The sequence below is a fragment of the Patagioenas fasciata genome, chromosome 1 (assembly GCF_037038585.1).
Source record: "Patagioenas fasciata isolate bPatFas1 chromosome 1, bPatFas1.hap1, whole genome shotgun sequence".
Classification (NCBI taxonomy): Eukaryota; Metazoa; Chordata; class Aves; order Columbiformes; family Columbidae; genus Patagioenas; species Patagioenas fasciata.
Window position 1 is genome coordinate 134,876,434 of NC_092520.1, and position 107,936 is coordinate 134,984,369.

General features: G+C 40.4%; 1 protein-coding gene across 2 annotated transcripts; it reads left to right on the forward strand.

The window, feature by feature from the left end:
* Nucleotides 1–600: 600 nt before the first annotated feature.
* DERA (deoxyribose-phosphate aldolase) lies at nucleotides 601–56,684 on the forward strand. Of its 2 annotated transcripts, XM_065847470.2 has the most exons (9): nucleotides 601–781; nucleotides 10,973–11,070; nucleotides 14,503–14,650; nucleotides 16,285–16,380; nucleotides 17,591–17,725; nucleotides 25,606–25,734; nucleotides 48,537–48,649; nucleotides 52,357–52,506; nucleotides 54,227–56,684. In XM_065847470.2, exons 1-9 carry the CDS (start codon nucleotides 616–618, stop codon nucleotides 54,281–54,283), a joined length of 1,092 nt encoding a protein of 363 aa, XP_065703542.2. In that variant the 5' UTR covers nucleotides 601–615; the 3' UTR covers nucleotides 54,284–56,684. The 2 variants fall into 2 exon arrangements, with proteins under 2 accessions (XP_065703542.2, XP_065703559.2); XM_065847487.2 differs by lacking the exon at nucleotides 25,606–25,734.
* Nucleotides 56,685–107,936: the final 51,252 nt, after the last annotated feature.

Consider the following 107,936-nt stretch of genomic DNA (forward strand, 5'->3'; position numbering starts at 1 on the left):
GATCACCTAGTCCAATCCCCCTGCCGGAGCAGGAACACCTAGATGAGGTTACACAGGAAGGCGTCCAGGTGGGTTTTGAATTCCTCTAGAGGAGGAGACTCCACAACCTCCTTGGGCAGCCTGTTCCAGTGCTCTGGCATCCTCACCGTGAAGAATTTTCTTCTCAAATTTAAGTGGAACCTCCTGTGTTCCAGTTTGTACCCATTGCCCCTTGTCCTATCATTGGTTGTCACTGAAGAACAGCCTGGCTCCATCCTCGTGACACTCACTCTTTACATATTTATAAATGTTAATGAGGTCACCCCTCAGACTCCTCCAAGCTAAAGAGACCCAGAACTCAGCCTTTTCTCATAAGGGAGATGCTCCAAGTCCCTAAGTTTATCGAGCCCATTGCATACACAAGACACTTGTTTCTACTTTAGGATCCGACTCGAAGAAACTGGAAGTTGCCTGCACTCATTACCACCAAGACAGCAAAGTGAGGTGTTATTTGCCACTGAAAGAACGAAATATACCCACTAGTTCCCGCCACAAAACGTCAGCGGTGTCTTAGCCATTGGAGACTGAGAAGCAGGGCCCGGCCTTGGCTGCCCCGTTACCGTCAGCGCCGGTGCGATGGGCTCGGTGCTGGCGTCATGGCGGCGGGGGCCGGAGCTCCCCGCCCACGCGAGGCGGGACCGGCAAGGCCGAAGCCTGCCCGCCCCGCCCGGGTCGGCCGCGGGGGGCGGAGAGCTGCCGGCAGCGCCGATCATGGCGGGACGAAACCCGGGCACCAAGTTGGGTAAGGGGCGGCGGCCTGCGGGGAGGGCCGGGGCCGTGGAGGCGGGCCTGGACCCGGCTGTTGCGGCGAGCGCTGTTCGCTGCTGAGCCGTGGCGTGAGAGTTCCTGAGGTGGCAGAGCGGACAGTGCTGCTCGGGGACGGCCGGCCGCCCCGGGAGCGGGCGGAAGACCGCAGGTGAGAGGCGGGGCCCGGTGGCTCCCAGCGGTGGGGCCGGACTCACAGAATCACAGAATGTTAGGGATTGGAAGAGACCTCGAAAGATCATCTAGTCCAATCGCCCTGCCAGAGCAGGAACACCCAGATAAGGTTACACAGGAAGGCGTCCAGGCAGGTTTTGAATGTCTCCAGGGAAGGAGACTCCACAACCTCCCTGGGCAGCCTGTTCCAGTGCTCTGTCACCCTCACTGAGAAGAAGTTTCTTCTCAAATTTAAGTAGAACCTCCTGTGTTCCAGTTTGTACCCATTGCCCCTTGTCCTATCATTGGTTGTCACCAAGAACAGCCTGGCTCCATCCTCATGACACTCACCCTTTACATATTTATAAACATTGATGAGGTCACCCATCAATCTGCTCTTCTTCAAGCTAAAGAGACCCAGTTCCCTCAGCCTTTCCACATATGGGAGATGCTCCACTCCCTTAATCATCTTTGTTGCCCTGTGCCAGACTCTCTCCAGCAGTTCCCTGTCCTTGAATTGAGGGGCCCAGAACTGGACACAATATTCCAGATGCAGACCCCGCCCACCGGGCCGCTCCTCTTCCCTGCCCCCGGCTGACCCACCTCAGGGTGTACGGGCCCAGCTGCTGCAAACTCTTGTGTTTCTGTAAAGTCAAAATGGAAATAGACTTGTGATTCCCATAGATCCTTTAGCATACACTCATGACACATTACTGAGGTTCTCTCTTCATTCAGGAGGCCTGTAGGAGGCTTTTTTTCCCTTTGGTGCTCCAGGGACTTGGCAGCAGTAGTCCTGTCACAAAGCTGGGCCCGGTCCCCTCTCGTGCACCTTTCTCCCTGGATAAACCTTCCCCCGCTCTCTTTTCCCCAGGGTGTTCAAAACATTTTTAAACCAGTTGAAACCTGATTTGTAAACTCAGGACTTTACTTGCTGTTCTCCTTGTTGCTTACTCTCTGAAGGCTGACAAGGACTTTCCAGGTGGTGTCTAGGCCTGAAAGGTGGCTGTGCCCCAGGTAAGGCAGAGAGCAGCCAAGGGTTTCTCTGCCGTTTCCCAGATGGAGCTCCTCTTCTACTGATTGCAGGGGGTAGGGATGGAGAAATGGCTACAGCTCTCTGAATTAACCTAGAAAACCCCAGCTGCAGTAGTGGAATGAGTTAAGGTGATTTGCCTTCCTATGCCTCTAAGTTATGATAATTTGGTCAATGTGAGCTGGTGGGCAATTAAGGGGTGGAGATGTAGGGGTGATGTCATGGAAGACAGGAAGTAGAGGAACAGCTGGTGTGGAACAGGTTGATCTGCAAGTTAGCATGAGCAGAGTTCAGGAGGCTACACTGTAGTGTCATGTGCCCCTGTCTCTAGCACAAGCACAGGCATTTTTGCAGAGTTAACATGTGGTTTAAACAACTGAAAGTTGACTCTGTTTTCATTCTCAAAAATGGCTGACATGTTGTAACTCCTGAAAGTGAGCTGTTGAGTTGCTGCTCTCTGATTTTCTCACCCTGTGGGCTACTTGTGGGGACAGGTGAGTTTCAACTGTAGCCATCTGAACTGCATCTTTTTGCTGAAACAAACATGGTAATAACATAGCAGCAAAACTTCAATGTCTGTTAGAAAAAAGTGAGCACAGAAGTTTGCAAATGCAGCCCCGTTACTTTAAACTAAGCATGTGTTATGCTTTTTCTTACTGTAAATTTAATCTTATAATTAATTGTCAGTATGTGTGGGCAGTCCAGAAATTTGCATGTGCAGTCAGTTCAGTTCCTATCAAACAGTCATCCTCTGACAGACAAGCTTATATGTAAGGAAGGCCATGTTGCTGAATGGGGAAATTATTGGCAGAGAGAGGCAACCACATTTGTCTGGTTCTTGCTGTACAAATGTAGTCAAGGGGAAAGTATTCAATGTGCAGCTGACCAGCACAACATAATTATTTTTTTTTGCACCCACTAAAACCATCTTTGAGTATATTCCAAATATTTTCTATAACACTTTCTCCTCCCATAAGTAGCCCTCCTCTACCCAGGATGCAGAGTCAACTAATGCTCAAGATTATTAATGGAAAGCACAGAGGGATGAATGTCTTCTGCGCTGCACCATGTGGCCTCTTCCAGTTGCAACTGATTTACCTGGAAAGGCCACTGCCCTCAGCTTATTTGTAGGTACTTGTTGCCATCCCTTCCGAGTGATCTTTGTTTAAATCAATTGCAGTCAAAATGAGCTGAATTAGATGCACAAGGGTAGGCGTAGTGGGGGAATGTTTGTATTAAGCAACAGCATATCCACTGTGTCTGATTTTAACAGCTGCGTTATGCTGGCTACTTTAAATGGAGACCTCAATCTTGCTGCCATTTGTTCTCCCACCAAATACACATCTGAAATATATTAAGTGCTGTATTTAAGTAAGTTGCTGTATCTTAGCTGGTGGCAGTACTCAAAAGGACATGTTAAATTATTTTCTTTATCTTTCATGGTTGCTAGTGATATATGCTGCTTCTGTGACTGAGACACTTTGGCTTTTGAAGGTTTTGCCAGCTTGTGTGAGCAGCTTTAATGGTAATTCTAACGATTTGCCCTGTATCTCAGAGCATTCTGTAGGATTACAGTTTTCTAACAGGGACACCTAGTGGTAAAATATCTTAAACTTAGAATCTATTATTGGACTCCTTTTCTCTGTGTCTTCTGTTGCTGTGATTGCTGCCCAATGTCAGTATTTAAGCAGTAAATTTCTGATGCTGCCATTAAAGGGCATTTATTTGTTTATCAATAACAAGCCAAACTCTTCTCAAATCATGGCATATAATGTTTTCCTTTGTGATTTTTTTTTTTTTTTGGTAAAATAAATACATTTTTACAAAAGCCCTTCCTTCCGTAAGAGCAAGGTCTTTACGTGGAATAAAGAACAGGTACAGATAAAAACCCCAGTGATTTACATCAACCAGTCAGAGGGTCACTAGTCTAATACATTGACACATTTGCCATCAGAGAATCATGTAAAGAAGGTGCATAAGGAATTTTACAAGTTCGTCATTCCACAGAAACTGTTTGTGGAGTCATTCTAGGGTACTCAGGTTCACCATGATGCCTGCAGGGGCTGAAAGGAGTCTGCCTCTCCTGCTCTGCTCCCAGAGACTCTGGAGAACAACGGACCAGGTGCTTCATGTTTTGCGGCATCAAATGCCACTTCACAACAAAATAGTGAAGCATAGCAATGAGCATCCATTTTGTAGTGTAAGCTAGTAGCATACTCCGTTGGTTTAACTGTGGGGATCCAGACATCTGCCACGTGGGTTTTCTGTGCCCTGCAGGTGAAATTTTGATGCAACAACTTCAGAAGTCATAGAGAAAGAAAGACATTCAGTAACCTTGGGTAGACCCAGAAAATGGCAAGTGAGATGTTTAAAACCCAGGGCTCTGGCTTGGAACCCATATTGTTTAATGCTTTTTTCCAGTGACCTGCAGGAGGTGGAAAACTACTTGCTCATAAACTTTTCAGATCACACTAAATTAGCCAGATCAGAGGGGCACAAACTGGCTGGGAAAATAGGTCAACAGGAGCCCAGTGAGGTTCAGCAGGGCCAAAGGCAGCCCCACGCTGGGCCCTGCCTGCCTGGGGAGCAGCTCTGCCGGAAGGCCCCAGGGCCTGGTGGGCAGCGAGCCAGGCACCAGCAGCAGTGCCCTGGCAGCAGAGACGGCTGATGGCCTCCTGGGCTGTACTGACGGGCACACAGCCAGCAGCTCCTCTGAACGCAGGGATCGTCCCCTCTGCTCAGCACTTGTTAGGCTGTATCTGTAAGACTGTGTCCAGTTTTGTTGCCCCCCAGTAGAAGAAAGAGATTGATAAAGTGTCACAAGTTCAGTTGATGGACTCCAAGATGGTCAGGGGCTGGAGCACCTGCCTGGTGAGGAGACACTGAGGCATCTGGGCTGGTTCAGCCTGTGGAAGAAATGGCTTTGGGGGTCCTAACAGCAGCCTCCTCATCCCTGCTCATCAAGGGCAGTGTATCCAGGAAGCAGAGCCAGGTTCTTCATTGCATGGTGAGATGAAACAAGACAACAGGCTTGTCTTGAGTGAAGTTCAGACTGAATATAAGAAAAACATCTTGATGCAGGACAGTCAGGTGATCGGGCAGGTTGCTCAGAGATGCTGTGTAGTCTCCATCCTTGGGGACTCTAAAAACCCAACTGAGTAAAGCCCTCAGCAGCTTGGTCTGAGCTTGTAGCTGACCCTAGTTTGCACAAGAGGTTGGAAAAATGACCTTTGGAGATCTTCCAAACCAAATTATTCTATGATTATATGTTTTTTTACCTTTGTTTGTGTATTTCTGTATGTATATATATACATACACACACATACATGTATTCTGAGTAATTAATAATTAGTTGCATTTGTTTTGCAGAGTGTGTTCTTGGATTCTTAAAAAAAATCTGTGTTGCTCAGCCCTTCTAGTTGGAGGGCCAGAAATATGTTCATTATGTTTCAATTGGTATTTTTAATTATAGTTGGTATTTCTGAGCCATTAATATGTGAGAGGTAGCCTCTTGGTAAGTGGCATTTAGATAATGAAGTGCTGCATCCCTTTTCAAGACAGCATAATTCTGTTCTAATGTATTAATAGCTGGGTTTAGCCTGTACTGTGGCTCTGTTTCTTCACTGTTTCTTTCTAACACCTGTTGAATCTGCTGGATAATTTTAGTCAAATTTGAAGGACAGATAGATGTCTCAGAAATGTCAGTTACTGACCAAATTAATGACCAGATTAGTTCCTCTATCAAGGGTGAGGCAGGCACAGCTCAGCAATTACATGACTTTTCATTACATCATTTTCTTTTTTTTTTTTTTTTGGGAGGGGGGCTTTATGCATGTAACTACAACTTGTTTTATTCCATGCTCGTAAGTACGATAACATCAGAGCTGGGTTTTTGGGGTGAGGAGAGGTCTCTAGAACCAGGAAAGAAGAGATGGAGCAGCAGAGGACTTGGACCTGCAGGAAACCAAGCTCTTGTTCTGCAGCTCACTTTCTGAGGGCAGGGCTTGTCAGGGGTTTTCAAAGTGCTTTGGAGGATATTGTGATCCATTTCATGCAGTCCATGGTCAATGTTGTGTGATTTCACTGATGTCACAGGATAGTAGAGCTGATTTCTAGTTCAGGGCTCATGCCTTAGTGTCCTGCTTTGAGTATCTGAATGCTGATGACTTGGGGACTGAACTTCTCTCATACAAGGAGGACCCATCTGAAATTAAAATAAGTCCATAGCAAGAGTCACTATGGGATAATAACTACAGTGTCTTGTCTCAAAGAAACTGATTAACCCCCAAACCTCTAGAGATCTTACATGGTATGATTGCTGTAACAACTGATCCTGAAGCCTTTACTCTCTCTTCAGTGGTTTTGCTTGTCCATGCATGGCCAGCTGGGGTCAGCCTGTGGCCAGCTGAATGCCTCTGTTCTCCACTAAGGGTTCAGGGCACAGTTTCACTCGCTTCTCCAGAAATAACACCTTTCATCACTTCCATTTCCCATTTTATCATGTGTTCATAGTAAGAGCAGGAGCACACATGCTGTTCCTGGCACAGATGAGGAAATAACCAGTTGAAGGGACAGCTTCTTTTGGGGACGGTGCTGCCTTAAAATACTTGTGAAACTACAGCCTCAGGCATTCTTGAGCTTTCTGTTTCACCATCTGAAGGGATGCCATCTACACAGTTTTTTTGAAAGCTTCTGATAAGCTTAGTCTGTTTTATGAGGAATGTATTAGGTATCTTAGGCATTTATGTAATTATACTAATGAAGTGGTTTTATTTATTGTATTCTGAGGAAATGGCTGGTATTTTTGGATTCATGTTCTTCAAAGAGAGGAGATGAATTTCCTATTAGATTTTGAATATGATTTTTTCAAATGTCTTCAGAGGAAAAAGTAAACTTGAAGAGTGATTACAGAATATTGGCTAATTAGCTATAGTGTAACTGCTTTAATTACTTTTATCCCTGAAGCCACATGACTGTGCAGATGACTAGCAGATGACTTATTTAAAAAAAAAAAAAAAGACATGTTCACACTGCAAGGTTAATGAGCCTAATTAAATATAGTTTTCCTTAGCCAGATACTAAATCATAAAGCTTGGGGGAGATGGAGGAGGGGGAGAATCCAAAGGCAGTCAGTTCTATTTCAAATAATGGTTTTATTCTGATTTTTAATGCAAGGAAAAAAAGCCAAACTGGAATTGTGAGTGATTTTTCTGAATAGGGACACATTTAGCAGTTTGGTGAGACCTCACATGGCAAACTTTGAAAGTCTATTTAGAGACAATTACGCCCAGACATATATGTTTTCACTTGCCCACTGCTTTAATTAATGGAGAAGTGGGCTTGAATAGAAGGTCATTGTTAGACAGAAGTCTCCATCTGCTGCTACGTATCACCAGAAACTTTGTCCTTCCTTGCTGTGTGTTTTTTTTATTACACCATTTTATTTCCTGTAGTAAGCTGCATAATGTATCACATGAAGTTGGACAGACAGGATGAAGTTTTTATTTATTTTTAATTATTCATATATATGTTTAATTTTTTCTGCCTTTGCTGGGCACAGTGGTTCAATATCCCACATTCAAAAATGTACCTAAAGATCCAAATTCTATGAGCTTTCAAGGAAACTCACGTCTCAGGCACAAAATTAGATATTGCACCTTATTGAGTTGCCATGTGTCAGTTGCCTTCATGACTAGTTGTCGAGGGTTTAGATTGCGGGGTGACAATCAAACCCTGGCAGATGTATTCTTAATCTCCTCTCCCTCCCATTTCCCCCTTTTGCCCCTCCCTCTCCCCCCTTCCCACTAAGGACAGGCGATCGGGAGGGAAAGAAGGACAGAGAGAAGAGAGTTGGAAAAAATGAAAGATGTTTTACTAATGCTACTAATAAGAATAGAGAAAAATAATACAAAATATACAAAACCAATCTTGAAAGTCTCAGCAACTGCAGAGCCAGCACCCAAAGTCCTGGATTAGACTCTGCAGCCAACCGGAGCTGGATTCAGTCTCTCACTAGGCCTCAGTTCGCAGGGATGGCTAGCAAGGTCCTCTCCTAATGTCGGCCATAAACAGAAGGGAAAAGAAGGGAAAGGGATGAGATCCTCGTGATCTCCCACTTTTATATTAAGTATTCACGTGAATGGAATGTTATACACAGTTGGTCAGTTTCTTGGTCACCTGTTTCTCGTTGCCTCTCTCGCGAGATGTCCATCCGTGCTTATCAATAGGTTTGCATTCCATTGCTAGGTTTACCAAAACATGTATCTGGTTCTCCAGGAAAATGCAGCTAATATGAAGGCTTTAGCTGACAGGCAAATTCACTAAAAGAGAAACTTGTTTTTAACAAAACCAGGACACTAGTCTTGAGCTATTAACAACAGAAGATAAAACATGTTATACAGTGAAAAGGACTTATGCCAATGGACTTCATTGTATTTGCAGATAACTGAGAACATTGAGTCAGATATTGCTGATCAGCTGGTATATGGTAACCCTCCCAGGTAACTTTGGGCAAAGCTTCTGGATCCTCATTAGAGAGCAAGAAGCTGAGTACCTCATCTAAACTGCTTGTTTTGCTTTTATCATGGTTTCCAAAGGGGCCAAAATGTCACCATGCACCCAGTAGGGTTCCAAAGTTATCCTGGTAAATTGGATTATGATTAAATTATTCCACCACAGAGTTTGTGTTTTATGTATGTATGTGTGTGTGTGTGTATCTATCTATCTATCTATCTATCTATCTATCTATCTATCTATCTATCTATCATCTGTGTTTTCCTCCCCCATAGACTTTGTCAAGTGTTGCCTATAATGGCCCCATGGGAAGCAATGTATGGTCTCTGCTGATCACATGGGAGCCTCAACCTTAAAGCAACTGCGAAGGATTCAGTAGCTTATGTTATATTTCAGCTCTCTGTGTTTATATGGTTTGCATTTATTGATACTCAAGAAGAAAGAAAGCTCTAGCAATGGGTTTTGTAGCAGTAGCTCTTTTCACCTGCTTTCTACATGTCAGTTGAGCTTCTTGCTTTTGGGGCAGAATGAATAAGCCTGTGGCTTTGAAAGGGGAGGGAAGTAACAGGGGTTGTTTGTTCAAATGGTTTGCAACTTTGCAAGCGCCTACTTTACTTTTTCAGCATACAGTGAGACTGATGCTAAAGTTTTAAATAAATCCTTAAATTCCTTAGGATTCCTTTGAAATTCCTTCTTTAGCTTAACTTTTTTTGCTTTTGGCCAACGTTTTGACCTTACAGATACTGTTCACCTGATTACTTTTATGTGGTAATAGGAAAGCGGTAGCAAGGTGCCTTAACTGTGCTCAGAACAACATTTTGTTTAGCTGTGTTTCATGCCTTTGTCCTGCATTTCCACTGAGTCATCTTTACCTAAATAAGTTTCTCCAGAGCTTTTTGTAAGTCTAATTAGGAAAACAAGCTTGTATTTACACATACTTTAGCTAGTATATTAGTTCTGCACTTCTTTTTTAGCTATTAAAACTATAAAGTAGGAAGAAAAGAATTTGAGGATAAGATTTCTGTACAAAATTAGTGATTTGGGCTATCATCTTTTTTTTAAGTTTTAAACCTTTTAAAATCAATGTGCTTGAGGGAAATGCAAGTTTAATATAGTAGTGAAAACAACTCATAGAGATGAGATGCTTTTAATAAATTAAGTCACCCAGATTTATCATCTTTTAGTATCTGAGCTAGTGTCCATATGCTGACCTAAACTGATGGTGGTATTTGATGATTGATGGTGGTGATTTGCTGATGTTTGGTGATTAATGATTGTTGATGTTGTTTTCAGAGTATTTTAATGGATTGCTTATATAATTAGTATTAAGAAGAATTATTTATGTTTTGGGATATGAGGGATTTTAAGCATCTTCTGATTTCTTTTTCCTGTGTACTTCTGTGAGCAGTTTGTGTTTATTAACATTCAAAATTACAGTTTTGATTTACCCTACTAAGCAGAAATTTAAAGATTCAAGGACCCGAACCCCCAGTTTGCCTTTATCAGTCAGTTACCCTTCCTTAAGCAGTGTCCAATTTTTGTGCTTCATTTTTAAACAGTTACATTATTTTAGCAAATGTTGAGTATCTGCTTCTCTTTTGGTCTGGTTATTATATATGGATACTGAAAGTCTTTGAAATTGTGAGCCAAGCTGTCTGCAGTGGGCATCTGAAGGAATTCACATGTTGAAGATGTTGCCCTGAGTCCTCCAGTGTGCTTGGCAAGGTGAGCACTTCTCAGGCAGACATACATCTCAGCAGCTTCCAGGCAGATATGTTACCTAGGAATTCATTGCTTTTGGAAACTTGCAAGTAGTCGGGCCATAATAGCAAATTCAGTAAAATTAGCTCTAGACAATAACAACTCAAATGGTTTGCTCTTCAAGGGTCTGTCCAGAGGTTTTGGTTACTGTGTGGGGTGCATGCAATGGCAGAAGGCTGTTTTGTGGGGGTTTTTAATATGCTACATGTATAATAAACTTCACAGTCCGGGACTGGCAACACAGTGTCTCTCATCAGTAGTAAATTAATTCAGCTGTAATGGCAAACAAAACATGCTGTGTGAAACATCCAGTTCAGAGATGATACCCTAACAGAAGTTAATGCTATTATGATATTTTGGACTGGTGATAAATACGCAAGCCCTTAATAGAACATAAAAAAAGAACATGCACTTCAGAGGTCCCAGGGCAAACTGCAATGATGAAGTCATAGAATGGTTTGGGTTGGAAGGGACTTTAAAGATCATCTGGTTCTAACCCCTCTGCCATGGGAAGGGACACCTTCCACTACACCAGTTTGCTCAAAGCCCGGTCCAACCTGGCCTTGAACACTTCCAGGGATGGGGCATCCACACCTTCTCTGGGCAGCCTGTTCCAGTGTCTCACCACCCTTTCTTCTGAAGTCCCACACCATCTATTAAAAGAATACAGAAATAGATGAGACTTTTTTTCATCTTATTTTCCCACCTCAGAACTTGGCTGGATCTCAAAAGTGCATGTGAATCGACCTGCGGTTGTGAGGCATGCAGAACAAATTAAAAAGTGGAGAACTGTGAAAGGTAATTGGCAAGTAAGTGCTCTTTTTATGCATTCTGTTCCTGTATTCTTAAAGCAGTCATTCTCTCTCTCCAGGCTGCAATATTGAATTTTTTTCAAGATGCATGTAAACTTAAAAGATGTTCTTGTCCATGTCTTATTTTAATAATTTGTATTTGATGATGATGGGATGGAATAAGGTGACGCCTTTGTCCAAACAAGTTAAAAACCTTATAACTCATGAGTGGCAAAACTGCAAATGAATTTAAGTCATCTTTATTCATGAGTGGATTAAATTGTATGTTACTATCCCACCACATTTATTCTGTTTCCCAGACAGACTTGTCTGCACGCTGCCTTCTTATTTTTTAATTTTAAAGCTGTAAGATATGAACATGGTTGGTCCCTGTCAAGTTTGACCTACCTGGATGATTTTTCTGTACTTAAACATCCCCAACATGTGTGATTTCTTTGCTTAACTAGATCTTACCTAAAACTAAAAAATTCTGACTGGCCATGGGACTGGGGGGCAGAAAGGAAAAAGAAAAGGGGAAAAAAAAGAAAGAACCCATTGATGTTAAGTGGACCGATTTCTTAAGTCCAGAGATAAGGTAAATGATCAGTTATTGTCCATCTTGGTATAAAATAGGTTCAAGTAAGCTACTGGTAAAGCCAGTGGCACAAATGAACTTTTCTTCAAGGCTGTCTTTTATTCATTTAACACAGACATTTAGACTGTCTTTACCTTCAGCCTCTGTGGTTACTGCCCCCCTGGCAGAATTGACAGATACTGGCCCAGTGTATGTTTTGGTTTCTCCAATGAGTAGATGAGAATCGTAATGCGAAGCCATCAGGTCAGTGATATAAGCTGATCCATTCTGCAGAGCAGGGCAGGTGAGGCTCGGCCACATGCTGGGGAAGCGCTGAGAGGGGGCAGCAGGCAGAGCTGGCTGCAGGATGCTGATGGTGTTTTTGCTGACGTTCAGCCAAGGCCAAGGTCTGAAAAAATGCTGTGGAGCAGAACCAGAGGGCCAAGTGAGCTCTCAGCCATGGGGCTCTAACTGGTGTCCAATGGACAATCTGATTCTTCATTCACCAAACAACTGTACTGCTAGAAAACGTGTGTGATTCCTCCCCTCCGTACGCTAAATAAGTCATTTACTTGCAGCAATAACTGAAAACCTGGAAGTGGGAGGAAGGAGACAATAGAGGATAAATCTTAGCAGTGCAACATAGTAGAACAAAGCAAGAATAATTTAATTATACTTAATTCTTAAAAAGACTGGTCAAAGTACTTGGCATCCCGAGCTTAGTGTGTCAGGCAGCCATTCTAGGGTGACTGAAGCTGTGTTCATGATGAACACCGATCTTTCAGATGAGAGTTTGGGGATAATTTGATGTAGATGTGTAAGAGCCCACTGGAAAGTAGTAGAACACAACTTCCTGCCTGCTACATGAACCTGAAGTTTGTGCTTTGAACGTTATGATTGAATTAAAAATGGAGATAAACTGAGGAAAGTAAGACACCAGCTCAGCATTTATCAAGAGCTTCTTACGCATGGAAAGCCACTTGATACCAAGTTAGGCAGTCCAGTGGCCCGTGGTTGGTAAATAGCATCAGTGAGAAAATCCAGAAATTCCAGAACCTTGGCCATCTTCAGATACTGCAGGTGCAGTAATGTAAAAAGTGAGTTTTCTGATTTGTCTGAAATTGCTATATGAAGAATTAAGACAGAGAGCCACAGGCTTTCATTACGAAGAATCATCAGGAAGAAAGGGATTTAGTGTCACTCCCTCAACGTCACTGTAGGACAAAGTTTAATTATTACTAACACTTCTCTCTCCTGTGTAGTAACACTGGTACTGAGCTACTCAAGTAAGGTTTTACTTTGAAGAATGCCAGAAGCATCCCTCCTGTATTTGAACACTGTCATTGCAGGATAGTCATGTGCTGTTTATTTCACAGAGATTATTTTGAACCTTTACATGTTTGGATGTAAGTAACAACACAGACTCAAACTTTGAAACCCATTTCTCAAAACACGCATTTGAAAAATACTTTAAAAAAATCAAGTTCATATCAGTTCTGGGAACTTCCTGACTACATCTGTCTTGATGACTTTATGATCCATGTCACAAGAGATGAGGCAAAAATTCTCTCAAATTAAGGATAAAAAAATAAAAGTAAAACTTCACACCATTTAAAGGGAAAAACCCTTTTGAGGTATTATAGGGTGAAAGTGTAAATCAGTTAGAAACAAGCAATCAAGCTTAGAATAACAGAGGCCAGTAACGGTTCATTACTGTTCGGTCACCCCGAGGCAGGTTTTGATGTAACATTTACTGCAAGTTCAGAAAGGAGATTCCCATCAGCAAAACATGAAAGGTTTGTAGGCTGGCCAGCCACTTAAGATTTGCAGAGTAATACCTCCATGCAGAAACAACAAGTTTTGCTGCCTGTACCGACAAATCGTGTCACAGAGCAGAGCAGTCAGAGAGGCACTTTATGGACTCAAATGGACTTCGCCATTGCAAACTCTCACTTTCTTGAATAAGTGCCCACTAAGAGATGTCGGCTTTTAGTAAAGCCATTACTGTGAATGAAAATTTGCTGGAAGACCTTCAACAAAAATTTCAAAATAACGACTTAAGCTCGATTTTTGTTCAGCAAGAAAGCTCAGAAAAACTTTAGTTCAGCTTCTGTTCCATTCTCTGATTGGTAAGTCTCTTAAAATTCTTTAGCATTTTCATCTAAAGAATGCTTTAGCCTTGTCACTCAGCTCTTGCTATTGTTTTTTGCATGAAATAATTACAGTTGGTTTTTTAGTCTTGATTCACACAAAAGAAAGTGGAAACATCTGGAGTCTAGACCCTAAGTTTTAAGAACTCTGTGTTCTTACCCCCCACTGATGCCATGTTTCACTCTCACGGCAAATGTGCAAGTGTGCAAATTGCTGGTGTGTAGACTCATCTGATTACTGGCAGTTGCAAGCCTGCGCACCTCTCAGTGCATGTGTTGTAACTTCTTGTGCATACAAGCCTTAAAGATACAGACATGCTGTATAGAATGGAGCATATTATAACAGTGAGGTTCCTCACATAAGTGATGGTGATGTTTTTATCTTTGTTTTACAGAATTAAATTTGAAATTTTGCTTTTTGTCTGGATAAAAATGTTTGATTGTTAGCATTCACACCAAAAAATGGAATTTGATCCTTTGATTCTTAAAGAGTAGACTTTTGATTCCAAATCCTTTCTGTACCATTAGATACTGCTCAAGACATGAATAAATACCTTCCAGCCCTGCCTGTCATAGCCATTCTTTGCATATCCTCCATGTTACATCACATACATTTCCTCATTCTTAGAGTGAGAGCCAGGTTTCTGCTTCCTGCATCTTCTAATTCAGTTCGGCTTTGGAAATATAAATTGAAACCCTGTCTTCCTTGCTTCACTCCCTTTGTAGGCTGCTTGGCTGCTGAAAGCTGTCACCTGCATAGACCTTACCACTCTTTCAGGTGATGATACTCCTTCAAATGTTCACAGACTGTGTTTTAAAGCAAAGCATCCCATCAGAGAGGATCTGCTGAAAGCCTTGGATATGCATGATAAAGGTATGATAGTTTTTGTTGTGTGGATTTTGTAGAGAAAATGTCTGCATTTCCTCATTATTTTTTTCAATTTTCAGAAATGCATAAAAAGGGAAGCAGTTATGGTAGGCAGCGTTGCAGAATTAATACTCTTGTCAGAACATACTAGGTCCTATATGGTCTTATTCAAAGTAACTGTCTGAACTTCTAACTGCAAAGTATCTGTTTCTTTGAATTAATATAAGAATACAAGGAGAAAAAAATCCATTCTTATTTTGGCAACCAAAGTAAAGGATGTACTCAGGGCGACACCGTAATTTATGATACCTAATGAGGAAATTTGACGGGGAAGTCACAAGTGTGTAACCTCAGTGTATGTCTTTTAATAACAGTGCACTAAGGTGGAACTAATTGAGTATTCTGTTAATCTGCTGATGTCCTTAGTAAACTGGAAAAGGGGGAGTGTTCCTGTGACTCCTTCGGATTTCATGCTTAGGTACTGTTTCTGTATGTAACTACTGAGCCTGCCACTTCACCTGTCAGAAAAGATGCATTCCACAGTCCTAAGTGTGTTATTTTTCCTTCTGAGAAAACATTACCTCCTTGTTTCAGTAGTTGAGGTAGGAGACATCTTTGCAGCCCAGTCTACTTCAAGGAGCCGGTCCTGTAGTGAGTGTATGTGGCCGTGTGCATATCACATATACACACAGAGTTTCCAGCTAGGTCAACAGAGGTGAAGGGGCAGAAGACAGCCCTTAAGAACTAGCGGTAAAACATTCATTGATATTATTCAAGCAGGCTCCATCTGAGGTACAATGTTACACCCAAGACTGAACACGGTAAAACTTCAGAGAAAATTGAGACAGTCAATATAACTATCAATAAAACCTCTTTATAACTGAGTAGCATTTCCGATTTTTTCCAGATGTACTCCCTAATGTGTTACTGAATACCATTTGACTTCTATCCTGTCATGTTGGCCTTATGATGATCTAAGAAAAAGAAAACCCCAGCGACATTTGGGGCACACTTTTACTGTTGAAATATTTCGGTTTTACATGGACATTGGACACTGATTGAAGTCTCATGATTTAGAACAAAAGGGGAATCAGGCCTCTGGTTTTAATCCATATACATAAAATACTGAAAATGAGTCTTTTTTTAAAACTTGGACTTATGGACTCTTTGACAGTTGAAGTATTAAATATGAGGTCAATTATCTGAGACTAGAAGAGAATAGCATTTTAACTAGAAATGCAGTAGGACTGCTCAGTTGTTGTTGGGCTCAGTCTGGCTCAACAAGTAAGGCCAGAACTTGGCAGTGCAGTTTCTCTCACAGTAATTTGCTGACTAAGCATATCATAACTGTACATGTTGGCATTAAGCAGTGAAACCTGTTGATAAGAGTCTTGGCATTTTAACTCCTCCTAATGCAAACTTGCTCCCAAGGTCAGGTGAAAGAACATGATGGAGGTAACATCATGCAGAATTGCCTGAACAGTTTGAGCAATATAACAGACATCCCTAGTCTAGGTGCTTAAGATCCTTGTGAGAATGCAGAAGCAGGAGGTGAGAATGATGCACATGTGTTCATAATATGGATTGTACTTGAGAAGGTGGAAATCTATATATGAAAAAGTGAACTGTGGCTTTTGCAGGTATTACTGTTGCAGCAGTTTGTGTTTATCCCGCAAGAGTCATTGATGCTGTTAATGCCTTAATGGCTGCTGGTTGTGACATACCAGTAGCTTCAGGTAAGCTTTATTCAAAAATATCCAATTAAATATTTTGCTACTATAAAATATGTAGAAGAATCCAGAAGTCTGGACTTGCTTTTGTTTCAGAGAGTAAGGTAAAAATGTAGCAGGGGAAAAGAAGGGAATGGAGGGAAGGATTTGCTTCTGGTATAATCTTTTGTTTTCTTCCAACTTCAAGCTAATCAGGAATGCCAAGTGTGTTTTAGTATATAGTAATAATAATAATAATAATGCAATATGAACTTTAGGAGTCCTAATACAAGGGTTTTTTTTCAACTATCAGTTGTTGGCTCTTAAGTATAATCTTACAAGCTCAATGCAATGAAGCTGTGTGCAGAGGCAGAGGTTATTGCCTGCTGAGCATTCTGCAGGTTCAGAACTTGTACTTACAAATCTAATAGTGCCAGCTCTTCTCCAGTCGCTACACACAAGAGACAAGTCCTGAATCTACAATAAGCAAGTAGAATCAAAGAATTATGCAGGTTGGAAGAGACCTCTGGATGTCACCTGATCCAACTTCCTACTCAAAGCCTGGTCTAACTTTGAAGGTAGATCAGGTGTTTAATGCTAAGATCTGTGTTCTCTGGTGGTTTTTTTTGTCGATTTTTCATTGTTGTGCTGGGGAAAAATACATACTAAATGCATTTATATGTCAGAGAGAAAGAGGATCTCTGACAAAGACATTATTTTCTCCCATTTCCAGAGATGCCTTTGGGGTTTGTACTTAAACATGATAAACATAATCTTAAGTAGATCTCATTGAAAGCAATTTTTGCTATATTGTGATTTAGCTGTTAAACATATTACTAGGATTCAACTTGAAATACTACTTAAAAGAATTGGGAGGAATTAAAAATGTATATATTGCTTCTTGTATGAGTTCACTCCTTGTTTACTTAGTTCTGCTGGAGGCAATTGATACTGTGCTTTCTTGTGTGGGCTGCTTTGGAAAAAAAGTGAAGCATGCAAAAGAGACCTTTTCACAAGATGCACTTAGTATCTTGCTGGACATTGATTCTTGAGGGAAGAGCTAATGCTTCTTGTGGATGGAGGGTAGGGTAAAGTGCCTTTGGATTTTTTTAATCATATTAGGGATTAGAAAAGGATAACATTCAAACTCCTTGGTGTATTAGAGTATTTGATGTATATGTAATTTTATGGTCAATTTATAATTTGTTCCCTCTGCCTGGATCTTCCTTCCTCCTAGTGGCTGCTGGGTTTCCATCTGGACAAACTCCTCTAGAAACCAAACTGGCTGAAATAAGGCTGGCTGTGCAATATGGTGCCAGAGAGATTGACATTGTCATTAGCAGGAGTCTTGTGCTGGCTGGCCAGTGGGAAGGTGAGTGCCCACCCTTTGTCAAGGAACCTAAATCTCTGTATATGCATCTGCAAGCCCTGTCTCTTCTCCAAATCTCCACATCAGTCTTTGAAGAATTTTGTCCCTCTCCTAAGAGTATCTGATAATCTGGGACACTGAACTAAGTAAAAACTACTTAACTAATTTACGATGAATGGTTGCATTTTTTAAAAATAATGCTGTTACAAGTCCTGTCAGGCTAGGCATGCAGAATGAATTTGTGTTTCGAAAATTCAGGGCTATTCCTTTGATGCCTTTAGAGGATTTTGTGTACAGGATTAAAAAAATAGAAGTGCAATGGAAGTGGATGTCTGATTCTTTGAACAGTTTTGTTAAAATCCCCAAGGAGTTGCTGATGTAGATAATACCTTGTTAAATATATATGTTTCAATTCGTGAAAAAAAAATGTATTATAGTTGTTTTCTTTTTGCTGAAAGTTGTGGGTACAAATTGACTGTTGGTATTATTATTGATGTTCTTGTGTCTGTAGACTACTACTAATTAGTAAGAACAATAATGCTGAAGATGGTTTTTGCTCTAATTGCCTCCTTAATGATTTGCATTAATTGCTGACAATTCTCCTATAACTAATCTCCATGTGAAGGTAAACACATAATTGTCTTGGAATGAATTTTCCATTTAGTTGTATAATGCAGCTCGGTAATAGCCTGTTTGCTTGGAAGACTTCATAAAGGACCTCTGGTACCCAAGTTTGGTTAAGGAAATACAATTGGTGTGGTAACAGATCGTATTTTCTGATTTTGGCCTTCCTTGAATTAGCAGTTAGACTTGAACCTAAAACCCCACATATTTCTGCATCTGTGTCTTCAGGACTGATATTCTGGGTTCCACTTGCTGTAACATCTTGACCTTTTTTTGTTGTATTTACCATTTCCATCCTCTTGCTCTTAAATATATGCAGCTTTACAAGTGTTTGATTTCTTGGGGATTGGCATTGTTGCAGACATTTATTTCTTTCAGGGAGGCTATTTTAAGTTTGGGTATGGCCTCAGAAATCGCTGGAATATGGAGACTGATTGTTTTAGCGGTCTTAAATAAGACAGAATGATGGATCAAGATCTGTACCAGCTGGCAGCAAGGCTGTACACACACCTTCATATGTTGTATCTTTGTTAGGATCTACACCATGATCTACAAAGCAGGTGCCCCCTTGAGGAGCTGCATTCTACTGGGAACACATATTGGGCATGGATACAAGGTGAACTGAGTCAGTGATCTGTCAGTAAGGCTAAAAAATGGCCACTAAAGTGGACTTAAGCAGCAACTTGCAATTGTGTGTGAAAAAGTCTGTCTTGTAGCAATTTCTGACATAACTGTGGTTACCGTAGAATCATAGAATCATTTTGGTTGTAAGAGACCCTCAAGATCTTTAAATCCAACTGTAGCGTAAATCTGGCACTAAACAGTGTCCCTAAGAACTTTGTCTATATGGCTTTTAAATACCTCCAGGGATGGTAACTCAACCACTTCCCTGAGCAGCCTGTTCCAGTGCTTTACAACCCTTTCCATGAAGAATTTTTTCCTAATATCCAATCTAAACCTTCCCTGGTGCAACTTGACACCATTTCCTGTTGTCCTATCAGTTACTGCTTTGGGAGAAGAGACCAACACCCTCCATGCTACAACCTCCTTTTAGGTAATTGAGGAAAGCAATAAGGTCTCCCCTCAGCCTCCTTTTCTCCATGCTTCAGACTTCATGGTATTAATACAAATCGCTGTTAACTTCAAGTTGCATAGAGCAGAGATCAGAAAGTTAGTGCATGCAGACAATTGCAAATGTGTGCTTGATGTTATATTGCCCCGGATTACATGAAGAAGAATTCAGAGCAGAAATACAGAGCTAGATTCAGAAAGTTTGTATTGGTGATTCAGATGAACTGGACAATACGTTGATAGGTTTTTCTTTATGGGAAATTAATTGTTTTTCATGATCACAAGTTACAGGGGATAAGTACACAGATGTAGTGATGAGGGATGTGGTATAAAGCTGTCAGTTTACTAAATAAGTAAATTAGAGATGACCTTTGATTTGGTCTCCATATTCGTTTATCTAGAGCTGAACTCATGACAAGTTTGAAAGCCATCCTTTACTTTGGCACTGGTTAGTTTACAATTTTTTACTGAGGGCAGGATTGATTTTTTTTTCCAAATGTTTTCTGAAAGTTTGTTCATGAATATTTACATGGCCTTGAAAAAAACAGCCTCAGGAACAGAATTGACTTGCCATCCAGATAATGATACTACAGGGTGAAAGATTATAATATTTAACTTGCCCATCCAAAAAAATTACTTCAGCAGGTGATTTAAATATTTTGGTGAAAATCTAGTGTTCTGAGTTGTTCTTTAGCTTTCAATAGGTGTATGTTACCTGTGTGAACATGTAGGTTTCCAACTCTAATGATTAAATGTGATACACAGCAATGTATAAAGTACATTTAAGGAAGCGATGAAGAAGTCTTTTTTATGTTGGATCCCTATATTACATTAAATTGAAAAGTCTAGTGCAGTAACTGTGCCTGTGTTCAAGGTGCTTCATCAACTTGAGCTGCCTTACTGTTATGACAGAACCTCTGCTTATGCTTATAACACTAATAATTTTTTATTGTTATTTTCTCATGCTGCCTGTCTTCACAACTTCAGGAGTTATAGACAAAAATATGTATGTGGTGGAGTGCTTTATCTTACCATTCGTATGTTTTTATCTTCTAACCTGTTCAATAATTGGGGTCACCATGATAGAATAGTGTTGCTTTGTGATTTGTTTCAAAGGCTTGTTTAGTTACTACATATTTTAGTGTATGTCCAATTATGTCAAGTTATTTTAAAGCAGTTCTTAAATATTGTTGGAGCTCTTTATGATACTCAGAATACATATTCTAGGTATTTAGAAAGTAATTGTAAAGATCTTTTTAATAGTGCTGAACATGAAAGCAACTTCATTGGACAGCTAATTTACATTGGGAAATAACATTAAATGAGATTTAAGTTTATGAACTTATATATCTTTTATAACCTATTAACTTTGAAAGCAATACTACTTTACAATAGCTTACTCAACCATTGTCTTCTATTGCTTGTCAAAGTATGGATTACGCTTAAAAATCAGTGTTTAAATACTGTCTTTGGGCACAGAATGTTGAGCCTGTATGTAAAGAGTGATGAAGCTCACTAACAAATTGTTGAAAGAAAATTGATTTATTTTTCTTCTTTTTTTTTTCTGTTGAAAATGATCGAGTTGCTGTACCTTCTGAAGCTGTGCTGCATACTTTATAAACAGCACAGAGAAAACACACTCCCTGCACCAGAGACTTGGAATAGACTCCCCATGTTGTTCAGAAATATTATAGCTGGACTTACCATTTTCTAGATGTGCAACCTGACTTGGGACCTCAAAGTCTAGTTGCACAATTTCGTTCTTACATTGTCAGCAGCAGCTCAAACTCCTGAAGTCAAGCTCTGTTTTCAGTTTCATGTGAATCACGGCAGCCTGGAGTGGCACATATGTGGCTGAGAGTAGAACTGAAAGAGTCGTGTTGTGCCGATAGCTGGGTGCTTGTCATTTTGTTAACAAACCTGCCAGTAATGTGCAAGACAGAAGGAATTCCAGATAATTTTCTAGTTTCTCATAATGATTACCTTGATCTCTTGGTCTAACAGAAATGGAAACATCTTCCCTCCTTGTCTCAGTTTCTACCCTTTAACATCAGTCAATGTGACTGACTAGATAAAAACACTTTTTAGTTTTAATTCAGCTTATTTGTGTTTTTTTATCACCACATTTTTAGAGAAGAGCTCTTTTGTAAAAAATTAAGCTGTGTTTTTTCTCCCCCTTAATATTTTCATTTCCTGTGTAGGACAAATGGATTATCCCCCTTATTATGTGATTTTTAGGACAAATGCCTTATACCAAAGCAAAAGGATGTCTAGACAATCTAGGGCAGATTATAGCCAGCAGTAATTGTCAGGGATGTTTGCTTGAGAGATGTGTAGGGAGAGGAACCATTTTTTTTGGTGTATTTAATAGCTGTTAAAAATCAATGATGTAGTGTTTGTACTGAATAGTTAGAATTTTAGGAAAACCAAAAAAAAAAAAAGCCACCTTCCAACACTTATATTTTATTACATTGGAATTAAAACAAAAGATAAAGCATTAATTTATTTCCTTTAAAATCTTAATTTTTCTGACTTCTATAAATGCATCCACTAAAGGCGCAAGTCTAAAGTTCATAAAAGCGGTAAGGTATCTTAATTAAGTGGGTGCAAAGTAGATGAGTTCTTATGTCACATGCATTTTAACAGCTAAGTCAGTGGAGCTACTACAGATTACATCAGTGAGCGTCTGGCTCCAAATATATTCTATGAGAGTTGCCTTGCTTTGGGTTTTGTTTTGTTTGTTTGTTTACTTGTTTTTCCTGGCTTAAGACTTAGGCTTATTTTAGAATTGGTAGTTTTGGTTCGTTGGTGCTTTGTTCAAGATGCTACACAGTATTGGCCATTTTCTTTGAGAGCTCTTGATTATCTTTTTCCTGTTTTTAGCAGTCAGAAGGAGAATCTCTTGCAGCCTTTCAATGGAGGTCTTAGTTCACAGTTGAAAATATGCCAGTGGGGTTTTCTGTAATACAGAGGTGTTTCCCCGAAGCTGTCTGCTACAACTGCTAACCAGAGAAGCTCTATCTGCTGTGTCAGTTACTGGTTCCTGCACAGGTTGCAGCTGTTCCCAGAACTGTAGCATCCAGCTCTGCTCCTGCTACTGGTTGGCTTGATGGAACTGAGTAGCTAAGGGATGGACTTTTTGGCAGGCCAGACTGTCCCAGAGAAGCCCAGGACCTCTTGAAACACTGCGTCCATTTTCAAATATGATTAACCCCACCCATACTTTAGATATTTGCCAGGAAGTTTCAGGATAATCAAGTTATTTGTGACTTGATTTAAATCTACCTGAGTACTGGAACCTCTTTATTTTTGAAAAAGAGTAGGAGTTTTTGAACTTGTTCTGTATCAAAGCAGTCCCTGCTTGCACTGGGGCTGGGGTGCTCCAGTTAATTTTCTCTGTCCCAGAGGTAGTTCCATTTCTATTTGTGCTTTTACTGTAGGGTTGAGAATGTGCTATGAATGCCAACCATTGTCTGCAATAATTGGTCTCTGAATAAAGAGCAGTATTTATTACCTACACACCTGCCCCATTAAAGTATGCCCACTTTTCCACCACCTCAGTTACCCTGATAGACATGGATGATTGAAGATCCTCAGTTGTTCCTGTCTGTGGGCTGATGCGTGGCTGTCAGATAGTGAGACTGTTCAAATGATCTTGGCACTAATTGCACATAAAAGTACCTTCCAACAATAGGGAGGATGCTGTAGCTGTGTTACTAACTCCAGTGAAAAACAGCTATGAGGATATAGTTTCTTTTCATGGAATCCAACCTAAATGTACATTTTGTTGATTTTATTTTGACATTTTTGGTGATGTATCTTAAAGGTAGAGAAAACTCGAGTCTTTTCTTCTTGTTTCGGAAACTAGAAGAAAATGAAAGCCACTTTCTCTGACTTTCCAAAAGCTTCAGGAAAGAGTCACTCCACAAAAAGGGACTGCATTTGGATCTAACAGGAGCAGTGTTATCAAATGCACAAGAATATAGCACAAGTTCTTTGTATTTCCTTTTTGAGTCTCGATTTGATGTAGGTTTCTGGAGTATCATCAATTGATCAATAAAACATGTTAGACTGCATGCTAGTACTGATTAATTCACACCTTTGGTACACAGTAAGAAACAAGGTGAAGCCTGGTGTCTATAAAGGGACTTGCTAAGTGCATTAGCCAGTTGTCTACTATCGCGTGTAGCGTGTCTCAGAGGAGCAGCCCAGCGGTCCCAGCCCCGGCTGCCTGGTGTGCCGATGGCATCAAGAGGATGCAGCAGCGTTGCGGGTGGAAGGGAGGTCCTGCTCTACGGCAGCTGATAAACCCTGCTGTACATTTCCAGGTTGTGCTTTAAGACTGAGAGGAAAAGAAAGCTAGTGTTGCTGAAAAAATCTAGTCTCTGTAGCCATATCCTGGACTTCTTTAGCAAAAAAGATTTGTTAAAAACTGTCTTTTAGCCTTCCATAAACAAACTTCTAAGTTATGTGTTTGAAGATTGAACAGAATTTGTGAAAAGGTCTCTCTTGCAAAAGATCCTCTTTGCTTATTTTGTGTCTGTCTTTTTTTTTTTTTTTTAATTCAAACCCCAGAAATAGACTGTACACTGTAAGAGCTGCTTTTATCCCCACCATTAGCACTGGATGAGTCTTAATCATCCCCAAGTGACCAGCTTCTAACAGATACATTTTGATAATGTCTAGCTCTTTTAATCTCACTATGTTTAAAAATTTTTGGGAGCACTGCTGAATTTTACCAAAAACAAGGATGAGAGGGTTTCCCTGTGCTCCCTGTGTTGTGTTGCCTGACCAGGTCTGCAAGTTCTAGCCTTTTTTAAAAAAATGTCATCAGTTATGTCCAAATTTGTTCCAGTCCTTACTGAGTCTGTGAAAATATAAAACTGTTAGAAAGTTAAGCGTGGCCTCTGGACACAACAGTGCAGGAGTTTGAGGGAGAGGTCTGCTCTGGGTGACATCTGTGAGCAGCCAAATACTGGCCTGTCCTCGCTGTCTCTGCTTCTCCCTGTCTGCAGCCAGTGGCCAACAGGTTGAGTGGCAGCGCATGGAGAAGTGGTGGGCAGGTGGAATGTGTGCCAGTTTGTCTCAGGGACATGCTGACTGCTTGGAGATGAGAGCTAAGGAGAGCTGAAAGTCCTTCCTGAACTCCAGCCGGCTTCCTCAGTGAGCGTGGGCATCAGGAGCAGGGGTCCAGCTGTGCCCTCGGATGTCTACCATTAAAAGAGTGTTCCAGATTATCAAGCAGCAGGAGGAGAAAAGCAATCCCAAAGGCTGGCACATCTGGGAGCAGAGTTCAGGTTTGGGAGCTGTAGCTCCACAGATTGCTGGGCAAATGTCTTGCTGGCCCTCTTGCCATGGTGCTCCCTCCACCCTTCCTGGGGCCATTTGAGGTCACGGCAGGGCATGTCCTAAGTCCTTGGAAACCTCGTAGGCAGTGCAACCACTTGAGCTGCTTTGTAAATGCAGATCCATGTGGATTCAATGGTCCCTGAGGTCCTATGTCAGGCCTCGGTCTCTCCTCACTAGGGATCTTAGCAGACCTGCATGTTTTCAGGAAATTTTTATTTGCAAGGAGCTTTAAGTGGGATTCAGATGCCTGAACACAAGCTTCACGCTCCATATCAGACTTCCCAAGATAGATAGTCCCGTGGTACCAGGGTGTTTGGCAGGAGACCGAAGGGAGATGTGGAGCCTCCAGGACTGGCAGCTGGAAGCCAAGGGAGATAGGTCATGGTATCTCAGGTTGCACAAAGGTCTGTAATTTGACAACTTGTTCACACCTTTAGTGTCTTTTAGGCTGAACCCTTTGGCAAATGGGGCTGAAGGGGATGGGAGAGAGTGGTGATTCAATGTGGACAGGACCACATTTATTGCTGGAAAATCTGTTTTAAAATCAATCTTGACTACTGTAGCATTTTTTACTCCTGATGTATTCATGAGTGTTTGGCAAACTCTGCACATTCTTAGTTTTGAGAGAATTGACATTAATAGCTATTAAGTTAAGTCTGAAACTGTGTGGCATTGTTAATTACCTCCAGTCATGTAATTTATTGAACTTACAAAACTTAAGTTCTTGAGTGCTATAACTAATTATAAGACTGGAAATTAATCCAGAAGTGGAAATTACAGCCATACTTGAAAATGTCTCTCAGGCAACTTTGATCATTTTCACATGCTTTTATCGCCAGATCTCTATGAGGAGATTCGTCAGTGCCGTGAGGCTTGTGGAGAAGCTCATATGAAAACAATCTTGGCAACAGGTGAACTTGGGTCCCTTCCTAATGTCTACAAAGCCAGTATGATAGCTATGATGGCAGGTAAATATATGTGGTTTTGTTTTTAAGCTAAGAATATTTTTGCTGTATTTGTTGTCAAACATCTGAGCCTTGGTATATTTAATAAGGACAATTACATCTGGGGCAGATAGACATGTTATCCAGATGTGGTATAGGAAGATGGCTCATAAGCATATTTTAACTGCATGGGGAATTTTCCTAGAAGATTCATGCTGTCAGCTCTTGTTACTGGTTTGTGATCACTTCTAACCACCTCAGTGAGAGCGCGATTCAGGAAATCAACTGTACTGGAGACGCAGCGAGAGGAAGAACGCTCAACACTCCAGCAGGTGCTGGGATGGGCTCTGTTATAACTGTTTTTAATTAGCATGCTCAAAAGCACTGGTACTCACTACTGGCACTTCAAAAGATGTTCAGTTTTCCCTGTCTTTGAAAACTCAGTTACATCTGACCTGATGTCTAGAAGCCTGGCTGTCTTTTATTCTGAACCTTTCCGGTAAGAAACACTCTCCTGTGAGCAAGCTATGCATAGACTGTAGGTGTTACTTTTTTGCACAGCCGCAGCCATTGCAAACTGAATGTAGCGAAGCACCCATTTGAGCCCAGGTTTATAGCAGTAGACTCTGCAGCTTTGGGTATGCGTTGGTACAATTTTCCCTTGGTTAACCAGGATTTTAGGGTTGTGTTTTAATGCCATCTTTAAGATGCAAAACCTGGAACTAGCTGCTAAAGCTGAGTTCTACCTTGCTTGAAAGGAGAGGGCTTTTCAAGCCTATTGACAGAGAGAAGTGTAAAATATAGTAAGAACCGCTTGGGTTAGTATGTCTTCTGAACTGCCCCTAATTTTTGTGATTTGTGTGTAGTGTTTTTGTGTGTGTGTTTTGTTGGTTCTTTGGTTGTTTGGGTTTCTTGTTGGTTTTTGTTTGTTGGGTTTTTGTGGTTTTTTGTTTTGTTGTACGGTTTTTTAAAATTATTTTAATTTTTTTATTTACTCTACTGTAAGCTCTTTGGATTTGGTATTTCTTCTTATTTCAGAGCAAGAAATAGTAATCCAAGTGTTTTTTTCAGTATTTAAATAAATATTAGACTTGCTGCTGACCTATTGTTTACTTATACAACACTGCTTACCTACTTCAAATGGCATGGGAAGCATTTCAGGCTTTTTATATACTCAGCTACAAGGTCAATTAGTACCATTAGATACAGAGAATCAGTATTATGCCAGTAAATACTGCTTTTTATTAGAAGAGGTGAAAGAAATACACATTTCCTGTCATTTAAACTGATGTACTAATCATCATGATCACTTTTTGTAACATGGAGTAATGAAAAAGTCAGGTTGTAAAGCATTTTAACATTTTCAGATTTTTTGCTGGTGTAGTTTTTTTGAAATACAGCAGATGGCTCTATTGTTAATGATTTTCCTTGCATAGTTATTCATTTTATAAGATACTTATGCCTCTGAATATATGCAGTAATTTCCTTATTTCAGTCTTTTGCTTTTTCATTGTGGGTAGGTGTGAAAATAAGAATTTATTGGTGCCGTACATACGTGTATTGGGGCCAGATTTTCAGGGCCTGACTTGTTAGCACTGCTGAGAACCTCAAATTCTATTTGAATTTTGTTTGATTTGTATATTTGTAGCATTTGTGGGAGAAAGTAATTTGGCACAGTAGTTTTAAATTCTAGCTTTAGTGTCCATCTTTTTTTCACCTGGTGCCATGATTTAAAAGAAAGAAAGAAAAAAAGCAGATAATCTTGTGGATCTGGCAGGCCTTGGCAACTTTAATCTGAAAATAAAAAAGCAACAACTCTGATAGACTTGACCTTAGTAATTAGTTTTATATGGGGAATTTAGTTACACAATATAGTGGATTCAACTGCAGAACTGACTTCAGAAGTTTTTGCTGCCTCTGGCCAGTTGCTTTCTGCCCCTTCAGCTGTGCTGTTAGAAGTGCTCATCATGCTGCATTGTAAGCTGAGTTTTCAAAGTAATACAGTTGAAAATTATTCCAGAAATGGGTTTACTAGTTTGCTCTTTTTTTGTGTGTGTGATTGGTTGGCAATGTTGTTTTGGTTTTTTTTTTAAATGGTCACAGCCTCAACAATCTGGTTTACAGCCTTGCCTTGCACACGATTGTATCAGTGCAACTGAGTGCATGCTCTGCAGTCCTTAAGGTGTTTTCACTTCACTTTGTGTAATGTAAGCCTATCATGTAGGGACCACAAAACTCTAGACTTACAGATGTTTACATTGCCCGTGCTGAGCATGCACACATTCACCTAGGTCCTGATGCACGAAGTCACTATATGTGTTGCAAAATGTACACAAAATATATCTATTTCCCATGTGTCTCGTTTGTGAGACTCAGAAGGCTGAGAGAGGAACACAATGCTGATTTATCAGTAGCTCTGTGGTTAAAAAGCTTGCCTGGGATGTCTGGGACTTTGTCTCTCTGACTGAGGTTCTTCTCCCACGCAGAGCTCAATTTTACAGTGTATTTGCTGTGAAGGATCTCAGTCCCTCCCCAAAAATTGCTCTGCTTTCCCTAAAGCAATTAACTGAACAGGGACTACAACCCAGATGCCTCTTCTGCCAAATAACTTTTCAAAATTTGTATACGGTCTTCCTGGTGCTGGCTTGAGGAGTTCTTGGTGTGTGCTGGGTTCTACATCATATTACATGCAGTTTGATTCAGCTAGCAGGTGGAGGCTCAGCCACTGGATGTGAGGCCAACTGCACAGATCACTGGCTTGAAAAGGGATGATGAAAGGCCAAAAAAAATGTGCATCTCCACATTGGCTAGGATCTTAAAAGAACTCTCAGGCTGGGATGGTGTGCCAATGCACTTTTATATTCAAAGCAGATTGCATTAGCTGCCTCTGTAGACAAACATCTGTACTCCATATCGCTGCCCTTGCAGGACTCAGTGGATACCACTCACCACACACCAGTGGGTGAGGCTGAGACCAGTAGACATGCAGATCCCAGCAGTGCGCTAGAGGTGGAAGCCAGTTGTAGAAATGGTGCTTTGCACAATATGCCAGTGTATGAGATATTAATGCTTGCACCTGTAAGAAATTGGGAAAAGTGTTGCTTCACAGTGAGATATGAGAATAATTTCCCTCTGTTTGAAGAAGTGACTCTTGGCTCCTCCTGTGTCTGAAATCCTATCTCCAAAGGACCATGATTACTTTTTCTTCCTTCTCTAGCACAGCACATAAGGAAAAAGGCATCAGAATGGGAACAGGCACCCAGTTCTTTTAAATTCTTTTAACAGTACCTTTACAGCCTTGACTGACATGCAATAAATTCTTATGGAATATTTAAGAACCTATTTCTGAGTGAAAGAGGCTGACAGCCCTCTGAGGACAGTGACTCACGTAGCAAGAATAATCCTTGCAATGCTAAGGCGAACATAATGGCAGGCAGGATTGCACATCAGTGGCTCTGTGTCAGTACTGATGGAGCACATGGTTTTCAGAAAGCTGACTGAAAGAAAACCTCAGCACTGAATCAAGGAATTTTTGGTCATTGTTTTATAATGTCCACTGCCATTTCTTGAGCTTCTTGAAGTCTTTATGGTGGTTTGAGTATATGAGATTCTCAAGGGAAACTGACTGCATCTTTGACTCAACCAGACAGCTTCCAGACAATGAACAGAGCAAACTAGTCCATAGTTTTCACTGCCTGGTACATACTTGTGCAAGTTGTGTCCATTTCTATAGGAGATACTCCAATCTGTGTCTTCATAGCCTCTTGGAATAAACAGTCCTAAGGAACACAAATGGGAGTGCCTGATTCCACCATCTATTCTATGTGTCTTCATAATGGTGTCTTAAAAAAACCCAGGTCTTATACACAGTTCTCTTGTGAGAGGTAGGCCATTTTTTTAACTTTATTTTCTGGCACAAACATCACAAACTGCTAAGGAGCAGACAAGGAGCAGAAAGATGATGAACTTGCAGTGGGAAAGGAATGCTTCAGTAAAGTTATGAGTTACTTAATTGCGTATTTCAGTCACGTATAAGGTTTTTATTTTGTAAAATTACATTTTGACTATACTAATTACAAAATCTTTATTGTTCTGTGTAACAATTCATGTTAAGATATGCAGACTAAGGGAGAGGTAGAGGAAGAGATTAAGTAAATGTACTTTACTTTAAAAGTGGAAACTGTATCTGTGCCATTTTGACTGAAAGTGGGGCTTGATAGTACAGCTCCTTTCATGTCCCTCTTTGGGAAGCTAAGGGAAGCACAACAGTGACATGTGAAAGCTATTTGTTTTCATTATATATATCTAAACAAGTACCTGTGGAAAGATCAGGGGGGAGCAATGTATGTTATTCTGCAGCTCTGTGAAATATATGGTTTAAAACTATTTTGTCATAGGTCATTAAGCAGTCAGTCAAATAAATTGTATGTCGAGATACTGACTAATGTAAAAATTGAATTTGGAGAGGGAATGAGTTAGTGCTGAAACAAAATAATTTCTTAATCTCTAGCACAAAAACCCCTGCAAAAAGTAGCAGAAGATGGCTGAGGGAATAACGTCTCTGATATTGGTAGTCTAGAAGAAGAAAATTAAAACATTAAATGTGTGAGCAGAAGTGTTTTTAGATGCTTTTATACTGTTCATTCCAAAGTGAACAGAAATCTTAATAATATATCCAAATGGTGAAGAAAAGCTGTGTCTTGCAGTTCTCAGGAGAGTCCACTATCAATCCTTCCAGGTTTTGTCCTGCTTTACAGGAGTGGTTCCAGTTAATACACACTTACCACTTTCATAGCAAACTTTACCAAAACTTAAAGGCACAAATAGTCTGGCCTTGTGCTGGATCCAGTGAGAGACGGGCTGAGGGTTGTAGTATCCAGTCTTTGTCTCTAAAGGCAAAGAGCAGCGCCACGAAGTTCCTCTAAAAAAAGCTGAGGACATGAAGAGATTTCCTTAAAAATCCTGAAGGCTGGAACATTTAACTACACAAAAGCCTAGTGCTGAATTAAGAAAAGGTATAATAGTTTAATGGTTAAAAGAAGAGAGTCCAAGAAATGTGGTTTGAAACGTCACAGGATAATGCCTTTGCTACACAAAACTTTTACCCCAGTTCTGAATAAGGTTTTTAAAGTGTCCTTAATATTGATGCGGATCCATTTTTTGTATGAATAATTGGAAGAAAAAAATCTAAGGTACCAATAGCTGTTGTTGTTTTGAGTAGTGTCTTGCAAAGATTTGTTTCAAGCAGAGTTAGGTGGTGTGTCTGAAAACCTGCATGCAGCTGTCTGGGTGCAAGCAATGACTTTCCTACTGCTGGATGTGGACTGCCATGATCCAGAACCAAGTAAATGCTCCATGAAAAATGAAAGAGAAAAAAGGAAACCAAACTAGCAAAATTTGACTGAAAAGCTAGGCATGCTTTGCGCAAATGGGACTAACATAGGAGACAGGACTACTGAATAAGTAATAATATTTGGCACTTAGATTGCACTTTATGTCTTTAAAGCACGTACTGACATTAGCAGAATAAATCTTACAATTTCACAATAAAGTATGAGTCAAAGATAATAACAGCCAGTCAAGAGTCAAGCTGAGATCAGTTGTGAGTTCCAGGCTTTAAATCCCACACTCAGACCAAAAGTTGAGGGTCCCCTCAATAGCATGTGAGTTGTATTATGTTTAAAGAAAAGTTTGATTTAATTATGTGTCGACAACTTCAGCTGTAATTTGATACTGTTGTCCAGTTAGTAGAGCCCAGAGCATTTGCAGATGAAAGGCAAACCAAGAAAGGAGGCTTAGTAACAGTAAAACAAGATTTCAATCTGTATTTTGTTTTATGTGTCTGAAATGGAGTTTACAGTTTATCTGTAAAGGGTACACTTTACCCTGTAAACGTCCTTCAGAGATGAGGGGCAAGGTGTGGCTGCCATCTAAAAGCAGACTGGGTCAAAAGTGGCAGCTCCTTTCTACACATGTGAACTGTTGCTCAGTGCTTTCCAGGGTGACAGGTGATGTTAAGCTCTGGTCTGGAGGTCCAGTTTAGGGCTGGGGACAAGCTATAATATTAAGTCCTTACTCTTCTGAATGTGTAGGAAGAGGACTTAGGCATGACTGGTGACTAAGGCTTCCTCATCACAGGCTGGTGGCCGTTCCCTCTCTCCCTCCAACCCAGCAGGAGTCAAAGTGAGTCCCAGGTGTGGTGGGGATTATTTGCTGTTCCAGCCTGGCTGGGCTGCACTTGGCAGCAGAGGAAGGTAGATGTTGAAGCATGACATATTCTTGCATCTGACTGCTTGTCTTCAGAGAACAAAGCACATTGCAGAGAGAGTTCTCTCACCTGTGTTGTCAAATGGCAGAGAATAATCCAAATTTTCTTTGTGATCTTCTGGCAGTACAGATTAGATATAGAATAAACACATTTCCGAATTTTTGTCTGTTTATCAAGAGCACATAAAATGATGTTTATGTCAGCTCTTCTGTCTGCATACATGCAGACAATACCTCATTTGTCCAAAAATTTGCCCATTCCTTCAGAATTTTTAGATAAATTTGAACTTGCAGAGTTTGTACTACTTCAGCACTTTGCATCATGCAGATGCAGTGTTGTGTGTCATTTTAGGAACATAGCCTTGGTTACTGTCTTGAATATGTAGAAGTGGTTGCAGTTGGCTGCTGTAAGAGGCTCATCAGGACAGTAATTAACACTATGGAATTATATTAGTAGTTGATAACTTTCCTGTCTGTTTGCTGCAGCAGATGTCGTGCATTCTGCATAGTCTGCTGTTGTTCTGCATATTCAGAGCTCTGGTTGACATCACTGAAAAGTTTAGTGCAAGGAACAAGTTTAAAACATGCTGTTGAAAAACAAGATATAGAGCAGGTTAGAGTGACACAGTCTGTCTCAAAATTTTGAATGATATTATGGAGTAAAAAAATTTTTGAATTAGGAGTTACGTCAAAAGGTGGAGGGTCTTTAAATACAATCATTCTAAAAGAGGTCTCTACAGGAACAAGTGACTTCTCGTATGGTACGGGGAGGGGGTGGGAATAGAAAAGCCAATGGTATAAAAATGCCGATAGCTGCATGTTTACTAAGGCAGTACAAGGCTGCTTCCTTAAATGATGTAATTGCCTACAAGCTTAACAGTGATACTGCAGCTAATCACTAGAAATAATGTAGGCATGATAGATAAGCTTGGAGTTGAAAAGTTCTAACAATGCAATCACAATATCCTCAGGTTTGAATTACTGATGAGAGTCCATACGAAGGGCAGCATTGCAAAAAACAATGCTGGGCTTGAGTAAAGCAGACCTTAAAGGAATGCAAAACAAGACTTAAAATCTTTCTGGAAATTGATAGTGTATGTATAGGGAATCAGGAATGAAGGAACAGAAAAGCAGTTGAGAAACAGTAGGGCAGGCTCTTATGAGAAGTCACTTCAGTAGAGTCAAAAGATCAACAGAACCTTGTATAGGTAAGTAGATGACAGAAGTAATATATAAGAGAAACAGAGATTTTTGGGGAAAAAAACAAAACAGAGCATGTGAACAGAGTTACAATGTATACAGTAAAGCCTCATTTGTTTGCAGTTTGACAAGCTAGAAGTTCAGATGTGCATGCGATGCCACGCTTTGTTATACATTTATTTGTATGCTTACTGAACTGTGTTCTATCCTATACAGCCATATCTGAGGGGAGATGGTTATCTGGGGCTGTTCATATTTGTCATACCAGGATGCCTGGCAACTCAGCTAATTTTCTGAAAGGTCTATTCTATTAATGGTATCCTACTGTAAACAGAAAATAGCAATATACACCCTCTACTTATTCAAAGAAGAAATACCAGTGTAAAACAGATGGCATTTGTTAGCTCTGTACCTGTTTGTTTGATTTTGTGTTATACACAGCATTGCTTGACTTTCTCCTTCCACTATCCCCATTTACTAACAGAAAAAATGCTATTTCCGAGCACTTCTCACCAGAAGAATATAAAGTCTGGAAGCCAGAAGGTGGGTAGTATTATTTGAGGTAGCAGAATGACTCCTAACTTATCATCACCTTTGACAACAGTTAGCTTCTCTGTTTTTCCTTATATAGTATTAAAATTGCATGTTTTATAGGACTTTTGTGAGGTCTAGTAAATTAAGAAATAAGCAGAAATGTATTCCTCTCATTAGAAGGCAGAAATTTTCCATGCCTGTGCTTGAAGATGGAACACTGTTGGTCACAATTGAAATTGGGAAACAGAGCAAGAGAAAGTCTGGAAATTTTCTGGTGGGAGCAGCTGACTCTGATTTACTAGTACACCCAAGCCCGGGAGCGATGGTGGCAATGGGAGCGGGCACAGCTTGCTGTGGTACTTGAGGCCAATGGTATTGTGAACTGCAAAATTGCCTGGTACTGCCCATAGTAGCAGGGAGGTCACCTCCCTTCAGCTGTTTCGTAGCACTCCACCCAAAATGTTCTTTTGAATGAGAGAGTCTTGCTGTGCCTTCCCTATGCCTGTATTGTTGTGCTCTGGTGTTCTCCCTGTGCTGAACAAAATGGGATGAGCAGAGTGCCCCTACAAGAAGTCATAGAGAGGAAAGCGTGTGATAACTCCCCAGAAATCCCAGGACTTGTCTCTGAATCTCAGAGGAGGGTTTAAATCCTGATCCTGCAATTTCTGCTTCTTGACCTGTAAGAAAGTGGCCATTCTTTATGCTTCAACCTTTGAAACTAATTGTAAAATAGTAGGTTGCATGAGTAGGCATGTGTTGACAGTATAACATACGGTTGAGAGGGGTCAATCGTCTATTAACAAACTACCCTAAATGGCTGAATGGCATTTTTCTTCTGCTGATATTTGAGATCTTTGCAAAGCATGTTAATTAAGGAATATCTAAAAGGTATACTTTCAATTTATAACAACTGATGCAGAGAAGTGAGAAGGCAGCCTTGTTGCGTTAATTTTCCCCATGAATGAAACCTTGTTTCTATGTTAAATAATTTGTTAGAATTTGAGTTAAAACTTCTGAAGTTTGCTATCATCTCAGACTCAGAAATCATTGCACAGTGCAATGATTTTAGTCAAACATACTATCAAAATAACACAGCTTCCTAGCAAAAAACTTTGCATCTGTGAAGCTCTGGTATTGAAGGTAATGGTTTGAGAGAATGCAATTTTAAAACATGGAAATACTATGTAAAATCAATAGATGTACAGGGTACTATTTATTTCTCTAATATTTCAGGTTGTTTTTTTATTGTGTTAGCAGCAGGTGTTAAATTCTACTAAACCAGTGAAAAATAGAAATAAATGTTTAATTTACTGGCTCTATCAATTATACAAAATTGGCTTATGAAATATTAAAGTGTCTTTTAAGAGATAGCAAGTAGGAATGCTAGTTAGAAAATGCAATCCCTTAACAGAAACTTAACATAAATGTGGAAATAAACTAAGAATAACTTTAGGATTCTAGGTCCTGGAATTTTTTTTGTTGCTTTTTAAGGTGGCAAGGCCTAGTGATCTTGCCTATCTAATTTCAAGGTATACGCTCATGACAGCAGAAATGTGAAATTAGACTTCTGAAGAGAATGTTGAATGGAAAAATACACTAGGAATATGTGATCTTGGACATCAATAGGTTATTTTAGAACACTCATTTGAATAAACTCATTTAATCATAAGGAACAGGAATGGAGTAGAAAACAAAGAAGCCTAACAAGAGATCTCCACAAACGTAAGTGAAATACATATTGAGACATAAAAGTGGGACAAAAATTAGTCATATGAAAGAAGTTAGTCATAAGGGAGGTTATGGATAGTTTACTGATAAACTGAATCTTAAACCACACTGAGATCAATATGAAGACATCCACTAGATTTTAGCAGCTCATATCCTAATGATGCTGACACTGTATTTCAAAGTAGTACTTCATTAAGGGCAGAGAAACAGGCTGGATACCCAGGCTAGCTGTTGGGTTCATGGTGCTACAAACACATTTCTCACTGAGTAAACAGGACTGACTACTCAAATGCAAACATTTAAACTTGTGTTTAACAATTTTGCTTCTTTATAAATGTAAGTTTTTAAGCAGAATTTAAAATGTCTTCTTATTAGACTGCCAGTCTTTTCTCAAAGTAAAATATTTCTGTCAGAATATTACCATGGGATTCAGCAGCATTCTTCAGGAATGTGCTTATTTTAGCAGTGTTTGGAAGTTGAGCTCCATGGCTTTTCCCAGCTTGCCTCTGTGGTTGCTTGCCATATTTTTGCTGAGTTGCACACAGGACTTAACTTCCTCAGCAAGTACCTGGAGCTCATCTCCCAGGCTTTCTGCGCTCTTTTGATTCATGTTGCCAAGGTGCAAGCTGTGTTGGGAAGATATTGAAAAGAATGGAAAATATCCCCTTCTTTGATACTATATGCCTGGGAAATGTTCCATTTATATATTTTAAAATTCCTTTTCTGAAACTAATTTCAGCATCTCTCAGATGAGACAGTTTATAGTTTCTGACTTCGCTTACTTTATAGTTACCAGAGACAATAGCTTCCCCAGAGCTGCCTGTAATAGTTCTGCTTTTCAGAGGGTTTTTTCAAAGACAAAGATGACAGCAAAGTCCATGGTCTTCACTGCACGTCAACAGGGATCTGACATCTGATTGTCATTTGCACCTTTGATGTTTCTTTCCCCTCTAGCATTTGTGCTATAAAGTGATTTCTCTGCAGTGTACAACTGCAGCTGATTTCTCAAGTTGAGTTCTCCCTAAATCTAAGATGTAGAAAAGCTTCCTCCTTGATGATGCCAGGACTTTTTTGTAAGCAAGAAGTCTTCCTTCCATCACCTTTACAGTTACACTGCCAGTCCAATATTCAGCTTACGAGTGTATCCTAAAAACTGCAGAGGTGAAATCTTGTAGTTATCAAGAAGATTTGTTAATTCATCTGTAATGGACCAAAAAGGAAACAGATTATGCTGTTCCATATTCTGTGCAGCACATTAAACTTGAATTATGCAATGCAAAATTATGAATCATATATCTTCAAAAGCCTCCCTCCCACAGGTCCTGGAAAATGGATGTGTAGAGAGCTCGAAGGAAAGAGAAAGCTTTATACATAAATGGAGATTTGAAGTGAGCCCAAGCCCCAGCATGAGAAAGCAGCTTGTTGAGGTGTGATGGAAGGAGGTGCCACATTTCTCATGGCTTCTGGTCTCCAGTAAGAGGACAGATAGCATTTTCAGGTGATGCTCTGATAATGAGATAACATGCTGTTGATAGCTAACTGGTTACATTTGTGTTGTCATCAGGTACTGTGTTTGCAGCTTCTCTGGATATAAACAAATCCACAGCGGTTTCCTTGGTTGTCAGTTGCAACATGGTTGTGGCTTCAAGGCAGGTTCCTCCAGGAGCTTCAGCTGGAGGGGCTCTGTGCTATTGTAGCGATGCCATTTCCAGTGATTTTCAGCACCTGGGTTAGAATTACAGCTCAGCTTTAACTGTCTCCAGAGCATACTGCAAAAATGCTGGTTTGTTGCTCAGAAATAAACCCAAAAAATCCACAAAACCCCTAGTAAAATAAACAGAGCCTCTCCATGCTTTTGAACAACTTCTTAGCGAGTTCATTTGCAGGGAGTTGCCTATACTAGGGAGTAAGAACTGGAGGCAGGAGAGAAACCTAGGAAGAAATTAATATATTTTTCTGCTGAAATGTTCAAGAGACTAAGTAAAAAAACTGTGTTAGTGAGGGTGAAGAGAAGCCTTTAGGTTTTAATGGCTCCTGTGCCTTTTTTACTATTTTAAGAACACAATTTTGGAGTGAAATACAGAATTATGCAGAGCACTTTGCAATCTGTTATATATATGAAAAGGCTACAGATGGGTACAAATAATTGGTAATTAGTAACACCGCTGCATTTGGTTACTCGGTTTGGAGAGGGTTTCTGCTGGTTGAGGTTATTGTCTAATATCTGGTTCATAAAAGACGGAAGCAGGAGAGAATCTGAGATTGAGTGGAATTTTTAAATGGTGGAAGAAAAGAACAGACTCCATTGAAGCTGGAAGGAGGCAACTAATGCAGCATTTGAGGTACCAGTGGTATGTGCTGTATTATTCACAGTTGTGGCTCCAGTGTGGCTTGTAGGTTTTCTACGTTTTCATTTGCCAAATTAAGTGGGACATCACATAAAGAGTAAAGTAGTCAGTGAAACACAGAAAGGTTTAGATCATCATGATCATACAAAGCTTGCAGACACTTTTCCACAAAAATGGGAGTTGCTACAGCACTGATTTTTATGTTAATTTACTAGTGAATAATTTAAAAAGTTCTGTTTATTTTTTAATAAAAAGGAAAGATATACATTGGCTGAGTGTTCCTAATGTTACTTACAGCTGCCATTGAGCAGATGTTAGGGATTCTTAGTGGTATGCTAGACCCAAAATAAGTTTTATGAATAAACAAACAATTTCTTTTTACTACCAACTCTTTCAGGCTGATTCTTCTTCAAATTCACAATAAATGGCTTTTTAAAGTCTCCTTATAAATAATTACCTTTCTTGTGCCACTTTTTTCTAGGCACTTGGAATTTAATTACAATGATGAACTGTTTTAATAAGTTGTTAAATAATTTTATCTTTTTAGGGCTGAATCCGTTTTCCATTTCTCTTTGTCTTGATTGGTTCCTGGGATTTTAATCCTTTCATTCTTGTTAATTCACTTGATACTGCACTTTCATTCCCCTTTATAAATTCACATTGTAGAAGCAAACAGCATGCAGCAGCATGTTTTCCTTCTGAACTCTATGCACACATACCACCTTAGCTTGCTGGTTAACAGCTGTCTCCTGTTGCTAGTAACCGTTTTGTTTAACTCTGTCATTTCGATCAGAGTAAGTTTGAAAAGATATATAATTAAATGGAGACAATGCCCTTTTTTTTTGCTTTGAGCTAATGGCTGGGGTCCTTAAAGCACTCTGCAGCAGATGTCTAGCGAAGTGGATACTGTGCTAAGTTGATTGATAAGGGATATGCAACACTGCTAGACTCCAGTCCACTGTTTTCCAGTGTAAATACTTATTAGATACCTTTGCTTCTGATTACATGTAGATAAATGCTGAACACTTAATTCCTCATAACTTTTGCTGTGATTCAGTATCTGAATCAGCTGCTTTATTGAAATGTACACATTGCTATTGGGTTGGAGAGATAAGAGCCAAATTACATGTTTTTAAATTTCCTGATTTTTAGTCCCATGGCCTGATCAAGATTTACTTAATTAAAAGTGACTGCTATTGAAAAAAAAAACAAAAACAAAAAACCAACCCACAGATTGTGTTGAAATTTCATAGTTTTCTTTTGGATCACATATGAAGCACAAAACATGGTCCTCTGTCTCATGATCCCACTCATAATGCTCAGTGCAGAAAATACTGATGCCAATTTAGGTATTGTTAGAAGTCATAGTGAGAAGTGTAGATTTTGCAAGCCATTACTTTTATCAGGGTAGGGTCTGTCCACATCAAACACCTGTTTCTTTGGGGTGCAACTTTGCTTACTCTTATGCTCAATAAGACCTAAACAAAGCATGCTTAGGACCCAGCTCAAATGGAGAGGCAGGACTACAACTTTTTACTCTTTGTGGCAGAAGCTTAGGGTTACAAAAGGAAAGGTATAGACCAGGCAGTCATGGTAACACCATCACTACCACTTCAATTTGGCAAGTGACAGGTCAGTAAAACACAGCTAATGTTCTGCTTGACCGCTATTTCTGAATGTGTAAGTGCGGATGAAGAAGCCATTGATACCCAAGCGAGGTGCTGAAATATTGCCATGCAAAGCTACAAACTTTAGATAGGTTTTTAATTTTTTTTCTGTAAGATAGACATAAAATCTACTGTCTCAATGAATAGTGACATTTAATAACTTACCGCTAAATACCTATGAAGATATATATGCATCAAACACAAAGAGAGTTTGATACTAAATTTCTTTCATTCATAGTATTTTACTAAAAAGAGTGGAATACCAAAGTACAAAATTATAATATGTATTTAGTGTAGGTTTTAAAAATATAAAGCCTAAATATAAAATGTAAATTTGAAGATTGAAATAGTGTCTTAATTTTGCCAGTAGGCTAACCCAATGTGCATTTCTGTATGTTTCAGTTATTTTTAACCAAAACAGAGGCATTTGTTTAATCAGATTGTTAGTACTCTTGGTTTGAGATGCTTACCATGATTGCAGTCCATGACCAGAGCAGCACAGAGGCTGTTGACAAATGGACACAGAGAAACAGCGCCCCAACTTATTATATACCTTTTCATGAGTTGCTGCCTATTTGTGAGAGCGCTTAAGGGTCTTTTCGATTTGCTTTATTTTTTAAAGTAGTGCTCAGTAGATTGTTATGCCAGAAAAGTCGGACTGAATTTATCAGCAACGTGCCTTCGTAAAGAATCCCTTTGAAATAAAATTGTTAGTTTTGCCATGTAAGCATCATTAATAATACAGATTTTTTAAAAAAATACAGAAGTGTGTCTTTCCCTGACCCCCAGCAGAGAGGTGCCTCCTGCGTGCAGTGTAGCTGCACAGTCAGGGGTTTTGGTTGTTTTTTTTTTTTTTTATTGAAGGAGACTGGTAGGCTTTTTGGTATTCAGGCTACCTGAAGAGCTAAGAAACATTTTTAAAATAACCCTACTGACAGTGGTGAAAATATCTGTCAGTACCTGGAAGTTCTCGCCCACATTGCAGCCTACACACGTGGGCTTTTATGCTTTTGCCAGATGTCAAGTTATCAAGGTGGGGAAAGAAGGAAACACTCTGAGGGCCAAAAACTTCTAGGAAGCAGGAGCTGCAAGTAACATCAGTACCTTTCAAAAACAACCATAGCTTGCCATTTCACTATGCTGCTTTATGCTTTATGTGTAGTTAAGGCCTTCCAGGGTGTTACCCTTTGGATATTTGTTGCATCAGGAGAATGCCCAACACCTGCACCCAGGAAGTCTGTGGTAGAATCTACGTGTATTGAAGGCTTGCAAGTATGATAAAAATTAGAAGTGCCTAACGTTTTCCTGGTAAACACATGATTCATGGAATTGGAATATTCAGCCCTCTATGCAAGCCCCTAAGGAACCTGTTCTAGCTGACTTGTAAAAGCCAGGAGGAAACAAACACATCACAGATGAGTCTGGTAAGATTTTTTTTTTTTTTTTTTTCAGGCAAAGCCAAAAGCTTGACAATGCCATGAAGTGTTTTTGGGAAATGCCTTTGATACTGGAAATCCCCCCAGTGCTGAAGCCTCCACCTGTGCAAGCTGCCTTTTATGTGTAGGGAACAGTGTGGAAGAGGGGCTGATTTTGGCTGTTTGTCCTCTGCATGACAAAGAGGCTGGATGCTGGACAGATTCTGACTGTGGCATTAAGACATGATTTTAAATCTTGAAAATCAATTCTGCCTTTCTCTGGGGTAGAGTCAGAATAGAATCTTAAAATGCTTTTATCATGAGGTGTTAAAAAACACTCAAAATGACATTGAAGTGTCATGATTTTGGCTGTATTATGCATTTAAAAAAAACCCAAACCAACAAACTTTAGCATTCATAACACCTTCTTCATAAATTAGACTGATTTTCTACTTGCTTTGTTTGCTGTGGAGTATTTCCAAATGGATTTTAAACAGCTATTTCTTCAATTTGAGTAATTTTGTTACAAGCTAATAGACAATACATAAGCATACCTGAGTTTTAGTGTTGCCGTATTTGTTTCAAAGTTGCTATCAACATTAAAAAGCACAAACCTAAATGTATTTGCTAAAACATGGTATGCAATATGCATGTAGTGCTGTGATTCTAAGCAGTCATGCATATTTATTATTTTCTTCCAAACTGCAGTGCCATTACTGCTAGATAGATCAGAGTTTTAGCCTCAGTCTGTAATATGTCGTGTGCTGGACAACACTTCAATAGACTGAGATGTATAGATCCAAAACCAAGAATGCCAAGAGGAAAGAAGCCTGACCTAGATCAATGCTGGTTTAATTGATTTATAGTTTAGGATAGTTTATAATTGTTTAGATTACTTTAAGTGTGAACAAGTAAACAATGCAACGCAATTGGGAGTCTGTAAAGGAAGCTTAATGGGTGAGATTTTTTAAATAGAGTTTAGTTTTTCCAATAGCGTTTTGCTTTTTCACCCAGCCCAGGAGGAATACGTGTCTCAGTGCTGAGAACCTGAGTGCCTGCATCTAATCTGAAAGGAGAGGTGAACATTTATGTTGCTTCATAAAGGAGCAGCAACGTGCTGTAGCAGCAGCCTGTGTGCTACGGGTAAAGTGAAGAGAATGACTGTCATGGTTCTTTCTCAAACATCCAGCATGCGTTTGGCTGTTGTATATGGGACACTAACACTCTGCCAAAGCAGGGAAAGCCACCACTCCCCTCAGCCCCTGGCCACATCCATAACTATGTACAGAAACAACGTGCTATTTTATAACCTTTAGCTTTTTTTTATGCAAATAATGACATTTGGACATAAGGGCAATCTGCAGAATTCAGCCTTCACTATCTTTGCAGCAAAGAGTCGGAGTGATGTGTTGAAAGATGCGACTTCCTTTTTTTGTACGTAGCCACTGTGTAATTGTGGAGATGGTGGTGGTGGTGGAGGCGATGAGGGAGAGCAGGTCTGCTGCTCTGTGCTTCCAAGCATGCTCTGGAGCACTTCCACTAGATTTTTATGCAGATGCTGCAGCTACTCTCACCACTAGCACACTATCCATGCTTTTTTCAGTTGTTTGTAGTTCTTCTACTCCCTTCCCCAGGTATTTTGGTAGTTGATGGAACAGCCAAATCTTAAAGCTTCTGTTTTGTCATAGGTATCATGCTGGAGGAAGCCACAGGTTTGGGCGTCTGGGGCCAGAACTGTGTCACCAGCACTGTCTTCTGCCCCAAGTTCACTGAGGTGAGCTCTCAAGCTGAGCTGAGGCTAGAATAGGGAGGAGATTTGCACTGATGTCTCTCATATTTTGTGTCTTGCTCAGAATCAGGAGGGAAGTGGCAAAAAGTAGCCCTCAGAATAACCTGTAAAGGAAAACAGCATTCTGAGTGGATAAGCTGAGAGGAAAGTTGAATTTTTTCTCAGTGATTATAGTAAGGTTAGAATTAGGTGTTGGGATGCATCAGTTCATTTCTTCTTTCTACCCTTGGCTCATCGTGTCATTAGGCAAACTGTTTAACCAGTTTCAGTAATGCCATCTGCAAAATTAAAAAAGGTTAATATAGGTCATAGACTGTAAAGCCCTTGAGTGTAATGCACGGTACACAGTTTTAAGAATTAAAAATGAGATCTTGGTGAAGAAACATTACATTTAACAAGCAGAAAACAATGCAGGGATTCCTTAAGCTTCCTTGTGGTCCTACTAGTTGCTCTTGGGAATATATCCTACTGCTTCCTCTTTGGAGAGGAAGAGAAATGGCTGTTTCAGCAGCACATAGTTTCCTGAACTGCTCCTGCATCTATGCATCTCTCAGCACTGCTCTGCTTGGCAATACGGAAGGGGACTGGGAGCATGTTTTCTCCTGCCCTTCATTGTTGTTCGAAGCCTAAAGCCAAGAGCCGCCGTTGACAGGGATTCCAGCTGTGGCCCTTGAGCCTGCAACACATGTCAGTTATTTACCTTCTCCTTCGTCATATCAAATAGGGATTGGATTAGAAGGAATGTTCTACAAACAGCAAGAGCCCATGCTATACAGCAGAGCAACAGAAGGTGGTATGGCTCTTTCTGTTGAACCTTCTAAAGAAATACATTTTAAATGAACACACAAGAAACTAATACTAATTAGGTAATAGTATCCTATGGAGACCTGTGGTAGACACTATAATAGTGCATTAGCAAGCTATGCATAATTCAGGAGTGCTGTATTCTTTCAAACATCATCTGCAGGGAATTTTGCATAAGTATAAACTTCATAATTTGTCCCTTCGTGTGCATGCAGAAGAGTTCCTAAGGGCATCATTTGGCCCACAGAAAACCTATTACTGGAGGTGGTGTATGAGTGAGGAAGCATCCATTTTGAGTCTTGAAAATAAAGCTGAGATGATAGGATGGGTTGTTAGAAAAGTTGTCTTATTCGTAAACAGTCGTTAAACATGGACCCCCCCTTTTTTTTTTCCTCCATAGAGGCACTGTTCTGAAAAGAATATCGAAAAACAGGCAGTTCAGAAAAGACAAAGTTGCAAGCCAGTATTTTTCAGACAGACACAGGCATGTGAGAACATGCATAGGCACATAACCAAGTGGACTGGCAACATAGCCATGTGGGATGGAGTTAAAACTACTCGGTGAGCTACTTGCTAAAGTAAATTGTCACAGCTGCGTATTCTTTTCTCCTTCTCAATGGCAAATTTAAGCTCCAGGAAATATATTTTATCTTGCAACTGAAGTATGATAAGGACATGTAAGTGAACAATTACAATGATTCAACTGACAAGAATTAGCTACCACATTAGCCTTTTATATCTTGCCCTGCCTTTAATTTTCAGAGGGTTGATAACCTGGTCACCCCAAGTCAGGCAAATTGTGTGTGAATCTTAAGACCCTTATTTTAGGTACTCATAAAATAGAAAGATGACTTGCACATGGAACTTTATGCACATTTGATAATGTACTATTTTATCACTGCCACCTTGTCAGCACAAACAGAAGGGGCTTATGCAGGTCCCCTCGGCAGCATCCTTCTCTTTGCCACCAGGCCTGAAACGCTTGCAAGGGTATATGTTCACCCTGTGTTGCCACAGATTCTTACATCTGAGTTGCAGCCACAAAGATATATTTGTGCTCATTGCAAGTGCTTACAAAGTAGCATAGCATAATTGTCCCTCTGCAAGCATCTCTCTCTAAACTATTGTTTAAAACTGCCAGACGCATCTTTGTTCTTTATTAAGAGTAAGGCAACAACACAGTCTGTAGTTATGAGGAGATAATCATTCCCCAAGGGCATTTGAAGCACTTCGCTACCAAAAGGTTGTGATTACTCCATGACTGCTATACTGCTTATTATTCCTTATTGCTTAATTATGGAACCAGAACATGTTTCTTGGGTGCTGTCACCTAAATAAGGTTCTCCAGTTCTCATGCTCTGCTTCAGTGGTAAGTGGACTGGGCAGCTTTGTAGTGTTTCAAGCTGATGTTGGGGGTAGCAGTAGCATGGGCCAGTCATGGCAGCACTTCTGGCCTTCAGGAGACTAGGACATTCAGGTCCTTCCCTGCCACATGTTTGCTGAGCATTTGGACAAGTCACTCAGCTTCTGTATACCTCAGCTCTGCACCTCTGCTCAGGTGCCACAGTAAACAGGGCTCTGTGGATATGTAGACTAGAGGTAATTTAGTGGGCTTCATCTTAACCTTTATGTCTGGAGTCAGGCAACATGCTGTGAAGACACTGCTTCTCTTTTTAGCCTGTGCACATTCAGCTGGCTTATTTTGAGTGGTCTTTGATGTAGTGTGATGACTGAGGGTTGTATGTATATAGAGTGTGTTAGCGAAGAAGGGATTTAATATCTTAAAATGCTTGTCCTGATTTCATAAGGCAGATGATTGCAGCCCAAGTGGTCTGGCACACAGTGGCACTGAGAGCTCGGTTGCTCTGAACAGGCTGTGGCACTGTTCACATTTCTTAAGGTTTATTCAGGGTTTCCATCTCTGGTTAAAGTAAGATGATGCAATTTGTGCTGGCTAGGCCTTGGTAGGTTACTAGGTTGGCAGCAAGCCCACCTGAAACAGGCTTGTAATGCTTCTGTGTTTCAAACAGTCGTCGATGTCTCCACTCTTTACTGATTCAATGAGTCTTACACGACTTGCTGCTATGAAATGCAATGTAGTGTTGTGGTTACACACTGGAAAAGAGTGGTGTGAGCTCTTCCAGGCTCACTGGGCCTAGACATCTACCCTGGCAAACTCATTTTTTCAAGTCAGTGTTTCATTGGATTGTGTAATTCACCCTAAGGAAGGAGAAAGCCATCCAGGATTTGTTTAACACTAGCCTTGACTTTTTTGAGTGCATACGTTCGTAAGAAGATGGGATGATGGGTGATAAGTTTCTAAATCATCACATAAATTTCCAGATGAAACTCCTGCTTAGACTTGTTTTTGAAAACTTGAATAAGAAATAGAGTTGGTGAAACTCCTTTATTATTACAAGGTTGGCATAAAGTCTACTTAATGAGGTGCTTTTTATGGCAGTGGTTGATTTTTAAATCCCCCTTTTCACTCCTGAAAACTAAACGTTAATAGCATCTTGCATTGTGGCGCTCTCTGCTAGAGTGCATCTTCATCTTCTGCAAGAGGCTGCATGCAGTCCTGCTAGCAAGATCTTGTGTCATAAATAGAATTTGTTCAGGAAATAAAAATGTATTGTTTTCATTGTTAGAGGATGCTACTAAATTGGCTGTATGTTTGTCTAATAATCACATCTAAAGCTGATTATTCTGGTAATAGCCTTAAGATATTATTTAAAAATAAATATATAAATGCACTACTTTTGTACTAATACTAGTTTTTAATCTCTTCTTGTTTCTATGAAGTCTGAATGAGATTTTCAAAATTGAATAATAATTTGATCCGTTAATCTTTTGAAGCTAGTAATTTTATTTTCCCCTCTTTGCAGTCTCTGAGGCTCACAAATGAATAGAGCTTCATTACTGGAGTCTGCATTTAATAACCATTATCCATTATCTTGTAATTAAGACTCCCTGTAACGAATCATGAGGACAATGCAAAAATACATAGTACATTTCTTTAATGAACTGGAAAATGTTCATCTTGTTCTATTTAGTAATGAGTTGCTGAATAGTCGTTAAATCCACTGGAGAATAGAGCTAGATGGATTTTGAAGACTATCTTGAGTTTGTGGTTAATCTATTAGAATTAAAATTTCATCTTCTATTTTTATCAACAGCTGATTAGAAGTCATTCTGTTTGACCAAATTGATTAGAAGACCATATACAAGGGCAGCTGTTGTTTAATGAAAGTTTTTAATGAAACTGTACCATAGAGACTTGTAATTATAAGAGTTATAAAAGCTTTGACTTACCTTATACTAGAAAAAATGAAAAGTATTGCACTGAAGGACTTTAAGTGCTACATTTCGAAAAGGAAATTAAAAATATAATTTGGCAATGTTAAAGTCCCACTTCTACTGCTATTTGTTTTAATGTGACTATCAGATGTCCATAGTGTCTCTCTGGAAGGGAGTAGCTCTGAAATATGTAACTCAATTGTCTCTTATATGTGCTCCATTCTTTGCAAAGCTCAATCGACTATTAATTGCCTCTTCTGCACATTGCACCTTCTCTGGAGTTGGAACTTTTTTCCTTGAATAACTCTTTCTGTTTAGAATGGGAATTGTCATAGGATGGTGCAGTTGAATCACAAATGGCTTCCTTAATGCCTAAACAGGAAGCCTACAGAGAAAATTGTGATCTTACAAGGCACAGTGTTAGTGACACTGTTTGATTGTGTTTAAATTACAGGATGCAGAAACATGCCTGGCTTTGTCTTAACTTTCCGTCAGGCTGAGACCTACCTCTGTGCCAGCATTCATGAGGAAGACGGGTCTCTGGAGTGTGCCGCTGTACACCCTCCAAATGTATTAATAGTCTGGCTACTCGTTGATTTGGGCCAGTAGTGAAACCTCCCTTGCTCCCTCTAGGAGATGTTGCAGAGGCATCATCATTCAAGTAAGAGACGAAATAGACCCTACGCCAAATTTGAAGTGGAAGCAGATGCAGTTCCAATTGACTGAAGTGGATGATTCACTACTACATGATGTTTGAATTATCCTTCTCCTTCTCCCAATTACTTTTGATAATTAATGATCCCACAGTACACCTTTTCTAAGAAGTAGGTTCCCAGGGATGAAGTGTGCCCTAATGCAATTGAAGAAGTTTTGTCATTGTATGGTGTCAATGCAGGATCAGACACCGCAAAGCAAAATTTTTGTTAGTTTCTTAGCTTTTTGTTATATTGTGCTGCAGGATTTGTTTTAAGCCACCTCAGAAGAGCAAGAATGCACACGAATACTATGCAAGTGATAGGTGATGAAGAATATTGTTCACAAGTGAGAAAACAGGAAAAAAAAAAGACCAAGGCTAACTCTCTTTCTTTAAATAGCACAGATATTTTGGCCTTGTTACTGCATTATACCATGGCTTTAAATATAGTAATTTGCTGTGTTACAATTGCAAAATGCATAAGGAGGGAGTTTTTCCCGTTTACAGTATTTCACAGCTGGTTTCATAAATACATGTGGGATTTTTTCCTTTCACTTTAAACAGCTGTGGGAAATACAATACTAGACTGTCAAATGCCAGACTAAATGGATGCAAAGTTAAATTAGAGAAACCGATTAATATTTTTTTTTTTTTGTTCAGAAGGATCCTTGTGGAAATACTAAAACATTGATTTATAAGCAAAATTTCTTCAGAGGAAACAATTACCATTGTTGTGGTTAATCAGACACATTCCTATTAATGTATATTTACACATAGATTGAGTGTCCATAAAGGAACATACATTACGTTGGACTATCCAGAAGAGATTTTTGGTCTGATAGCTAGAGCAAAGAATTAAGAGCTGGGTGTTCATTTAGCCCCTGGGTTGTCAAACTGAATGGGTATCTCACCTTCCTGCTCTAGTCTTGACCAAGATCAGCACCAACACCAAGGGGACATACGTATAAAGAAATGCTTCATAATTACTATGAAACATGAGGACATCGTTGAAGGGCATGGTTTGTATATGTGCAGAGTGGCTCATCTTCTAAAACTGCTATAAAGCTTTTCACTTCCTTTCAGGTTCTGATTTTATAAAGACATCTACAGGCAAGGAAGTGGAAAACGCGACCTTTCCAGTTGGAGTAGTCATGATGCGAGCCATTAGAGAGTACTACTGGCAAACTGGCAACAAGGTAATTCTCGCTACCTTTATAAAAACTAACCAAACAGGCTCAGTCAGAAGGAAGGAAGACTGGAATAAGTTTTCAAATGCAGAAGATATAAATCCATGTATATAACTTCTATGGCTGTATGAGCAATAGGTAACGGGACTTCTTTCTTTTATTCCTCACTTGATTTGCTAATAATTTTATACTTTAAAAAACAAACAAACACCCCCCCAAAACAAACAAAAATGAAAAACAAAACCGAAAAATACCCACAAAAGCCAAACCCAAAAAGTAAACACTTTTGGCTTTCTTCCCTTGAATAACTTGATGCATAGCCTACTGCATTTGAATTTGAGGGTTTTTTTCACCATTTAAGGTATTTACATGGTTATTTCAGTACCAGGGCAGATCTCAAGCTGACAGTGATTGGCATACTCCCATAAACCTTGGTGGAGCTGTACAATTTTGGGGTTATCAAGAGTCTGTCCGGTGTACACAACTGTATTTTCTGACTGTTCTGTCAACACAAGAGAGAAATTCTGCTCTTTCCTCCCTTGTCAGGGGGACTTTCCAATGGGAAAGGCAGATCCAGTTGGATCCTGTTGTCTGGGATGGAGGGAGCGAGGGAGGGACAGGGCCCAGGAGAATGTTATGTCCTGGGATACGTCATTTATCCATCAGGTTGCTGTCAAGTGAGGTCGGTGGAGGTGTGGAACAGCAAGGAGCATACAACAGAGCCAGTGATGACCTGTCTGTCCATCCATCCTTGCACTGGAGCAGTGAGAAGGGAGAAGGTTTTCCCTGAAGGCTTAAGCTACCCTTCACCTCCTCTATCCACTGGCAAGTAGGAGCTGCCAGTTAGATCTGGAGCTGGTGTTGGCAGTGGGCTTTGTCCTCACCTACAGCCTCTGGCAAGGAGACTGTATCTTAAGCTAAAACACTCTCTCCCTGTTTCTGGGTCACCTTTCCATCCTCTCCATCTCACCCTTCTGTCCCTTCTGCAGGTGGCCTTTTGAGGTGTGGTGTTAGGACATGGGATGAGCAGTGGGATAGGGGCTGAGATGGCGTCAGGGGCTTTTGGAGCTTGGGGATGATGTGACAGCAGGTTGGACATGTGTCTGTGTGGTCTCTGTAGTCATCCAGATGAGGCCAACATGGATCCTTGAGCTGTTCTGACTCCTCCCTACCCCAGCCTGCATCTCCCTCTGCCACACAACTGCTTGGGCAGCCCGGATAGTTGTGCCTCTGCAGGAGCATCACGGCTGCTGCCAACTTGAGGCAGATCCCTGGGGCCGGGTGACTCACCTTGGCACCAGTGCTGCTAACAGGGGCTGTGTGCCAGAGGTTGGACTCTGCTGCATTAACGCAACTTTGTACCTATAATTGGATATAAATGTTGAATTCACCTTTTGCTTTAAAAGGATGCATTCACTGTATAAAATGTGTTATTGAGTGCTTATGTCTGTGTGCATGTGTGTGTCAGTGAATTGGATGTAAACTGACTTTATGTGCTTGTATTAACTGAAGACAATATTATCAGTGATGAGATTTCTAAATGGTTTCTTTAACAAACTAATTTTGCTGCTGTAGGGGTGCTTTCTAGCAAGGCATTGGCTGGGAAAAACACGTTAATATAGAATTTAAACTTCTTCAAGGAAAGGAACAAGTTGCGGAGTAACATTTATTGAATGATAAGCTGTGGTGGTGATATGAAAAGTGTGCAATATAATGGGAAATAATCTTTTCCTGTCATTATTGAAGGACATACATAAATTGGTTTTTCTGTTGGGAAAACCCCCAATCCAGAAAAACTTATTACTTTTAATAATATAAGGTGAAGAGAAAATTCTTGAGGAGATGAACTTATTAAGCAAAATAATGAAATGCTGTGAAATAGCAGGAAAGTGGTAGCTGGACTTTGTACTGCTCTTGAATTAAATCCTTCACCCCCCCTCCTTTTTGCATTTTTGTGGCAGTCAGATGTGCCGTTTGGAAAGCTGGTAAATGGAGGAGAGGACAGGCTTGTCTTTGTCAGCTTTTTTGCAAAGAAAAGAGCTTTCAGAATTTGCTAAAAGAACAAGGAGTTCTGCATGGTGTTTTTAATTCTCTTATTAACTATATTTTACTTGGGTTTGCCACAGATTGTCTCAGAGAGTTATAATATTTCTAGGAAGAAATCTAAATTTGAATTTCTTAGAATTTCTCTTCCTGAGGGAAAACACATTCCCACTGTTTTAATTTATTGTCTAGAAAATGCTTTTCTAATTGCTGTGGTTTAAATTCCTTTTGGAAATCTGATGTTAACAGATTTATGCATATACTCATGCATGCATGTATGCATCCATCCATCCACAAAAAACACAGTCTTCATGTTTTGGATTTATCAAGCGTTTTCCTGCGTATTGGAAATATGCTGTTATCAGAATGCTTCAGTGTGAGAGAAGGATTTATCCTGTGTTTGTATGTCCTGAAATCCCTATTAAAAAAAAAAAAGAAAGAAACATTTCAAACCAGATTTTTTGTTTCCACTATTATAACTGTAAGGTTCGAAGAAATCCTCAATGCAGTGAGGTTTCAGGAATGTATATACAGAAATTAGAACAGTAATTCTTGCTGAAGGAGGCTGATAGGAAGGAGCACCCAAGGTAAAGGTTTATGGCAGAGGGAAATGTAAAAAGAATCACTGTGTGCTACAGTACAGTTGTTCTTTTATTTTTCCTACTTCTCCTTGGTTTTCAAGAATTTAGTAAGTGGCTGCTAGCCAACATTTTGGCTAATGCAGGTGAGGAATTTTTTGATGTGGGATCTGATAGCTGCATGTCACAAGCTCTGTCTCAGAATGAGATGTGTTTACGTGACATGTAAACGAAAGACTGGCACTATGGGTGCACGCCAGGTCACCTCAGTGCTGACTCTCTACTGCAGGTTGACCATGGGATTCAAGACATGCTTCACCTCAAAGATAATTTTTTCTTGGCATGTGTGCCTCTGCATACATGGCAATTCACCTGACCAAATATGACTTGTGTCTCACATCAAGGGACTGAAAGCATATCCAGTATTGTTGGGAGAGAAGTTTGGCAGTTCCTGTGAAGCACAAAACTTTTAATTTTTGGTGAAACCAGACCTGATATCCCCATTTAGAAAAGTTCAGTGAAAATTAAACCTCTGATAGGTTTGAATGTACAGCCCAATCATGTATAGTTCTGGTGCATATGCTTTTATAAAGTACAGCCATCTCTCACTGCCCTCCCCATGAGTCAGCTGTGTCACATGCTTTATTTCAGCATCTTTGGTGTTATGTTATTGCACATGTATTTGTTCTTATGTATTTGGTATTAGATTGCAACATGAGCAGTAGGTCATATGCAGATATCCCATGTCCTGCTGAGATCCCTTGGCCTAATATGTAAAGGGCAAAGAATTCCCATTGGGCCTCAAACCCAGCTCCTGAGAAAGTGCACTGGGGATGAAGGTGTTACTCCTTCACTTGCTGTTCCTGAGGACAAAAATTTGTCTTTTGCAGTGATGTCTGAGGCACTCAGGCTCTCAGCACTAGTTCAGAGCTTATACTGTTTGCAGTCTGATTCTTCCTAGAGCAGAGCTGTTACATACACCACAGGCACTTTTGAGACTGCAGGTGTGCAAATGCTGATTGCTTTTCTAGGGTTGCTGATGAATGAAAATGTGTGTTGCACTTCTTTTATTTTTTTTTTTTTTTCTGTATAAAGGTTGGATTTAAACCTGCTGGGGGCATTCGGACAGCAAAAGATGCTATTACTTGGCTTATGCTGGTGAAGGACGAACTGGGAGTGGAGTGGCTAAAACCAGAGCTCTTCCGCCTGGGTGCCAGTAGTTTGTTGGAAGACATTGAGAAGCAGGTTAGTTGTTAACAGTTTTCAGCTTTGTGGAGAGAAAAAGTTATCTTTTTAAATGTGCTGGCTTACTGGTTTTGCAGAATATGCTTTTAGGTGCTGTTTAAAAGATAATAGAACATACATCTAATTCATTATTAATGACAGGTTCACTTCCAGCCCAATATTTCTTTACATTTGGCCTGTCATTGCAGGCATCTGGAACTCTGGTATTCCAGCAGCTTGGGCTAAGTTTCCAATGGGGAGAGCAAATAGGCTCGGTTTGTACGTATAGAGAGTCTTTTGCAAATGCACTCCCTTGCACTCTTAACTGATGCCAGTTCAGTTGACCCTCACAGACCCTTTGTGTCACTGTGCCGCAACTGTTCACAACACATTTCCATGCTGTGGAGAAGGGCACATCTCATCCTACATACGGTACTGCTGATAGGGAAGTTTTTTTCATATTGATTATTTCCTGGGGAAGAAAAGCAATTGCTTCCTACAAAGCCTCATTTTTCTAATTGTTTTTATTTTTGTGCAGGCTGGTCGCTGTGTTTCTTGACAGACAAATAGCATATGAGGTTCAGTGGCAATGTGTATTCCTGGTGGGAAGAAGGGTTCTGACCTGCCTACCCATGACCAGCCGCACTGGTGTAGAGGATCAACCCCAGAGGATACAGCATAGTTGAGAACAGTGTAGTGTTACAGGAACTACTAAACCATTAGGGCTGCTGAACTTCACTCCCACATTCTTAAACCCAGGAAATGAGGCGACATTAGCTTTAACCAAGAAAATAGTTTGAGAATCCTTGTACTGTTGCTTCTGGTGGGAGAACATGAGATCTAAGGGCTTCGGTGGACGAAAAAAAAGCATCAGTCTGTTCCCTTTCCCCACCTTTCCTAGCAACTGAAATACTTAAATATCTTAAGAAATATAGGACAGCTGAGAGATGTCAGGTGAATATGACTGTTGAAAACCTCTGGCTCCCTCCTGCAATGAGAATAATATTGGCTTGTTTCACTGCCAGACTGCCTCTGCCTCACTCTTGACCTAAAATCGTGTCCCTGGCTATGACAAAGCAGCATGAGCTTTCTTGTTGCCACTTCCATCGCTGCCAAGTCTTACAACACAGCCAGTGATTGTGTTGCACAATTTGTTCTGATTTCTTAACAGTGGCAACCTTCTATCTGCCAGGCATTGCACAAAGGCCCCAGTCATGACCAAAGCTCTGCTATACTGTGCCATTGAAAAACATCTAAGATAAAATATTCCACTCATTATATTCAATAAAGCAAACAGGTACTTAAACAGAAAGACTCAAACATAGAAAATGAGAACAATCCCCCATCCCCAGTACAGTACAGTTAATAGTTTACAATGAGCCATATAAAACTGTAAGAAATTTTGGATACTTTTAATATTACAAAATAATACTGAAATCACCAAAATCAGATTACAGTGAGAGTAAAGCATTTTCCTCTACCTGGCTTTTTTTGAAAGCTTAGTTAAAAACAACAAGAGTCTTTGCTTTTTCTTTTTTTCCAAGCAAAACAGCAAGGAGCCTTAGTTCAGATCCTATAAACGAGTATATAAAGGTGAATTACACCATATTCTATGCACACACACACACACATATAAATATCCATCGTCTTCATCTGACATGCCTTTAATTTGTTACTTCCTTGACACTCTCAGATTTATAGTCATATATAATTCCATCATAAATTTTCTTTTTTCTTGCAGATTTTCTATCATGTGACTGGCACTTATCCACTTCTGCATGACCTGGCAACGGTTTAGACACAAAATCAACTCAGGATTACTTTTCAAAATAGGTCTTTAAGCAAACAGCATTCAGAAGTCTTCTGACAACTGAGTTCATATGACAGAATTAAAGGGCTAATTCCCCCTTCTTCATATTTTATAGTGTTTAAAAATATGCTCAAGTCTGCTGGTTGTACTTGATCCAAAAGCAGAAAAAATGGTAATTCTGAAATAGTTAAATAGTTAATACTTGAAGATTTGAAAAGTTAATCTTGCAAAGTCTTCCCCAGACCAGCCTGAAAAGCTTATTAATGGCAACACTGAAGTACTATGAAAAAGATTTAGGTGGTCTGGTAACACTTGGCAGTCTCAGGATGTGAAATATCTATGAAACGTTTCAGATTGCTAATTAAGAGCTACAGACCTTGGAATAGCTTTCTATTCACCTCAGACAAAGTCTTCTGCCACAGATGTGTTGCACTATTAATTGTTATGTTGATTCAGTTTCAAGCATTGTAACCTGAGAAAATGAAACTTGGCTATTTCTTTTATAAAACGTTTCTGTAGCAAAAAAGCCACTTTTTTTTTTTTTTTTTTTGTATTTTTTTTTCCCCCAAACGTGGGCGCAGACATCCATATTTAGACCCGTGAATAAAGGTGGCTTGATTTCTGGAACAGCTGAGTATCCACAGTTGCTCCTGAAGTTAATGGGAGCTCTGGGTGATCAGAACAACTGAAAATCAAGCAGCCTCTATATAGGTGCCTAACTATGCATTCAGGGGCCTATTTTTAGGCATTTCACTCTTAAAATTTTAGTCTAAGTTGCTTAGAAGCTCCCATTCCTGTCTCCTGTCATTTTAAAACACATTCATGCAAATCTTTGCATTTTAGTCTAGGGGGGTTTGCCTGTCAGTTTCCAGGTGTCACTGCTATGCTGGTTGAACTTCAACTTTGCCATTCTAAAAGCAATTCTTTAATTTAAAAGGTAATTTGAATTGTGTCCTATGCAGGGTTTACAGCTTTAATGTAAAAAGTACTTTTCTTGGAGCACATTAAGAATAATACCAAAATCATTAACACCTTTTGAGTATCAGACTGGAGCTAGTGGATTCATTATCTCAGAACTGCATTCTGCTCACTAACCAGAGTTGTACTAAAAACTTAATTATCTTATCATCATGACTAGTCTCACTGACTTAAGTAGGTCTCATCAGGGAAGTAAGAGGAGGAGGATTTTGCTGTAAATCAAGCTACAAGGTACATTTATTACAGAGAGATCTGTGCTTCATAAATATAGTAACTCAGTTATTTATCTGGTTATATCATCTGAATCACTAGTGCTCTACCAAACACCTTGGGTGGACAGGAAAGTTGAATAGGGAAAAAAATCAGAGAAACAACATATACAGGAAACAAAATCCTATATGCAGTGCTCAATACTAAAAATAGGCCTTAATTTCCCAGGAAGTAGTTCATCCAAGGCTCTCAGCCTTTTTCTGGTTTAGGTATCAACACAGAAAATGAGGCTGAACTGTGACTATATTTTCACATTTGTTTTCCTGGAAAGTGGCCTTTTTTTGTCACAGGTTTTACTTCTGATATCACTGCCAGTTTCTTGAAAGAAAATTCCAGTCCCTGTTTGTGTATTTAGTGGAAAATTCTGCTGCTGAGCTTTTGGAAATACAAAGCTTGCTATAGCAGGTCACCTCCCACCAGGTGCCTGCCAGGTTGACCCTTTGCTGTGCCCTCCCAGTAACTGCACACTGGGTTTTGCTGCTGTTCAGCTCTAGCTGTATAAATGTAAGAGTGTATTTCTTTCATGACAAAAAGATACACCTCACTTTAAAAGTACACTTTTTTGTTGTTGGTTGTCTTTTGGACATTTAACATGAAGATAGAAACCAATTTTTGGAGGTGCTCAGTTTCTAGATGAAGGACTCTGATTAATTCTTTAAATATAATGGAGGTCCAGCTTTGCCACTGAGCTATTCAACACGAGTAACTCTGTTTGAGAACAACCTCTTTCCATAGGAGCCACGTGTTGGTTAATGAACTTTCCAGGAAAAATTATTTATATTTCTGTTGACAGTCCTCCTTCATTTTGATACGCATGTAGGCTGCTGCTGGTTACTTTGCTTTGGAGGGAGCAGATTCCCTTTGCAGGTGGAGGCGTTTGGCTTCCTGGAAAGTCAAGCCACTTGTCTTTTCCATGAACATTGCAAACATACCAATGTGAAATATTGTGAAATATTGTGCAAATCCATGCAACCAGTGTTTTGGAAGAAGCTGGATTCCTTGGAAAGTAATTTTAACATTTTTCTGTTTAAATTTTTAAAGTTTTTTTTTTTTTTAAAATATGTAAAAGTAACAGAATCTGTGAACACATTCAAATAAAGATGATTCTGGTTTTGGGGTGGTGGTTTTTGAGGAATAAGCAGATGACTGAGTGTTACAGAGTGTGACTTTTTTGTCACTGTTGATTTCTCTGTGGTTTAAGTGAGTTATATGCATAAAGTCTGTGGTGTAATCCTCCAATATGATCCAAAGACTTTTCTCTTGCTCCTCCTACAGAAGAAAATGTTGGGGAGCAGTGAGGTCAAGCTGCCGATACCAGACAAGTGCTGGTCTGTTGACAGCCTGGATGAGGTGAGGAGATGAACCAAGGCCACAAAGTCCTGTTGGGATCAGCAGGGGACAGGGCTGGAGACCTGTGACAGATATGTCAAAGACAGCTATCCAGGAGACCGCTACCAACAGCGTGGGTCTGAGGTCTGTTCCCAGAGGCAGGGCTGGAAGCCAGCACTCCTGCAATGTAGCTTGACATAGCTGAGGGCCCTGGACTGAGCTGGAGTGGGGCTCCTGGGGCTCTGGCCTGGGTGTGAGGAGGCTGGGCAAAGCCAGAAGAGTCACTGGGCTCGTTCCAGTACTGACCTTGTGAGAAAACTAAACGCAGAGGACAGACACACGTTTTGAGCTCAGATCGGAGGCTGGTATGGCAGGACTTACACCCCTACCTACTGGGAACTGGAACTCACGGTGTAGTTTCCTGAGCTGTGGCCCTTTGCCTTGGCCAGTACTTCCACCATCCTCTCCTCCATCTTTCCCACCGCTGATGGCTATTTGCTGCTATTTAGTTATGGTGGTCAAGCGGGAGGTGAGATTTATGGAAGCTGCTGCATCACTCCTGCAGACAGCACGTGAAAGACGATGGGGACCTGAACTCAGTTGGGAACCAGGGAGGGGGTGTCACTCTGTCACTGCATAGACTTTGGGAATAAAGTTCAGATTTAGCATTGTGCTTCAGGCCATTAGAAAAGGAACAGGCAATTATGCACTCCCATCTAAATATATTTCAGAGTATAACATATGTTTTGTGCAAGTCAGTCTTGTATACTAATTTATTATTTTTTAACACTTATTCATTTAGGATTTTAAATAGCTTCATTTTGTAAGCCACATTACTTTGCAAAGAAGAATAAATTCAAGAAGAAAGTCAAGTAGAAACTGCAAATCTAGAAGATTCTGCATCAGCTTATTTACAAGAAGAGGGAATTGGGAGAGAGAGTAAGCTTTTTTCTGGTTTGTAGGAAACAAAGATATTAAATAGTAATTACATGTGAAGTGTACATATCAGCTGGGGCAAGTAATACTTTGATATCTGTATTTCATCAGTTGTATAAGTTCATTCTTTTATTTCCTTTGTGAAACAGGGAACATACATTATATACCATAGCACATGCTACTGAGACAGAAGATACTGATCTACTTTTAATTTTATTTTGCTCAGTTGGAACTTTGGCTCCCTGCCTCCCCTGGGGTAAAAAAAAAAAAAATCATCACAAAACAACAACAGCAAGTTTTACTGAAATCTTGTTGAGCTTTTGCTGAAATTACCAGTTCTGTCATCTGGATGATATGTGTAGTGTGCAGTAGAAGGAGGGAATTGCTTTTAATTAGATGTAACCTGCCCAGGAGAGAGAGGGAATTGTCCATCTGGTAAGTCCTTATTTAATAGAGCAACCGAGGATAAAAGTATTCTTAATATGCAGCTACATCATAGGTCAAATTACCAATTTCCGAAAAAGCCTGAAGTGTGCTAAATTAAGAGATGATAAGACTTTGAGAGAGAGAACCATCAGGAAGGGCTGCAGCCTTCTACTCCCTAGAAAAAAAAAAAAAAAAAAAAAGTAAGCAAGTGATAAGTGACCATCAGGTCCTAGGCAGCTCTATTGTACAGACCCTTCCTTTCTTCTAGACAATTTACAGGTCCTCCCCTTTCTGTAAGGACCTACAGTAACCATGTACCAAGAGAAAGCGCAAAAAAGTTGTTTTAATATCCTTTAATGAAATTCAACATTGATGGAACAAAGGAGTGACAACAAGATGCTCTAGCCATTCCTAAGGAATAGTGACTTTAAGCGTCTCTGTTTTGAGCACTGGGGACAGGTTGTGGATTGCTAATTCTTGGAAAATGCAGGATACATCGTCTTCTGGAAACACATTTCCTTCTGGAAAGCTTTCTTGAGACGTAACAGTTTCAGATGTCTGAGATCACAGGGAGTGTTTGAAAACACTAAATTGTGAAAGCATCAGTTTAGAATTGCCTCCTTAGCTGAGATGAAAACAAAGGAATTTTTAAAGAATGTTAACAAACTGAGGTTGCAATACTGGAATTGACGACACTTGTTTTTTCAAGTATTGCATTCTGTATTGGAGAAGCAGAGAAAGCAGCTTTGCAAGGCTCGGCTGGTGAAGAGTAGCATCATCCCTAAACAGTACAGTGTTGTATGAAACCAGACCCCAAATTGGATGATGGTTTGCCCAGAAAAACAAGGGAAAACTTTATAAGCTGATTTTTATGTTTCAATAATAGCATGAGCTCTGTCTCTGTTCAATGTTTGGCACAAGTTCTCACCTATTTACTACTCGTAACAAATGGGCAAAGCAGCCAAACAGTTCACTTCTGATGCGTGGGCTGAGACCAGTGACAAGGTGATCCCCTGGGTTAGGGGTCCGTATCACTGTCATGGACCAGAGAGCAAGTGGGCTGGTGGAGGAGCCTGCCAAGGCTTAATGTCCTGCCTGCCCTCACTGCCTGAGGGGTCACCTGTGGCAGAAAGGTGCTAAAGCTGCTCCATCGAGAACTTTTCCTTCCTCCCCCTAACACTCAGACCCGAGCAACCAGCTTTGGAGGAGAAGTTGGAGAATGCGTATTCTCCATGATTTAATTTAATTACATGTAAGTTGATTAGGGATGTTGTCTTCATTTCCAGGGGAAATGAAATATTCAGCAGCATCATGTCAGAGCTCTGGCTGAAGGCTGGCACATCTCAGCACTGGCTGCTTTCTGCCGCCTTCAGCAGAGTCCTTGTCTTTCTTCAAAGTACAGGCACCATCTCACCAGGATATGATTTCTTGCTCTAACTTATTTAAAGGCCTGAATTGAACCAGAGCAAAGAACAACTATCTGGGCTCTGAACGAGAAGTGCTTTGTGTTCTAGTTAGCACAAATCTGTTCAATTTAAAAAAAAAAAAAGTGAATGCTATCACCCCATCTGATACCGACTGTAATGAGACCTCTGGGAGGGCAGTGACAGGAGGGTGTAGATAAAGGAGAAACAGAGGGGTAAAAAGAGAAGTTGTAAGAAGTAAGAGAGATCATCACCGCTGCTGTTATTGCTTCACAGAAGTGTAATCTTTTGTGATCTCTTTGGAACAGGAGGTAAATAATAAAACACAGGGGAGAGAAAAAATTAAAATAAATGTAGTGTGTGAGTGCATGTTAAAACAGATGTCAGATTAAAAATAACTGAAAAGGAAATTCTACTGTAGGGGAAAAACTGCTTTTTCCTTCAACATTTTGTATTTTACCTTCATTAGGGAGGAAGTGAAAGAGCTGTAAAGGAAAAGGGGAACTTTTGTTGTTTCCCTCTGAACGTTAAGAGAAGCCTAATGTGATTGCAGGGGGGTTCTCTATGGCACATGGTGCTGGAGCAATCCTCAGGGTGAAGCCTGGAAGCAGCAATGATGTTAAACAGATGCACTGTGTATGCTGAGCCTTGGGACTTGGAGCTTCAAACCTGCAGTGCTGCACATCCAGGTGGTTTCATCCTCTCCATCCTCCCTCCCTTAGTCCCTTCAGGGTTGGTGAATCCTCTAATGTCGTAAAAATAAAAATAAACCCTGCAATCTCGTAGGATCTCATCATCCAGTAATGCCCCTCTAACTATAGATCTAGGCATCAGGGACTTCATTCTAGTTTCTTCAGCACTTTTAAATGGGCTATCTCAGTGTTTGATGAACAAACGTGGTTCTTCCCCACATGGCAGCCAGACCACACCCATCCTTGGAGATGGCAAGTACTCACAAATGCCACTCTGTGAAACAGTGTCATCCTGGTTCTTTTCTGTTAAACATGGTCCAGAATGGCTCCTTGAAATTCATGGTCTGAAAAATGACCTGCCCTGCAGGAGCTTTAAATAAATACCTTGAAGACACACTGAGGCTGGACTGGGAACCACTATACTTCTTGCAGAGTTGCATGGATCATTTGACTTGTTCAGGTTAGCTAATGAAATGAGAATAATCTTTATATGGCCTCCTCTTTTATTCCTGAGTTTGAGATGGAGGTTTAAAACAAGAAACCAACAAAAACCGCACAGCTAAAGCTACCATTACAATGTGAATGTCCAACATACTCAAACAACTCAATGAGATCTAGAGCAGGCATATTCTCACAATTTCAAAAAAAAAATGTTGTTACTTCTCCCTACCATTATCTTGCACAAATTCCCACAGATATTTCTTTCAGATACTCAAGCTAAGGAGGAGGCAGCAGAAACAGAAGTAAAAGGCATCCTAAAAGGTGTCCCCAGCAGATGGAAGGCAAAGGTATTTCACAATTTCTGAATAATTTCTTAAGCTTGGCCCAAAAATGCCAAATAAGATCCCAATAAAGAGTCCTCCTAATGAGAACTGCTGACAAGCAGGACCAGCGTGGCACTATGGTGGTTTAGGATTTGCTGGTGAGGAAAGAGCAGATGTAGCCCAAAGTAACTCCATGAAGCCTGTCAGGGTGAAATGGGTACATTAGCAACACGGGAGAGCGCTCCCCTTGTTAAATGCATTGTATTAGACTACAGTCAAATGAGATGGTATGAGCAACACATAACATGATCAGAGAGGATCAATAAGTATCAATGGCCGCTGGTGGGACACACGCTGCCTCTGCCCACAGACTGCCGCTCAGAGACACAGCAGAGAAGCACGGACGACCCGCAGTAGCAAGGACTTGCCCAGTGAAGGTCTCCAGGAGGTTCCATCTCATTCAATTCACCCCCTAGCCCTGCTTCTCACTAAAAAGAAAACTCATGACCTTCTGCTCTGAATAAACAAATGCATAAATAAAAGTCACTTCAACTGCAGGAAAATATCTATCTGCTCTTAATTGAGTGTGTGTTTTCAGAGCTGCCTCTTCCAGGGAAAATTTCTTTGTTAAGCATTAATTCCATTTTATTTTGCTGAACATGTCTGCCATTTTCTCCATTAGAGGGCTGCAGAGTAGTGCGTTACAGTTTTTTAGAATCGGATTTAAACCTGTATATGTACTTTGGGCCTAATTTCCTACTGTGCAGCTCTCCTGAACTCAATGGGGTATAAATCTGGTGCAACACACAGAGAGAAAAGAATGTGCAGTGCCTCAGAATACATCAGTGCCTTGGGTTTTGCTGATGAGATTAAGAAACGTCAAGTTGCAAAGACAGAATTTTAAATACACGTGTGACAGGTGAGGCAGATGAGTAAGTTAATTGCTGCTTGTGTGTTTGAACACAGCGTAATTGGTCAATAGGGTATGGTTATAGAGAAGAGTAGTGAAGTGCATGAGCAAAGCACAGGTAGAGCTTTAAATCCTTCCTTAGAAACTATGCTTATTCTAGGCAGAAGTTAGAGTCTCTAGCACTTAATAAGAGTCATAAACGTTGTATTCTCCTTTATGCTCCAATTGTGGCGTTGGCAAGCTAATTGCTTGGACTGAAGTTTTCTAGGTAGATATCTTCCTCAGTTGAACTTGATTCTAAAAAAACAGTCAGAAAATAAACCTGAATAAAAATATGGAGTGGGCTGGGGGTTTTTAGCCTACACCTAGAAACTTTGCCAGTTGAGCTCTGTGAAATTCCCGCATTGCAGAGCATGAACCTGTGGCAAGGGGGAGAATGGTTCTGATCCTCTGCACCTGCTTTTCCTGGTGTTAGTGCAGTGTGTGGTGCCAGCAGGACTGCAATGACACTGCAGGCAAAAGATGGACTAGAGGGAGAGAAATATACTGGCACAGCACAGAGAAATCAAGGAAACAGGGAGTGCCAGTGTGAGCAGGGAAAGTGAAAGGAAAGGCACTGGGGGAAGGTGCCTCAGAATACAAGAAGGAAGAACTGGCAGCAGCATAGCAAGAGTGAGGAGATCTGGGCAAGAAGAGTGGGAGTGAACCTGCCAGAAACACGGTGCTTCATCAGGAGAGGAGGAATATTGAGACCGAAAGAAAATGGCTCACAGACCTGATCTCCCATCCATGAATTTATTTTGGGCATGGCTGGAAGACAGACAGACAGATGGACCAGGGAACACTGTCACTGAAAGTGGCGTTTATAAAGGTTGAGATACAGTGGTATGGGCGAACTTAGCGATTTGTAACTTTGAAATGCTTTGCCATCCAGACCTCAGTGTTTATTCCTTGTTTCTTGTCATGCATCTTGCAAATTTATTTCATCTCAGCAATTAACCCATTGAGGCAGGGATTGATTTTTTTTTCTTTTTTTTTTTCTCTGTTTTCATACAGTACTCACTGCAATTTGTTGTGGTTTCTGGCTGGTGCCCTTCCATGTCACTAATGTAAACAGGCAATAGCATTTTGATGGAGGTAAATGTGAATTCCATCAATGGAGGAGAATGGTTTGATACAAAGTACTGGGATTATATCAGGTGCACCAGACAAAAATAACAGGTGGAAAATTTAGGATGAGTACCAATAAGTTTTTCTGTAAGTAGTTGGGTGACGCTGTTTGACAGCCCCCTGGGGAAGCAGTGGGAGCCCCTCAGCTGGGACCTGACCCAATACGAGACAGCTACGTTCAGAAGTCATGAGCCTGTGAGGGGAGGCAGATGGACCGGATGGTCTAATGGGTCCACTCCACCTTAAACTTCTCTGATTCTGCACAGCCTTCCCCAAAAGCTGGCACAATGGAGTGTCAAAAGATGCAATACATATTCATGGATGTTTCTGGAGCTGCAAACTATGAAAAGAAATCAAGCCGTTCTCATCCATGGATTGAAATTTAGAGTACACTCTAATCCAAAAGGATACCAGCTCGCAAAGTGGTGTATGAAAATCTTATAAAGCTCTGGAACACTCCATAAATAATTTTCAAACAAGGAGCTTTTTGTTTCAGTGATGGCAATACTAGAAAGGAAGAATGGCAAATAGCCGTCAAAAAACAGCTGAAACAGCCTGCACTCTGTACCGGTGTTAACTTTAATCACTGCAAGAGTTACACAGAGAGTTATCAGTCATTTATTAGAAACTGCAGATGATCATTGCAGAGGTTTAGATTAACGTGGACCAGAGCCTGGTACCTTGCCAATGGGGCACCACGTGACAGGCAGCCCATGGAATAAACATTCTGGCATGTCAGCACGCTATATATCCTCCAAATGAAAGAAATTAAAAAGCCAGCAGCAATTTTGAAAATGATTTATGATTGGAGGTGCACTTAGGAGTGCTTTTATTATCACAGGAACATCTCCTTTCGCATCCTTTAGGTGACAGACCCCCTCTGCTTCCCTCCACATTTCTCAGGCTACCCTGCGGAGGTGAGCACCCTGGGAACGTGCTGGGTGGGAGGAGGGCATATGGGCGCTTCAGCAGCACCCCCTATGTTGTGAGGGTTAGCTTTGCACCACCCAAGGCTGAGAGAACTGCAAATTTGTTCTGACATTTTGAGTATGTGAAAAGACACCGGTTATGGGGTGTTCTTTTTTTTTTCTTTTACAACTGTACCATAAGCATGCTCTTAAGTGCATGTATAAACATTTTATAACATGGATTTGAAATAACGCTTGAAAAATAAACTTGAGAATAGTTCCTAAGCAGAAGGTATTCTTAACAAAATAGCAGTCTGTTGCAAGTCAACCCTTTGCTCCATACGTAAAAAGATGCAGCACTATCTGTTAGTGTACTTCTAGTGTAAATATTACTAAATGTTTCACAAAAATGCAATTTTAGTACTAATATAGATATGCTTTCTTAAACAAAAAGTGCTTTCTGTATAAACTGAGAGGCAGAAGATTGTGGTTTGCAGGCAGAGTACTCTGTTGCCTTTCTAAAGAATAGCAGTGATGATATTAGTGAAAGCCCTTGCTATCTGGTATATCCAAGATATGAGCATGACAATTAATCCTGCCTCAAGCCAGTGATACCCTGGGCTATGGACACAAACCTACCTGCAGCATTGCTGCCTTCCTGGTTTCTACTTTGCTCATGCCTCCAGGCGCTTGGCCTTGTGCCTCTTATTCTTCTGGGGTAGCACTGCGGTGTCGCTCACAGGGTGCCATGCACATGTACCCAGCAGGGCCAGCTGGTTTGGATACACTGGGGTTAGCAAACCTGCCTGATCTTTAATATTTCTGTCCACAGCTGGAACAAAATTTTTAAAAACATCGTTTGCATGGGTGATTATTTCAGTTAAAGACTTACACATATCTCAGTGTTGCCTATCTTCTTTAGGTGATTGTGGATACATGTATTGATCTAAAAACCATTTCCTCTGCGTGTTCCCAGAGCTGACTTCTTGGAAAGGGTTGATTTTGCATCTATCTGCTGATCCTTATGATGTTCCCGTTCCGGGGCAGCACAGCAAAACAACTTTTATAACTCAGTTGGAGGTCGGCTCTTCAAAGCCAGCAGCTGAGGAGCTGTCTTATAAAACTCTGCATGTGTTTGCCAAACGTGACTTTTCCTTTGCTGAGCTTTGAACTCCCGCAAGGTTCTTTCACCCTTTTGGGGGGGCCCATACTCACTTAGACCCACTCGCATCCCCATGTCCATCAAAGGCTAGGCAGTGCCTCCTGCCTGGGACACTGTGTGTGACTGATGGCATGGGGCACAATGCTGGGGACCTGCACAACATGCGGGAATATGTGACCTTATGGGGTCCCTTCTCACCCTCACATGGGGTCGATGTGATAGGAGGGCATGAGGTTTAAAGCTTTTGGGGATTACTTATGGAAGGCAAGTGTTTATTTACATTTTGCATCTTAGTATCATTGTTTATCTGTTGTACTGCTGATGTTGACCTTGGGTGTATAGTTCACTGATTGCCAGTTAATTACATGTCATTAATAAATCAATAACCTGCTTTGATCCTGATTTGCTTTAAAACATATGAATGGAGCAGCTTTTCCCTGCAGCAACACTAATATTTCTCTGTCCATTTCTCAGAAGTAAACCAATTAAGTTGTAAAACAGCTGCCTCCTGAATGCAGGTATCTCTTTGCATGTACCATACCTCATCCACCACGCTGAACAAAAGAGGTAGAATGAGATAAGAAGGAGCTGGACACTGAGTTCCCTATGGCACTGGAAGTGAAGGGTACAGCTAAGTGTTTCCCAGGGTAGCAATAACTCTGGGTGGAGGGGAAGACCAGCATGGTCTTGCAGCACAGGGAAAGTACTGTAAGTTGTACAAATTGTGCCAAGCAAAACTGGAAGGACTGGAGTCACAAATCGAGTGTGCACAAGGAGTGTTTTAAGCCATTCAGGCTTCCTCCTTGCAAAGCCTGTGCTGAGGCACTGCAGACTTGTAGCTCGGTAGCTTCCCCCGCTCTGTACAGACCAGGTGTTAGTTTGCTGTGTACATCTAGTCTGGTCTTGATCTCCCTTCCCATTTTACTGACTGCTGAATAGAGGCTGCTATGACAGTAATATGCACCTGTAGATCTCTATATAATAAGAAATAAACTGAGATAAATTCTTCATCTGCCTTGTTGGTTAAAGTTCCTCCTTATTTTTCTAGTTTGGATTGGTATAGAAATGCTAAGCCATAATTTTAACAAGGCAGATGCAGCTAGAAATGCAAAATGCAGTAAAAAGTGGTTTAATAATTGTGTTGTGTTTAAAACAAGAATATGAGGAGATATAGTGAAGGACATTTTAGCATGTATCTGCTCCATAACAAGTTCTCCATCCTGAGTGGAGGGGCATGTCTGAAATGGTGGCCTGGGAGCCAGCCGTGTTCCTCAACAAGCCCAGGGGCTGTGATCCCACTGCAGAACCCTACGCACCCCCAGACTGGTATTTCAACATCAGAATCTGAACCACTTGTGCACAAAGTATCTGTGGTTTTATTAGCAGCTCTGCCCATGTTCCCCTGCCAAGAAACCTGCATCAAATCTCCCAGAGGACTGATTTCCATTCTTGGAGAAAGATCTCACTTTCACAGTTTATAGGGATGTACGCCTTGTCTCGCGGGGCCTTTTCCTCCCTCTCTCTCTCACCCACCCCATCAACACTCCAGGATGAAGATGGGATGCCATCAGGCGCAGTTATTAATACACAATGGAAGTGCCATGTGTGATTGTCTGTGACTGCTCCAGTGTTTTATGTAATGCAGATTTAGAGATTTCATTGTAAAGTCACTTTAAACTCTGAACTAATGGGTAGTTTGGCAACAGCTTCTAAGTATGAAATCATTATTAATTTCTTTAGTACCATAATAACATTGATTTAGATGAACTCTTATAACATAGAAATTGTATAGTATTTAGCTGTAATTAATGTCCCCTAATTAGGAAGTGTTGCCAAGTAGTTTTCTCTGCTGGCTCTGTTGTACTTAAGTGCAGCTGGATGAAAATTAACCACAAATGGAACAGCTTGTGTTTTATGTGAAGTTTGCCTTTGACTGATTAAAAAAATATTTCTTGGTACTTTATTTTATTATCAAAAAGGGTGCACTGGATTATCAATGTTACAGAAAGCCACAAAGTCCACATGCCATAAACTACACACACATTTGTATAGTATATAAGCCAAATGACTTATCTACACATTCAGAAAATTCACAGATTTATTTTGTCTCAATACCACAAGTTACCATAATAAAAATGAATCTATGTTAATGTGGCTGTCATTAATAAATTCTGAAGAAATTTAAGCAGAATTAGCATAATTTAATGTCCACTCAGAGGAAAGAGTCATGTACAGCAAGCTGAGAGGCATTTGTTGATGTGAAAAATGCTGACATTTTTGGAAATTCAAATTATAAATGAAATACTGCTGTCAGTTTACTGTGCAACTTCGTAGCATATGGTACTTCTGCTGGTGGGTGTTATTTCAAAGTTTGCAAATCACACTATGAGAGTGTCCCTCTGGTGAGCTTTTGCAATGCTTAGCAACTGTGAATCAAAAGTGACAGTACAGAGGAAGAAGGACTAAAAAAAATTTCTCTCTCTAAGTCAGTAGAACAAAGTACATGATAAGTTAATGCATTTTTATAGGGAGAAAAAGGAGGGCAACATGCTAAAGCTAAAAGACATCCAGCACTGCCATTCTTGCAGAATAATGCACGAAGTCTTCTAAATTGTTAAAATAAAAATATGGTTTCTCTCTCAGTCTCTTTGACTTTGGTATGACAAGAAAATTAAAACAACTGGCACATAGAACATATAATGGTTCACTCTCAAAATTAGGGAAGTTGCTTCAAGACGTAATGCAATCTCCTCAGAAGGTCCAGATGTTTCTTTTACCCATGTCTCTGAAAAAAGTTCCTATGAGCAGAAAATAGCATTTGCCATTTGAAAAGCATTGTCTACCCAGGGCTGTCAACACAGAGGAAACAAGCCAGAAAAAAAACTAAGTTCGGTATTAGCCCAGCAATGTGGATTTCAACAAGCCTGATAAAAAGCATACACTGATAAGGTAGATTTAGATAACTAAAATACCACGGTTTTCAAGAATCTGCCACCCAGTGACCCCTTTAACATGCATATATGCTATCAAGAAGTGAACATAAAATTTGGATTTGTTGTGATTTGATCTGACCATAGTTGCTATTCATTGTTCTGCTCTGGGTAGTCTTTTTTGGCACCAAGATGGAACCGTGGCTGTGTGGTACAGACCTCATCAATTTGCCAATCAAGCAGGCTGAGAATAGAAAGTGATGCAGCTGTCAGTAGCAGTTCAACCATAAGCAATTCTAAACTAAGCAATTTGGAATTTTAAATAGTTATAATGACCAAGATTCTCTTCGTTGGCCCTTAATTACTGGAATGTCAATTCAGCTGAAAATTGCCTTTCCAGGTAATGATAATTCTTAGTAAAGTCTTTGCTTATACACCCACCCATAGCACTCATTAAGTCAAGCTTCTTCCTTTTGTCTGAAGAGCTGTCAATTATATGTGACATCACCAATCATCTGCCATCTAAAAAACCTCTAGACTGTCTTGCTGAAGGTAGGCTTATTCTCTTTTAGCTGTAGCACTCTGCGTGGCAGCACAGCCCGCTGTTACAAGCAGCCTTGCACCAAATGAGTGTAATGAGTTGCCCAGTCTTGGCACTGCTGAACGATGGGCTACTCAAATTGAGTTGTTGGCATCTTGGGTGAAACGTAAGGTCTGTGAAATAGCAGTGCATGTTTCAGGGTGTGAAGGGAAACTACACTACCCAGCCCTTCACTCAAAGAGAAGGTTGACATCCCCTTCATCACTTCCAGAAAGGAAAGGGAGAGGGAAGTTGCTGGATTCGCTATATCAGAGGGCTCCACCTGAGATGGGCATATGGGATAGAGATGGGTGGAATGAACCTGTGGTGCATGAACACATCCCTGTGGATTACATATATTATATTTCTTACAGTTCTTCTGCAGCAATTTGCTATTTCCAGTTCAGAATGATTGCATTGCATCTGTCCGTGTCAATCTACATTGGTGGATGTCACCAGTTGCTTTCATTTTGAGAGGAAAAAACATTGAAAAGATGCAAAACCATCTCCATGACCACAGTGTGTATATCAACAATCCATTGTTACTGCGATCCATGCTAGTAATATTATTTATTTCTGCAGAAGGCCAACAGCACCCTGCAGTAGTAGGTACAGAACAGCTATGCTTTGCTCCCCTCTTCCAGTCTCTCTGAAGCACGCTTTGCCTTCTGCCTTCATAAGAGTAATATGGAATTCCAGGGAAAACAAGAAAAAGTAAGAGCAGCACAATCACACCTGCTGAAAAAGTCTGTCACAGATAGAGAGAATTCAAGTGCCCATGCACCTAAATTCAGACTAATTCAAATAACTCACTGCCTCATCCTGGCTATGTGGGGTGTGCCCTGAGGTAGTATTATACCTCTTGTACACCATGGCCTATATGTGGCATTGTTTTACACACAAAAAAGAGTAAAGGGACTCCATTATTGGTTTGAAAAGAGGAGAGGGTTTCTTCCATGCTGCTTCTTGACCATGAGTCCTTCCCTCACCAGCCCTACATGCTGAATGTGACATTCCACCACATCTGTAACAGCTGGATAAGAGCTGCAATTATATTCTCACAGTCAAAACTGTTTCTTACTAGTTTGAATGCAACTTGCTCACTCTCTCTCCCCACTCCTGATTCTTCACTTGCACACAGTGAAATAGTAGGGGCCTTAGGCACTGGGGAAAAAAAGAAAAACACCAGCCCTCAATAAATCCCCTTAAGGGCCCATTTTAATTCTGCTTATGCTCTTGATGTGCAAGTTCTTACCCTGCTATCCCCCTAGAAGCAGTTTATTTCTGTCTGTCAGCACTGCCAAAGTGACAAAATCCCCTTTCCCACCTACCATGTAATTGCTCTGTTGTTGCCCTTCCCACACATGCCTGTAGAAAGAAAGCTCTCACTTTATTTGTGCTGCTGAAGTGAATGCATCTCTTTCCTCTCTCCCTCTGTGTGGTTTTCAAGTAGTCACACTATCATTAGTTATTTCTATTGTGGAGGAGCTCCCCATCTGAGAAGAGTGTATATTCCATAGGAAGTAGAGCGAAGGCCTGACCTGACAGCTCTCATGTGCCCCCACATCCTGAAGCTGAGGAATTTGGCGGGTTTTAAAGAATGCAGAAGCAAGCATTACAAATAAAGGACTTTGAGAGAAGGCTATAAAAATAAGAAAAAATATATAAAATAAACAACATATATATAAAAAATAAAGAAAAAATAGGAAAATCAAAAGCATTACAAATAAAGGACTTTGAGAGAAGGCTATAAAAATAAGAAAAAATATATAAAATAAATAAAAATACATAAAATATACAAAAAATAAGAAAATCAAAAGCATTACAAATAAAGGACTTTGAGAGAAGCGTATAAAAATAATAAAATCAAAAGGCCTTGCAGCATTTTTAGTTACATCTTTTCTTATTGCAAAGGCTACGGGGCAAAGTAGCTCCCTTTGGTCTGTGCTTGCACAGTGCCATGTTGTTAATTTTAGTCTATGACAGGAAAACTGTGCGTTGTAATAGGGTTATTATCTCTCTTCCTCGTCTAAACTTCTATTGTTGGCAGGAAACAAAAGCAGTTCTAGAATTAGTCTAAAGTTGTGGCTTTCTTTTAATTTCTTTGAGATTTATTTATCCATTCATTTTAAAGGTTCACCACAGACCAATTTGCCCACCTCATGCTAGGTGCCAGGTGTATGATTACAAGAAGACCACACTGACCCTTAACTCTTGTTAAATCTTCAAAGTTCATTGAAGAATTGTTACATGGAAACAAGAAATAGAGTTTCAGACCCACTCACCTCTAAGGCAAACAATGCACAATAAATTTATTTCTTAATAAAATTTTAAAATATAATAACACAGCCTGTGAAGGAACACATTTTTGTTGCACCTATGCCAAGTTTTTCATGTAGCTTTTCTCTTCTGTGGTTTGGCAATCTAGGATTGGTAAACAGCCATAGTTATATTGTTAAATAATAGGAGAGCACGACTGTAACGTATTTTGCAGTCAGCATCCTATTATCTGTAGCTTCACAATTTTGCACTGTGACAACTCTCTTTGCAAAAGAAAAGTCCCTAACAATGGTCTAAATCACACATTTGCTCTTACTTCGAGCACTGCTGGCTGACAAAACCTGTTGCACTCTAGCAGGGGAGCCTTTTAGACATATTCCAGGGGTGGCTCCATGCAGACAAAATGCATTAGAGACCACTCAAATACCACATCTAAACAATCGCACAAACCTGCTTATGCCCACTTCATCTGCGAGCAGTCCTGTAAACCACGCCACAGAGGTCAGCTATCCTCCTCCTTTGTTGTGTGGAGCACTGCCAGGCACAGAAAATATCAAGGGCTGATAGAAATTAATCTATATTACTTCCCAAGAATGTATTTAGGATATCAGAGGGGGTGTTATCAAAAACAATAAACAAGTCAGGAAAAAATGAGAAGAATCTAATTTTAGTAAGAGCATAAGGGACTAACCTTAAACGTGTCCCTCTCTGGATGCCCAGGCTTCTCTCTGTGCCACTATTCCTCCCTAGCACGCCCCGTCCCTCCTGGTTACTTCCTCTTAAAGCAGCCTATTTTTATTTAAACTTCTGTTTATTTAGAATTATTGATTTTTGAAGCAGCCAAAACGTATCTGTGAAAGAGTTGTATTACAGTACCATTCATTTCCTGAGCTAGCCCAAAGAAGATTGTGCTGGGGAAGAGCCTTACTACACTACTGATTATGATGTTCTTCTGACAGTGCTGCCATGCTGGACACTGGCTGTGCCCTTTTGTGTTTGGTTTCCAGTCCTTCACTCTGCTTTTTTGTCCCTGATAGGACCTTCTTGCTCCAGTTGAGGTGTTATCAAGTCCTCATAGCTGTGTCTGATTTCAACATTTTATAACAGCTCTAAAATTTTCCGTTTATACCACAGCAGCATGGATTTGTTAATGGCAGCTTGGAAATAACAGCCTTTGTCATAAAACCCTACATTAAAATTTTATCTTTATGGAAATAATTACATTTGGGTTTGGATAAACAGAAACCAGTTACTCATGCTGTGAGTACAGATCAGTGCTCATGGTGTAAAAATCGAATGGATGAAAAACATGAAGAAAGAGGGGACTCTGGACTATGCTCCCCAATGATCTGCAGAGCACTCCTCAAGCCTGTTACTTACTCCTAGCTAGTGATTCCAAAGCTGAAATGAAAACATATTCCTCAAAGTAATTTTTGATTGGTTCAAAGGTGATATTTCCATCAGTGATGATTTACTATTCTCAACCTTTGCAACAATCCAACCTTCCTTAGAAATAACACCCATTCTCTGAGCCCCCCAAACCTGTGTAATTTGAGAAAAGAGACCCAAACAGCCTCGAGAAACTGCATAGCCTTGGCCTCTATGTAGCCCCCAATTTCTGCTGATATTACCAAAGCAAGTGCCAGATTGCATGAATAATTTCTGTAATATCAGCCAGAGCCAATAAACAGCCCCTTGATGATGACAGCTCCTCACCTGGCTCAGACCAGCAGCTGTGCTTTGCCTTCCCAGTCCCAGTCCCAGTCCCAGTCCCAGTCCCAGTCCCAGTCCCAGTCCCAGTCCCGGTCTTGTGTGTGAGGACACCAGAGACCTGCTGGCCATGCCGGCTCCCGGCAATGGCTGCACAATCCTGTCATCCAACGCAACACGCTTGGAGCATCCCAGATGGTTTCTGTGATGGCACACAAGGGGGAACCGAACAATGTTTATTCTCTTTGAATTGTGTTGGCACTGCAGCACTAAGTGGAGTACAAACACAAAGGGCTATCTTTCAACACTCATTTCGGCAGGTGAGATGTTACTTATAAACATGGAATAAATCAGCTATGTAAGGCAGTGCCAGTCCACCTGTGTTAAGAATTTGAGGCTAACATGCATACATGGATTTAAACAAAACAGGACTAATTTCCCTGGCTTGTGTGGCTGCTGCAGGAGCAAGAAGCTGCACGCAGTGTCTCTCAGGCTGCATAACTCAGATCCTCAACTGCCTGACACTTATCGTACCCATCCTCCATTTAACATGACCAGGAGAGTGACAGGTACCAGAGTACTATCCATAAAAAAAAGCAACAGCACCCTAGATTAGCAGCTAACCAAGAGCTAGGTGACAGAGGACCAGCAATATGGGGGAAAACAGACCTGCCCACAGTGCACAGCTGGGCTCTGCTAACTCCACCTCATGCCTGAAAGAGGCAAATTTGGCTTATCCTCACTTGCCACCACTATCGGTAGGGTTTTGCAGCATTGCAGTACTTGATTGAGATCTATCATATCCAGGCATCTTTTCTTGCCCTAAGGGGACTCAGATTTACCAGGCAACAGGCCAGTAGTGTCACCGTGCACAGGTGCACAGGTACATGCTTGTGTGCCATAAGACAGCTGTGAGTGAAGGCAGGAACTTGGACTTGAGTCTTCCAAAAAGCCAGAGCTTCAGTGCTAACTAGGCCAGTGAGAGAGAGGAGGAAGAGTGCGCATAAGCAAGAGGGACTATGACTCTTCAGATTGTTGTTGCTATCTTTCCTCTGAGAGTGAGATTCTTTGGTCCCAGTGCACACTCCCAGAAAGTGATCCATTTTTACATTGTGTGGATTTTACACAGGTAAAATACAAAAAGAGCTGGGACTCCCTTTTATAAACAAAATGCTACAACTAGACAGCTGGTTATGTTCTCCCTCCTTTCCTGTGGCCTAACTCATTGCTGAGTCTCTCCTGTGCCATGGCATAACTCCCATGGGGAAGCTGGAAAACTTGGTCCCTCTCCCAGTAATATGGGCACACACAGGGAGATGAGAGGGAGTGATTCAGGCAGGGGAGGTAACCTACTCAGGGCTCCTCCTTTCTGACCAAATGTCCTAACACTGAGCCACTGCACAGAATCAGAAAAGCTACAGCTTAAGACAGATTTTAAATGAAAGCAGTGGTTTCTACCACATTGCACCCAATCTGGTAGGCATTCCCAAAATTTTCAGACTCCTCTGGGAGAAGCAAATCTACTAATATATTGTTTGAAGATCGTGATCAGGCTTAGGCATAAAGATAGGAAACAAGCTGTTCGGCCATTTCAAGACTCTCTGTGCATTAAAGCTGTCAGTTTTTGGAAAGCCTATAAAGAGAAAACCACCCATAAAAGATTATGAGTGACAAGCTGGGGGTCCAAATAAATGATGCTTTGTAGGACTGCAGTTTGGGATATAGTTGACTACATTTAATGGAAGTACCCCTTAGGCATCCCAGTCCTTTTTCAGTCTTCCCTTCTAGAGGCTGATAAACCTTCCTGGGCAGGCCTGAAACCTCATTCAACTGACAAGGTCACAGAGTTTCAGCACCGTATCTCTGCTGGCTTTGATTCCGTCCTATTTTAAGCAACCGTACGTGGAGAGAAAGACAAGCACAAATTTCTTAGGCAATCAAGCATTTAACTGTTGGCTGTGTGACATAGGATGAGAGATGTACCCAACCTCCCAACTTCTCGCCTGAACTCACGCTTCCTTCACAGCTGACATTTCTCCTTCTGCCAAGTCAAATCAAAACTCCATCTCACAACTATCCTGAAAACTGCATTTACAACCAGTCCAAGGCTCCTTAGCTGGTGCCAGCTCTTCACATGCTTCAGAGTGTTTGGTGAAAAGGAGAATAGACATATGAAACACACCTGCTTTGGTCTACTGGACAAGACCTTATTCTCATTTATGAGCCAGGCATAACACTTGTGAAGACAGAGGAATTATTCCTTTGTATGCTAACTCCAGGGGAAAAATGCATCCCCCTCTATTCATGCAAAACGTAGACCCTTTCCTTTACCTTTAGGATAATCTACTGCCAGCTCCAAACTTGCACTGTCTGCTAATTTAAATCACAGTTCTGTAGGGTAAAATTTGGCTCATGATGCCCTGTACTAATTTAGGAGGAAAAGTGGGGCCTTGCTCATGAAATATTTCAGGTATAATCAGGAAAGTGTGGTTACAGATGCAATCCAGGAGCATTTTGGGTTGGTAACCAAGGCAACACTTCTTGCTTCAAGATACACTTTTCTGTTGATAATCTATTGTAATGCCAGTAATTGCAGCTGACAAGGCTCTGTTTGTTGTGAGAGATAATTAGCACTTGAAATAAAGTAACAGATTTAAATAAATTGGGGGAAACTGAGTGGTGTGACCTGATCGCTTTAGAAACAAACAAGAGCTTTGGGGCCCTACACATGGTGTGATGTTAGTGGTGGCCTCCACCGCGACTGAACAATACCAACATTTATTAGGCATTGTTTAATTGGAAATTACAGTCGCTTTTGTGATGAAAACATTTTTTTCTCTTTCTCATCCACGTTATATTTACATTATAAAATACACTTTAAAAAAAACACCACCCCCCCTCCTCTACCTACCTTACCAAACAGAACTGCCGATGTTTTTGTGTGCTTGTTCTTTTGCCTATAATTTGATTTGTTTAAACCCAAATGTTTTAAAATAAGTGTTTTGGACAGTTGCACAGTTTAAAGAATCCAGGGTGACTCTGCCCAAGGGTGTGGAGGGAGTATTGTTCATACAGCACATAACAGGTATGTACCCAGGGTCAGTAGGCACAAAAATGGCTTCAGTTTGCTGCCAGTTTATGCAAACCCTGGTTTCATGGGTTGGGTTGCTAACACAACTCCTTACCTGATGTTTGTGCTTGTGTTAGGTGGTGGTGTATCTAGAGCTAGAAAGACAAACCTGGGCTGCTGCCTGATGTAATGTGAGATCCCATATCTTGCAGAAGGAACACTGGCTGGAGTGGAGAGATGGGGGTTGGGGTCACACAGCCATTTCATTAGGCTCCACTAGTAAAGCCAGACTTTTTTTTTTTTTTTTTTTTTCTGCAATAGTGAGACACAACTGCTTGGCTCAGTGGATAGCAAGAAGAGGAATACAATCCCGCAGCAACTTTTGTGCCATGGGGAATGGAAGTATTTTACATAAACTTGTAGCTGTTGAAACGAGGATGCTTCTGGGAGGTAACTGATCTTTTCAAAGTGCCCAAGTATTGTTTTGTAGTTAAAGAGAAAACGAGATTTCCTAAGAAAATGAGATCAGCTTGTTCACAAGAAAGGAATGGAGGCTCAGGCTACTGTCGAGGTTTTGATTGTGAGGTGACAGTAAAACCGTGGCAGATGTATTGTTAATCCCCTCTCCCCTCCCTTCCCCCCTCAGACAATTGGGAGAAAAAGAAGGACAGAGAGAAGAGAGTTGGAAAAATTAAAAATCTTTTACTAATGCTACTAATAAGACTAGAGAAAATAATACAAAATATACAAAACCAATCTTGAAAATCTCAGCAACTGCAGAGCCAGCACCCAAAGTCCTGGATTGGACTCTGCAGCCAACCGGAGCTGGATTCAGTCTCTCACTAGGCCTCAGTTCGCAGGGACGACTCACAAGGTCCTCTCCTGATGTCGGCCATAAGGAAAAGGGACGAGATTCTCGTGATCTCCCACTTTTATATGAAGTATTCACGTGAATGGGATGTTATACTCTGTTGGTCAGTTTCTTGGTCACCTGTTTCTCATTGCCTCTCTCGCGAGAAGTGCATCCATGCTTATCAATAACTTCACATTCCATTGCTATGTTTACCAAAACATGTGTCTGGTTTTCCAGGAAAATGCAGCTAATATGAAGGCTTTAGCTGACAGGCAAATTCATTAAAAGAGAAACTTGTTTTTAACAAAACCAGGACAACTACACAGGCTTGTCCAGTCTGACAGGCAAACGCATGGCAGAATAGTGAACTGAGCCCCCATCGCACCATGTCAACAGCAGCATCCCAAGACACAGGCCAGGCTGGTTTTGTCTGGAATGGTTTGGATCCTTTACAGAATTTCATCAAATCTGTGATACCTTCTAGCCAGGACAAGATATCATATCCAGTGTTAAAACAGAGACTGTCATGTAAATGCATTCATCTCAGGGCTGGCCAGAAGTCAAAATCAGTACCCTCTCAAGATTTGCTCTTAAGACATTAAATGACTAACTATGGCTGGTAATATTCTTTCTTTAATGTATCATCAAAAAGAAGATATCTTTGTCATCCTCTAGATAACAGCCACATTATTTTTCCAGCAAACATTAATCAACAGTTAATATCAGAATCATGCATTCATTTTACATTACTAATCACAGCACATGCAAGGCAGGATAGTCATATTCTCAGGAGTCTAAATTGCATTATTACTTTCTTTCTACAAGTAAGGTCAGTGGTTAAAGATACCAGAATTGAATTGTCTGCTGTTTGCTAACCTCTGCTGTAGTTATAAAGGTGGCTAGCAGTGGGGACCAGGCTGAAGCCCAAGAGGTTTTATGCTTTCAAGGCCAGTGGTCAGGCTCTCCTCTGCCAGCTCGCCCATGCCTTTTTTTTCACATAAGTTCTCTAGAAGAAATCAAAGAAACGTGGTGCATTAAAACTACCTGCTCAGAACATGGATCACAGTTACTGTCTTTCTTTAGTAATCAGCAATTTAGTTCCACCAGGCAATGTTTCTGCTTTATAAATGCTTTGAAACACACAAAAATGTTACATTTATAAGTTATTTAAAAAACAACAACAAATAACAATCTGCAGTAGTTCCCCAGGTATTAAAAATTGCTTACAATTTGTAGCATATGCAGGATCTTACTGCAAATCCCATTCCAGCCCAGTTCTAAGTACCTCATAAAAATGGCCTGTTTATTTTCTAAAACAATCTGCATAAAAGGATTAAGCTTATTTATTGTAAAAATTAGCGTCTTGCTGAAACAGTAATGACTATATCATCGAGGAATGTTCTTCCCCTGAATGCCTCCCTTGGCAGTGCTGTGCAAGGAGACCCGCATTTATAGTCTCCTAGAATAAAGTTAATGCTCATAAGACTCTGCTCTTGTACGCCTACAGCTAAATCATGGTATCTAGCAGATGGTGTATGTGTGTTTCCTAATGCTATGTCTTGTATGTGTGTAGTTGTCATAATTAAATAATAACTCCCTACATCATCTCATGTAACTGGAGAGCCACAGCCATATTTCCCATCAGAGTGAAGCCATCAAACCCAGCTTGTGAGTAGATGGAGCGGGCTATAAGGAGACTAAATCACAGAGCACCCCATCACCTCCTCTCAGGAATAAAATGAGTTCTTCTGTATGTGGCTAGGTCTTTTTAAAAGGTAAATTTAAACACTGTGGTCCAAAAACTCTCAGATACTAGCATCCCAATACATCTCTGATGTTAAGTAATCTATTCACATCCCTGAGGCTAAGCAACCTGGTCTTGTGGGAAAGGAGTCTGGCCTCATATATTTGGGATTTTCCCTGCTTTTTAGTGGTCATCATCATGATGGAGGTGTTATGGACATCTGCAGGAGGAGTACCTGTGAGACAAGGCAATTTACAGCTATCATCTTCTTAAGATAAATGCAACAGCTGCTTTTTATATTCCTTTATGGATGGAAGACAGAATGATAGGTCTCTGCAGATAGTAATTCTTTCCTTCACTTAGGGAGAGAATCAAGTTGTTGATTACACCCAGCAAGAAACATGTCTGTTCAAACTGAGGACAAAAGTAACTTATTTTAAGGCAGATGAGTTTAACAACTCCAGAATTGTCCTTTGCTGTAAAAAAATCCTTTTGCTAAGGATACTATAAATCCCTTCAACAGATGAAAGGCATCTAGCCTTTATTTCATACTAAAAAATAGAATGTGAAATCAAGAAAAGCATCTTTCAAATTTCAATGTGCAAGTTAAACAGGAAGTAGTGGGAGCTATTTACCTTTTCGGTGTGAAAAAATGCAAGGAAGCTTCGGTTTCCGCTCTCCTTTGGCCATGCAAATTGACTGGAGGGATCAAGCTCTGGCCTCCCGGGGGCAGGTAAGACCTCCTGCAAGAAACGAAGATCAAGGGATTCCTGTGGTCTCCCCTTGCCTGTCTTAAGAAAGCAGGTCAAGGGTAAGGGATGAATGGAAGAAAGTCCACAGTCGGGATGGCAGGAGAAACACTCCCCTATCCACCCCACCTTCCCAGGTGCCTTTGTCAGACAGGCATGAGGCTTAAGATGTGGAATGTAGCAACTTCAGGAATGAGGGGAAATGGCAGCAAGTCAAGTGTATAAACTCTTCAGAACGTATAGGCGAGGAAGGAGAGGTGGTGGTGTAGCCATGTATGTTAGGGAGTGTTTTGATTGTCTGGAACTTGATGAGAGTGATGACAGGGTGGAGTGTCTATAGGTGAGAATCAAGGGGAAGGGCAACAAGGCAGACATCCTGGTGAGGCTCTGTTACAGACCACCCACCCAGGATGAAGAGGCAGATGTAATATTTTGCAGGCAGCTGGGAGAAGTCTCCCGATTGTTAGCCCTTGTTCTTATGCAGGACTTCAACCTACCAGATGTCTGCTGGAAATACAAGACAGTAGAAAGGAAACAGTCCAGGAGGCTCCTGCAGTGTGTGGAAGATAACTTCCTAACACAGCTGGTTAGTGAGCCTACCAGGGAAGGAGCCCCGTTGGATGTGTTGTTTGTAAATAGAGGACTCATGGGTAACGTGTTGGTTGGAGGCTGCCTTGGGGATGGTAATAATGAAATGATTGAGTTTACTATCCTTGGAGAAGTATAGAAGGGTGGTCAGCAGAAGTGCTGCTTTGGACTTCCAAAGAGCAGACTTTGATCTGTTCAGAAGGCTGGTTGGCAGAATCCCTCAGGAGGCAGTTCTGAAGGACAAAAGAGTCCAGAAAGGGTGGTGTCTCTTCAAGAAGGTCATCTTTGAGGTGCAGGAGAAGGCTGTCCCTGTATGCCATAAGGCAAGCCAGTGGGGAAGAAGGCCTACCTGGCTGAAGCCTCCTACTGTGGCTGGAGCTTAAGAATAAAAAGGGAATGTATAAGCTTTGGGAGGAGGGGCAGGCTACTCAAGAGGAATACAAGAATTCTGTGAGGGTATACAGGGAGAAAATTAGAAGGGCCAAAGCCCAACTAGAGTTGAGCCTGGCCACTGCTGTGAAAGGCAACAAGAAATGTTTCTGTAAATATATTAGCAATAAGAGGAGAGCTAAGGAGAACCTCCATCCCCGATGGATGCAGAGGGAAACATAGTGACAGAGGATGAGGGAAAGGCTGAGGTACTAACTGCCTTCTTTGCCTCAGTCTTTCATAGTCAGAACAGCTGTGTTCCAGGTACCCAGTCCCCTGAGCCAGAAGACACTTAGACTTCAGTAAAGCCTTTGACACTGTATCCCAAAGCATTCTCCTGGAGAAGCTGGCAGCTCATGGCCTGGGTGGGTGTACTCTTCGATGGATAAAGAACTGGCTAGAGGTCCAGGGCCAAAGAATTGTGGTGAACAGAGCCAAATCCAGTTGGCAGCTGGTCACAAGTGGTGCTCCCCAGGGCTCAATATTGGAGCCAGTTCTGTTTCATCTCTTTATCAATGAGCTGGATGAAGGGATTGAGTGCACCCTTAATTAGTTTTCACACAACACCAAGTTGGATGGGAGTGTTGATCATCTGCTCCAGGGTAGGAAGGCCATACAGAGGAATCTGGACCAGCTGGATTGTTGGGCCGGGGCCAATTGTATGAGCTTCAACAAGGCGCAGCGCTACAGGATTGGGGAAGAATGCCTGGAAAGCTGCCTGGCAGAAAAGGATCTGAGGGTGTTGATTGATAGTTGACTGAATATGAACCAGCAGTGTGCCCAGGTGGCCAAAAAGGCCAAGAACATCCTGGCTTGTATCAGCAATAGTGTGGACAGCAGGACTAGGGAAGGGATTATCCCCCTGTACTCAGCACTAGTGAGGCACCTTGAATCCTGTGTTCAGTTTTGTGCCCTTCACTACAGGAAAGACATTGAGGTGCTGGAGAATTGTTCAGGGAAGGGCAACAAAGCTGGTGAGGGGCCTGGAGCACAAGTCTGATGAGAAGCAGCTGAGGGAACTGGGGCTGTTTAGCCTGGAGAAAAGGAGGCTGAGGGGAGACCTCATTGCTGTCTACAACTACCTGAAAGGAGGATGTAGCATGGAGGGTCTTGGTCTCTTCTCCCAAGTAGTAAGTGAAAGTATGAGACAAAATGGCCTCAAGTTGTACCAGGGGACATTTAGATTGGATATTAGGAAAAAAATATTCACTGAAAGGGTTATCAGGCAGTGGAACAGGCTGCCCAGGGAAGTGGTGGAGTCACCATCCCTGGAGGTGTTTAAAAGGCATACAGATGAGGTTCTTAGGGACACGGTTTAGTGGTAGAGTCAGATTAATGGTTGGACTCAATGATCCTGAGGACCTAATGAGGGTCTTCTTTGTTTATCCTGAGGGTTTCTTCCAACCAAAATGATTCTATGATTCTATGAAGCTCATAAAGACAACAAACTCACTTTTAAATTTTTCTCTCGAAGTTTACATTATAATAAATATTCATACCGTACTCCCTTCACAGTTTAACTACTAGAGAACACACTGTAATGTGTTTAAGAAGAACATGAATCAGACTGATAAAAATAATTGGTTGGATATTTCTCTTTTTTTTTTTTTTTTTTAATGTTTTAAATAAATCTGTCAAAGGTTCCTGTGGTAATGAAGAGCTTTGTTGTTATGACAACTGCTTATTCTTTTTCCTTTGAAGGAATCTGCAATTTGATAGGCAAAACATCAGGAATAATTAAAACAAATGGTAAGTGAAAAAAAACATCTGCTAGAAAAAAATCCCTACCCAAAATCTTAACAATCATCTTGCTTGTGAAATGACAAGCTTCAGATGGAGTGTCTTTATATTAGTCAGCCCAGGGGTGCTCAGCAGCTGCCAAGGGTTTGGGTAACCCCACGTCAGAAAGCTCATGTCTTCATAAAGGGCACATATACGTTATTCATGTGACTCTCTTCCTCTCCAATGTATATAATTATCAAAGAATGGTCCTTTCAGAAGTTAATTCTGCTTCTTCTAACGGTTTATTCTGTTTCTCCATTTTAAAGAGGCGATTGTTAAAGAAGTGACCTCCAAGCATTTGGCAAACTGTGCTTGTGTCTCCTGTGACATGTCCTGCACTCACTGCAAGACAGAGACTGGGGAATGGTGACCTCTGGGCAAACTGGTGTGAATTAATAGGTTTTAGCAGCCAGCAGGGCTTCACTTTAGAAGTGAAATTGGACATTGCCAAAGATTCACTAGTGAAAACAGAGCAATCCTCAGAGCACAGACTGGGGATGTACTGAGGGTGCTGGTGGCTCTGATGAACTTTTGTATGAGCAGCTAGGGCTGTCCACAGCTGAGAGCCTAAGCTGACAGCCACACACATGCAATGGATCTCAAGATGCATCAATTAAAAGTGCTCCTGTCTGGGACTAATGTTAGATGTGAGGGGGAAACACACCATAGACAACCACCAAAAAATTGTGAAAGTTTTCCCCAAAGCGTTTTTTTCCCCTCATTGTTATCTCACAGGCTGTCCTTCCCAGGAGACATGTGACTGTCAGACTTAGTCATTTCTTATGTGTGATAATTAGTCTGCTCCACTTTACAAACCGCAAGACTTAACCCCACAGATGTAATATGACAGAAGGGATACAAATGCACACTCTTGGCTCTATAAAGCCCATAAACTTGGTATTTGGCAGTAAGGTATGAAGATATATGCCACTCAGAGACTGGAACCGGGACTTCCAACATTCCTGCTGTGTGCCTGACTTCATAAGAAACAGGACACTTTGCAATAATTTCTGTAGCTTTACATGCCAGCTTGTGCTGCCGGGCACACCACAGTCTCATTTTGCCATTCTTTGTGACACACTCTGCTCTTCAACAGTCCATCCTCTTGGAAACAATCCAGTGCTCTTAAGCAGCAGAATTTTAACCACTGTCTTGCCTCGCCACGTCACCAACATTTAAGAACCTGCATTTTTCATGAAGTCTCTTCTTGACACCTCTGTGCTCCTCATTCATTCAGCCAAAATACTCCTACCAAAATACTTGCTATCAAGAAAGTGCGATTGCTGCTTGCTACCGTTTTCTACACTGAGAGATTTCAGACATTCCAGCGAAAAGGATCTTCCTAAGAAGATGATAGGATTTGGAAATAAAAGCAGTAGTTGAGTTGTTGCAACTGTAATCTTTCTGAGGCTGCTGTAGGAGCCTATGGTAGCTTAAAAACCAAACCAAACCAAAATGAAAAAGACCGTCTGGATTTTGTTTTCCTTCCCTCCCGCCCCAGCTGGTTATGTTCCCACATTAACGACATCTGAATTGCCAAGCTGGGCACTAGGTGGTGCTAGGACAGCGGTTTGTCAGGAGATCTAGTAGGAAAATTCTGGGTGGAAGAGCACAGTAGGTTATAAATGGTTACTTGCCAAGAAAACATTTGCTCTGGTACAGCTAATGCATTACTATCTGCCTTTGTTAGATTAACCCACATGACTGGACACCATTAGCTGGCAGCGGAAACACCTAATGCTGCCTTTTGACAACTTTGTTTCCCATACATCTGTACATATATATGTCAGTGGTATAATGCTCTGTCACTGTTCCCTTCCCTCTCCCACCCTCTCCCAGGAGGACACCTGCCTGGCTGCCCCCTGAATGCAGACAGAAAGATGCTCTAGAAATGTTCTTGAGCTAGCCCTGCAGCTCGTGTGGGAGGGAGGCAAACAAGCAGGACTTCTAGATGGTCCCTCTGCACCTCCTGCCTCGTACCATGCCCATAGTAGCTGTTTACACGATTGTGCAGCTGGCCAGGTTGTGGAGCTGATTTTGTTTCAAAACAACCATTTCCCACCATGTCCCAAGGCCTTTTTCAGCTGGATCTGGTCTCTCGCCCACTGCATCACCCACATGAGACACAGGGTGTCAGTGCAAGCAGTGGGGTCAGCCCTGCTTGCTGTGACTGCAGCAGTGCTGCTACTGACCAGCAACTTGCAGCCCAAGTTGCTGTGGCCACCTCTCCTGGTGATGAAGGCACCCGAAATGGCAAGTTTTGATAGAGGGCTGTCTGCTGGGACCCAGCTTGGCTCCCTGTGCTCCTGAGCAACCCCGCGCTGCAGGGACACAAGGCTCAGCATCCCCTGAACCACCTGTTCCCCTAGGGGCTGTGGTTCCCTTGCAGACATTGCACACATCCTCCTGCATCCTCCTGCATCTGCATGAAGGGTGTAGGGTGCTCCGAAGGTGACAGCAGCTGCCACACAGCACAGGCTGTGACACTGTGTGAAGAAACTTGGCGAATTCGTAGTCGGGAGCACTGCAGCTTTCTATACTCCCAGAGGTGTGAGTGAATCTGGTGACATGAGGAATGAATAACGCCTAGAAAATTAGTGGGAAAGGCTTGCTTTCTCTGATCTGGTTTTGACACCCAAATAAAGTGTTTCTCCTCACTTACGGGGTGCTACACAAGTGAGAGCCCTCTGATCTGCTCCTCTCCCTCAGCCTCCAGGCAAACTGCACCCCCATATTTATGGGCAGCAAATCACATGAGTTCCCTGGGGTCCCTCAGGTGCAAAGTGGACATAGTTTGGCCTTTTAATAAACATATTCAGAGAAAAAGAAGAGTTTGAAAGAGTAAATCCTGTGGTCTTATGATGTGTTATACCTAAGAATTGGCTGAAACTGAAAAATTCAAGGGCCAATTAATTTTTCATGCATGCAGTTACTTCCTAACTACAACCATTAGGTTGTCTCTGTTTCAGCCTAAATCCTTTTATCCAAAGCATTAGAAATAACAAAGTAAAAGGGCCCCAGAGATCCTGCACTTGGTGTTTTCTATTGTCAGAGAGCACTATTTGGAAAATCAGGACCAGTTTAAAGCAAATTAAAAGAAAAAAAAAAAAAGAACAACCCAAACCCCCAAAACTTAAAGAAGAAAATGCGATTTCAGAATAACTAACTGCATACAGCAAATAAATAAGCATTCTTGTGAGAGATGCATTAAACCTAGAGATGATAAAAGTTTGTGTAAGAACACTCCAATTTCAATAATTATCTGGAATGAATTATCTAGTCTGGAACAGGCAAACAAAGATCTGAAGCCACAGTTCTAGGTAAATGTCCAAGGGGTGTAAACATAAGACTGCTCTGGACACACTTTTGAGTCCAAGTTTATCCTCAAAACATTTTCTTAGTCACTGGCAGGTGACTTGGCATGTTGCAGAAAGAGATCTGAAACCTCAGAACTACAGAGAAGAATAAATATGCTCTCACCCGAGAAAGGCACACAATAAACTTAGCATTTTGACCTTTCCATGCTTGTGTGATGCACGACATGACACCCATCATATCTTCATTCGTCAGTTACTTGTGACAAGATGAGCACCCTTCAGCAGATGTGGCAGGAACTGTCGCAGTTAACCAGTAACTGATTAAACGGTGGGTATTTGTAATGGCTCCTTCGGATGAAGAAACTATTGAGATCCGGACGTGCTGTTCTCCAGCCAGCACCCTGTATGCAGAAAGACCTTGATCACCTGGAAGTGAAGCTTGGGAAATTTTGAGAAACATGCAGAAGATTCAGCTAACAAAAAAGGTCGACTCTCCTTGCCAAACTACAGTGTCCTCTGTGCAGGTGCTTGCAGCAGGAAAGAGGTTCTTCAAATTTTCTCATTTCCTAGATTAAACTAAGTAGGAATGTATTCTTAATAGTGAAGACGACCATTTGCACATGGGAAAATTCAAACTAGCTATCGTGATTAATATCTGTGTCTTCATCAGTCAAATTAGCTTTCATGGATAGACAAGCCTGTGATGGAGCCAGGGATAGTGTCACATCAAATAGTTTTACTAAGTCATTAATTACTAAAGGTCAGAACAATATTACATAAATCTTAAAGCGTCCTTTAATGGAATACTCTCCATTTTGACTATTACAGCCAGACTGTGAGGAGCTTTCTATGGATTTCTTGCCTTTCCCTGCTCCATTCTTGCTAGGTGTTCAGGGATCTTTCAAGACAATAGTTAAAACACAAAAAAAAAATAATTTAAAGAGAATTTAAAAAACCACCACCAACAAAAACCCCAATACAACAGTAACTTCGTTGCCATTTTGTTATCTAAATGAATAGTCCCAGATGACCATCTTGTTAATGCACACTGTAAAATATATTGTCCCTGCTTGGTGGATGTAAAACAGAGATTTGTGGGTTCTGGCAGTTGCTGCTTGCTCAGTATTGCTTGCGCATCTTGTCACAAATATAAAATGTAGATTTTTAAAATACACATATATTTCTAGCTTTGCAAAGTGATTAAAGACAGAGGATATCCATCTTCAACTATCCAAAAGTATAAAATGAAAAGGAAAATATTTGCAATAATTCACAAGGGGATAGGTCAGAAAACATAGATTATGGTTTTTAACCTTTGGGGACAAAAAAAAAAAGGTGGTTAACCTGACAAGAACCAGTCACCCATGACTTCAGGAACATGTATTAAGGAGCCTGTCTTGTTCTGGCTATGAAACCCCCTGCTCTAAGTGCACTTGCAGCTGAAGGATGGTAAGACAGCCATGACCCAGGGAGCAGGCTGCCGCTTCCGCCACTACGCAGCCTGGCCCCAGCAACCACAGTACTCATGAGATCATTATGTGCTGCATGGACACACAGACTGAGAGAGCTAGCAAAAAGCCCAAAGCACAGCAGAAGTGCTAGGGCCCGAGATGGCTCCCTCGTGACCTTCCAGGACACCGTGTTAAAGGACTTACTAAAACACCAGCACCTGATAGAGGACAGTGAGCAACCCATGTGTGCTGGGGGGAAACAAAACCTGCACCCAGGAGCTGGCTGCTGCTTCAGGCTGAGTGAAAGTGCTGCTGTGAGGTGCTACTGCTGTATGCACCCTCAAGTTAGTGCTAGAGAGAGAACAACGGTATTTACACAACGTATTAACAAGACTTGAAGTCCTTTTGGTGATAACCAGTAAAATCAATGCAACCACAGCTGACAAGAGCAGCAATGCAGAGTTGCTGAGCAAAACTTCAAGGCCTGAGGTGTGGATCCTCAAACACAAAACGAGGCACTGAAAACTGGCTCACTGACAATACCCAGCTGCTGCATGCATTTATTGCAATGTATATGCTTGCAACAGGTGACTCTGATATTAGTGAGGGCAGGTAGTCGTGTCCACTAACAACTCCTTATACAATAGCTCTCAAATGCCCGTGATCCCTGCTTATTCTATTGCTTCCCTTTCAGTGAATGAGTGTAACTGCACTGTCACACTATGCTCCCCAGGGATATTTATTAAACAATGTCCAGCAAATCATCTTCATTATAGAAACTATATGCAAAGCCTTGAACGATGCAAAGATGTTTCAAGTTTACCAGCAGCACTTCCAGGGAAAGCGAGTGTGAATTTAGTTTTGTTCTTTGCATCTTGTCATCCCTCAACATCCAAGGGCTTCAGCTAGCTGCAGCTGGACCGCTGAGGACCCCCATGGATTAAACACAAAGCTAGAAGACAGTAAGAGATGATCAGACAGCAATCAGAGAAGCAGATGCTTAAAGGACTTTTTCATTTCACCAGGTGACAGACCTGATATGCTAATTGAAACAATATGTGTCTGCTTGTGCAATTTTGAGCCACTAAAGCTCTGTTTATGACACAGGCACAATAAAAATAAAGTCTTCTTCAAAAGAGTAGTGGTGACCTCATTCAGACACATTCGTTTTCATGAAAGGTAAATATGGCAGACAAAGTAGTGATGTTAGCAGTTTGTTCCTGGGAAGTAGCGGAGTGGGGGGGAAGGAAATTCATCACATAGTTTGTCTTTCCACCAGGCTGATTTCCTTTAGCAGCCTGAATAAGCAATTGGCTACTAGCCAGCTGTGGTGAATTTGTCCCATGTTTGCAAGATCAGTCAGTGAGCAAAGCTGTTTTCAGTTAATAAATATTTGATTTACAAGGTACAGTAAGTAATAAAAAGGGAAGGGAGTTTAGCTGCTGGGAGATTTGTTTAACACTTTAGTGGGGATAACTAACAACCAGCTTTGGTTGTTTTTCCTCCTTCACATGGCCAGTGGGCAACCAACTTTATCAGTCTTGCTGCATTACACCTTGTAGTGAGCACAACTAACACACTGAGCAAAACAGAGGTGGACTGGAACATACACTGTGCCTTAAGAGAAACACAGCTGAAGGGAACACTCTTAGATTCTCCTTTCTTCTTCTCTGCGAGTAACCTGTGATAAATATTGCATTTCTCAGTATCATTGGGAAAAATCAAAACTGTTTGATCCTTTCCATATGGTATAGGTAGCTATATATGAGAGGGGGGAGGATATAAAGTAGCAGGTACAGAACAGCCAGCAGCACTTTATCAAAGGAGAAAACACCCCAGAAGACAATACTAATCAGCCGACTACAGAGTCCTGGGTATTTTGGATAGAGCTGAAAAACAAAGTGGGCACAGAACAAAAAATAAAATAAAGGTCTGTGTTAAAAAAAAAAAAAAACAAAACAAAAAACAAAAACCAAAAAACAACAACAAACAAGCTATGATATAAAAGATAGCATTTTTTTACATTTTAATTTCTTCTTAGAGTACTGAGCCTCTAGGTGGGGATGTGGTGATGTGGGCAAGGCAGGATGTGGAGCATCAGGAGACCTGAGGTGCAACGCTAAGCACAGGTGAGCACACTCTGCATGCTGAAGGAGCCTGCGCTTCTGTTCTCAGTCTCCAGTGTGCAACAGACCTGTGTGACCATGGGCACATCACCTAGTCTTTCAGATCTCCGGTTCCCCTGCTTATAAAATAGACTGACTATCCTACCCACTGCTCAAGCACATAAGGTTGTTTCATTCAGGCTCTGTAAAGGAGTTTCGAGTTGTGTAGCAGGTACTAAAAAAGTGCAGAACATTATTTTTAGAGTTGTGACTGTTTATTGCAGATCAAGGACTCCAACAGAAGAGTAATAGTCTCTTTCTAGAGGCTCACAACAGCAATAAGGATGTCCATACAGCTTCACAGAAATATTGTGTAAACACAGAAATATTGATTTCTAGGGTGCTGTCAGTAGTTACTTCCCAGTAACTACTAGTAGAAAAGAACAAAGTGTTTGTTAAGTACAAACTAATTTTTCTGAGTTATAGCTCTTCAGTCTTTACATCTTTACACTGTTTTATACTGCTTTGCATTTGTCCCCAAAGTGATTCCAGGTATTTGTTGAGTGAGAGCACAAAGCAAGCCCTGGACAGCCTGCAGGTGAGGGACAGACTGCAGCTTTTACAAAGCAGAATCTGGAAAATTTGCCCCTTTGCCCACTCCTCACTGCACAGAGAGGTCTCCAACCACAGCACCTGGAGAGAATCATCAAATAGTTTGTATTCAAGGTGACCTTCAAAGACTATCTAGTCTGCAATGAGCTTGGACATCTTTAACTAGACCAGGTTGCTCAGACCCCTGTCCAGCCTGGCCTTGAATGTCTCTAGGGATGGGGCATCTACCACCTATTTGGGCAACAGGTTCCAGTATTTTAACACCCTCATGGTAAAAAATTTTCTTCTCACATCTAGTCTGAGTCTCCCCTCCTTCAGTTTAAAACCAATATAATTTGTCCTATTGTAACAGGCCCTGCTAAAATGTCTGTCCCTGTCTTTCTTACAGGCTCCTATTAAGTACTGGAAGGCCACAAGAAAGTCTTCCCAGAGCCTTCTCCAGGCTGAACAATCCCAACTCTCTCAGCCTGTCCTCATAGGAGAGCTATTCCAGCCCTTTGACCATTTTCGTGGTCTCCTCTGGCCCCTCTCCAGCAGGTCCATGTCTTTCCTGCACTGAAGGCTCCCCAGCTGGATGCAGCGCTGCAGGTGGGGACTCACCAGAGCAGAGCAGAGGGGCAGAATCACCTCCCTTGACCTGCTGCCCACGCTCCTTTTGATGCAGCCCAAGATACAACTGGCCTTCTGGGCAGCAAAAACCAACCCCAAATAACATCTACAACTACATGGCAGCACTGCAGGCTTGGCTAGGCTGGCCCACAGCTCTGAATGACTGTACTGGGGCTTGGTAGTTGGTTGCCCAGCTGGGGTGAGCAGCAAGCACTCCTGAGAGCAGCTTTCTTGCTGCTGGTGTGTAGTGGGTGCTCTGCAGTGAGGGGCCAGCCCTGCTCAGCACCACTGGGGAGCACAGAGCAGCTGCAGCAGGAGATGTAGGGCCAGGCTGGATGACACAGGCTACCACACAGTGGTGGAAGAAGGGCCATGTTCACCTTTGTACCAGTGTAGAAATTCTGTCTTTAAATTCTGCTCCAGACCTGAGAAAAACTTCATGCCAGGAGTTACATCAAATCATTTGCTTGTGTAAAAGAGCTTTAATGAATCAACAATTCCTGTCAAAAAATAGGTTTTTGCCAGGAATTCTGTCCATCTCCACTGTTCAGTTACCTAAGACCACAGTCTTTCATCTGCAAAGCAGGGATAAGAATTTTACCTTCTTTTAATGAAGCACATTAGGATCTATGGGTGAACAGCTCACAAAATAAAGAGCTATTAAAAACTGGTGCTTTCACAAATGGATCTGATAGCAGCCACACTAATATCAGGCAACAGTATTCAAAAGGGCCAAAGTAGTAATTTTGGCATAAACAACCTTGCATTATATTATTGTAAGCTATCCAGTCATTCCGCTGGAATTGGAGTCCAAGGATGATGCCAAGTGCTTTAGGGAAAGCAAGAAGCAGGAGAAGGGTGTATTTCCTTCATATATGCTTTACTTTTTAATAGCTATTGGGCTATCTGTTAAACTAAACTGCAATAGATGGACTACAAACGTTTATTGTAATAACAGCAACATTATAAAACTGATCAGCCCATCCTTCAGAATCAGGCTATGCCTCTGTTTGTTTTTCTGTTGTGGAGGGATGTGTCCCGAAGGATCTCCCTTTGGGAATCCCTGTCTCTGCATTAAATGAGTAACACGATTTATGTAGACACTGGCAGCTTCTTTCCCTTTTCAGACAGAAAATGGCTTTATCTAGTCAGGTATTGTCACAATAAAGTAGTACAGTAGAAATTTCATCACTGAATGGTCTAAAAGAGACAGATCACCCAATCTATATTTTCTGAGGCTTTCTAAATAACGTACTGTACTCAAATGGCAGAAAGCAGTAAAGGGAGCGGGGGTGGGACAGGACCCGAAACACCACAAAACCAAACAACTGATGCTACACCACAGATTTTAAGCCAAACCTTTTCATGAGGGACTGATGCTAGCATTATCAAAGTTGGATAAACAGGGAGGGGACAATGCAATGCACTCACCAGATTTAGTGAACCTATTAGACTTGCTTTTGGTGAGCTTTTCAAAACAAGTCTTGATTTATCATCTGTTTAACTAGGAAAGATTTGAGGGCAGAGGACAGGCTCTGACAGGATTGACAACCCACTGCTAACGACGTTCAAGATGATGCTCATCCTTCCCCAGCTCATCCATCCCACCTTTCCTGCCCTCACACCTGCTCCCGGGTCAGACTGGGGCTGTGTCCAACTGTGTTTGCACATGCATAGATGGAGGTTACAAATAGCTAATTTTTAAAGAAAAGGGGAAATGCAGTAAATGTTTCTTTTACTATGCAATTTCAGCTTTTTGCTCTAATCACATTTGTCCCAAATCAGAGCCTGCTGGTAGGTACAAAGCTCTCTGCTCAGGTGATCTGGTATATGACAGCAGGGCTAGCAACACTAATGTATAACTGAATGATTTGCACAGTGAATCTGAACTGGGCAAAAAAATGCCTGTACTCCCTCCATGTTTCTGTTTGCATTACAAAAAAAAAAAAAAAAAGAGAGAAGGGGGCTCTTAGGAAATGCCACATGAATTTTCATAGGAAAATTTCAGATACAAATGATGGGGGATTTGGAGGATGTTTTTATTTGCTGGCCTAAAAATGTTCACCAGTGTCTGTAATATTCACCATTTGCATCCAGCACAGCACACCTCTCAACTGCATGACTAAATAAAGCACTACTGTATAATTTTGATGTTTTCTTGTTTTTTAATACTTGAATACAAAGCCTTAAAAACCAAACAATAGCAATATTAAGCACCTATCACTACTGTCACATTAGTGTCCAGAAACTTCACTCATGATTTCAGCACAACATGTTTTTTCAGGTTATGGAGAGCCTCAGTAGATGTTGTTTTGCTTTAAGGAAAAGAACACCATGTATGATACAGTTGGTTTGAAACTCTCTTGCTCTGTCAAGAAAAGACCAGTTAGTGTCTGAGAACACCAAATTCCTTCCAAAAAATCCAGACTTTTCTTGCAGCTCATCTTGGTAACTCTGTACCACACCCTCAGTGCCAAAGAGGGATGGGAACGCAGGAATCGGTGATGGGATTTAGTAAATGAAGAGAAAGGATGTGTGTCACCACCTACAGAGAATCTTACTTATTTTCAAAGGCACAAGTGTTTACAAGCTCTCTTCCCTCAAAAGTAAAAGCAGATCTAAAACAAAACTATGTAAGTCACTACTGTCTCAACTGATTTAGGCAGCTGTTGTTGTTGATGGTGTCTTTGCTTCTCAACATTCATGAATAAATTCCTTCATCTTAAACTTTATAAACATGTAAGTTCATGAAAGAATGCACATGAGTCCTTTTATTTTTAGGAGATTGAATAAAATATTTATATCCCTCTGTGTCCCAAATATCAATTACTTCCTCCACCAAAAAAGTACATATGCACTGTGATTAAAAATTTACCCTACTACAAAACAATATACAATTAACTCATACATTTCTGTCCTTGTCAGACGTATACTGTATACATCCACATCCATCCCTTTTAGACCATGCGCACCATCGATACATCCTTTCATATTTGACAGGTAAGTCAAAAACACAACTATTATCAGACAGCACATCCACATGATCTCCTGACAGCTACAAGCACACACACAACAGTTACCACTAGAAGAAGTCAGCATTTACTAATGTGTATCAGATAGCAGCCTGATTTTCCTAGATTATAAAATCCCGCAATTACTTTGGCTTCAGAATTAACTTTTAGAGAAACTTAGACAAACACATATTCTCATAATTATAACCTTCAAAATTCTATTTTAAGATAAATATACTATCAAGTTTGCATGTTTTCTTCCTTCTCATGACAAACTTCCCACTCTCAAAAATAAAATCCAGCAAAAACATTTAAACTTTATCAGAGTAAAGCTTTTAAATTTTATCTTTTTCTGGAATAAAGAACATTAATTACAAGAGCAACCTTTGTTTTCATCACTGCATTTTACACGGAAGATACAAGGAATTTAAAAGTTTACTTAGAATTAAGTAATTGTTTTTAAATGCCTAGAGAAATACATCCTCCTGAATAGTCCTACAATAATATAACTATGAAAATTAGTGACATAAAAAAATGGCACTATATATTACCTAGTTAAAAAAATATTAAACAAAAAAAAGATCCAACCAAGAAACCAATGCTGATAAAGCAGAGACAGCAAGATAAAGCTGTGTGGTATTTCTTAACCCCACATGATTCTCAAAATTTTTCTTTTAACAAAATCTCCTGAATCTCTCTAAAAATTAAATGCAGTGATATGATAATATTCAGAACACAAGAGCAGAGAAAGACTTAGAAAACAATATATAAAATATGTAGTGAAATGCTGTTGTTGAATACCAGATCCTATAGCAAATTACAACAGTTAACCAGAATTTGTCTTCTAGTACAGGAAGTTAAAGGGTGTTTTTCAATAGCTATGATACAATCAAATATCACCTGGTCACAGTCGAATTGTCATAAACTACTGAAAATTTTCCTCCAATATGCAAAGTCCCTCTATACTGGCAGAAGCAATCTTTATACCTATGAAGAAAGGTGTGCTACTGCTTGATTATCGGACCTATTTAAGGAGCTACACATTTTGTGTTCAAAAACCCCTCCAAGTTCACTAAAGTAGATACCTACTGATATTACCAGCGCCTTCAGGAGAGCCCCCAAACTGCTTCTGTTACTTCTGCTGCCCTCCCAGATTTATTTTTTTACAGTTAAGAAGGGTTCAGACCAACCTAGCAGGATCAACATGGTTGTCAAGTAGTGGGAAGCAGAAAGAAAAAGGAAAGGAGGAAGGCACTTTTGAGAAAGAAACTCAACAATAAACTATCTGCACTTCTATAATACAACCAGAGATACAAACAGTGTGTCATTTCTCAGTCATCAATTTGAAGTGGCCACCATTTCCAAGATGAGAGGAAGGCAACTGCCTGACCTGTTGTATGCTTCCCCCTATGATGGAGAAAACAAGCATTAACTCCCAGGTAGAGTTAATGTTTTTAATTGCTCTGGTCTGAGAGCCAAGGACATTGTGAGCCCTCTACCCACAGGTGTGAGGGCTCAAGGCATGGGGGCATGGATGGGGCAGAGCTTGATTGACATCCAGACTGATCAATAAGAGTATTCCATCCCAATAGCATCATGCTTCATATTTAAGGAGAGTCAGGGTCTTCTGGTTGCTCTCTCATGTTCTCTTCGCTCTTGACCTGTTTCGGCGAGTTCTGTTCAGGACCTTTAGTTTGGCCTTTTTGCCATACTGCCCTTTTGCAGAGGCATCTGGGCCTTTCTGCCTATTTCCTCTTTCCTCTCTCTGGGATTGGCTGTTTGGCACTGCTTCCTGGGGCCAGCTGCTCAGTGTGGACAGAGTTCATGAGGAATTGCCTTGAGTTTCTTTTATTTTATATTCTATTTGTATTCTATTTACATATTTACCAGTAGTGTATTAGTATCTTGCTATTTTATTAATCTGTGTTTATCTCAATCCAAGTTTCTCCCTTCCCTTTTGATTCTCTCCCCTATTTGGGGCAGTGGGGAGGAGGGCTGAGTGAGCAGCTATCATGGTTGGATTGCTAGCTCAGGATAAACCACAACAATGGCTCTCATTCAATTTTGGGAGATCACAGGCTTTGTCTCCACTTCCCTATTTCTGCCTTCCTACAGTCTTTGCTACTATAAAATAGTAGGACTTCCCATCTGGATGGGTCTTCTGACAAGCAATAACAACATATGACTATGATTTCCAGCAGGAGTACAGAAGAATGCACAGTGGAAAAACAAATCTTTGAATTCATAATTTTTGAACTTATTTTCATTCTCATTATATGAAAAATTCATTTGTGCTATTAAAAACTCTTGTGGCGGAAACCCAAAAATCCAAGCCAATTTCATAATGGAAGGCAATTAAGTTGATTGCTGAATGATAAACACCACATCTTTCTTCAATGGGGATACTGCTCTTGAGTAAGCAAACTGTTTTTCTGTTCATGAATTTAAAAGAATGCATCATAAATCTCTAAAAAGTTCAATGGAAAGCAAACATTCAGTACTGAGTTCTTCTTGAAAGTCTCAGCCATTTAAAGAGCTTATATAACAATAATAATGGAGCAGGAAAAAAAGCAAATTGATTCTGATGCAAAAATATTGACCTTTACCAGGATTAGAAAAAATACCTTTACAGATCCTGACCTATATTTTTCCTTTCCAGCTGATCATTCATTTTCAGCAGTTAATGTCTTTATTTTGGAATCTGTAGGTTGATTTAAAACTTGATTGGAAGAGTTGCTATGAAAAAAACAGCTATTGCCCTGCATGTAGTTAAATGGCAAAGTTTATTTCTCAAATAGGACAAGAAAAAAAATGTACAACAGAAGCTAACTGATTTATTCATTTGGTCCAGGCTATGTGAACTATATAAGTTGAGACTGATCCTTTGTTCTGAAAACCATACCAAAACAAAACAACCCCATCAAGAATCGATAATACCAGTCTAGGAATTTATATTGAACATAGACAAAGAACTTCAGTGCTAAGCAAACCTTAAGAAGCCTTTGAGTAGGAGAAAAGAAAAAAAAACATGGTTAAATCTGCAGTAGAGATCAGTTTTGAAAGTAAAGTTAGGTAAGAGTCAGGGGCTATAACTATAATTTGTAGATTTCTGGACTTTTGTATTTTTCTACAGTAGTAATGTCATGAATGAAAAAAATGCAGCACCTTACTATGGTATGATCAAAGTTCAACCTTAGTTCTTAGCTTTTGTAAACTATATACATTACAGATAAAATGTAGAAAATGTGGACCCCCCCCCCGACCCCGAAAAACAAACCAACCAACTATAACAACAATAAATAAAACCCTTAGGGCAATTTTAAGATTTTATAGTTAAAAAAAAATCCTGTAGGTCATGCCACACAATCGTGTAAACAATATTGGGCACACTCAGACCCTCACTAAAGATTTTAAGTCAAGCCAGGCAGCAAAATGAAACAAGGTATTAAACACTGAACAAGAGTCCACTGCAGTCTCATGACCTAGAATGGATATTATTCACCAACAACTGAGATGAAACTCAAACCACATGGAATGTTATCAAAAGACATTAGCTAAAGTAAAACTTTAATTGCTTGAAATAAGTCATATTTCTTTCTTGTTTTTCAGCATTCTTTCCTTTATTGTTGTAAGAGACACCAACAACTTCCTGGAGTTAAAGACACTCCATCTGTTGTATTTGAACAACACACAGAGAACCCCAAACGTAATCAGAATCTTTGGACACACTAAGGAAATTAACAGTGACACTAAAAACTTAATATTCTCAACAAGCTGCTCTTCCCTTCAAATCTCTTCTGTACAGGTCAGGCAGAGATTTGATTAAAGATAATACACTTTTTTTTTTTTTTTCCCCCAAAAAACTATTTTATATTTACAGTGGGAAAATCCAATGTTTTGATGCTTTGTGGTGTCAAAAGGCAGGAGAATCTCTTTAAATTATATCTTCGGAAAGAGATTAAATAAGAAAATTTTCTAAAGCCATAAAATTGGAATGCAATGATTACATGGAAAGTAGTGAGTAGTACAAGCTATAGTAGCCAGTATCAGAAAAGTTATAATGTGCAGAAATACTGGATGATTAAGTGCAGCAGAATACTAGGAAGCTACTCCAACTCAGGAGCTCAAAAGCCAATGCAATTATATGATCATTTCTTGTGCCAGAAAATCTCAAAATGTTTTGCTGGCAATGCTGGCTTTTAGTTTGTTGACAAAGGGGATCTGGGTGCTCATGAGGATATTTTGCCCAACCTCAGTTTTCACAGGGTGCTCATGACTCTTGTAGATAACACCTCTTAAAGGGCAACTAAAATTGGCATTTTAACTGGAAGGTACTGCTGGAGTCACAGAAGTGATCCTAGACTTGTTCTCCTCTTTGCTTCCTTAGTCAGCTGGCTGCAGTGCATTTGAGGAAGATCAGCACCTTCAGCAGTTCTGCACACAACTTGGTCTTTGAGATCTGTTCAAGAGACATGTTTTGATTGTATTTATTATAACCAACTACAATCTCCTGAAAGATGTAGCTCTCTCACCAGGTTTCTATTTGAGCAAAGACTATATTTAGCAATTTGGAAAGCTCTTAAAAGACAGGTACACTGTAAGATAATAATAATTAAAAAGTGGCTACCTGGCCTGACTCAGCAGTCAAATATTTTCATTCAGAGATATTTAGCAATAAAATTCAAACAGACTCAGGTGTCATTAGCTATTTATGAGGGGAAGAATCTCAATTAAGTATTCTCAAATTGTTAACAGTTTGAGTTACAATGGAGCTTTTATTTCCTTTTAATTGTAAGCAAACAATATTATTAGTACTCAAGGCAGACGAAACAGCAGTATTATCATTATTCATTTACAATTATTACTAAAAAGTACAAGAAAAAGCTACAAAAATCCCCAACCTCAATCTCTTCTTCCACCTCTCAAGATATCCTTTCTAATCCTATAAAAGCATCTGTCTTTGATTTCAAGTGGAGTACCTGCTGTGCAGGATGCAATGCCAATCCAATTTGTGTGCAACAAAACCAAATGGGTTGAAAAGAACTCTGCATTTTAAAGATGTTTTTGTTTAATCATTACCGTCACTCCTCTTTAATGAACACATTAATCAAGCAAAACTTCAAGCAAAAACGGAAAGGCTCATCTCAAGAAGTGAAAAAAACAAAAAACAAAAACCAAAAAAAAAAAAACCCACCAAAAAACCAAACCAAACAAAAAATCCCCTCTATCTTCACAATATCCGCTACTGTCAAACGCGGTTACACTTTCCTTTGGCAGAACCTCAAATGCGTATTACTGTTGTTTGGAGCCATTAAGTAGAAGGAGCAGCTCTCTCTGGAAAGAAGGGGAGGAGAAAGCAAGGTAAGCTGCCCTGTAGTCTCAGCTCTGCTAATGAACTGATTCATGACCTGCTACACAGGATGTATAGCCTTGAGTTTTCCTGAGCACCCCATCAAATGTCATAGAATCACATTTTATTTTGAGGGAATAATAACAATGGTCAATACTACATTGTAAGCAACATGTAAAAGCCACGTACATTACATTTATTCAGCCCTTTGAAATAAGTTTGCTTCAAAGCTTGATATCAGTAAGAACAATTCAATACTTGTGAAATTTCCAACAGACAATAAAAGGCATAGGGCTGGCCTAAGGAGAAATCTTGGTTTTAGAAATTAGAGTACGCAAATGCTCCCTTCTGACACAAATTCAGTCATGTCTATTATTTACCTTATGATGTTTCTCTAAATTTTTGAAGCAGAGATTGAAGATGAATTTGCATGTGAAAACACCAGCTAAGAAGAACAGAAAATGAGAGAACACCACAGTCTTTTCAGTCTGGTATTCCCACCATTTCCGTCACCTAGGCAAAATTAAGAATTTGTTGAAATTTAGTCATTGTAATATAATGGCACAAGTCAGCTATTGTTTCACAAATAAAGTGGAGATAATTTGATGTAACTCATTCAGATGACAGATGCATTTTATATAAATTCTTTTCCCTTATAAGAGTTTTCCTTGTTGAAATCATCATACTCTTTCACCAAGATAATGCTTAAAATCAATTACCTCCCTCTTGCTTCATTTGCAACCATGTTTTTTTCCAAACATTTAAGGCATCTCTACTTGTCACTCACCAAGGTAAGGAGGGGAAAAGAGTTGTTTTTCAGCTTTCGCTGTACTAAAGGTGCAATATCCCTCCAAAAGGGTTTATTACAGAGCTAGATCCTTTCCAGGAGGAATTATCCAATAGTACTCTATTAAAGGATCATAAAAGTTGTAAAGAGATTTTATGATTAGGCCAGTGACCTCTACTAGAATTTCTCTGATAGCTTTCACAAAATTTATCTCAATGTGGAAAACAACAAAACCAAAACCAAACAACAAACCAGCAGAGGAACAATCATCTTGTTGAAAATTAATTTGGCACTGTTTCCTGTATCAGGTGGACTAAGAGGAATACAGTAATATTAGTAATATTACACAAAAGTATAATTTCTTTTATCCTTTAGAAAAAAATAATTTATTAAGTTTGATTTTTATGTGCTCCGTCAATCCCTGGAGGGTCCAATTTTTTTTTTTTTTATTTTATTTTTTTTTTTTAAATTTCTGAACAAAACTAGGGAGCAAGTTGGCTATACTAATACACAGTGGATAGACATTTCTGTGTTCTGATGCTACTAACAAGAAGATCAGTTAGTGCCATTTCTGGAGTTACTAAGTGGGCAAAGGACAGTTATTTCCTCTGTTCAATTATACAACAAGCAGTCTCTAGACAGGGCAGGGCAAGAAACATCTTCCATCCTCTAGTGTAAAGGTCTGGAAGTCACTGGTGTTGTTAGTCTATATTGTAACAACCACAGAAGAGGTCCTTATTTATTTATTTTAAAAGCTGTCCCACTGAGAATTATTCCAGATGAGCCCTCTCAGTCAGAAAAATGAGAGACTCGGTCCCTGTGATGAGCAATGACTGAATCTGATCACTGTCGAATTCAGAAAAGGGAAGGGATTAGCTCCCCTCAGTCTCATTACAGACTCCAGATGAACCAAGGTTCACATGAATTATGCATGAGGCTAGTTGAAAAAGTTGTATAAAAAGTTTAAGTTGTGATTATTTGTCTTTTTTTAATCCCTGTCACTTCTAACAATAATGTTTATTTACCAGTTATTCCAGTGTTATGCATTCAAAATAATAGGTAATATTTTCCTTACTCTTTCTTCAAAATTCTCCATTTGAAAAGCAATTAAAAGATATACCGAGTTCTTTCTGAGAGAGACCCAATTTCCTGATTTCAGTTGTTGATAGGTGTGAAACAACATCACATAGTGGGGGAAAAAGAAAAAGACGAGAGAAAGAAGTCATCCCAGCCTTCTGACAGGCACTTTACAGCATAACGAGCTATAACAAAAAACAAGTCAAACGCTGAGAAAAGAAGAAAGCTTGGAAATTTGATCTTACTGATGGGATCAGGAGTAATTAATTATAACCCATGTGACCACTGGATGTCCCCACTGTTCCTCAAATGCAGCACAGACACCGACTGCCTGGCAGTTCCAAAACCAGCAGATCTGACGAAGAGCAGAGTGGGCAAGGACAGGGGTAGCGATGATTCCCACAGTAATCGAATCCCCAACACACACAGATACACACATGCACCTGCATATGCAGGAGCACACAGGAGAGCAGGGGAACAGAATATTACACAAGCCGGGAGAGAAAACACTCTTTGAATACAGTTTCCATCAAGTTCGCTTGGTGTCTACCTGATACTTAATAATACAACACTGAGCGAGGCTGGGTGACAGATCCTCAGAGGGACCCAGGAAAGCAGAATTACTTCTGAGGAGATGGTGCAGGAAGCCTGGATTAGAGCGTGGTGTGCAGTGGGGCAACTGGGAGGGACCCTTGTGTCATAAGAGGTGAGAGAAAAGGTGAGCAGGAGCAGGGATTCCAGCAAAAGACCACTGAGGAGCTGCCAGTCAAAAGCATCCAAAAGAGCTAAAATAACAAGAGAACATCTGTAATGCCATGGGGTTCTCTTCATATCAAAGCTTTGAGGGTACTGGTGGGATGAAAGCTGGAGGAGGCAAAGGAAAACATAAACAAACCCCCAAATACATCAGGAAGACTACTTCTACACATCCTTCTTTTGAGGTCAGGTCATATGAGAGGTTTAAGTTCACATGAAGGAGCAGGAAGCTGAGGTGTTAGCATCAACTCATTTTTATTTATTTTGTCAAAAGACAAAAAGCCAGACCAAATTCTGCTAATTAAGGAAGGACCAAGCGGATTGCTTACTACAATAAAAAGGAAAGAGATCATCCTGTTTTTTAATGGAAGTAATTCCTGCTAATAGATTCAAAAGCAAATTTCAAATCAACTGTTTGTCTATTTTGCAGACTTAGAAATCTCAAGCTCTGATAACTCATGACCTATTTCATGCTTGTAATGAGAGGTTACACCACAAAAAAAATGCTAGATCCCTCCTCTGGCCCCACATTCTTTAATTAGCACAACTCACTGATGTTAGATGTTGAACTACAAAGCTATGGGAAGGGCAGCAGTTGCTCATATAAAATAATATCTGAACAGTTTGCGCTCTGTGAACTTACTCTGTCTCCTCCATGCTTTCTCCTCTTCCTACCACTTGTAGAAGCCTGATCAGTGAAGGGTTTGGGCCACAGCTGACTTCACCCTGGACTTCAAAAAGCAAGGCATGAAAAACATGCAAGAGCACAAGTGCTAGCAGAGAGATACTGAAAACAAATAGAAACTGGAAACAAATACCTAAGTCACACATTTCACTAGAACATGCTAAACTGGTAATTAGTACTAGATTTAGTTTTATAAGTATTCTGATTAGTTACATAACCTTTGGAATGAGCAGAAATGCAGAACTAAGGATAACTCTTTCAGCCTGGATGCCTGGAAGGGTTTACCAGAAGAGTTTCATGTTCTGTTCTGTATTTTTCCCTCACACACCATTAAAAGGATCACTGGTCTGACATGCTAAGGATATTCTTTTTTTAAAATTTCAGATGTTCACAAACAGAGCTGCACCGAAAATGCAGGGATTTTTAGGGAGAGAGCCCTGGGGGAGGGAAGTGCATGAATATATTTGAATAATAAATTAATTTGAGAATGTCATGGTTTTCAATTAAAATAATTAAGTACTCCGAATTAGTGGCCAGTGATTCTTCAAGCTTGTTCTATTCTATTTGAAGTGATGTATATACACAACTGTGCCAGAAGCCCTACACAGCTTTTGTTCCTTCCCCTGGATCTCACATATGCATATGCTCTGCATGAAGAATAAAATTAATAAAGCAATTTGTTGAGATTCCACAATAATAATAAAAAATACTTACCTGTTAGGCTGACTTTTTATAGTCAACACTCTTTTGCATTTTGTTGTCTGACAGAGAGAATTCAGTGTGTATGTTTCAGCCTTCCAAAAATAACATTTACTATCATGACTCTTCATCCAAAGATCTGAGATTGCTTAAAAATGTCAGGGATGCTTTATGAAAGCTGTTCAAATTCTGAGCAGTTTCTTTACAGCTTTTCGTTCTAAGGGAGGATAAGTAACATATCTAATCCTGAGACCTGATTACTTTCCCAGCTTTACGATGGAGACCGTGCACTCTCTCTTTCAGATTTCTTGGAAAGCTAGTACTCTGGCACCTCCTCCACTCTTAAGACATTACATCTCCACTTGACTCCAAGCTGATGTCAAGTAAGAGTGCTCTGCACTCTCCAGCACTCAGCTTTTTGCATCTCAATTGTGTTATACAAATTTCAGTTAGCTATAACTAAGGCCTATGTAAGTTTAAGAAAAAATAATAGGGAAAAAAAAAAAAAACGTTAAAATCCATTGAGCCAAACACTTAGGGGCCCAAACGTTCAAGATCTCATCTGCGCTCTTTTCCCTAGAGCCCAGAGAAGGAACAGTTCAGCCTACAGTGTTCTGGCTGTGATAGTAAAACAGACACTTCAGAATCTCCCCAGTTCCTCCAGTATTAATATTATCATGGTTTGAAAGTTGTAACGTTCACCATGGAGTAATTTAAATTAAATATTTACCCGTTAGATATACAACTAAGCTCCATTAGTGTTTACAAATAATTGTCAGACTCATAGGAATTAGACATAGGTAAACAAAACAAAACCAGTCAAGCCATTGCTAGGGTCCTCCCCACTGCCTCCGCAGAAGTTGTTTCTGGCCATGCAAACTGGAAGACATTTGAATGGAGGAATATTAAAAAAGAATGAATGGCTTAGGCCAAGTTTGCTTATACCTTTATGATATTTTTACCCTATCAAATGTTAATTTAGCCGAGAAGAATTTGGCCCAGAATTTCTACAGTTATTTCTGATTAAATTTTAGCTAATCTTATTCGACAGAAAATACATGCATGAATTCACTCTGTACTCCAGCCTGAAAGACTCATAATACCTTAATAGAGCCCTTTAAGCATGATAGACTGGGACAAGACTACACAGTAAATCCTGTCTTGCACTAAGGAGTCTCACAAATTCAGTTTTATTTTTTGTAAACAGATTGCTTCTTAGGTTGTTATTATTAGTGTGAGCTGGACAGCTTGAATTAGAGAATAATTTATTCCCTGTGCATTTCTAATTACAGAAAAGAGGTTCACTCACTGACACACTTGTCCGTCTTGTTCTTTCCCGTCTTTCAGGCATGGCTGATTGCAGTTAAATAGACAGACCAGCACAAACTGCACAAGAAACACAACTCTGTCAAAAAAGGACTGAAGTGTTACCATTAATTATTCTGGACCATGTGCTCATTTACAACAGATCTAACACGAGAAATATTCTCAGAGGTGTCAAACAGCTTCAGTTTCATAGGTGCATGGGAGTAGCACTGACTAAATGTTTGAGTGACTGGTAGGATGTGACCTGCCAGAGACCCTTGAAGCTTGGGGATTTCATGTGCAATTTGTGTTTCAGCATTCAATAGATAATTTAAATTGGGCCACTCTCTCTGAGCATTTCTGAAGGCTCTACATGCCTGAGCCTGTATCAGAACTGCACAAGTATCTAAAAAAAAAGCATTTATGAGCATCTGTGCAAGTGATTATTTGGAACTCACTGCATCTTAAAAAGGCTCAAAGAAAGCGAAAATGTTGCTTTCTAAAGAATGTTGAAAGGTAGGTGTAACAATCACTGCACGCATAGGAAGATAGCTTGAAAATGCTCACTGGGGAAAAGAAACCAAAAGAAAATCACCATGACTTTGTTAACCCTCACTACAACAGTGGCTGTTATTTTAAATAGTCAAGCAGAGAATAGTCCACTTCAGCCATTAATCAGATGATCAGACTTTGTAAAGGAATTAAGAATCAATTGACTGGTAATTCATATTGGAACTGGGAAAAAAGAAAAAAATAAAAAAGTAATTTACCAGCTAAGTTATATCCTACAGCTGTTTCAGCCAGCAATCTAAGAGTAGCCTCTCTGATCAGTTTTTAAAATAAGAGGAATACGTACCTTAGGTCTGCCCTCACTGCCACTGTATTTAGTCTTTTTAACACCTACGCAATCTAACAGACAAGACATTAATCCTCTCTCTTCTGTTCTTATAAACATGAATCTCCTACTCCAAGCCAGGGGCAGCAAGCAAAAGCTTTTCCATAATGAAGCAACACCATTTTCAAATAGGTAACAATTGCTTTCATCACCTGTTGGTACAGTTTGCTGCTCTCTCTGTTGTTGAAGCTATTTGCTTATTTTTGCAAGACCTGCATAATTTGTGTACTTGGATCTCTGCAATGAAGTTTCTCCCTTAAAGTCACAGACATTCCCTAGCTCCTTTTCACAAAATACGTAAACACAGAACCTTTTGCTGCTTAAAGATTTACATCAAGGGCAGCAAACTCATTTTCACCGGGGGCCACGTTAGCCTCACAGTTGCCTTCAAAGGGCCGAATGTGATTTTAGGACTGTATAAATGCAGGAGTAGTTACATTACATTTGGCCCCTTGAAGGCAACTGCGAGGCTGATGTGGCCCCTCGTGAAAATGAGTTTCACACCCCTGATTTACATAATACTCTCACAATTTAACTTTACTTTGCAAATACCTTAAGCTTAGGGTGTTTCCTCTAAATGACAGCTCTTTATAAACAGTGACAAAGCTTGTTGAGGGGGTTATCATCTATCAGCATGATATTAAAATCTCAGGTTTTTCACCTGAATGCTTTAAAAAGGAACAATTTCAAGACAATAGGAAAACCCTATGAGCCAAGGTAAAGCAATTCAGAATTGTATGTAATACAGGATTCGCTTTCAGACAGCATCCTCTTGCAACCTTTGGTTTACTATTCAACATTTGTTTTGAATTTATGGTTTTGCTTGGTATCAAAGATTGCCTCTTTCTGCCGGTTAAATATACAGTATCTTTATATGTATTCATTGACCATCTGAGAAACAAAGCTGAGATAACTTGCTGTGCCTTTTTACTAAGTGCTACTATAACTACTATCCCCAACCTTATCAGCAATCTTGCTTCTGAAGTTCATGTGACATAACAATGAAAGCATTCAAGTTCTGATTTCAAAAGATGCATTTTACCGGGCTACAAAGCAGGCAGGACAAATGTTGGCTGCTTTAGTTTTTTTTTGTTGTTGGTCTCGCCCCATCCTCCAGTGGCCAGTTTTTTTTGCTTGTTTGTTAAGTGTTTCACATTTCAAAACATTCCTTCTGATCTGATAGAAAAAATAAAAAAGGAGCATCCAGAAAATATGCACACCTACAATCAGTCTCCAATCCAGTCAGCACACTCTGCTGAGTATACAAGACTTGGTTTCAAAACCTCTGTTCTACATCAAGCTATTCCAGATGTGGCAAAGGAAGCACTTGGAGCAGGAGTTTCCCATATTAGCAGGAAAGAAGCCTAAACCTCAAAATGCAAACTTACTATCTGCAATATTTTATAGATATAGTTTTTTTTCTCTGAAGTGTGTTAGGTAACTGGAATGAGCATATTTTGGCTCTACACAAAATCCTGGTGTTTGGAAAGTTGGCGGACTACCCTCCAGCCAAACTGTGGATATACCTGCCTTTTTTTTTAAAAAATTTAATCTGGGAAAAAAAACAAAAAATAATAAACCAGCACCCCCTTACCCCCCTGACCAAAAACACCTAATCGACAACAACAAAAGCTGATAATACAATATTTTAAAAAAAAGTTTCTGCTAATTTCATTTTTGAGAACATTTATCCCCCAATAAAATGTGTATCTACACTTTGGTAGTCCTAATGTGAGTTATCCAGTAGTCTGAAGAGATGAAGTACCTTCAAAACTGAAAAAAATCATTGTCAGAGCAGTTCCTATTAGTCTTTCTACCATCAAGTATTAGAACTGATTAAGTATAAGGAGTCAGAACCAGTACTGGTAGACTGAATAAGGTTCAAATGTCACCCTTCCCTGAATCAAGGAAATCTATTTATGGTGAGAGACAGAGACTGAAACTAGACTAGTTTTAAAGTACTACATCAACAGAATTTTTTTTTTTTTTTTTTTAAGATTAAATAAGAACAGACTTTCAAAACATCCTCTGGAAAGTAGTTCTATTTGCCCTTGCCAATGCAAATATAGTCCATGTAATATCAGACAGACACAAAGCTGAAGTCTAAAAACTTTAGTTCTGCTTTGCAGCTCTGTCTAGGGCTACATGGAGGGCATTCCCTTACCTCATCTCTTCAAGTCAAGAGTTCCCAGAGACGCTGAACAAGACCGATTTTCACATCAAGTGGGTCATACACCTCTTTCTTGCATCACTAGCAGAAACCAAGTGATTCTAGCAAATTTACAAGATCTTTCAAGATGAAATAGTAACTCCAAATAAAAGAAGGGAAAAGAAATCCAGCACAAACCCAGACAACTCAGTTTAGTGCTGTAAAATTAGCTCCAGGGTCTTTTAATCAGAGACAATCAGGGATCTTTACAAAAAAAAAAAAAACAACCCACTTCCGAATGTTAGTCTTCCTTTCATACCTAGGGAACCTGACTGAAACAGATTAAATAACTTGCACAAGGACACTCAAAGCCGATATAATGTCTGATTTGGGTTCTACCTTTTGACTACTGCTGCTGAGTCTTAACAACTCCCTCTTTCCTCTGCAAAGCTGCAGGCTTCAGCAAACAAAGCATTCCTTATAGCTAATTGGTATTACATGGAAACTCAACTGCTCTTATTTACAAAACTACAGATTTATGTCAAGCAAAGCCAATTATGCTTAATGTTTAAACTATTGCAGGTGCTCAATGACATTGTTGCTAGGCAGTAGAAGTGAAATTGCTCTTTTAATGCATCTTGTTCCAACTGGGAGCATGTGTTTTATCATCAGTGCAAACTTAACAGATGGAGATCTTAATTCTCTCCAGCGAGCTTTCTTCACTCTCCCTCACTTAAAACAGTGTCCATTGCATTTAGACTTAACAGAGGTGCTCAGCGAACTGTGTGGGACAGAAGTTGTGGTTTTTATATGTGATGCATGTACAGAGTAAAAACCACACATTTAAGCCTTAAACCCCCCCCCCCAAAATATACCAGCAGTAATCAGATATATATACAGCTATTCAAGGTTAGTAATAACCTCCACTGAGTGGAGCACCTAATCAAAGTTGTAAGTGGAGCTGGTAGACAGTAGAAAAGCAGCTTCTTTCAGAGTCCAGACTGAATCTATGGCGTCCTTTACACTCATTTCATGGTGTGCTGGGGCAAGATTTAGATAATTTAGGCAGTACTCAAACTACAAAACTGAACTGTCTCTGGTCACTCCTAAGCTCACTTAGGAGGTGACTTTTTCCACAATAACTTTCAT

Excerpts from the sequence above, each read along its gene's own strand:
- DERA (XM_065847470.2), top strand. The coding sequence starts at position 616 with ATGGGCTCGGTGCTGGCGTCATGGCGGCGGGGGCCGGAGCTCCCCGCC. Across the intron at positions 14,651-16,284 it reads CTTGGATATGCATGATAAAG|GTATTACTGTTGCAGCAGTT; the intron begins GTATGATAGTTT and ends TGGCTTTTGCAG. Across the intron at positions 16,381-17,590 it reads TGACATACCAGTAGCTTCAG|TGGCTGCTGGGTTTCCATCT; the intron begins GTAAGCTTTATT and ends CCTTCCTCCTAG.